At 45.1% G+C, this 133,156-nt stretch overlaps 1 protein-coding gene across 1 annotated transcript; it reads right to left on the bottom strand.

The window, feature by feature from the left end:
* Window positions 1-11,484: 11,484 nt before the first annotated feature.
* Window positions 11,485-117,919, bottom strand: NEURL1 (neuralized E3 ubiquitin protein ligase 1). The gene is made up of 4 exons (XM_026651050.1): window positions 117,781-117,919; window positions 78,444-78,685; window positions 73,944-74,265; window positions 11,485-12,206 (listed from the first exon to the last, which is right to left on the bottom strand). The coding sequence occupies exons 1-4, from the start codon at window positions 117,812-117,814 to the stop codon at window positions 11,485-11,487; spliced, it is 1,320 nt and encodes a 439-aa protein (XP_026506835.1). The 5' UTR covers window positions 117,815-117,919.
* Window positions 117,920-133,156: the final 15,237 nt, after the last annotated feature.

Below are 133,156 nucleotides of genomic sequence, written 5' to 3'. Positions count from 1 at the left end.
AACGGAGTGAGCTCTAGGGTGGCTTGATCAAAAGCCCTTCAGAGTCAATGGAAAGATACCCAGTCACTGCATGGGAGTGGGACCAGGCCTGTGATGCCTAACATGCTACCACTGTGTAGGAGGATGGTCTTAGTGTATGTGCAATGTGACTCAGGGAGCACGGGACCAGGATTCATCACCAAATTTGATCCGCTAGTTGGATCATTAGCTTCCCCGGTTTGGGCCGGGTACTGACGGAGAGTGTGTAAATGCTGGTCATTCTAGTGCCATGTAAATGCTGTTCCATGGACGGTGAGGGAAGATTACTCAGCACTTGTACAGGGAAAGGGATGTAAATCATTACTGACTCACTATCTCCTTTCGCTAATTACTAGCTACAGCATTATACACCCTTGTATACCTTCAAGGCCTAACCTACAAGCCTCGAATGCACAAGACTCCCTCCAAGTCAGGGGGGTCCGCTCCTGGAAGCCTCACAGAAGTGGACTCCACATGCTTAGAACTAACACTGCTTTGAAGAGAAAATAAGTTGGAAAGAAACATTTGTGTCATAGGCTGGTGCTTTCCCTTTTAAATAGGAACAAACCCCCCACTTTTCTGAAAGAACAACAGTAGTGAACATGGGAACATCCATGCTTTGTGGCAGGATCGAACGCTGTCAATGCTTTGTGGCAGCACACAACGCCCCTGGCAAACACCAGCTCAGATGGTTGATTCGGTTTCAGTTGTTTGCATTACCTGCCCATGCTTTTATGAGTGTTAGTCAAGCATCATAAATATAACATACACCCAAATGGTACAACCGGCAGGGCTGTATTTATCAGGGATGTTCCTAGTCTGCAAACTCAAACTTAGCTCTTCTTTCACAATAGATTGTCAGCAAACCACCATCTCAATTCAGCCTTATGCTGTCATTAATGTTTTTTGAATGGGCTCGTACTACCAGGGACTGGCCTGGCCTGCTAAGTTTAGACCTTCCCCAAACAATGTAGTAAACGAACAATCCACCCTGGGTGCCACTTTCTCATCATCTGCGGTGGAGGCAGAAACTCTTGAGGGAACCGCAACCTTATATGACCTATTGCTATGTCTCCACTGTGTATGTCGTTGGCACTTTGACTGCCCTTTCCCCCCATGGGTAACACTTTGGCTGTGTAAAGAGCCCATCCAATAAAGACCGGTTAACTAACTTATTGTAACTGGTTCTTCTAGAGGTTCTGTCCAGGTGGGTTCCATTTGTAGCATGTAGCACATCATGCATACAATGGGGGACCTACACACCACAAATAGGAGCCACATCCACAAAGACTCACAGGAGAACAGATACTTGGCTACAGTTTTAAACTGGGATTTTCAAAGGTGCGTAGAAGAGTTTGTTGCCTAACATCCACCGTAGTCCAATGGAAGTTGGGCACCTAACTAGTGTAGATAACTTTAGACATCCCACCCTTCACCTGTACTTGTTAGGAGCCAGATTTTTCTAAAAAGAACTCAGCAGGTCCCCTAAAACAAACAAAACAAACACACACCCCCCTACCTCTTTTGAAAACTTGGCCATTTGCTTTGGTGCCTAAATAGGAGCGGAGTTCTTTTACAAAGCTGGCCCCAGTTGTAGGTGTTCTCTTGAAAAATCTGTTCCTAGGAAGGGTTTGTTCCAGCGTAGGTGGGTATCTGCACCATTCGAGGGTTATGCCATTCATGAAGATAAATGCTAAGCCCCACAGACCGATGCACATGATTAATCATACATACTGCAAGCAGTCCCATTGGAGGCCTTGGGGTCTCTCTTGTTCTGAATAGTAAAGCCCAGCTGATACCAGGCATCACAACCCCGGAGGCAGCCCTGCAACAGACTTGGGAGGACCAGGGGCCTGTACAATGGGCAACCACAGAGTGGGGTCTGAGCACACTTGCGAAGGACCAGAGTTCTAGTCAACTCCAGACTAAGATGAGACCCCCTCAGGAGCTAATTGCAAGTGGGGGGACCCAGAGCACAGGCACACAGGGAGAGACAAAGGGAGGTGTTGATGGAGAAAGCAAGGGCAAGGCTCCCCCGCCAAAAGAACAATATAAAACTGTAACATTTCTGGGGGTCAGTTCAGCTCTCTCCTTACCCATCTCCACTGTCTTCCATGACTTCAATGGCACAGGTGGACATAAGGCTTTAGCAGAACTAATCATCTATGGGCCATGTCATAATGGACCTGCAGTGACTCCACCCCTGCGTGGAGGAAGATTATATCCACAGCTTAAAGCGATACCAGGTGGACACTGGGTTAGGAAGGGAAATACAACAGAAAATTCATCTCCTATGGAAGAATTCAGAGCCAAAAAACCTGAGCTGCCAAGAGCTGGGGTTTTGGGATCGTCTTGCTTTTAAAAACCCTGAAAAATCACGTGCTTTGCTTTGTTATGACAAAGACTATTAACTTCAGAGCTCTCAAGACTAATCTTAGATTAATCACCACCTTTCTGTGGCAGAAAGTCCAGCCCTATCCTCATAGCCATAGGAATATCACATAAAGGCCGTTTGGCTCAGACACGCCAGTATTGTGAAGGTGGATGCTCTTTTCTGAACAAGAAGGAAACAGCCATCAGGTCCAATGCTTGAAAGTTCAGCACTCATCCAGCAGAGATTGACAGTAATGAGGTGGCAGCTGGGGGGGTGGGAAATCATCTAATCGCACTGAAAACTTTCCCCTCTTCCTCACTGCTGCTCTGAGCTTCTATCGTGTATTTCGTTGGGAGAAAAGAAAAACTGGGTGTTATCAGTGAGTTTAGTCTATTCTGTCACTCTCGCAAGTAGCCAGAATCACTAACTCATGCCAGTGTTAGTCCAAGATTTATGCAGACTTTATCTTTCATGACAGACGAGCCATAATTCAAAGAGGCTGGTAAATTATCCCATATGCAGTTTATTCAATGCAGACAAGCAAAGGCGTGGTGAGATATGGGAGATCCATGTATCACTGACTATGAACAGCTCATTGAATCCAGGGATAGTTTATTATCCGGATGGTGATAAAGACTTAATTTCCATTGTCACGGAGGAATGAGTGCAAAGGGGAAGCATTTACAGTGCTATATGGTTTCTGCGCAGGCTGAGTCCCACAGCTGTCACTGGAAGGAGTTGTGTTTGTTTTACGCAGTCGTAATCTATGGGAAGTAGATATGCTCCAAACAGCACTCGTCTAAACTCTCATCCTGAGAGGTGCTGAGTGCCTATAATTCCCACCAGCTTCAGTGACAGCTGCAGAACGGTCAGCAACACACAGGATCTGGCTGTGAACGAAGGGGAGCATGACAGAGTGGAACCCTAGCTCCAAAAGTCACGTAACTTGCTACAGCAGGCAGTGCCAGGTCCCTGTCCTGTGTCTAACCCACCCAGCCAAATTCCGCACGCCAGGAAACACGCTCATTGTATTGGGCTCCTGGAAAATAGACATCGCACCACCGTGAGCTGTAGGCAGATCAGAATTCAAACAGTCACCCATGCCGGGCAGGAGCGTGTCTGCAGTTAGCCCGGGGAGGGTCTGAGAGGCAGGACCCCTCTGTTCTTTCCACTGACATGGCAACTCAGTAATACTCTACATGTGTCATCTGCGGGTCTCAGACAGAGGCCTCTCATTATGCCCACTAGCTTTTTTAAAGTAAATGGGGAAACTGAGGCACAGAGCAGTGAAGTGAATTATCTAAGATCACACAGGCAGTCTGAGGCAGAGGTAAAGAGAGACGCCAACTCCAAAATCCCTTCCACATCTAAAGCCTTCCTATAGCTCAGCTCCCTCCTCTGTATAAGGGACATGAATTGATAACACTACTATGCCTCCACGGGTGTTGGGTGGGTGAATTAGAGTTTGTAAAGAGTCATGAGATCTTTGGCTGAAAGGTGCTGTGGACGTGTACAGAGACATGGTGTTCCCTATCACATCACCAGCACTGATGCGAGAGAAAGACAATGATGAGGCAAACCCCACACTGTCGCTGTTCTGCTCCAATGCATGGTTGCTAAAAAGCCGACTACCCAGTTTTGTATGATCCGTGCTAGGACAGCGTCTCATTATGCTAATTTCACTTTTAAATGAAGGGGAAATGGAAGGTACACAGAGGGCCATATGTAATGGCAGAGCAGCGCCCTGAAGCAATTGAGGATGCAATACTCTTGAGGATCTCTTACAAATTAGCATTAGTAATGCCTGCCTAATTCACTGAGAAAAATAAAACCCAGCCTGACGGAAGGGCTTATCCAACCTGGGCATTTGACACATTAATTTCTTTCCAAGTCGTGTTGAACATTTTAAAAATTTTAGACATACACCAGAAACCCCCCCAAATGCTTCCAAATGGATTCTGCTAAAGCAATAAAGTGGCGTTTGCCCTGCGGTTCACCAGAACTTCAGGCAGTTAAGTGCCACAGAATGCAGGGCTGTTAAATCCGTATCTCTTTAATGAGGCCATTTTCCATAGACAAAATCAAAAACATGGGCCATAAAACTCTGGGGCACTCCCTAAGTGAATGCTTGTTAAAGGAAGAGGCCCATTATAGGCATTTTTGTGCAATAATGTTATGCATTTAGCAGTGGGGTATTTTGTAGTGTATTTATTTTAACCGATTGATTACTGGCCGTTTCCAAATGGCCGGAGCAATACAAGACTCCCATGGTTCAGATTCGAAAAGGCAGAGCCCAGGGTAATGTACTGGCTGCGTCTATGATCAGGTTGCCCTCTGGTGGCTAGCGCCTCAAGATCGTAAGGGACCTACTACTACACAACTCTCCTTTATCTCACATGTCAGAGACTCATTTCTTTGGTGCTGAAGACCCAGGATTCTAGTCCTCGGTCCCCACCTAGGTGTGCGATTTATCCAGCAACTGTACACACTATCTGCAGCACAGAGATGCATAGGCAACTAGTGCACACACAACTCCTCGTTGAGACACAACTGATCTGCATGCAAGGCGCAGTAAGTGCACGTGAATTAAACATACGATTCCGCACATGCAGTATTAGCGGATGTTTTGGGGGATGTTTTCTTGAACACGTGCTGCATTGTGGGTTGTTTCTGGGGTCCAAAATGGGGAAAGAGCAGTGGCGGCAGCAGGACCAGCAGCAGTGTTACAAGGACCTCAGGAAGGTGGGAAGGACAGGCTGTCTAACCATAGCAGGACTGTAGGGGAGACAGGCTCAGCTTCACTGCCCCCTGCAGAGTCAGAGGGGGAATCAGGTCAGCCAGCTGCCCCGAAGACCCAGGAAAGGGAGGGGACAACTCCCTCCGCCAGAAACTTTGGGAGGGTAGATGCAGAAGATGCATCAAGAAGACAGTGGGTATGGAGGTCCTGGTGAGGAAAGGAGGTGTCTAGCCAGGGAGTGAGTTCAGTCTCCATAAACCCCGCTGTGCCTTGTGGACCACTAACGGTCTATGAAAAGCTGCTCGGTCACATGGTGCTGGCTTGTCCACCTTGTTTCCAGCTGAAACAGAACGAAAGTGACAGAAAACTAAACGAAAAGCAAAACGGGACAGTGCACGTAGCTTTAGAACCCAACACAAGGCAATTGCCATGTGTAAGCAACTGCCAGAACTGCCTGCAAGATCTTACTCAATTGCACTTGGGAGGGGATGTGGCTGCATGGAACAAGCTCTCTATTAAGATGTGGACCTCAGGCAGAAAAGCTTTGGGACCCCATGCCATAACTTATTCAGTCTCTGGCTTCTCTTCTGACACTGCCGATAAGGGTCCCAGTTAGTGCCAGTCATGATTACGTTTGTGTGATGGAATACAACCAGCCAACTAATAACTGGCCTGAATCCCAACTCTCCCTTCCCACTGAGCATCCATCAGATGGTAACAATCCTTAGCCACGAATGGTCTACGCCAGATTTAAATGAATGACCTAAAGACTCTGTATGCCATTATCACTGTCATTCACTGCCTCTTTTACCCATATATTAATGAAGCACCTGCTTGTTTGTTTTTTAATTACCTACAAGGAAACTTTGATCTCTATGCAAAGTTCACTTCCCCAGGGAAGCTCAAAAATAATTCGTTGCATGGAAGCAATTCATTCTGAGATACAGCAAAGTTAAAAACAATCATGTACCACCACTTGGCTTCCCAATGAGTTTCTATAGAGACTCACTGCAGCTTATGCTCCTCCAGACATGAGTCATACCTTCCAAAACCTTCTGAGGTCAATCAATTTTACTTTCTAAAATTCATTACAATGTAAAAGGCAGCCCAGTATATTCAGTCTGGCTCACTTCAGTCTTTCAGGGCTCTCGATAAACTTTTGCCTGATCCAAGACACTTACAAGCCAAAGCTGGGAACAGTAAATCACTGTTGTAATACGCTGGTCGTGTCCACTTTACAAGAACATTAAACCTGAAACAATGAAGTTGCTAAGTGAAAGATTTCAGTTCCAGGTTGTTTTGGTTGCACCATGGGCTGCTTCTTCCTCTTTTAACGTTCTCTCATAATTGAAGCACAGTGTCCTTTCTCTGTTATGAATCTTTCCTGGGTTGGGGTGAGGGTAGAAAGGGGAACATACAACATTAGGTTCCATATATGGTATGCAAAGCCTGTGTTTCATTTCTACTTGGCTACTCAGTCTCCTAGAGATCAGTAACATTCGAGTCCTCTGTTTTGTGATCGCCTCCCTTATACACGAGAAGAGTCACAGAATTTAAGGTCACACAGGACTATTGTGATAGGCTCGTTTAGCCGCCTGCACAACATAATCCAGAGATTTTCATCCAGAAATTCATGCACCAAGACCAGTAATTTGTGGTTGAACTAGAGCAAATCTTTGAGGAAGAATCTACCACCTCCTCTGATAATCTGCTCCAATGGCTAATTAATTACCCTTATTTCCAGTCTGAATTTGTCTAGCTTCAGCTTCCAGCCACTGGGTTGTCTTATGACTTTGTCTACAACTTTAGAGAGTCTGTACTGTCAGATATCACTTCCCCATGTAGGTACTTATACATTGTGATCCAGTTGTCTTCTACACCTTTGCTTTGAACTCTGAGCTCCTTACATCTTTCATTGCACGTCCCTGTAGCCTCTCGCCCAACTGCGATGGTGCTTGGAGTTTTATTTATTTTCTCCTTGCTTGAAAGATTAATTAATCTTAATTTTCTGTTTTATTACTTCCCCTAGGATGAATTTAGTTCTAGTGAATTGTACTGGGTTGATAAAGACTGAAGACAACACCCCTGTTTATTGCACCAGTCCCTGCAATGGCCTATCTCAGACCTTGACCTTATAATGAGCTCTGTGCAGGTGCAGTGGTTTCCCCATGTGGAATTGTTTCTATGATACTACAGTACTTCTCGATCCTTAGCCCAGGAAATAACTCTGGTATGTCTGATACTGGTGGGACAGCTGCTGTTGGTAAATGTTGACTTTGTAATGGCAATTACAGTCATCAGATGGCAATGACTTTCATTTGTCATCATCCTGGGTCACAGCCAAATGGCTGATCTAGAGGTGGAAAAGTCAGTCTCCAATAATCAGTCTCCTGAGCCATCCAGTCCTCTAATTCACCTTTCTTAATTCTTCTAATTGTGCAATGGCGTTGCCAGTGGCCAGGAATAATTTTATCTGTATTGCAGAAAAAGCAGAAAGGCTGGAGAGGAGAATGAAACACCTTGACTTTAAATTCCCGGCTTTTGGAGTTAATGTCACAGCTCTTTGTTCCTTTAATTCAGTGTGGTGGTGCTTTACTTATTTTAATAAGCGCTTGAGTGATACCCCTAGGAAGAGATTTACATCTGCTTTATAATATTTACTGCACTAGAATAAGCAACCAGAATGGTGCTTTTGGCACTATTTGTGTCTTCATTTCTTGTTGTCGTAATAGAGTTTTTGCATGTTTCCCATTGACTGCCAGAGAAGACGGATATAAATGGCATTTCTTACGCTTCAGATTCACTATGGCATCATAGAAGCTAGAGATAGGAATACTCTATTAGGTCATCTAGTTCATCCTCCGGCCTGGAAATGATCAATCCGTAGGACTGATCCTGTAACTAGAGCATCATGAAGTGGCTAGTATTGGTGAGAGTCTGATAACTGCTCTGTATAAACAGCCCAACTGTGTTAAAAACACTGACATTTTATAACAATCCAACTTAAGGCTGCAAAGTTACATTTATGGTTTAGGCATGTCTTATAATGTAGGCAGTGCAAATGTCATAACATTGTACTGGATGATGCTAGTTACTGTCAGCCAGCATTACAATAGATGTACCAGCAGAGGGATCCTTATCCTTCCTTTGGGGACATTAGATTAATGCCAACAACTCCCCTCACTTACACTCCAGTTTAAAAAAATTCTAGCTTGTCCTCTTACAACCGCGTTCAGGAGACGGTTACCGTGTGTGCTCATGATACAGCTGGCAGAACAGGTGATCTGGTATCAAAGTAAACTGTGGCATGGTGGAGGCCTGATGGTTCTGTTCTTTCCTGTGCCTACCAGGCCAGATGGGACTTCCCTGCTTAAGTATAGTATCATTTAATCCTCTTTATTCCCCAGCCAGGTCTCTTTGGCTTGATCTACCATTATCAGAATGATGTGCTAGCTGGGGGAAAAAGCTAGCCAGGCTCTCTGTACAGCACACACAGGAACTGTCATCAAATTGGATCCCAGTGGCTATTAGACGATGAATAGTGGTTAAAGCAATAAATGGTAGTGTCACATGTGTTATGCTTGAGCATTTTAATTACAGCAGGATGTTAGTAATAAAAACTTATGCCTAGGGTTCATAAGTCTTAAATAGATCACTTAAGGTAGTTCTTCTCCTATTGCTAATAAGTCACTATAATCAAACTATACCATGAAAGAAAGCCTTGCAGACAGGTAGGCAGGTTCACCCCAAATCATCGTTAAAGGGGGTTATGCCCATTTCCTAGGAGGAGAGTTTAGCCACTAGCTCTTCCAAAAATAATTTGTTTTTTCTGTTTGATGGAGGGATTATTTTTGTAGTGGGCCTTTAAAAAAGCAAGGGTCATATTTTCAAATTAAGTAATTATCATAGAATCATAGAATATTAGGGTTGAAAGAGACCTCAGGATGCCATCTATTCCAACCCCCTGCTCAAAGCAGGACCAACACCAACTAAATCATCTAAATTACACCGACGAATCCCATTAATTAGCTATATGCATGTGCAGTCCGGTCATTGTGTGCCCAAAGTAGGCATCTAATTGCAAGCCTAACTTTTTTTAAAATATCTGTTCCTAAAAGTGAAGTAATGCACTGCAGAAAGATTAGATTTCTTACTCTGAAAACTGTCATGCTTATACTGGGACTCAGATACCCCAGCGAGGAGCACATTCTAAATGCAAGATTCACTTGAGATGTAGATATGAGCTTGCAAGATCACCGGTATCTAGCCAACCCATCACAGATTATGATAAGCATATCTTCCCTTAAAATGAACCTTGAAAGAGTGAAGAGAGACGCAACTTCCCATAGGGACTTATAGGCAGAATGCAGGTCTGCAGTCTGCCAGGGTTCCTACATTCATACCTGAGCAAGAGGGCTGACAGGAGATTGGAGTGGAAGAGAATGGACAGTAAAAGGAAGTAGGAGACGGTTGGACTGTCTGTCTCTGAGGCTTGATCTACACTACAGAGTTAGGTTGACGTAAAGCAGCTTACGTCGACCTAATTACGTCAGTATACACACTGCCGCCTTGCTCCCACCAATGTAAGTGCCCCACTACACCGACATAACAACTCCACCTCCACGAGAGGTGTAGGACTTATGTCGGTGTAGTTCGGGCGAGGCAGTGTCTGTGTAGACTCTGCAGGTACTTACATCGACTGTTGGATTTCTTGTCAATTTCACAGCTCCGTGCTGGAGCCGGGAGTGTCATGAACTAGTCGTGGTAGGGAACCAGTAGCCAGGCTACCCAGGCTGCAAGTAGCGCACAGCGGGAGCAGCATCTTTCAACCATTCAGCTTCAAATGGGGATTTGAAAAATTCTTTGGTTGACATCATATACCAGAAGTTTGGAAGAAATTCAGCCAAATGACTTTTCAAAGCCAAATGCCTGCACAGCCTTAAACTGCTGCTTCTCCCTCCACAGCAAAAGTGACACTAATTAGAGGATTTTAATTAACACCTATTTGTAAATCCTTTACGGAGTATTTAAATATTCAGCGTACTGCCATTGTTTTTGTCTAATGTGGTGCAACGTCTAACGTCTGAGTCCAGCACTACAAGATAGCCTCCCTTTAGCTAAGGTTGAGACACGAGTGCTTTCCTAGGTTGTGTCTACACTTTAAATGCTGCAGCTGTGACACTGTCGCATTTCAGCATAGAAAATCCCGACAGTGATGGGAGGGGTTAATCCACCTCCCTGACAGGCAGTAGAATTGTTCTGTCAATGTAGCACTGTCTACACAGCAGGTTAGGTTAGCATAGCTCTCCCTCTTGGGGGTGTCGATTTTTCATACCTCTGAGAGATGTGCCTATGCCAATGTATGTTTTCATTGTAGACTAGCCCCTAACTAAATATCTTGAATGTACTGTTAGCAAATGAACCCCTTGTTATTTACATATTGGATATAAACTACAAAGGAACTGCTCTCTGAGGGCCAAACCTTGCTCCCACAGACTTCACTGCAAGTTTTGACACTGACATCAGCAGGACCAGGACTTGGTCCACATTCAAGGCTAAGCTAAAGAAGACAGCTTGCACCGGCAAAAATGCTTGTGCTGGCACACAGCAGATACCTGCACACACAAATCTAAGAGTGTACAAGCAAAGGTGCGTGCACAAGCATTTTTTGCCTGCAGACTTCCACTTCCATGCTTTCAAAATATTTCTTCAGTGTTTGTTCTACACTTTCCACCTAGAAACATTCCAGTTAAAGGGACACTGTTGAGATACAGATCATCTATGTTAAAAGATTTACTTACCTGCATCACTTACGCTTGCCTAATTAAAGCAGAATGGGTCGTAAACATCTCATGGTTTGTTGGATTTCTGCTTTGCACTCAGATGCGAAGATGAAACAGTAGTTCATTTCACTGTGACTTCTTTGCATAATCTAACATGAGGGATTCAGGAGGACTTTCTCTGGTGCCTGTTTGGGCTTGTGGTTAATGCACAGGAACAGGCTCTGCCACAGATTTCCTGTGTGACCTCGGGCAAATCATGACACCTCCTTTTCTCCCTATGCAAAAGGCTCACACTTCCTTATTTCACCAGGAGATGATGAGGATTCATTTGTTTGTATTTGCAAAGAGCTTGGAGATCTTTATGTGAAAGGTGCTATATAAATGCAAAGTACAGTATTCTAACTCAGTATTCTTGGGTGTAGGTTCACAAAACTACAGAGCCCTTGGGGGGGGGGGGGGGTTTGAGGGTGGAAGGGGGGTAGATATAAAACTTTTTGTGTATGTGGCCTACAGTAAGCTGATCGCCTTCTAATCTTTTAATTCAATTCCCCTCCCCCACAAATCGGACCTCCTCAATATTTTTCGCGTGAAATTTTAAAATAGACAAACATACCCAATACTCGAATTTGCATAACTGCTCCATGTAAACCAAAGAACATCCAGAGGGGCTGGGAACAGTCCACGCAGACCTGCATGCCGGCGCTGGCACCATTATGACTCAAATGCAGTTCGCCTTCTGAATTCACCATAAACCCCAAGATATCTCCACTCTGGAGGGGCACCAAGACTCTACAGACTGCCCAGAATTCCTTCCTGTCAACCAACGACTCTGGGTTATAAGGAAGGTCACTGGGCCTCAGAGTACTAGGGTCACAAGAGGTCACTCCGTATGACAGTGTGCCGGAGCGGGAGGCATTTGATTTGTTAATTTTAACAAAAATGGTTTCATTGATTCTAAGGGGTCTGCTGGTGAAAACCAAAGTCCTCTCTTCCCGGGCATGTTCCAGCCGGGCCACAGTTTGGTCGTCCAGGATTTTGACATGGGCTCCCCTGAGCTGGTGGAAGCGGAGGTCACTTTCGAGCTGGGATGGGAAGAGATGGGAATGCTGAGAATTGAGGGAGTTCTGAGGGATGGGACACATGGTGGCCAGCACATGGAAGTTCTCTTCCTGGAGGTTGAGGTCGCAGAGGCTCACGGAGAGCCGGGTGTCCTCTGTCTCCCTGCGCAGCGAGGGCCGGCGAATTGCAGTGAAAGATCTCGGACGCAGGCAGTCGGGAGGAATAATTTCACTGTCTGTGAAACCAAACGAGAGAGAGAAGGATCACTCAAGAAATAATAAAAATATCCAGGATTTTAGGACTCACTGTTGGTTTGACTGATAAGTTGAAGGGAAAAGCAGAGAGCTTCTGCCTCGAATAAATTTTCCTTTAAAAAAAAAAAAAAGAGCATAAAATAAAATATTTTTGCAGTTGTGTGCTAGTCTTGTGCTTTCCCCATAGCACCAGCCACCATAATCACTATATAACTCAATGCAGGTAGACTCAATCAATAGAAAAAACTGACAGAGAGGAACTTCTTGGGGAGGGGAAGCAGAGATACATCATGAATTTATTGATCAAATAGCTATAAAGGGTGAGCTTTTATATCTTGTCCATGTCTATAATCACTTCTCGCAAGAGCCATGAAATGAGTAACTAAGCAGATATTTGGATTTTAAAACACAATGCTAGTCTTGTAAATTTCAGTCCTATTTGTTATTTGTTACCACTTGAAATTTAATTCATATTTCTAGCGATAATTAATCGCCAACCTACCCGTGTTTGCAGAAAGACAGCACAGAAGCGGATAATATCACAGCTTAGGAATTTTCTATAAATACAGCACAATCGCTCATTATCTCCAGAACAAATAATTAAAAATCAAACCAGCAGATAAATAACAAAGACGCATATGCCATTCAAATGCAACAGAGAAAAAATAATTACACATTATCCTTTCTGTTACGTCTCACTTGATGCTTCAAAAGCTGATCATCAATTTAATTCCTCTGCTAAACAATGTAGCCAGTTGGTTTTAATACCTAAATTACTTCTGTTTAGCACAATCTGAACCATGTTGCTACCTGTCAATGGTAAAGAGCAATACATGGAGGAAAAATGTTGAATCAACATAGTTTACAAACCTAAGCCCTGATCCTGCCACCCATGCTTAACTTTCTGAACTATGAGTAACTCTTTCAGGAACTATTCCGTGTGTGTAAAGTTAAGCATGTGTCTAAATCTGTGCAGGAGGGAGGCCTTATTATACCAGTTGTGGGCCATACCTGGGAACCTTTCTCCACTTCAATTGGAGCTTTGCCTGAGTAGGGATTAAAGAGCAGATTGCGGCTATAAGCCAAGGTCCAAATTATGTGGGCTCAGGATGCTCCACTCTGAGAGAAAAGCCACTGAAGGATTTTTTGTTGACTCAGCCAGAATTCCTCCTTGGGCTCTGCAGGAGCACACACAGGGAGCAGCTCCATCACCATTTGAAAGGGTGCAGCATGAACCCCTCTATTCCCCATGCATAGCCATGGCCCTCTCATCACAACCCCTTCGAGAAGGCGATCATCACCAGCAGCATTAGCTTGGAATAGCGCCTGCGCTCCTCGGTCCAACAGGGACAACTCACTGTGCAGGGGAGCAGGTGGGAGGCAAAGGAAGGCTCCATGTACCCATCCTCCAACGCTGCACACTCACACATGGCTTCTGGCCCCAAGCAAAGGCCTCAAGATTTAGCCCCAAAATAGCCCAGCACTGACATGCAAGGATGAAACAGAGCAACTGCAAAGCAAAATGCAACAACCCCAGATTCTAATTTAGGACAGGAAGCAAACCTGGTACTAGGTGAAGTCAGAGAAAGAACGTAGGTGTGGAGACAGCAATGAACATTTGATCAGTCAGCACCTCAGAGTTAACACTCTCTTAAGAACATAAGAATGGCCAGACTGGGTCAGACCAAAGGTCTATCTAGCCCAGTATCCTGTCTTCCGACAGTGACCAGTGCCAGGTGCCCCAGAGGGAATGAACAGAACAGGTAATCGTTAAATGATCCATCCTGTCACCCATTCCCAGCTTCTGGCAAACAGAGGCTAGGGACACCATCCCTGCCCATCCTGGCTAACAGCCATTGATGGACCTATCCTCCATGAATTTATCTAGTTCTTTTTTTAACCCTGTTATAGTCTTGGCCTTCACAACATCCTCTGGCAAAGAGTTCCACAGATTGACTGTGCTTGCTAAATTTCTCCCTCAGATTATTTATTTTACGACAGCACATGGCCAGGGCCTTGAGTCCTCTGGAAGATGGCACCCCTGTTAGGATGGCACCCCCTAGCACCTCTCCAGAATACTGGTTCAGTACTGACTCACCAAGGAGAAACACCATCTCTATTGAATCACTGAGAGCACATCTTGCAACATAGCGGTTCTCACCAATGATCTCTTATACCATTTCAACCCCGCTTATTTTGGGAGATCTAACAAGATCACCCCCAGAGGTCGCTGGGGTGCAGTGTAACCTCTTTGGTTTGCTTAAACTGAATTGCTCCAGTCTCCTCTTTAATAATCTGCAATTTCCAGAGAATGTTGGAATATTCAAAATTAAAAACAGACTGTCTGTTTGTATCACGTAATTGATCCTCCCCATCCTAGGAACAACTCCGAGCCCCAACAGTTAATGCAGGAAAAGAAGCAGAACAGGAACTGGTGTTACCCTGGATAATTTAGATCGCAATTGCACTAATGCTTTCTATTATATTGGTTAGTGTTTATGTCATCACTGCCCCTGCTGGATAGAATCAGACTTCTGTCCCTCTTCCAGGCTGGAAACCCACAAAGGAGAAAAAATGAATACTGGCAGCTGACACAGATTCTTCTGTGTAGGTGAACTGGTAGAGACCTTTGTGCATAGAAACAGAAGGTCCTTTAAATTTCATTCCCCTTAACCACATATGTGCAGCCTAGCTGACAACTCTGATGTGTGGGTAGCTTGCAGTCAAGGTTTCAAAAAGCTTATTTTCCACAAGGATGCTTCACATTTCCCTTCAGCTGCTGGACAAAAAAATTGAATGGAGGTTTAGGGAGAAAGACTGTCTTGTGGCTGAGACACTGGACAGAGCTACATTCTATTCTGAACTGGTATTAACTTGTTTTTCGGCAAGCAATTCAACCTCGCAGTGGCTGGTTTTCCCCATATAATGTGGCCCATCCATATAATGGCAATAACATTTCTCAACCTCACAGGGTGGCTTGTGAGGATCAATTGTAAAGATTGTTGGATGAAAGGTTTATAGGAGAACAGAGTATTATTAATGCATAGAAGGGATTTGTGAACATCTAGAAAGGTGGATCTTTTAGGGTTGCCAGCCTGATCCTACTGATCTGATTTTTGATCAATCGAAAATGATGCAGCAGAATTGAAAAATCCCATCATAAGGAAATTAAAATATTAAGATTCATCCTGCATGAACGTAAGTAGTGTGTTGACATGAAGCATGGAACACCACTGATGCAGAATAATTCATGAGCTGTGGAGTTATGAACGAATAATTCCATCTGATCATTATGGTGAAATCTCAAACAAAAGAGAGGACATTGGGTGGTCGGTTGTCAGCAGAATCCCACACAGGCATTGTTTTCTTGCTTTAGTGCAGCTCCATTTCTCACTTTGGTAGTATAGAACAAGCTGCTAATAAGACACTGGTCCATGATCCAGCCTTGTTTCTCTGCTACAGCCAATCTCCAGCGTGAATGTTAAGAACATTTAAGACAGACCGTTTATTAGTTTCAAATGTATGTGTCTGTGTCTGTGTGCGTGTAGTGTGTGTGTGTGAGAATAAAATTGCACAATAGTCCACATGGTGAAATTCTGGAATGTGAGGTAGAGACACTGCTAGTTTTCACCTCAGTATATTGCCCCAATCAGTATGAAATTTCTCATTTCTGACAATGTCTTACTCTCACCCCACATATCAGAGTGGTAGCCGCGTTAGTCTGTAACAACAATGAGGAGTCCAGTGGCACCTTAAAGACTAACAGATTTATTTGGGCATAAGCTTTCATGGGTAAAAAACCCACTTCTTCAGATCCCCAAAGGACCCCAAAGAGTTTGGCCAACTGTGCAACATTATTTAGGAATCCTTGGGTTTTACTATGCTATTGATGTCAGTGTAAGTTTTGCCTGAGCAAGGACTGAGGTGACAAAATGAGCAAGGAATTCAGGGTTTGACCCCTACGCTGAATTAGGATGATGGATTTCTCAGTGACGTCTCTAACAGATATCACTGTTGTTGTATAGTAGGAAGTGACTGCAGTGTTCTACATGGAAAGGATTTTCCACTATGTGCTCTTTTTTTCCTGGGAGAGAATCTGGGGCACTCTAGGTGTGGTTTTTTTTCAAAATTTGTGGGCCATACAAATCCCTTTTTCTCTTTCCTAGAGGATAAGGGTAAATTATCTGACTGATAAGGGGGCAGGGGATATGGGCGAGAAAAAGTTTTTAGATTGCTTTCACTTCTCTGCTGCAAGTTTTTCCCCTTTCGGGGTTTCAGAGACTACAGCCTCACATAAAACGCCAACTGTTTAGCATGTGATACCCTCCCTAGGCAAGGGGCTTCAAAGGATTCCAGCTTCCAATGCAGATGGTTTGGAAGAAAAATCCCCAGGGTTCTGGGTAGCCCCTAGCTTAATTTAATAAAGCTTCAAACCAAGGAGTTGGCTGGGGGAAGTGGAGGGGTTATCAGAATCCTCGTTCCAGGCTCTGCACTGCCTACATCTCTGCCTTGGTTTCCGTCTGCATCTCCTCCTCCTCACTCTGCCAGCTCCTGATTGTTCATGCTGTCTGCTGTGGCTTGAAAGAGGCTCCCTGGTCAACCATGACACCCCTCCGTCAAGTCCCCCCTAAGAAAGCTCTTCTTTGAGCCAGCTTTCCACCACTACTCATCCCTTCATCTACCACCAAACATCCCTCTTCAAAGCGATAGGGGGAATGTGGTAGCTCAGCTACCTCTGCATGCTGACTGCTGGCAAATGTTGACTTCTTAAGGACACCTCCTGCATATGCATATACAGATGCATGCACATACAACCATGGAGAGAATTATAATCTACAGCACTAACTAACAACCCTACAGCTACAAGACCCAAAAGGCACATATTATTGTCGGCATTTATAACATAGTGACTTTGTTATATCCATTCACCCTCTCCATTGTTGATACGTTGTCTATTGTCAACCAAAGAGCTTGATCCTCCAAGGTGAGGGGCACCTGCAGCTCCCACTGACTTCCTGCAGCACCCAGGAACCAACCCACAACTCACAGCATCAAGTGCTTCACCTGCAAGCTTTTGGGCACAGGGACCTTCTCCTTTTGACTTGTCTGCAAAGCACTGTGCGCACGTATGGTGCTAGAAATAATACATGATCCCAGTACATGACCTGCCAATGTGCATTAATGATGTGTAATGATCTAAAGAGGGTCTAATATGAACAAAGGAAATTCAAGTATTAGGACTGGAACAAAATGGTCTCTAAGACATTGGGAATCAGACTCATGGCCTTTGGTAAAAGAATACATTGCATCATAAAATGAAACTGCTTAATAGGAAACAGGAGTGTAGAGATTGCAAGGTAACAAGGAGAAAATTCATTGTATCTGTACACCACTCATGGTTTTCTGTTGATGAAGTACAAGGGATCAACTCTGAACTTACTTGAATCAGTGTGATCCACTGAAGGAAACAGAAGTAAAAAAAAAAAAGGGGGTGGGGTGTCAAAAATTCCTTCTTGCACGTCTCTTCGTTCTTTCTGTTCTTCTTGCTCTCCTTCCTCCCACTAACTTCATTTCTTCTCCTCCCCCCCCCCCGCCTTTGCATTCATTTGGTAATTTTGTCTTACTAATATTTTCACTCAACATTATATCTCCTTGTGGAGTTTTTGCAACTAAAACCCTGAGAACTGCAGAACCCCCAAAATGCTCACTGACATCAACAGGAATTGCAAGTCCTGAGTCTGACATCTATTGACTGAAATGTCATATACCTTTTCAAAATCAGCCTCCGCAAAAGGGGTTTTACAATTCTACTTGTGCCATTATGTGGGACTCCACTCATAAGCAAGAAAATGTACCAGAGCTCCTTCTCAAACTTTCAGGGAGGAGCCCTCGGGGAAGAAGGGCATGATTCCAACACTTACAATGGGACACTCCCTCCTCCAAGGTCTTTCACAGGAGTTGTGCGGCTAAGAAGCCGTTTGGCACCGCATTGAAAATTTAGGGGGAAGTGTCTGAAATATAAAGCAGATGTGCCAGGCTGTAAAACAACATGGCCGTTAGAGATGGGCCTAAGTGGTTTGGCAAAAAGCAACCCATCTTTTGGCTGAGAAGCAAAACTGTGTAACAGGCCACTTTGCAGTCAATCAAGATCCAACATCCCTCATAAGAGTAGGATGGTAAGCCCAGCTTTCTCACTAAAAGTCCCAACTCAGACCTCTGCCTTTGCTAAACTCTCCTTGCAGTTGTTCAGTGATATTCTTTGCTTCCCATCCTAAATTAGTTGTGTAGTGCAGTGTAGTTGTGTAGTGCACAGTATTATACAGTTGCCCCTTTTCAGCCCAGCGGTGGCTGCATTTCAGTGGTAGGTGGAATGATTGCTATGCATGGTATATAACTCAATTTGTAAAGTACTTTGAGGGGACCGAGGATGGAAGATGCTGTATATATGCAAATTCATTATATCTAGAGCTGGGCAAAATTTTTCAGATGAAACTTTTGTTTTGCCAAAAGATGCATCGTTGGGTTGACCGAAACATTTTGCAGATTCGTGTTCAATTTGCCAAATTGTTTCAGCCAAAAAAAAAAAAAATTGAAAAAGTCAAAAATTTTCATTTTAATGTTTTCTAAATGAAGTGTTTTGATTTTATTTTAAATTATTTTTGTTTTGAGTTTTACTTTTTTTTTTTAAAAAAAGGTAAATACCATTGAAAAAGAAATGTTTTTGTTTTACCCGAAACAAACAATTTTGTCGGCTTTTTCATTTGCCCAAAGTCAGGATCTAGGTTCAGATTTTCCCAGAGTTACAGGATGTTTGGTTCAGGCCCATCTCTAGTTTTGTGATATGTTTCTTAGAACTTTTTATTCTACTTGGGAAAACCAAGAAAATGGAAAAACAAACTCACCCCCATTGAAAATAAACCCAAGTGGAAAATTCAAGAGGCAAACAAAAGAGAAATGAAAGGAAGGGGAGACGGAGACATTGCTTGTAGTAGTTAAGAGACAAAGCCAAACTCACAAAGAATGGTAGGAGTGCTTTTACTTTTTGGCAATGTACCAAAATAGACACATTTTCTAAAAAAATTAACTTATTTGCTGTCAGAAAACTTGTATTCTTCATGTGAGGTCTGAGGAGCAGACAACTGCCTTTCTGTGCTATCATCGTGACCCTGTGGAAACCTGGAGTCACAAAATGCACAGGATCAGACTGTGATGCTTTGCCTAGTTTTGTTTTATTTTTTCTGTTACCTTTAAATCTTGAAGTTATAAGTCCTGGGGGCACTCCACTCTGTTTACTTCTCATAAACATTCAGGCGCCGGAATGCATCTTCTCAATTCATACAAAGAAGCCACTTTGGGAGCCTTATTGTAGATGTGGGAGGCAATTGGATAAAATCCCACACAGGAATGACTCATACTTAAAACTTTCTCTGCTATATACAGAGAAACTCAACTCATCTCAATACATTTCCCCCTAAGAACAGGCTGAAAAGTCAAACTACCTGACTAATTTCTGACCCACCATCCCTTCCTACTGCACCAGACAAAAGAGACACAAAACCCAAAGTCTTTAGTTAAATAAAGATCTAGTTAGAGTCATACTGTTTATGACTTTATTTTAAAAGTCTTAATATGCCATTTTAAATAAAGCATGCCCTTGCTATCTTCCCTACGGGAATATACAACAGATTACAGTCAATGGACAAATTCCTTCCTGATGTAGCTCCATCAGCTTTAAATGTAAGATAATTTTCCTTGTCTTCAAGAGCAGGTACAATTTAGCTCCTGCCTCAATAGTATCAGAGCTCGGGGGCTCATTGGTAGGGACTATACACTCACATCGTAAGATACAGTCCCTGCCCCAAAGAGCCTACCACCTAAATAGCAAGGACTAATCGAGGTGAGAGACCTGCGTGGCCATTACAGACTCAGACGTGCCAACTCTCATGAACTGATCGCAAGAGTCACGATTTCTAAGCCTCACTCAGAAATCGTGTCAGCCAACCTGGGCGCAGCAGGGGCTCCTGCTGTCAGCAACCCTGGGGCGGCTGGGCCAGGCTCCCGCTGTCCGCCCTGGGGTGGCTGGACTACCACAGTCAGCCCCAGGCACCGTCCGGGCTCTCACTATCAGCCTGGGAAGTGGGAGAGAGGACACCGCTGCAGCCCCTCCCAGGCCTGGGAAGGATGAAGACCCCTAAAGAGCAGAGGTGAGGCTGGGGGCTGTAGGGGGAGGCTAAGCATCCATTCATTTTTTTTCCATGGGTGCTTAGAATAAAAAACTGCAAACTAACATCACAAACACAACACATGCCTCACTTCACCACTCAGCACCCTGCTTCTGCTGCTCCCCTACCCCCATCTATGTGTTGCCTCTTTAGAACGCAAGCTTTTCAAGGTGGGAACCCTTTCTCATTTTGGTCTGCACACCAGCTCGCATACTTGTGGCAATATATAAATGAATAGCAGGAATAATTAACGATGACATCAGCCCGATGAGTCACACAGCAGGTTAAGACTGACACCAAACAGACTATTCTGTGGGTTCTGATTTGCATTTGATCTTTGGAGAGATGTGGTTTCTGGGCGCCCATTGTCACCTTGCAGTGCGTCATGTTCTGCCCTTTAGGGGGCTCCAAAGGCCAAAAGCCGGAGCAATTCTTCATTCATGCACTTCGTACTCGTAAATCGTGGTGATACCAAGTTGACATCATTGTGTACTTAGTGGAGGGTAAACACATTTGTAAAGTGCTTTTATGGGGTTCATGCACAAGTTACTAGTTACATTTGGATTTTATATCCTATTCATTTCAATCTGGAAGCCAAAGTAACTCACGGGAGGCTGTTTCATGCTATGAGGAACTGTTACAGACACACCATTGGCTGGCCCTGAATTAGCAGATAGGACATAGGATCTGGAAGTTTCAGACATACAGTAGAACCTCAGAGTTACAAACACCTCTGAAATGTTCGTAACTCTGAACAAAACATTATGGTGGTTCTTTCAGAAATTTACAACTGAACATTGACTTGATACAGCTTTGAAACTTTACTATGCAGATTAAAAATGCTGTTTTTAACCACCTTAATTTAAATGAAACAAGCACAGAAACAGTTTCCTTGCCATATCACATTTTTTTTAAACTTTTCCTTTATTTCTTTAGTAGTTTACGTTTAACTGTACTGTATTTGCTTTTTTTTCTGTGTCTCTGCTGCTGCCTGATTGCGTACTTCTGGTTCCAAATGAGGTCTGTGGTCAGGGGTGAAAGTAAGATCAATTACTTACTGGTACGGGGGCCCCCAGAAGGGGCGGTGCTTTGGGTCATCCTCCCTCAGCCAGCCCTTCCACGTTGCCTGGCCCGTGCTGCCTGGAGCTCCGGTGGCGACTTAAAGGGCCCGGGGCTCCAGCTGCTGCCGCAGTAGCTGCGGCAGTGGCTGGAAACCCCAGGCCCTTTTAAATCACCAGGCCCCAGGGCAGCTGCCCCCATCAGCAGCCCTGGGGGTGGGGAGGTAAAAGGGGCTGCGACAGCAGCGCTTTAACGTCAGCTGCGTACGGGCCGGTACTGTTGGCCACTTCTTACTGGTATGCCGTACCGACCCACTTTCACCTCTGTCTGTGGTTGACCGGTCAGTTTGTAACTCTGGTATTCGTAACTCTGAGGTTCTACAGTATTTCAAAGAAGGCTGTGAGTTCTGTAAGTAGCGTCCCAGGCAGATGTCTGCTCTGTCGCCAATTACACATATTTCATGACAGATAGTCGTCTTCGTCAAGCGAATGACAGATGTGTGAGTCAAATGACTGAATCAGTTCCCCTTCGGACCAACAAGGTCCAAATTAGCATTTTAGAGAGACTCACTATGTCTCTCCAATACTGTCTCAAGTATCAAAGAGAACTTCTACTGTAATCGAGCAGTCAGAAGTCAAAGGTCAAGCCAAGGGTTGGAGAAAGAGCACAAAGTGAGAGGAGAAGCAGTTTCACTGCAGGCGATGCGGCTGGATTGTCAGAAAGAATCATTTAGATTGTGACAAATCTACACAAGATATTAAAACAAGGTTGCAAAAGAACCAATGCCAAAGTATTCTGGGGCCCAATTCTGTGAGGGGTTGAGCATCCTCAGCTCCCACTGAAGTCAGTCAGAGCAAGGGTGCCGGAACAGGGGGAGACCAGGGGGCCCTGGCCCCATCACTTTTAAAAGTGGGAGGGCTATGGGTGAGTGATGGGGGGGAGGCGGGAGAGAAGCAAGCGGGGGGCGGGGTCTTGGAGGGAAGAGGCAGCGCAGGAGCGGGGCCTCGGGGGGAATGGGTGGCACAGGGGTGGGGTTTTGGGGAAAGGGGCGACGCAAGGGTGGAGCCTTAGGGAGAAGGGGCAGTGCAAGGGGCAGGGCCACAGTTGGGGCACCGGTGCCCCCCCCCCACACATACTTTTAGGGAGCTTCCACCACTCCTGAGTCAGAGTGAACAGTGCTCAGCACTGTGAGGGATTGGGGTCTTTCTGTTTTAGATTTAAACTAGGTACGTGTAAATTGGTTTGGATAAAATTAATTTCTTTGGCCTAATTTCAAACCCATCCAACACATCACAGAATTGAAAGTTAGACTCAAACTCAAAAATTATTGGGCTGGCATGTTCCAGTTTGAACAGATGGTGGCAAAGGGAAAGAAGTGGGAGAGCGCTATTAGCTATTCTCAGCGGGTAGCTGTTCAGAAAGCATTGCGTTTCATTTATCGTTCAACTGTGGTGGATTTTTCTGCCACTCTAGCACCACATTTTGCCTTCTTCCACAGGAGCTGCGGACTTACCCGTACACAATTTTGCTTAGACACAAAGTGTTTGTTTTCCTGCCAGGTGAGTGTGAATAGGCACTCCTTTGGGTTTTATTCAGAACACACACACACTTCTATGCATATTAATATGTTTCACTTCCTTTGCTTAATGAGAATGCTATGCAGAATGCAGATTTTCCCATCAGGAGGTTGTGAATGCTCTGTCAATACTACAGATAAAAATGCTACAGCAAAGCAGAAAAATCAGAAAACAGGAACCAGATCCTAAAAGAGGGGACAGAAACCAGACTCATCTACTGCCAGAATCTAAGATGAAACATCCAGAAAGAAGAAATGCAGAACGCTGAAGATAATAGAATTACAGACATTGTTAGTCAGACCCAGCACAATTAGAAATTCCTATCTAGCTTGGTAATTGGATTGATCAACTGCATATTTTTTTTCAAGAGTCTAAATAGTGAAAGGAAATACATTCATGCTTAAATAAGAAAGGAATCCAAAGTACAGAGGGTGAGTGTCTACTGATTAATAGTCGTTTCTGGGACAAATATTGTGTAATGAAGTGCCCTGAACCATCTTGTTCATCTCTCTCTCTCTCTCTCTCACACACACACACAGGAAAAATTGGAAAGAGTCCAGCAGAGGGCAACAAAAATGATTAGGGGGCTGGAGCACATGATTTATGAGGAGAGGCTGAGGGAACTGGGATTATTTAGTCCGCAGAAGAGAAGAATGAGGGGGGATTTGATAGCTGCTTTCAACTCCCTGAAAGAGGGTTCCAAAGAGGATGGATCTAGACTGTTCTCAGTGGTACCAGATGACAGAACAAGGAGTAACGGTCTCAAGTTGCAGTGGGGGAGGTTTAGGTTGGATATTAGGAAACACTATTTCACTAGGAGGGTGGTGAAGCACTGGAATGGGTTACCTAGGGAGGTGGTGGAATCTCCTTCCTTAGAGGCTTTTAAGGCCCGGCTTGACAAAGTCCTGGCTGGGATGATTTAGTTGGTGTTGGTCCTGCTTTGAGCAGGGGGTTGGACTAGATGACCTCCTGAGGTCTCTTCCAACCCTGATATTCTATGATTCTATGAAAAAGCATTCTGTACATCATCTGTAAGCTTTTCAAATTGATCTGCAAGTACAAAATGGCACAAAAAGCAGTCACTGTTTCCCTTAGTAAACAGGAATATTTTAGGGGAGCATGCCAGTAGGTTTTGAACAAGACACTCAAAGCTTCCATGCTAATTTTCTAATTTGGAATTTGTTTATTTTGCAACCAAAGCCAATGCTCGGAGCAACTTGTGAGTTTTCATGCTTTCTCAGTAGCACAAACACACTTTGGCCCCCAGGCAGGAAGGCATCCCCATTTAAAAATGGTACTTAAGCATCTACTTCAGTCCCACTGAAGTCAACGGGACTCAAACGTGCTTAAAGTTAAGCGTATGCTTAATTACTGTTCTGAACAAGGATAAACGTTAGCATGTTCTTAACTGCTTTTCTGAACTCTGGCCATTAGTAGCCCATTTGACTCTTTTTAAATGCTCAGAGATCAGAGGGAATATGGCCTGGTGCCTAATATTCAGAGGTGGAGGTCAAATGACTTGGGACCTATTCCTGAATCTGGAACTGATTGCTTGAGGAGATCAACTCAATTTGTGTGTGTCTCACTTTCCTCATCTGGATAATAATACCCACTTCTTGGGTGAGCTTGTGGTGAGGGTTATTTAATTAAATGTTTAGCAAGTGCTTTAAAATCTCTGCATGAAGACACTATATTGTTCATAGGCGCCGACTCCATGGGTGCTCCGGGGCTGGAGGGGAGCACCCAGCGAAAAAATAGTGGGTGCTCAGCACCCACTGGCAGCCTCGCGGATCAGCTCCTCCCTCTCCCTCCCAGTGCCTCCCACCCGCCACAATCAGCTGTTCAGTGGTGTTCAGGAGGCGCGGGGGAGAGGGAAGAGCGGGGGCAGGGAACAGAACAGGGTGGGGTGGGAAGAGCACGGTGCAGGTTTAGGGGAATTGAGTGGATTAGGGGTGAAGCCTGGGGCGTAGCGGGGATCGAGCACCCCCCGGGAACCGGGCACCTCTGATATTGGTTACATAATTCCAGAAGTGTCTCACTGCTTTACAGACAAGTAGAAAGAAAAGGGGTAAAATGTTGGTTTGTTACATCCATGTAAATCCAGAGGAACTCAACTGAAGTTAATGCAGTCGCTCGAGATTTGCACTGGTGTAAATCAGGAGTTCTCAACCTTTTTCTTTCTGAGGCCCCTTCAACATGCTATAAAAACTCCAGGGCCCAGCGGGGGGTGGGGCTCCAGGCCAAGGGTGGGCATAGGTGTTGTGATAAATGAAGGGAGGGGTAGCTCCCTTTTAGGGACCCAGCCAACCAATTAGCTATAAAATCCCTCTTAGTAGCTGTTTTCTACTTGCTTTACCTGTAAAGGGTTAAAAGTCACTGCTATGCATAGATAAAATGAAGTGAGTGGGCACCTGGCCAAAAGAGCCAATGGGAAGGCTAGAACTTTTTAAAATTGAAACAAGACTCCCCTTTTGTCTGTCTGTTGTTGTTCTCGGAGAGAGGCAGACAGGGCTGGAACTACGCTGTAAGAAGCTTGGAGCCAGGTATGAAAAATTATTGGTATCATACCTAGAAACTACTCATTTGAAACCCCAGATATGTAAGTAGATCGGGAAATGTCTAGGAAAACGCGATCAGATTTATCTCCTTTTATTTCTTTATGGCTTGTGGCCTCCTGTGTGCTAACCCCAAATGTTTGGTTTTGCTTGTAACCTTTAAGTTGGATCTTAAGAAAGCTATTTTGGTGCTTAATCCTTGTATTTGCTCTTTTAAAATCTAGCAGTAGCCTGAGTTTCCAGATGCATTTTCTTCCCTTTTTAAAAAAAAATTTTTTTTTTTAACCTTTTTTAAGAACAGGGTTGGAATTCTGTGTCCTAAGAGGCTTGTGCATATATTGTTTAATTAGCTGGTGGCAACAGCTGATTTCCTTTGTTTTCTTTCTCAGCTCTTCCCCGGAGGGTGTGTGTGTGAAAGGACTTGAGGGTACCCCACAGGAAGGAATTCCCAAGTGCGCCTTCCTGGGCTCTCAAAGGGGTTTTGCACTTGAGTGGTGGCAGTATCTACCCATCCAAGGTCAGAGAAAAGCTGTAACCTTGGGAGTTTAATACAAGCCTGGAGTGGCCAGTATTAATTTTTTAAATCTTTGCGGGCCCCACTTCTGCACTCGAAGTGCCAGAGTGGGGAATCAGCCTTGACAGGTGTAGTTTGACTTCTATTGCAGGGGGAAGGGACAAGGGCCGGCCGGCCGGGCTCGGGCCAGCTCCACACAGCGGGGTCGAGGGAGGGACACCTCAGCAGGCCACCCACCTGTCTGGGGCTGTGTGCCGGTGACTGCTCCCCGAGGGCTCTGCCAGCCCCGGAGCCGGGTCCCTGCCCGGGCAGCTCTGACCGGCTATGTGAGCAGTCAAAGGGGGTTGGGAGCTGAGGAGCAGCTGCAACCCTGGCACCAGCAGCAGATGGGGGAATGCCATGACTGCCCACTCCATGGCATTACCAGCTAGAGAAGCAGCTGCCCCACACTGCCTGGCTCCGGCTTCCTGCCTAGGACCTGGCCAGACGGTGGAGCCTGAGGGGGCTGGGAGAGAAGAGGGGGGGCGGAGCTGCCCCCAGGACTGCCCCACTCTGGGTAAGGCACTGCAATTCGGGGGGCAACACCCTCATGCCCCCTCAACTCTGCCCATGGGCTCAGGGCTTCTGCCTGTGTTGGGGCTTCAGGCTCATGCCGCTCCCGGTTTCAGCCTGGGGGGAAGTTGGGACTTCAGCCCTGCGGGGGAGCACCGGGGCTTGGGGCTTCAGCCGGGGCGGGGGGGGGGGGGGGGGCCAGGGCCCAGGGCCCCGGGTTTCAGCGGTGGAACCCCACTGCGCCCCTGAAAGGGTTCTTGGAACCCCAGTTGAGAACCGCTGGTGTAAATGATACCAGGATCTGGCCCATGGATGCTGCCCTTATGACCTTACACTGTAAGGTCTTGTCTGTAGTAAGGAAAAAGGTATGTTCCTACCTCATGTTAGTTAAACCTGGTAAAATCCTAGTGAAGACAAAGCAGTTATAACATTAACACGAGTTAGCACGTCAATGTAAACCCTAGGTCTTTACCTTGGCCAACTAACATGTGAGAAAAATACACATCTACAGTCTCCCAAGGTTTCTAGTTTGTTCTGCACTCATCTAAAGGAATGGTTCAACTATTTTATGTATTACATACAGTAGGTTTATACTCTGGAGTAACCTTAATCTGCAAGAAGCATTCACACAATGATGTAATAAACCTAGTAATAAATCTAGTTCTCTTTTGCTGGCCCTTCATAGCTTGTTTTTAAATAGCACAAGTATGGCTTTAGGTCGCAGTTCAGGAAAGACGCTGACCATGTGCTTCAGTCTATTCCTATTCAGGATAGCACTAAAGCACAGATAAATGTATGTGTAAGTGCTTAAACCCCATCAAAGTCAATGGGACATAAGCCTAGGTTTACATGCGGTCTTGAATCAGGATGTGTTCCTGAATCAGGGCCACAAAGAGGAAGGAAAGTGGGCTGTTGTGAAGATGTAAAACTGGATTCCACAGCTAAAAGGAGCTTTGATGTCGACATGTGCTTTTCAGTCCTCTCCTCTGTATCTTCGCAGTGAAGTGAACAGCTGCAAAGGAGATCTCCTAAAATAGTAGCTCAAAATTGTATGCCGTGGAGTTGTAGCCACGTCGGTCCCAGGATATTAGAGACACAAGTTGGGTGAGGTAATATCTTTTATTGGACCAACTTCTGTTGGTGAGAGAGACTTGTCTCTCTAGCTCTAAACTGGTAATTTTAGCTGTCATGGCTGGATGAAATTGGAAGGGGACCAAAGGAGAAGTCTACGGTCATTTCAATCACACACCTTGTCATAAAAAAAAATCATCTATTCAATGAATTCCTTATACATTCTGCGATAAATGTTCGTGACGTTCTGATGGGGTCTAGCTAAGAACTTCTTTTCTCCATGCTATTTTGATCTAAGGAGACTAAGGTAAGCTCTAGCAGCAAGATTTATTGGCTTGATATCTTAGAAGCAAACAGACAAATTCTGCTCCCAGTTACAGGGTAAGCCTGGAGTAATTCCACTGAGTTCTATGGAGCTATTCCAGATTTACACTAGTACAGGAGCTGGCTGGCCTAAAGAGATGAAGACAGAAAGCCAGCAGGGCAGGCCTTTCTAAAGTTGTATACCATATATATGTATATATTAATATATATACACACATGAATAAGGCAGGGGCCTATGAAAGACACTAGGTCGCATTCTGCTTTCAGTTATTTTGGTATAACCTCGCTGAAGTTCATGGGTAGGGCTCTAGCAAATTCACAGTCCGTTTTGGTCAATGTCACAGTAATAGGATTTTTAAAATAATAAATTTCATGATTTCAGCTATTTAAATCAAGGTATTGTAATTATAGGGGTCATGACCCAAAAAGGAGTTGGGGGGGGTGTCCACCCGGGTTTTGGGGGGGGGGGGGGGGGTTTGCGGTACTGCTACCCTTACTTCTGTGCTGATGCTGGCGGCGGTGCTGCCTTCAGAGCTGAGCAGCTGGAGAGCGGCGGCTGCTGGCCGGGAGCCCAGCTCTGAAGGCAGAGCCGCTGCCAGGAGCAGCACAGAAGTGAGGATGGCCTGGTATGGTATTGCCACCCTTACTTCTGCACTGGTGCCTGCAGAGCTGGGTCCTCAGTCAGCAGCCGCCACTCTCGGGCCGCCCAGCTCTGAAGGCAGCGCAGATGTAAGGATGGCAATACAGCAACCCCCCTAAAATAACCTTGTGACCCCCCCCTGCAACTCCCTTTTGGGTCAGGATACTCAATTTGAGAAACGCTGGTATCCCCCATGAAATCTGTATAGCATAGAGTAAAAGCTAGGGTTGCAAACTGTGACTGAAGCTATTCCAGGAGATTTCCCCCCGCCCCCCAACATGTCGTAATGTCATTTTCTGAAAATATCCTATTAAAATCTCCCGGATTGCTTTTTTCAAGAGTCACCAGGAGACTCCAGGCCAAACCTGGAGGGTTGGCAACCCTTGTAAAAGCACACAAAAGACCAGATTTCACGGGGGGGGAGGGGGGGACGACGACCAGATTTCATGGTCCATGATGCGTTTTTTATGGCTGTGAATTTGGTAGGGCCCTATCCATGGATTTGGCTGTGCGTGTTAGCTGACGCTAACTGCAAATGTTCCTGTAACAGACACAAGCTTCTCCGCAGCCCTCAGCTACCCCCGGACAATATGTCCATAAGGGAAGAACAAACAGGGCTGGATAAAAACAGAACTTACCCAAACTGCACTAAGCCTTTTATGAGCTAACCCTCAGAAGTGTCTCTGACAATAAGCCCCACTGCCCCAGGGATACCTGTTCTGCTGCTGCTGTTCAGAAGCAGATCCAAATAGATGTCAGGTGCACATGGGCAGAAAAGCCACTAGCCAGTTATGAAGTGCTCCCTTTGATGTCCCTTTGGTCCAGGGCTCATAAGGTACTACCAAGGTCTGCCCACTACCTAACCCTGTACCTGGAACCCCTCTTTCCCACACCCCACACTAAATCTTTCAGTCCTACAGTTCCAGACTCTGTCAGATGTTCGACGTTAGATCTGCATGGAAGAGTCCATAGAGAAGTTCAGAGAGAAATCTGCTCTCTCAGGTTCTAGCCAACTCTGCTTTTCTTCCCCTCTCTTCCTCTTTCGACTGCAGCTGATGTTTTAAATATAGACTTCACAGGAGCTGGGTCAATGTACATTGATTTTTTTTTTTTAAAAAGAGCTTTGCTGTAGTGGTCTAAAGATCTGTCAATTTCAGCCATGCCGCTATGGTTAATGAAGCATGAGAATCAAGTCTGGCCAGTAGGTACTGTACAGGGGAGCAGCTGCTGCCTTTGATGGAGCATGCAGCGTTGCCAGGCACTACTGTATATTATGTCAATGTTTGTCACACTGGGCTGAGGCACTCTGAAGAATCCACCTGCCAAGCCACCTCTGAGACTACTGCAGCACAATTACCATGCCACCATGCGCTATCTTTAAATGGTCCGTTACACAATACTTCCTGTCGTGGAAGGAGCTGGACGAGACATCTGACATAGACACTGAGGGTACGTCCAGCGCCATTGGAACAATTTGTATAGCAGGGGTGCGGAAAGCAACCGAACCAGACTGTAAACCCTGTATATGATGGAAACCACTTCAAGCCAAGGGTGCTGCCGCACCCCCATAACCCCTAGTTCCAGCACCTCTTGGTACGTTTACACTGCAGATGGGCACATGCCCGAGCAGACAGACCTACACTGTCACTGCTCCAGCTAGCGCACTAAAAACAGCAACATGGGTGTTCTGGCATGGACCCAGGGCATCAGGCGGTTTGTACTCTGGTGGCTAGCCTGTCTGCTGCCTGTGCTGCAACGTTCACACTGCTATTTTTAGTGCACAAGCTGGAGCGGAGCTAGCACATGTCTGACTACCCAGGCTGGGAGGCACTCTCCCAGAGGCAGGGTAGACATAGCCTGACTAATGTGCTGTTACAGAGACAGACTGGGTGAGGTAATGTCTTTTATTGGACCAGCTTCTGTGGGTAAAAGAGACAAGCTTCCGAGCTTCCTCAGAGCAGTTATTAATTCTGTGGGCATCTGAGAAGGGGATCTGCAAGTGAGATGCAGTCATATTCAAAGGCATTCAACACAGTTATTTCTGGTTGCTCATCGCTACCTTCTCTCTAGGATTGATTTGTTTTTCCCTAGGCCTTTCTGAGCTTTTAAAAAACTAAGTGAAGCACTTAAGGCAGAAGTGACAAAACATATACACCTTAGTGGACACTTTACTCTCCCAATTTACATTGTAGGGAGATCCTTCCACGGCTACTCTACCCATGAAGATTTCTATGCTATGTTCAGTGGCTAAAGGCTAATGATGGGCTGAACCAAAAATCCAGATCAGAATATTCCCAGACTGGGGGATATTTAAAATCTGGATCTGAAGCAATTTGAGCCCATCTCTACTGAAGACAGACACTGACATCCTGTACTAGCTTGGATCCCAACCTTGCTGCTTGAAGGCTGACTCCAGTACCCCCGGTTACTGCACAGAGGTCCGACTGCCCAGAATCCATGACAGGATCAGGGCCTTTGTCTTTGCTTGCTATTGTTACCACATTTGTCCATATGTTTTTATCATCCGAGTCCCTTTGCTCTCACTTCCATTTTCAGCAGGACTCGTTTTCTTTCCCTTTCTTCGTTGCTCTCTCCCCACAGGCTCTTGTTAAATTTCAGTGCTCTGAATCCCCATCAATTCTTCCTTCTCATCAGCATCCTTCCCTCAGGTGATACCATGCTCTGCCTTTAATACATTTTCACTATGACTTAACCTTTCCGCTTACTTCCTCCCTTTCCTTCTTTGTGACTCAAGCTCCGAATTTCCTCCTCGCCTTCTGAGTCCAATAATAACTCTGCAACCTGTTTTCTCGGTTACTCTCCAACTAGAAACAAGTATAAATGTTCATTTTCTTCTTTCACTGGATCTTCCCCTGGCTCCTCTATACGATATTCTATTGTAGTCCTATAATGCTTGTTTATCCCTTTCCTCCCTCTATTTCTGTTGGTTTGGTCACTACTCTGATCTGATTGGGGAGGAGAGAGCGGATCACTCCCCTGCTTTTGGGGGCTTGTAAAGGGGGCAGAGATGGGGATTCACCTCAGAATGTTGTGAACGATCTTGTTCTTGGAGAACAGGCTGGTGGGATGCCAGCAGAATTGGATACTGCCAATAACAAACCACCAGGTGCAGCAACTCACCAGCCTAACTCTTGTAAGAACTGGAAGAAGGAGAGTTGGGCTTGAACAGAACAGCTGCAAAAACATCACAATTGGTCCTGTATAAAAACGACCAATCCTCTTCCACAAAGTGACAATCAGGTCCCACTTTGACACTGAGCTTCCCCTTGTTTCACAGCACATGGTGTCACTGTCCAAGGGCCTCCTGCTGCAATTGTAGCCTCCATAGAACTAACCCTGCCTTTTGAGCATTCACATTTCCATTCATTCTCACCACACACAGGACAGGGCCGGGAGGTAAAGTGGATGATAAACATGTGGCTCCCATTCAGATGAAAGCTGGGTCAGAGGTAAAAGCAGATGCTAAGCACAAAATCTGTCATTACTCTCCTGTACTAACATCCAACCAAGAAACAAAGAGAAGGATGCAACTGGATGCATTTCTGTTCTGCAGCCCCTGGAAGCACTCGCAACAGCAGCTCCCCCTTCATTTCACGTCCGTGAAAAAAAACCCAGGAACCCAGATGACTTATTATCAGGAGAGGAAACGCTTGTAGATGACCGCAAAGAAGAACACCCAAGTCACGCACATTCTGTTCCAATTCTAGCTGGAGCTGCATTACCAGCTCTTTGTGTGCTCTGTGTCTCTTATCGACAAATAGCATAGACAGCTGTTGCCATAGCTACGTACTTATGTCCTGGCATCACATTTCCCTGTGCACAGAATTATTATTTATGAAGTGCCTAAGCTGTGCCTGGCGCTTGACAGTTAAAAATGACAGGTCCCAGCCCAGAGGAGCTTACAGTCTAAATTAGACATAACATAGCAAGGGGTTACAGTAAACAAAGGACAGGGTAAGGAGGGTCACAGCAGTGAGCAATCATGAGATGTTACACGTGGATCTTGTTTTTACTTTTTCTGTGTGACAAATCTGCGGCCATATTACAGTTGTCACTACACTGAACACCCTAGCTACTTGGTATGTCATGGCACTGGTGGAGATGGAACCCACATCCTCCTGCATCAAAAGTACAGTCCTCGACCACTTGATCTAAATAATAATCTCCACTAGCTATTAGGACTATAGGGCCTATGAACAGTGGTTGACAGGCTCTGATTTTATCCACTAGGTGGCAGTGGTTTGCACATATACCAGCCTGTTCTTTGTACTATGAATAAAGGCTGGGGTGCCGGGGAGGGAGACTGCCAACTATTATTTCATCATACAGCCTGATCTACCACCTCTGGTAGGTGCTTAAAACATTCAGTTCGGGGTTTTGAGTGAGTGAGAGATTAGGCGTATTCACAAGACCAGCTGCCAGAGTGAACCAGGAGCAAACTTGTTTGAACATCAGCAGTATTTACTGTAAAGAGAGCACCAAGGGATTAAGGCTACGGTGAAATTTACAGTCAACCTGTCTTCCCCGTCCTATGTCCAAACCATTAAAACCAGCTTGCTCAGATCTCAGTATCAAAGGTGCTAGTTTGACAGCACGGGAAACTGAAGTTCTGTGTAGCCATGAGAGGTAGACAGTGGGCAAAGACAAAGACAGAGCAGACTTGACCACTGCCAACATTCCTCATGCTGGGCTGGAGGCATCCCACCTCTGAAGTAAGAGGAATGGGTTTATCTCCATAGTCTATTCAATCCATAGCTTCTCTGTTGCGGCTGCAATCAAGCATGCCAGTTAGGCGTTCACACCACAAAAACTCACCTGGCTGCTCAGAAATGAGCCGAAATCACCAACTCTGAAACCTAAAGATCACTAATGTAAACATCAACATTGTTGACTGCTGCATTTCACTGATCATTCCAGCAGAAACATCCTGCTAATATACTACGTGCATTCTTACCCCCCCACACCTTCCCAGGTGCTTAAGACCCACTTGTCTCCTCCACAGTTGCTGAAGTCTCCAGCTTCCCCGATGCAGTGATGCATTTTCTGTACTAAAGTCTGCAGCTCTTTGAAAGTTCAAATGTGAGGACAATGTAAAATCTGAATTTAACATGAGCTCAAATAACAGAATGGCTGCTGTACTGGCTGTACATGTTTTCATATCTACTTAATTAAAAAAAACCCCTCTTTTATTTGATATATATATACATATACACACACACACAGAGTTCATCTGGAGCTCCTAGAGAATCTCCAGTCCATTGCACCAGAGTGATGCAAAATCCAGACGCCCGAATGCAGAATTGAGTTCTAGGTGGCTGCAGAGTACATGGCATCTCAACCATTTGAAACATCACAGACATCTAAAGTGGAACTTGAGTCAAATAAAATAAAACAGCTCATGCTCCTAACTCCATGCTGTCATAGAATCATAGAACCACAGGGTTAGAAGGGACCACAAAGGTCATCTAGTCTAACCCCCTGCCAAGATGCAGGATTTGTTGTGTCTAAACCATTCATGACAGATGGCTCCAGCCTCCTTTTGAAAACCTCCAGTGAAGGAGCTTCCACAACCTCCCTAGGCAGCCTGTTCCATTGTCCTACTATTCTTACAGTTAGGAAGTGTCTGTTCACATGTTAACACTGAGAGAGGTCACCAAAGACTGTTGAGTAAGATACTTGAGCCTTGAAATCTACACTTAGCAGGACATGGTGATCACCAAACACCACCCCCTTTCTTCTGAAAGTTCTTCACTCCCCAAGCACCTAGTGTCATGAGGTGAGGAGCAGGCACTAGGAGCAAGAAGTCTGACTGACCCTACTCAGAGACCCATGGTCTTACAATTCTCTCCACAGTGCATCTGAAATTAGCCATCAAAAGTAACTTCAGAATCTATTTCCTCCCATCTCCAAGCCCTCAGGGAAACCCTCTCCTCCCCAGAAATCTGACATTTCTTAATCCGAACTCATTTTCTAGGTCAGTGATCTCATTTCTCAGCACTTTCTGGTCTTTTCGCACTGGCATTTCAAATGCTAGCTTTATCTGCCTCTCCCAGTCACTCCTGCCCACCCCTTCTATATCACAAACAATTGTAGCCGGAATCAGACACATGCATGCACAGTACGTGGCGGCTTAACCATATGAAACTTCACAGACATCTAAAGTGGAACCTGAGTCAAAGAGGATAAAACAGCTTGTTCCTCCAACTCCAATCAGAGGCTTAGAAGGGACTGCAAGAGTCATCGGTGCTATATTGCCTCACTGAAACCAAGTTCTTCTGGTATTGTACCCGGCCCGCCAATATGGTGCCAGAGCATTTGCTAATGGGCATATCTGCTGGTCACGGAAATCTAGGGGAAGAAAATGATTATTTAGCAGACAGACCCAAAAGGGTGAGTGGTGACCACTGGCTGGGCTAAGTCCCTAATAATATATATATATATAATAATAAATGGAGATATCCCATCTCCTAGAACTGGAAGGGACCTTGAAAGATCATTGAGTCCAGCCCCCTGCCTTCACTAGCAGGACCAAGTACTGATTTTGCCCCAGATCCCCAAGTGGCCCCCTCAAGGATTGAACTCACAACCCTGGGTTTAGCAGGCCAATGCTCAAACCACTGAGCTATCCCTCCCCCCCAGTAGTGGCTCTGCAGGCTTGTGTGTGACTGGAGACTTAGGGTCCTTCTCCTTACCTTAATAACAAGCTTGATGTGTGCCTGCTGCTGCTTATTTCCTATTCATAGATTTGACCTGCAATGGAACTTGCAGAGCTAGGTTGGAAACAGACCAAGTTCCACGCTGGGTTACAGCTCACCCAACTGAATGAGAGGCATGAGATGTTGGTTAGTGTAGTCAAGGTCACCTCTGGGAAAGGGGTACAGGTGCCACAAAAAGTCCAAGCAACAGCAAAGACATAGCCAGAATTGTCACACGGCAACTCTAAAATCCCAAACTGGAGGAGGACTGAGATTCATTTGTCATTATGGCCAGTGAATTAAATATTTATTTTGCCCTAAAAGACACTGTACATAGCATTTGGAAGCTGGCAAAAACGGTGTTCCGTTGACTAGCCTGACAGAGACAGAAAAGACCTGTGTCATTTTGTCATTTCATCTACCCTTGGCCTGCCACGGACACAGGGTTATTTCCTGCAGTAGGACCAGCAACATCTGTTCTCCTGGCTGGCTCTTTTCAGGATAGGACCCGGGACCTTTCACGCCCAAAGTGACATATCAACGTAGATTAACCCATCCCGAGAAGATGAAACCTAACATTGCCTCTAGACTCAGTCTCACAAACTGCTCAAGCTCTAGTTTAACTTGAAGAATAGTTCTGCCTCATTGCAGTTTAGTATCAGCATCAGATTTCTGAAGTGTACACGGAGAACATTCTGTGGCTTTCCATTGAAAACATGTTGCTATGGAGAGCCTGGCACAGGAATGGGAAATGACTAAAAATGCACGGCTGCACATGCCTGAGCAGCCCACAGCTTCTGCTGATATTTGCAGACTCTCCTGTCCCCTCCTCCCCCAATGCTGAAAATAGATCAAAAGCTGAATGAAGCATCTATAATATTCTGTTTCTCCTCCTGCCGCCTGAAGGCACTGCAACCTTTTCCAAAATCATATAAAGCATCTTGCATTTACTTAAATGGCAGGTAACTGTTCGCTAATTTCCATATGGGCAAACGCCTTGTAAATCAAGACCCAGGTAGCTTCAGCACCCTATATTTTAATGGTGAGGGGAATCCAGGAGAAGCAATGCTACTGTCCAATGCAGGGTTCCCCCTGCCCACCTGCTCCATTGCATTTACACAACACAGATACTGCTCGGTACAAATACTCCACTAACCCTGGCATGGAGAAAGCTCCTTGGGCTAGTCCATCTCACAGAGGGATGGATCTTGGGTACCCTCATCTTTCATTTAAAGTGCTACCTGGGGTCACGCAGCAGCTGGAGGTGCTTGGTACTCCCAGAGCGATGTCAAGTGCAGTGGTGACACGGCTGCTTCATTAAACCCAGGATTTATACCCTCCATGCTGTATGGTCTTGATCTAGCAAGGTGCTGAGTGCTTTCAGTTCCCACTGATTTGAATGGGCGTCGACTGTTCTCTACACCTGGCCAAAGTGGCCCAGATAGGAATCTGCAACACGCCAAGTTATATATGGAGATATACCTATCTCATAGAACTGGAAGGGACCCCGAAAGGTCATTGAGTCCAGCCCCCTGCCTTCACTAGCAAGCCCAAGTACTGATTTTGCCCCAGATCCCCAAGTGGCCCCCTCAAGGATTGAACTCACAACCTTGGGTTTAGCAGGCCAATGCTCAAACCACTGAGCTTTGCTAATCTCATTGTTAAAAGAGCTGAAATACCGTTTGTTTTCTTTCTCGTGTTCTGGAGGAGTCAATAAATCCTCAGCCACAGCATAAACACGCAGCCGTCCGCCCTTGATTTCTAAAAATGTAGTATTTGTATTATGCTAAGAAATTATGTACAGTCTCCATAAACATCCTCCCAGCATAGTCCATCTGGCAGCTGAGAGAGGGACTTGGAATTCACTAATTTACTTACACTGTAAACCACTTTGTAATAAATAAATAAGCTCTTAATATCGTACCCACAAAAAGAGGCCTGGCCTGCACAGAACCATATCTAGGGCTGCTTTCGGAACCGCCTGGGGCTACAGTTCTGAAAAACTTGAGAATTTTTATTGTGGTCAAATAAATCTTGAGCTGGACGTCCTTATTTTGGAATCACCTTCACATTTTTTAACCCTTCTTCTGTATATCTGAAATTTTGTTTTGCCTGATTTTGGGGGTAAGTCAGATGAAGCCAACTGGATTACACACGATTTTACACTGAAGTAACAATAAAATGTGAGGGGCTGAGCAATGGGAATCCTGAATAATCAGCGCTACACAGATTCAGGCCTTTAAGGGTAAAGTGACAAACTGAGCCCCTGGATGGGAGAGGCTTTGACGTAGCCCCAGAAGTAGTACAACACAGACAACAACAGCACAACCTGCCCTTACCATGCTTCCTGGTAAAAGACCTAACCGCTGACCTCTATGCAATGAGACGGTGCTCAGTCTCTGGGCCCGTCTGATCCTTAATGGACATGTGTGTGTAATCTCCCCTGATGAGTGACAATTAAGGCTGGTGAGTTTTGGCCAGGTGGCAACTTGTCTACAAAGAACTACAGACACGCATAGGCCTCAAGGCGTGTCTACAAGGCGACACTCAGGAAAGGCGAATCAGCTAAAGAGGTGAACTCAATGTGGTTAAATTAAACCAAATTAACCTTCCCAGTGTGCGGCCTTTGATCCACTGTAACGTAATCCTCCTCCAAGGTGTATTAAGTTACAGTGATTTAAGACCATTTTACTCCAGAACGGGAGCACCCACACTGGGAGATTTAACACGGTTTAACTCTTGTGCATTGCCTTCACACCTTTAGGCTACGTCTACGCTACCAGCAGGGGTGTGATTCCCCTGCTTGCATACACGCACACTAGCTCTCGTCAAGCTAGCAGGAGCATGAGTAGCAGCATAGCTGTAGTAGCGTGGTAGCTGCAGTGGAAGCATAGCTGAGCTGTGCCGAGTACACACACATCGGTTTGGGTCAGGTTTGTTCTCTGCACAGCCTTGTTCTCCGCACAGCCTTGCCGCTTCCAGTGCTACCGTGGCGACACTGCTATTTATATTCGCTCTAGCGCGACGAGAGCTCATGCGAATCGGGGTACACGGGCAGGGGCATCACACCGCAGCTCATGGCATAGACGGAGCCTCAGTGAAGTTGCCTTAACTTTCCCGAGCGTCCCCATGGAGACATGCCCTCAGTGTAAAAGAGACTCAAAGCAGCACAGAACATCACAGAGTGAAGACCAGGAATAAGAGCTAAATAAAACATTTGGAATTGTTCAGGTTACGTTATTAATTGTCTGGCAGATTAAGGAACTGACCCTTCTTCCACAGAAACTGATGGGATTTTTTCTATTGACTAATGAGAGCTGCTGTAATATCCAGACCTTAATTATAACAGGGCTTTTTACTGGAACCCATTGGTTTGACCAGAAAAAGCCTCACTATTGCCCTTGATGTAAGCAGATGCCACTTCGTTGAGGTCAATGGAGTTATGCCAGTTCATCCCAGTGGTGAATTTCATTCATAAGAATGTCACTATTCAGACAGCATCTCCAAGGGGATCTGCACTGGGGAAAGGAAATGCATCAGGGTGAGAAGGGGTGATGAGGAAGGAGAGCTGTCGCTCTCTGCATCATGCTCCAAATAAACCAGTCACTGAGTCTAAATTAATGCTGCCACCTAACGTATTAACATATGTTCTGCCCATGCACCCTGCCCAGATGGGGGATTATTGCAATGGGAGTAGACTCAACGAAGGAGGGGATGAGGAGGTCGGTCAGCACAGCAAAGAGCAGGCCACTCTGCTGGGCTAGTGCTGCCTTCCAGGTGTTACTGAAGAATGTCCCGCCTCTACTTTGCTCTCATGACCCGGCTACCACCTGCCATGTCATGTGCACAACGAAAGAATGATTGGCCAGACAGCTTCTAAAGCAAGCACTCCACACGCTCCATCTGCTTCTGTGGAAGGATGACCCAGGTTAGTTCATGTCCTGGATACTGAGAGTATTTAAACTGATGCAGTCATGATTTTAAACGACAGTAAAATCCATGATGGCATCTCTCAGGGAAATGATGATGAATGGCGGATTTAAGGCAAGCTTTTGTAAGGTCAGGTCAAATTTGGTCTCGAATTTGTTTTGTAAATAATAATAAATAACAACAACAACAACAACAACAATCCTTTACAAGACCTAAGGCAAAATGGAAAAGCTTAACTGGACATTCAAAAATACCCCCAATGGATTTTTTTTTAAAGAAGAAGTGATAACATTTCCCTGCAACATTAGCACACAAGAACCCGAGAGTGAGGCTGACTAACAGACAGGAGAGAAAATGACTAATCTATTTTCACTGTCCAAGCTGAGAAAAAAAAATAAGGCTCTTCCTCATTATACCTTTAACCTGAAATAATTCATCAAAAAAATCAGAGACAAAACAAAAAAACAACCACCCAGGTAATTATTTATGGAAAGATAAAACACTGATAACACGGTTACACCAAAAAAACTATTAGGCACAACAGTCAATCCCTCCCCCAGCTCCATCCCGCGCAGAGCAAGTATCCTTCTTATTCGATTGATGACTGACACTTTCTGAAACAGAAGAATGGCAAAAGCGAAGTTTCACTTAGCATGTAAGTTATTCAGGCAAGGACTCGTCTTGTTATATATTTGTACAGCGCCTAGCACAATGGGACCTTGACTGGGGCATCTGGGCACAACAGCAAGACAAACAGTCTCTCATCAGTCTTTTTCTTATTTTGCACCTAAGTGTAGTTATTGCAATACTTCACGATGCATAGATTGTGCTTCCTGTTAATGGTTTAGGAAATCAAAGAGTATGTTTTGGTTTTTTTAATTAAACAAGTAGCCAGTTGCTTTTAAGAACATCCGTACTGTAACACCAGCGATTTTAATGCATTTACACCAAGGACGAACTTATCCAGTTTTAAATGCCACATGCATGGATGGCATGAACAAATGTTACCTGTTAAAGGGGAATCACTCTGCTACTCACACTGCATATTCAGAATTGTGTTACTCAAAATCAGGCCTTGGGCAATGTGAAAGATTACAGAAATTCATCCCTGCTGTCACTGGAAAGTGAGGTTTCTATCTGAAAAACTGAATGTCCCCTTCGAGCAGAGGTGGGCAAACTACGGCCCGGGGGCCGCATCTGGCCCTTCAGACATTTTAATCCGGCCCTTGAGTTCCTGCTGGGGGCTTGCTCCACGCAGCTGCCAGAAGCAGTGGCATGTCCCCGCTCCGGCTCCTACGCGTAGAGGCAGCATGCAGAGCCGCCTGGCCGCACCTCCGTGTAGGAGCCAGAGCGGGACATGCCGCTGCTTCTGGGAGTTGCTTGAGGTAAGCACCACCCGGAGCCTGCACCCTGACCCCGTCCTGCATCCCAACCCCGTGCCCCAGCTCTGATCCCCCTCCTGCCCTCCGAACCCCTCAGTCCCACCCTCCTGCACCCCAGAGCCCACACCCCCAGCCGGAGCCCTCATCCCCCCACCTGCACCCCAACCCCCTGCCCCAGCCTGAGCCCCCTCCCGCACCCTGAACTCATTTCTGACCCCACCCCAGAGCCTGCACCCCCAGCCGGAGCCCGCACCCCAACCCCCAATTTCATGAGCATTCATGGCCCACCATACAATTTCCATACCTAGATGTGGCCCTCGGGCCAAAAGGTTTGCCCACCCCTGCCTTAGAGTTTTGTAAGGCACTTAGGTTCTGGGATTACAAAGTTCTATTGTCAAAATACTTCAGGATAACATACAAGTAGGAAGGAAAAAACATGACCACTGCAGCATTATGGGACAAGGAGGTGCTGCGGGAATCCTGGGTGGGATGGACACCTCTGCCAGGAAATGGGTTGTCAGGTTTGCTAAAATCGAATCGATTCATACAGTAGATTAGAAAATATTAACGGCCACGAGCGCCAATAAACAACAGGACTTAGTGCAGAAATGTAACTTGTTTTGATTGGCCGGCATATATATGATGAATTATTTATACAGACGCTCTAAAGCAAGCCCGGTGAGCATTTTGTGAGCTAGGTGCGTTCAACGGGATCACCGCTGCCGCTGTTCCCCAACTGGAGCAACGGAAAACAAAGTGCCACCTAAGAAACCAACAATATTTAAATGAACCAAACTGGAACAGGTGCAGAGAAGGCTTAGTAGGATGATCAGAGGAACAGAGAGCCTACCTTACGAGGGGGGACTTAAAACAACAACTTGTGTTAACAAAATAAAAGGCTGAGGGGAGATATGATTGATCTCTATAAATACATCAGAGGGATAAACACCAGGAAGGGAGAGAAGTTAAGGCTCTGTGGGGAAGGCACATGCCCAGTCCAGTTTCAGATAGGAACTGTGAGAAGACAGATCATGCCCAGCCTAGAGGGAATTGTCAAAAAATGTTTCAGCCAAACCAATAAGTCTCTACTAAGCATGTGAGACCTGAGATTTATCAGAGGCTTAGACCATGTCCCTAGTTGGAGAAATTCTCTGTTGGATGACAAAAGGCAAATCACTGGCACTTCAGTGCAGTTAATTGTGAGGTGCTTTTGAGACAACTGTGGGACCTCACAGGGCTATAAGGAAATGTTTTAAAGTGGTTCTGCTTAATACTTCTGAAGGAATCCCGGGGGGGTCGTGCTGGGCGACTGCTCTTCCTCCCGACGGGGCTCTCAGCCTGAAGTCCTACGATGCTCGAACTCGTCACTCACTTGTTCAACAGTTATGTGAGACTGCTTGAGAGATCATGAAGCTTAATGGGCTTCAGAGACTCAGTATGCTGACAACACGCAGATTTAAGCCTCTTTTTATCAGAAACAGACGGAGCTGTCTCCTTGCTCTCCCAAAGCCTGTCAGAGATACTGCTGGGAGCTTGGTGAAAGCCATTGGCTTAAGCACAATCCACTTAAGATAAAGGTGATGCTGATTGGCAGGAGGAACCAGTTTTAGGACCTGGCACTGTCTGTAACTGCTCCCTGAATAGACCGCATCACCCCATTTATAATAGTGTAAAAGTGATTCACAATGTATGGGTCCTGCTAGACCCATTGCTTCTCCCAGACAACATCAATGGTCAGAAATGCCCTTCTGCTTTGATCAGCCAAGAGATTGTATCTTTCTCCTCAGATGCAGACCTTGGTCCATGTTGTGTGTGTAGATGATGCAACACGCTCTATCTGGAAGTTTCTGCAATCACATCATTTCTCAGCAGCTGCTTGTACTCTGAGCAGGGACACCAGCAAGGGCATATTATTACTCAATTGTACATTGGCTGCCAAGCAACTTCCCGGTGGAATGTAAAGGTGCTAATTACTAACTACAAAGCCCTAGGTTGCCCGAGTTCCAGATACCTCTGAGACTGCTTCTTCTTCCTGTTCTACCACACCACTTGTATTCAACTGAAGTGCTTCAGCAAATGTCTCAAGGGCAAGTCTCAAGGGAGCCAGAGGTGGCACAGGGCATTCTCAGCAACGGGCCTTCCATCTTTGGAATTTGCTCCTACTGCAACTACATCCAAGTCTGCACTTGTGCATGCTTAGGACATGCTGAAAGATTCAGCTCTTTGTCTAGGGTAACCAAAGGCTCTGCTATGCTGCGTATTTCACCTGCTGGCTAGGTTTTTCCCCATCGAGGTCTCCATGTTAGCACATGCAGTGAAGCAAGTGGCACAGTGCGTTTGCCTCCCCGCCAACACAAGCGTGTGTGTGGGGGGGGTAGGATGGGGTTGTGAAGGGAAAGCCACAGGAGGCCCTGTGTCCTGGTGTGCATAGAGCCCCAGATTACTTTAATCCAACCATCACAGAGCTTTAGTTAACTTGGTGTTAAGGCTGCAAGACTGCACAGCCTACCACCACAAGTCATAACGAGCCAGGAAATAAACTGTACAGCCATTCAACACTCTACCTCAGGGGTGGGCAAACTTTTTGGCACGAGGGCCGCATCTGGGTGGGGAAATTGCTTGCAGGGCCATGAATGTAGGGCTGGGGCAGGGGGTTGGGGTGTGGGGAGTGGGCGGGGGTGCAGTGTGCAGGAAGGGGCTCAGGGCAAGGGGTTGGGGCAGAGGAGGGGTGCAGGGTATATGAGGGGGGCTCAGGGAAGGGGATTGGGGTGCAGGAGGGGGTGCACAGTACAGGAGGGGACTCAGGGCAGGGGTGCAGAGAGGGGTGCAGAGTGTGGAAGGGGGCTCAGGGCAGGGGGTTGGGGTGCAGAAGCGGTGCGGGGGGGAGCGGGGGCGCAGGACAGGGAGTTGGGGTGCAGGAGGGGTTCAGGCTCTGGCCCGGCACCGCTTACCTGGAGCGGCTCTGGGATGGCAGCGGCGCGCACCGGGGTCAGGGCAGGCTCCGGGAAGCGGCCGGCACCACGTCCCTGCGGCCCCTGGGGGAGGGGAGGCAGAGAGCTCCGTGCGCTGCCCTTGCCTGTGGGTACCTCCCCCGAAGTTTCCATTGGCCGTGGTTCCCCGTTCCCGGCCAATGGGAGCTTCGGGGGAGGTACCCACAGGAAAGGGCAGGGCACAGAGCCCTCTGTCCCCTCTCCCCCAGGGGCTGCAGGAACGTGGTGCCGGCTGCTTCTCAGAGCGGCGCAGGGCCCACGGCGCCATGGTGGGGGCAATACCGCAGGCCGGATCCAAAGCCCGGAGGGGCCGGATCCGGCCCACGGGCCGTAGTTTGCCCACCCCTGCTCTACCTATACTACGCTCCTCAGTTTCCCTCATTAACCACAACTGCTTCCTTTCTAGCACCACCGACTTCTAAGTATCTCTACCTCCACTCCGAACAACCAATGCAGCAATGCACTTACAACTGGAGCCAACTGTGTGCTGCCTGGGACAAGGGCTGCGCCTCTGTTCTGTAAGGAGCCACGTATAATCAATGGGAATGAAATGAACATTTTCCGCCAACCCAACTATTCTTAGCCCATTTCAGTGAGAAATGTTCTCGCACCCTTACTAAAAAGATCACACTTCTCTACGACAAAACCATTTTATAGTCACTCAAGGCATCGTCTACTCTTTCACCTAGTAAGCTCCAAGGGGCTGGGACCTTATTTCTCTTGGATTGTGTACAATGCTGCACACTCTGTTCAGGCTTAAACAATCCAGGGCAATTTTTCACAGACATTTTTCCTGCCAGGACCCCCCTTTAACCTGTATAATAATCTGGTGGAGAAGTTGCCCTGTGCATCTATCTGTCTCACGCTTTAATAAAAAACCCCATGCCTGAGGAAATCCAAGCCAATTGCTCTTGTAATACCCTACCAAGATGTAGGAACAAAGAGGAAGAAGCACTTTCACACCCTTCATAGTCTGACAGTTTATCTACATAAGGAGTTCTTCCAGAATAGCTATTCCTGATTAACTCCAAGTGTAGCGCTTAATCCACTTTATGGATTAGGCTAATTTGGAAGAAGGCACTTCTAGTCCATAAAAAGAGCATCCACACATGGAGTTAATCAGAAATAATTAATCTGCCTTAAATTGACACCCTATCTTATTTCGGATTAGCCTTCACATGTAGACAGGCGCTAATATGCAATAGCCTGGGTGTTGAAACCCTGCTGAAACTTTGTCACTTATCCCAAGCCTGGCTGCATAGACTAATCTGTCAGTACGTCACTTACCATGCCGGAGATTGAACAATACAAAATGTACCTACAAAGTCGCTTTGTGTTCTGTAATTCTGGGCGCCTAAATGACAGCTAAAAAATTAGAAGGTATTTCATTTTTGAAATTATTTGCCAAATTTTCCCCTACCTCCTTGAACACAGTAAACATTACACTTTGTACCTGTTGTACAATACAAGGGAAAACACAAGGCGGCCAAGGGGGACATTTCTACGACAAGCAAAGATTTCTAACTTTTCCCTGTTTTAGACTCACAAAGGATTGACTCGCTCATTATAAAGTTCCAAATCAGAGAGAAGGATTTCCCCTTGGAGGGTCAGTCCGCTTCAGGTATGCCTAAACTTCTGTTTTGTCTAAGATTGTTCACTAGATTGATGTTCTCATCCATCATTAATAATATTTGCTGTAGATGCAATATGCTGTCATAAGATCGAAGTCTAAGCTGATTTTTTCTTTGTTCCCTGGCTGGATCTGTCTGTGAAAAATGGCTGGGATCAATTTCAGCCTCAGGTGCCCTTTCTAAATTTCCAAGATGGAAGGAGACAGATTGCTTTTCACATGCATTGGCACATAAACCACTTTGGTTGAAAACAGTGAGGGAGGAAATGATTTAAAACCCATCTCCATCTCATGACGTCTGCTCTCCTCTAGACACGTGTGTTATTCCAATTTACAGCTGTTTGAAAAGTCATTGCAAACATTTTAATGAAACTTCTTTTCTCCTGTTTTTCCAGGCAAATTTCAAAATTTTGGAAGGTTTCCCATCACTCCACAGCCTTTGCTGGTAATGGGAGCTGCACATATTCATATGGAGAACTTTCTACAGGATGCTATTATTTTCACTTAGAAAGACAGGGGCGTGGCTTCCAGTCCTATACCACCATTGAGATTTCTTAAGAAGTTCTGTAAAAGGCAGATTACTCAGTGACTAAAATGGCAATTATGACTTCCCCAGAGAAAAAGCCAGCACTGTACCATGCAATCCTTGTGAAACAATCAGCATGTGGGAGAACCACTCCACCCACCCTACTGAACTTTCCACAGACCTCAAACCAAACCTGAACTGAACATTTTCTGAGGGTTGAAAAGATAAAATTACAAAACATCTTAGATTAAGATGATTTTTCCTCCATCAGTCTCCACAATCAGCCGAGAAGGACCAAAATATGGAGAGAAAGCCTACTCTTGTGACACTTCCCGCCCATATTCACAGACCCAAGAGGTTAAGCACAAGTTATAGTAGTTCATCCACATCCCAGACAAGCAACCACATTGCTAATCCAACCTTCTGAGGTGCAGCAGTTAATTGCCTGAATTCTACCAAGGAATCTTCTAAGCACCTCACAAGATTTTCCAGTTACCCTGGCCTGCATAATGAAAGGCAAGTCAATAGGCAGAATGTGAGAGTGATTTGAACCTATCTATTAGACCATTATTGTGTGTATACAACTGAAAACCATGTGGTTTCCATGATCAAAGCTGCTTCTTAGACTGGCATGTGAAGAAAGAAATCAGAAAATGCAAAGAAAAAAGGCAAGGGCATGGCCAAGCACTGAGACCATTAGCCAGCTCGGCTCCTCCATCCCACAGTGAAATTTGGCTTTATACTGTTCTGGAATTATTCTTAGTTCAGCACTAATCATTTTACAAACATATTTAAGGTGGAACTCAACTAGTTTTCTCTTAATGTTTTGCAGCAGAGGTACATTAGCTGCTGTGATAGACCCAGACCAGTTGGGAACAGCAGAGTAGCAGAAGGGAGATATACTGGCCACTGGATAAGTAGTTTTCTGTTCCCTGAGTGACCAGAGCAGGGGCTGCTCCAGGCTAATAAGAACACCTGACTCCAATTAACCTGCTAAGAGTCAGGTGAGGCAGTTAAGCACCTGACTCTAATTAAGGCCCCTCTGATGCTATAAAAGGGCTCACTCGAGTCAAGCAAGGGGGAGCCAGAGAAAAGGAGGTGTGTGGGAGGAACTGGGAGCAAGAGGAGTGCAAGCAGCTGAGAGTGAGTAGGTGTACTGCTGGAGGACGGAGGAGTACAAGCGTTATCAGACATGAGGAGGAAGGTCTGGTGGTGAGGACAAAGAAGGTGTTGGGAGGAGGCCATGGGGAAGTAGCCCAGGGAGTTGTAGGTGTCGTGCAACTGTACCAGGAGGCACTCTAAACAGCTGCAGTCCACAGGGCCCTGGGCTGGAACCCGGAGTAGAGAGCGGGCCCGGGTTCCCCCCATATCTCCCAACTCCTGATCAAACACAGGAGGAATTGACCTGGACTATAGCTTCTACCAGAGGGGAAGGTCTCTGGCCTGTTTCCTGACCCACAGGGTGAATCTGTGAGGCGAGCAAATCTGCCAATAAGCGCAGGACCCACCAAGGTAGAGGAGGAACTTTGTCACACTGCCCACACTTAGACCACAAATATATAATGTATTAACTTCCATATCTGCCATCCCTACTCTTCTGGTGCTTTTGAAAAGTTTGTATGTATGCCTCATAGAGAAAATGCTTTGATGGTAATATGAGGTTTGTTAAGCAATGGGTAGAATCTCAGCTGGTTCTATTTGGTTAAGCACTCAAAAGTGTGAATGCGTATCTTACCTATAAAAGCTCTGAGCTATAAAACTGGGCTAGAAACTCCGGAAATATAGGCTGCCTCATGAGATTTCTGCTATTCCCCCTTCCCAGCTGAGCCAGAAACACTAGTCTACACTAGGGGGGAATCGATCTAAGTTACGCAACTTCAGCAACATGAATAATGTCGCTGAAGTCGACGTACTTAGACCTACTCACCATGGTGTCTTCACTACGGTGAGTCAGACTGCTGCCGCTCCCCGTCGACTCTGCCTGAACCTCTCGCCGAGCTGGAGTACAGGAGTCGACGGGAGAGCGCTCGGGGATCGATTTATCGCGTCTAGACTAGACATGATAAATCAATCCCCGCTGGATTGATTGTGGCCCGCCGATCCGGCCGGTAGCGAAGACATACCCTCACAGCATTTTGTCTGTTCTGCTGCTGGACCTGGCCAATTACAAAAAGGGCGAAGTGTCCGTGAAAGTTACTGAGTTACTTAAGTTAACAGAAATTTTTCATCTCGTTGAAAGTTTCAATTCAGGCTTGGTTTGAGAACTGGACAAAGATTGTGGCTGGCTCTTATTTTATCCAAACCAGTTCCTCCACTACGAATCCTGATGATCCAGTCACTGTTCTGTAGACAGCAACTGATTAACTGTTTAAAAATTTCAAAACCTCTGGGCATCTAGGTGGAAACATACTTGAAGACTGAGGTAGCACTTATGATGTGATTAGTCATTAGAAATGGGCCCAAACCAAAATACTAGCTCTGAAAACCCTGTAAACTTTGGGGAAGTTTAGATTCAGTTCTAGATCTCAGCTTTGTAGCTTTAGCTGATCATTACAGGTAATAATTTACCTCCAACTACTTATAAGTGAAATGAATGGATGCTCTTTAAAGGCACTGTATATACCTTTTCAGCGTCTGACCAGACTACCTATTATTCATATTAAACAGCGTCTTTTCTGACTAAGGTGACCAGAGGGCAAGTGTGAAAAATTGGGATGGGGGTGGGGGTAGCAGGTGCCTATATAAGGAAAAGCCCCCAAAATCGGGACTGTCCCTATAAAATTGGGACATCTGGGCACCCTATTTCTGACAGCAGTGCTTCTTGTTTAACATTATACTGTCTCCCTGTCGTTGTGTCATGTCATGCACTGTGCCATAATACAGGAGGAAATCATGTCCCTGGGCATCACTTGATGTGCGCCTTAGATATTCTCTACATCCTGGATCGTATACGGTCTACCCATTCAGGCAGCAAATATCCATACAAACCGAATGTGACAAATGGCGTGAAGGCAACTCAGCGAACTGCAAATTATTTCTGCTGCCTGCACACCGAAAGCCACCAACCACTGTCAGATACAGATATGCAAAATGTCATATTTCGCCATGTATTATGTGCATTGTTAAACTGTCTCACACCCCCTTGCACCAGCAGGCAGATATGTAACAGAGAGGCCAAAGAACATTCAGTGCAGTTGGTATTTCATCACAGTGTGCTCTGGACAGTCTGGCATTGCTGGCACTAGAAAATAGGCAATGAGCTTTGGACTGCTGGGAGGACACTGAAAAAATGAATGGCTTGGTGGTAGCAGTTATACATGGGCCTGCACGGGGGTGATGGGGAGTTGCAGCGCTCCATGAGGGATGGAAGACTGGGAAAGCCACAGCATCAGCATCGCTTTGGATGGTGCAGGATGCTCTCCCTTTCGACATCTAACCAACTCTGATAATTGGTACATAGAGAGGACAGGCCCCTGCCAGGAAAGCCTGATGACCATGAAGGATGAGAGGATTAGAGGAGAGAAGGTGCCCATATCAATAATAGCATGGCACAGATGCAAGGCACCCTGACTAAGATTTTGCTGGAAGAGACTCACACTGGATTTCAGCACTGAAGGTAATGCCCGGCGGGAGAGCCTGCTCAAACAAGCAGAATGGACGTGCGTGGCACGCGGCCGCACGTGCTGTAATTCAGGAACACTGAAGCCAGAAACAACAATCGTTTTACATCTGAGCACGTGAATCATTATCGAGGAAGAAAAATAAAATCTGGGTATTTCAGCAACACACCGGGGAGGGATATTAGAGCAGAAATTCTGTTCTGTGCAATGCTTGAAATTAATATGCATTGAGGGGGCAAGGCTGCGGGGAATAAAATCCTCCTTTCCCCTGCGTTGTGGGGCTGCCTGGATCATTCTTGTGAGCAGGCAGGGTATTAAACCGTAAAACCATCCCTCTGAGCCATTCAGCAGACAGCCTTTTGTTATTATTAAAAAAAAAAAACCCAACGAAAGAAGAAATCATATTCTGAGCACAACGAAAGTTATTCACACTTCATTGGGCACCCCTGGATCCAACATCCGCTCTGGGTGCTAATTTTATTTGTATAGAAAATAAATGTTATAACTGGCTAAACAAGGCCTCCTCAGAGGCAGCAGACCAGGGCAGTATCAATATAGCAGGCATGGCTGGCTGCAGAGAGGTCATGCAGGGGGACACCACAGAAGATACGTTACGGCTCAATGGGCTTGATGCAGGAAGGACTGGGTGAATTTCTAGGGCCTGTGTTAGTCACAGATTTTAAGGACAGAAAGGACCATTATGATAGTCCAGTCTGACTTCCTATATAACCTAGACCATAGAACCGCACCCAGGAATTTCAAATGCAGGAGGTCAGACTAGATGGCTACAGTGGTCCCCTCTGGTTTAAAAACAAATCATCTACGAATCCATGAATCTGCACGTGGCGGGCGAGGGGAGGAAATGGACATGACCAATGGTAGTGTGGCTTCTCTGCCCTAAACATGTGCTTACTGGCTGCACAGCATGATTCCAGCCCAGTGTCTGCAGAAGGTACTCCATGCCCGGACCTTGGCCTGGGCGAGGGGAAGAATTCTCTCCCTGTATGGATTCCAGGTACAAAGCTTTGCACATGGGACCAGGACTTGTTCCAGGAGACCCATGGCAATAAAGAAGAGTAACAGTGCTTTGCATCCAAGGGTCTCAAAGGCCTTTACAATGTCAATTAATTAATGACCACCGACTTTTGTTTCTATATTCTGGTGAGAGGACCTAGAAATAGCCAACTACAGACAATATATCAAAATCCCTAGGAGCTGAACTTTTAGGTTTCGAACTGGAACATTCACTATTTTGTTATGTGCCTGGATTGTGCCCAATCTTTTGCAAGCATATTAATGGTGTGGTCTTGTTGCATACAAGCAGCAGGTTACTGGTGCAACAAACTACCAGTAATGCTTAGCGCTCTGAATCTCCGCATCTAATCTCAGTGACCCAGAACACACAGAGGTGGCCTTCCCCAGCCGCCCCAGGATGGGATATTATGCAATGATATGGTTTAAATAAAGGAGCAACCCATGCATAGAGCGCCTGTGTGATGATTTCTGGGGTACAGTATATTACAAATGGCTTTTTTCTGGAGAACTGTGTTACTGGACAGCGGTGAACTTCTATCCTTCACTTTGGGGTTGGGTTTTTTGTATGTATATGATGAATTGACATTCCTCACTTGTCACCTCTGTGCTTAGATTGTTTAATTCTGCAGCTAAAAATGACAAATTGAAAAACATATTAGATTGACAGTATTGCAGCTGATGTGAACACACTGCCTCTCCAAGCCACTCTGAACTCAACATTATTATACACCAAACAGGCCCTTTGAGTTTGGTAGGAAAACAGTGTTGAACCTACTCAACTGGGAGACGTTTGTATTTATATGCTGTAGATTTGTGGTGCATATTTTAAACATCTGAAAGTTATTACTCTGGTCAGTTGTGTAGCCCCTTGATTCCTGGCTGACAGGGGGGGAAATGGTTTAAATTATTGTTAAACATAGGCCCTGTTTTAAGTGGATGGCTTTCAACAATCATGGTGAACATGGGAGTGCATTGCAAAAAGCTAAATTTCCAAATCATGCACACTTGTCAGAGGGTCACTGCTGTAAACCTGACAGAACCTGAGCTTTTCTGCCAACACAGAATCGTAGGACTGGAAGGGACGTTGAGAGGTTATCTAGTCCAGTCCCCTGCACTCATGGTAGGACTAAGTGTTATCTTAGACCATCCCTGACAGGTGTTTGTCTCTTAAAAATCTCCAATGATGGAGACTCCACAACCTCCCTAGGCAATTTATTCCAGCGTTTAACCACCCCGACAGGACGTTTTTTCTAATGTCCAACCTAAACCGCCCTCGCTGCAATTTAAGCCCATTGCTTCTTATCCTATACTCAGAGGTTAAAGAGAACAATTTTTCTCCCTCCTCCTTGTAACAACCTTTTATGTACTTGAAAACTGTTATTATGTCCCTTCTCAGCCTTCTCTTCTCCAGACTAAACAAACCCAATTTTTTCAATCTTCCCTCACAGGTCACATTTTCTAGACCTTTAATCATTTTTGTTGGTCTTCTCTGGACTTTCTCCAATTTGTCCACATCTTTCCTGAAATATGGTGCCCAGAACTGGATACAATATGCCAGTTGAGGCCTAATCAGCGCGGAGTAGAGCGGAAGAATTACTTCTCATGCCTTGCTTACAACTCTCCAGCTAATACATTCCAGAATGATGATCGCGGTTTGTTTGTTTTTTTTGCAACAGTGTCACACTGTTCACTCATATTTAGCTTGTGATCCACTATGACCCCCAGATCCCTTTCTGCAGTACACCTTTCTAGGCAGTCTTTTCCCATTTTGTATGTGTGCAACTGATTGTTCCTTTCTAAGTGGAGTACTTTGCATTTGTCCTTATTGAATTTCATCCTATTTACTTCAGACCATTTCTCCAGTTTGTCCAGACCATTTTGAATTTTAATCCTATCCTCCAAAGCGCTTGCAACCCCTCCCAGCTTGGTATTGTCCACAAACTTTATAAGTGTACTCTCTATGCCATTATCTAAGGGCTAGTCTACACTGGAAACATTAAACGTGGCTTGTGTAGTTGTGGCACAGCGCTTCTCTCAGTGCTCTAAAAAAACCCACCTCCAGGAGGGGCGTGGCTCCCAGCACTGTTGCACTGTCTACACTGATGCTTTACAGCGCTGAAACTTGCTGCGCTCAGGGGGTATGTTTTTTCACACCCCTGAGCAAGAAAGTTGCCACGCTATAAAGTGCCAGTGTAGACAAGCCCTTAAATGATTGATGAAGATATTGAACAGAACTGGACCCAGAACTGATCCCTGCAGGACCCCATTCGAATGCCCTTCCAACATCAAGTATCACACTTCTGATTTCAAGAATAACACCTGTGCAGCTCATTGAAAGATGCTACCATAAAAAAAACCTCTGGATCTCTAGCACTTCCATCTAATTGCAATCATTTTAATTAAGAAAAACAAATTTATAAGAAAAAAAGATGTAGCAATTTTCATCTACTCATTGAACTCAGCGGGTGAACCTTAATCAGTTTTTTAAAGTGCTTTTGAATTGCAAGTGATTTATGCATCCCTAAATTGAATTAGGTTATGGATATTGTTATTTTAGATCTGTTTTTAATGAAGAGTTTGCTGATTTATTCTGAATTATAAATACTCTTAAAGATGATTATATTGTAACATATTAAATCAGAGCATTACATTTGTTTCATCTGCGAAGGATTTGTTTCCCATCATTTTAATACATTATGGATGTCTTACTGCTTGACTACATTCAGCCCATGCTTACACTTTCCACTACAGACAAATCTGACAGATTCTGGGACCAGAGAGAGGTCTTTTTGCTCCCACAATATTTTACTTCTCAACCTGCCAAAGATCAAATGTGACACGTATTGAGTCCAAATTCTGCAGTCCTTATTCAGGCAAAAGTCCCAGTAGGTATAAAGCTGACTGGATCTCTCCCATGCACAGGAGAAGGGGGAAGGAAGACAGACTTTACCCAGTTTCCAGTGAGAAGGGTTTTTCCTCCCCATACCATGTGACAGGCTCACAGTTAATATCCTCTGTCTTCAGAGATCTCATTTCCCATGTGTATAAATTCCTATATCAAAAGTGAGAGAACCTCAAATCTGGTTGGGGCACAGAACTCAAACTGGGGCTAGAATGAATGACTGTTCCACATAAATGAAGGATCGGGGAAGTGGGATTGTTGATGGGGGAACCACACAAAGTCTGGAGGTTCAGAGAAACCCCCAGATGTCTGTATGTTTACCCAAGGCCGATTCAAACTATCCTAATCTCTAATGTCCATCAAGTTCTGTTGGAAATTTCATCAGAACTGGGTTCTCTTACTGGATTTTTAGTCACTCCTGCTGCCAGCTAAGCAGGAGATACCGCCAGAAGAACTTTTGCCATTAACAACAGTCACATATTAATAATAATAAATGGAGATATCCCATCTCCTAGAACTGGAAGGGACCTTGAACAGTCATTGAGTCCAGCCCCCTGCCTTCACTAGCAGGACCGAGTACTGATTTTGCCCCAGATCCCCCAAGTGGCCCCCTCAAGGATTGAACTCACACCCTGGGTTTAGCAGGCCAATGCTCAAACCACTGAGCTATCTCTCCCCCCCACTGTTTTGGTGTAACACTGTACACTGAAACAGTGCTTTATAAAACAAAGTACTGTATGGTGTGTTGCCTGCCCCCTGGAGCTCACAATCTGAGTCAAATCAGACTCAGACAAAGACAAGACACTTCTCCTCAGCTGATAACTTCCCCTGCTCACGGTAATAGCAGAGCAGCTCACAATCATTAGCAGATTTCATCTTCAGAACACTCTGGAGTGTTTGGACATGAGTGTCCCCATTTGACAGGTGGGGGGTAGATTAAGTGACTTGCCCAAGGTACAGAGGAGGCTGTGACTAAGATAGGAACTGAACCAATGCCTTGAGTTCCAGTCCAGTGCCTGGTCCACTAGACCATCCATCCTTCCTACCCTATGTGACCATGTAAATTAAGGGTGGTGGTTTTCCCCCCTTACCCCTGAATCATCAGTTATTGGTGTGATCTGCTCACATTCCTATACAAAAGGCCTGCCCCCCTCCCCAAGTGTTTGATTGTTTTCCTGTGCAATGTTACATCATATTTGATAAATCCCCTTTCTTCACAAACCCAAGAATAAGGTAACCAACATTTGCCCATGTGTTTCTTTTCCTTTTTTGTAGGAGGAAAAAAAATCTATGGCCCTAAAAATCTTTCAAGTACCCTATTCCAGAGCCCAGCAAAACCACAGCTAGAAATCACTCGAGTCATAAAACAAAACAAAAAACTCACAGGGATTAAACCAGCTCTTTAAACTCACGCTGGGTGCTTTTGAAACGTGAACATTTCTTTGAAGCAGAGCTGAATACTTTGCACAGAATGATGGATTGGCAGAATGGCTTCAAAAGCAGCTTCCTGATTGCAGCAAATAGGTCTGGGTCTTTAGTTCAATCATAAGGTATCAGGGCAGGAACTGGTGGGTGCAATTCTGTCGCCGGTTGTGCAGGGGGGGTCAGAGTAGACGAGCATTGTTACCCCTCCTGGTCCTGAAATCTATTCATCTGATGGGGTTGCAAGCTATTTTTTAGAGTCACCAGACTGCTTTGAGTCAGCAAACCTTGTGCATACCCCCAGAATTTACACCCATTTCCCCCGCGCCCAGGATGACTCGATGCAAAATAAATAATAAAAAGTGGCTGTGCTCTATAAAGTGTGGTGGGGGCTCTCCTCTCTGCGAGGGTGTTCCAAACTCTGACACCTTTGGGGAGGCAGGAATTCCATCACTTCAACACGCAGCTCTACCCCAAGGCCTTTATTCACATGTACAGAATCCGGGTATCACCGACAAGAAGTCGGTGGGAGTACAGAATAAACCCCAGATGCCTAAAAGGACCCCCCCTCCCTCAGTCACACTCTCAACTGCCCTGCCAACCGTAGCTACTTAGCCCTAGATTACGGCAACTTCCTTCCCTTTGGGCGGTGCCCAATCCTTCTATTTGGTGCAGGCTTATAGGAACTATGTGCTCAGGCTGTTCCCCAGTCACGAGCTCAGACAACCTGCAAGTTGCTTTACTTTTCCGGGCCTCAGTTTCCCCATCAGTAAAATGGGGATAATTATACGGACCTCCTTTGTAAGGTGCTTTATTATCTACTGATGGAAAGTGCTAGGTATTGTAACTGTGTCCCTGCAGCAGCAACCAACGCCTCTCCACTGATCTGTGAAGAAGGAGGTGTGGGGGAACAGGCGGAAAAACCCATTTTCTCTAAAAGCTAGGCTGCCACAAGGGAGTGCCCTGTGTCTGGTGTGTACTGCTGTATGGTTTCATTAGAAATATTCTCTCCACTTCTTTGCTCCGTTTTTCATTTTGCAACTTCAACAACTTTTTAGGCGTGGAATTTATTATAATGGGCACTACGGGTAATGGTCTCCCTTCTGCTGGAAAATGCCCAACTATTTATCCAAAATTTACGCTGAAGCAAATTATGGGGCATGACACTGGGCCCAATCCTGCCTGCCTTGCATATGCAAATCTCTTAAAGTCAACAGGACTATTAGATGCACCACGAATGGAATAGGACTATTGCAGGTTCTCTCCCATTGAGCAACCAATGTGATCACTGGCTCCAAGGCATGATATTTTAGCATCTATATTTATTTAAGAAACAGTTTGTACAAGGAGCATCCCATATGCTACGTATTTTCCTATGCTTTCTCCAGTCTAGTTTTAGATAAATCAAGAGATGGGCGAATGACATGAGAGATGAAACTCTAGGGAGAGCTGCTTATTTGAAAGCATCACGCCAGAAAGCCTTACAACGAGCAGAGACAGCATTATTTTGCCAGACATGATCGATATGATGCAACAGGTTTGGAAACCCATTAATATTACGTTCTCAAATCTCAACATTAAAACTCATTAAAACCACTGCGTTCCTTTCCCATCTGCAACCCAAGATTGCTTAATAGCCACAGAATTAGCTCCTGCCAGCTCTCGCTTTTGGATTCATCTCAGTGCTACGTTGCTGGCTGGGATTCAGCAGCAGATTCATGGGAGACTGGATTTTTATGTATTTTAAAGATATTCCTGTGTGAAACCCCCATTTTCAGCTGACCCACCGGCTGTTAAAAAACCAGCCATCTCAAACAAAAATCACAGCAACCTGTATTGATTGACGCTTTTCCTCATCAGAGATTCAGAGAAAGGATATTAAATCTGTGGGCAGCCCGGCAATCCAGCTTCCTGAGAAAATAACAACCCAGGAAAGTCTGACTCATGCTTATTTGTAATCAAGGACTGTGATTGAGATTACCCCCCGCCCCCCAGGGAATCAAATCCGATGTTCATGGATGTGTCAAGCTGCATTCATTCTCGTCATAAAACTGGAAAAGATTTAACATCTCAACATCAGAGCAGCATTTTTAGAATGGCAGCAGGACACGGAGGCTGCAGGAGGGGAGCAAACACGATTAGGGGGCTGGAAAGATTGACGACCGTCCAGGAAGATTAAAAAGAACTAAATATACCATAAAAATAACAGCGTGGTTAAATAACTGCCACTGGGGATGAGCTGTGGAGGCATTAACAGTTAGGGGCTTTTGGAACCTGAGGTGGTGGGGGAGAGAATTAGGGATTGTGGAACAAATACTAGATGGAAGTCTGTATGCTAAAATGACCAACAACGAAATATTCAGTGTTGTAGCCAAGACAAGGCGGATGAGGTGATATCTTTTATTGGACCAATTTCTGTTGGTGAGAGAGAGAAGATTTTGAGCTCATACAATACTGACATTTAAATTGTCATGGTTAGAAATAGAGTTCAGATTTAGCTGCCTACTGAAACTTGGGGACAGTCTGGAAAGTTAATCGCGATTCACTAAAGATGTGAATTTATCATAGAATCATAGGGACCTTGAGAGGTCATCTAGTCCAGTCCCCTGGACTCATGGCAGGACTACGTATTATCTAGACCATCCCTGACAGGTGTTTGTCCAACCTGCTCTTAAAAATCTCCAACCATGGGGATTCCACAACCTCCCAAGACAAATTAGTTCACTGCATTAATCCCGTGTGGAAACACTTATTCAGAACCAAAGGGACCTTGATTTGGTTTATCATTTAGTGCAACTGAATTCACTTTTAAATTAAACTAAACCAAATGAAGACCACTTTGATTCTGAATAAGAATGTCCACACAGCGTTTAACTAAACCACTTTAAATTGACACTTTTAGGCTAGGTCTACACTACAGCGGGGTTCCGACCTAAGATACGCAACTTCAGCTACGTGAATACCGTAGCTGAAGTTGCGTATTTTAGGTCGGCTTACCTGGTGGTGAGGACGGGGGAAAGCCGACCGCTGCCGCGCTGCCGCCGACTCCGCTGCCGCCTCTTGTCGAGGTGGATTTCCAGAGTCGACGGCAGAGCGATCAGGGATCGATTTTACCGCGTCCTCACGAGACGCGGTAAGTCGATCCCCGATAAACCGATTGCTACCCGCCGGATCGGCGGGTAGTGAAGACGTAGCCTTAGTTAATTCCGATTAACTTGCTTTGAGTGTTCTTGTGTGGACAACTCCTCAGGAAGACAACACTGCACTGTTTTGCACTCAGTTCATGTTTTCAAGGTTTGTTTTGCAGCCAAGAGCACTAGAATCAGATTTTTTTAATGAAAACTTGGGATCTAGAGTACAAACAATTCTGCAACAACCAGTATATTTGCAGCAAATTCCATAACCACAGAGTTGTGGAGTACATGCCCCCTCCCACCAATACAATTGTTAAATCTGCCCTTTCCTTTCATCAAGTCTTCTAATCCTGTTGATGTGCCTGATCTAAAAATGCTCCTTTTGATATAAGGTTTAGCATTAGCAATAAACCTCTAGAAGAAATTAGCTGCATGATAAAAGGAACCTTTGAATGATGTATGTTTAAGACAAACAAGTGTTATTTCATTTACGATAGACACCGGCTTTACTTTCAGTTTCGGAAGCATATTGGACTCCAACATTTCCTGCTGTCAGTTTTCTCCTGTGTTTCTAGGATCTCTTGGCTAGTCATGGAGTCAGTATGATGTTCCTGACCTGCTAAAATAGCTGCTTATGCACAGGGAGGTACGTCAGGTATCTGAGGTACCAATTCAACATGTCTGACCTGGAGTGGACTGCTTCTAATATCTGAGTGCAAATGGAACAGTGCTGCTGCTCCAGGGCGAAGGGACGTGGGTCCAAAACTAGATAGGGACCATCTCAAATTACAAACTTCATCTGAACTCAGCAAACTAGCTGGGCAATAAATACACCGTTCAATGGATTGTTTTACCTCCTCGCTCCTGGTTCCTTCTTCACTCCTCAGGGACTGAGGGCTGGTCTACTTTACAAAGTTAAGTCAGCCCAACTACAGTTCTCAGGGTTGTGAAAAATTTCATGCCCTGTGCAATGTAATTAAGCCCACCTAAGCCCCAGTCTAGACCACGGCTAGATCGATGGAAGATTTATTCCACTAACCTAGTTACCACCTTTTGCAGAGGTTGATTTACCACAGTGACGGAAATAACGTTTCTATTGCTGTAGTAAGTACCTATACTCCAGCACAGACTGGCTAACCTAGTGAGGAGGGCTTTAAACTAGGTTCGACAGGGACAGGTGAGCAAAGCCCACAGGTAAGTGGGGAACATGGAGATGGGTCGGAAATAGGAGGGAGCGTGGGCCATAATGGCAGAGAGAAAGGAGGGTCAGGGCAAAACTGGGAGGCAAGATCAAATCAGTATCTTAGATGCCTATATACAAATGCGAGAAGTATGGGTAACAAGCAGGAAGAACTGGAAGCACTAATAAATAAATACAACTATGACATTGTTGGCATCACCAAAACTTGGTGGGATAATACATATGATTCTGGGATGTATTAACAAGTGTGTTGTGAGCAAGACACGAGAAGTCATTCTTCCGCTCTACTCTGCTCTGGTTAGGCCTCAACTGGAGTATTGTGTCCAGTTCTGGGCACCGCATTTCAAGAAAGATGTGGAGAAATTGGAGAGGGTCCAGAGAAGAGCAACAAGAATGATGAAAGGTCTTGAGAACATGACCTATGAAGGAAGGCTGAAAGAATTGGGTTTGTTTAGTTTGGAAAAGAGAAGACTGAGAGGGGACATGATAGCAGTTTTCAGGTATCTAAACGGGTGTCATAAGGAGGAGGGAGAAAACTTGTTCACCTTAGCCTCTAAGGATAGAACAAGAAGCAATGGGCTTAAACTGCAGCAAGGGAGGTTTAGGTTGGACATTAGGAACTTTTTCCTAGTCAGAGTGGTTAAACACTGGAATAAATTGCCTAGGGAGGGTGTGGAATCGCCATCTCTGGAAATATTTAAGAGTAGGTTAGATAAATGTCTATCCGGGATGGTCTAGACAGTATTGGGTCCTGCCATGAGGGCAGGGGACTGGACTCGATGACCTCTCGAGGTCCCTTCCAGTCCTAGAATCTATGAATAAGATTTTTCATAAGGAAAGTAACATCAAGGCCAGCCACATGCACAGACATACTCAAGTTCATGGAGATATTTGGCTAGTTGCAGCCAGAACAGAACAGGTTTGGAATCAGGAACAGAAAGGGACAGGGATTTTTTACTTGCAAACATGTTTTCACTACAAACATGCTGGGTTAACAAAACCAGTTCACCTGACGTATGTGAACAGACCTTGGAGGATGCCTGCCTGCAGCTGCTAATAGGTGACAGAAAAAGTGTGTGAAATGAGAAGGAAAATATAACTCCATCAAATGGGGGTGGAGACGTAATTAGCTATGGAAATGCATTTATCACACCATCCTCCCCCGGGTTCTGATAAGCACTGTAGGCACATCCCACAAGGTGCTGGGTGCTCTCAGCTTCCCTGGACTGCCAAGAGAGTTGAAAGTGCACAGCTGTAAAACAAACCCGAAGGATTCAGGCAAGGCCCTGTATTAAAAGTACGACAGTCTGTGTTGACATAATGCAGACATGGGGGAAGGATTATTTGATTCCAAAGGCTCTCTTCCTATTAAAGGAAAGTAGGACATTTAAACATTTTATAATTTATTTGTTGAAGATACTTAACTGTTCTTAAAGAGAAGGGACCATTAGGTGCATAATATGAGGTCTTCACCTTCTTCTGAAACTTCAGGTGCTGGCCATTGTCAAGAGGTAGAATATTGGATTTCATGGGCCAACAATCTCTTCTGATCTGCCAAATCCTGTATTCTTAGTTACGGGTTCAAAATTTACTAGCTTTTTTTTTGTCCTCTCTTTTTTTTTTTAAAACAAGCCCTGACAGAAATAGAAATGCCTTATTTTTAAATGTATCTGAGACCCAAATAAAACCAGAATTATGATGGTACATCAGAAGCAGAAATTGAAAATGACGATAAGAAAAAATTAAACAAACGAGTCTAGTTTCACTGCTCAAGACTGAGTGAAATGCAAAATAAATAAAATACAATACAAAATGAAGAGCATGAAGGTAAAATGTAAACCTGATATTCTTTTTGTTTTAATAATCTGGAGATGTTATTAGTAACAAAGCCATCTCCGAGGAAATGTTTTTTAAACTGAGAGTTATGTTAACAATGTCCTTTTAATAATTTCCATAACAATGAGCAGCAGCACTTACACAGTACATGTTGATACCCAGGATATTATTTTTATTGTATGTCACAAAATAAATGGGGAAAATGTAAGCTTGGCAGAAGAGCACATTAGGAACAATAGGGAAGAGTGTAGGGCCTGAATCTCCCAATCACCATCAGGAGTTGGAGGCTCTCAGAACCGCACAGGAAGATCTCAGCACCCACCACCAGCATCAGTTGGGATGTACTCTAGGTTAAACAAACAGTGGAGCTGAAAAGACTTTGGAGAACAATGGTTGTTGGTGCTGGTCGGTGTTAGAGAAGGTGGGAAATGAGCAGAAAAAATGAACTTTTTTGGAGCAGAAACTATAGGCCCAGTTCTGATCTTATTGAGATCAGCGTAAATCAGGAATTAGTGGGGTTATAGTGGCGTAAAACTAGTGCAATCAACAGTAGGATTATCAGGCCCCAGGTCTTATTTGTGAAGTGATATGCACACCTATCCTGCTGTATGAGAACACAAGAACGGCCATACTGGGTCAGACCAATGGTCCTTCTAGCCCAGTATCCTTTCTTCTGACACTGGCCAATGCCAGGTGCCCCAGAGGGAATGAACAGAACAGAGTAATTATCAAGTGATCCATCCCCCATCATCCAGTCCCAGCTTCTGGCAGACAGAGATTTAGAGACACCCAGAGCATGGAGTTGCATCCTGGATCATCTTGGCTAATAGCCATTGATGGACTTACCCTCCATGAACTCATTAAATTATTTCTTGAACTCATTTATACTTTTGGCCTTCACAACATCCCCTGGCAATGAGTTCCACAGGTCAACTGTGCGTTGTGTAAAGAAAGACTTCCTTATGTTTGTTGTAAACCTGCTGCCTATTCATTTCATCGGGTGACCCCTAATTCTTGTGTTATATGAAGAGGTAAATAATTCTTCCTTATTCACTTTCTCCACACCATTTACGATTTTATAGACCTCTATCATATCCCCCCCCTTAGTCATCTCTTTTCTAAGCTTAACACTCCATCTTCTTAAATTTTTCCTCATATGGTAGCTGTTCCATACCCCTAAATTTTTGTTGCTGTTCTCTGTACCTTTTCCATTCTTTTTTAAGATGGGGTGGCAAAAATACAATGGGGAAATATAGAAAACTGGCAGAAGATCATGACTAAAAGTAATCAGTGAATATTAGACGGATGGTGAGAAAAAGAAAATCTTTATGATGCCATCTGAAAGCTTCTAATATACTTGGAGGCAGGACTTGAGATTTTATGTTCATAAAGGCTAGGTCTTGCTTTCAAAGTCAATGGCAAAATTCCTATTGACTTCAATGGGGGCACAATTAGGTCCAAAGACAGGAGACATCAAACTAAGGCCTGGTCTACACACCAGGCTGCACCTGTTCAGTTTTTAAACTAACTTAAGTCAAGTCCAGGCAATTTCTATCTAGACAAGTCCTAAGTCTCACAATATTATTTATATAGAAACCCAGAATAGAATGAGCTGTACTTCTCACAAATCACAAAGGAGCCACTTATGGTTGATGGACAGAGTGAATATTTTGAGTCGTAAAATCCAAACTGATTCATTCCTTTAGAGTAAGCAAAGAAAAAAGTAATTCTAGCCTATGCTTTGGTTTAAGGCCTCGTCACAGCACAGTTTGAAATACTAGGTTTGCAATCCTGGTTACAATGCTGTTTAAACGTGGTAGGATTCAAGTACAATTTTCCCTGAGTGATGCGGACAAGAATTTTTTTTTCTTCTGAAAAACATGCCATAACCTGGCAACTACTGTATTGTTAGCATGGTTTCAACCTAGCTGGATAGGACTGCAGTATCTCAGAAAGCAGCAGAACGTACTAGGTGCAGGACCCAGGCAGGATGCCACCACGCTCCTCTCACTTTATAGAGACTGACAGTGTTTGTTTTTGACTCAATCCTGTTTCCACTGAAGTCAATGGGAGTTTTGCCATGGACATTAGTTTGTGCAGGTCCTTAATGAAATGTTTTTGGTCTACAGCTGATAGAGAGCTGTGCAAGCTGCACTTTCACCCCCCTTGTGACCAGTTGTGGCCCTGCATGCATTGCACACTCCTGGGAAGTGGCTTCTCTTCTCACTCACAAGGTTAACATACCATTGATACATGGGAGGGAAACGCACCTTGATGGTTCCTTGAATCACAACTGGCTCAGCATGTCTGAATAGCCTTTTTAGGCTAGGCCAAGAGGCAGGCAGTGGGAGTTGCAGGTGCTCAGAGTCGGGCCAAACATCAGCTTTGACTGAATACAAACTCAGGGTGAGATTCTGCTCTCATTTGTACCACTGTAAATCCAGAGTGATTCCACTGAAGTCCGAAAGTCACCCTGAATTCACATCGGTATATTTGAAAGCAGAACCAGGCCTCGAGTCAGGATTTCCAGACTTGGCCAAGTGACAATGGATTAGCTTGTAAAGTTTGGAGGAACAAAATGGATGCAGTTTGAGAGAGCGCCTCACTTTTCAAGGTTATGGCTGGTGTGGTAGAAAAAGCCAACATTCATGTTTTCAGTAGGTATAAAAAAAAATTACAGTACAAATACACAAGGGTGATAAACACATTTACTTCGTACTAATATAGAAAGTATACTCAGCAGCTGTGATACCAATTAGGTGCTGAAATGACGACATACCGTCTAAGATCAGCCGACAGATACTGTATAGAGTGCCTGTTTAGTTTTTTGGAACCTGCCTTGTTTAGCGGTCATCTGTCATCCAGGCTTAGGGAACAAGAACCTCCACAACTGGAGCGGCTGGAATTGCAGGATTAAAACAATGCATATTTATGCCTGCCCCCATATTTCTCTCACTCACTCTGGATACAGAACTCATCTCACTTTTAATTGTATATATTGTGGTAATTTTTCTATGGGATCCTTTGGTTTGTTTTTGGCAAGCTTCATTGTGAACTGAACAGGAGTAAATTCTTGGCTTTGGACAAGTTAGAATCATAGAAGTGTAGGGCTGGACGGCACCTCAAGAGGTCATCCAGTCCATGCCCCTGGATTGAAGAGGATTAAGTACATTCAGGGCAGTGGTCCCCAAACTTTTTACCACTCACCCCCCTTGCCCATGCCCCCCCCAAGCCAAAACCAGGAGTGGGGCCATAGCTCCAGGAGGGGGGAACACAGACAGGGGTAAGGGGGCCGAAGCTGGGACCATAGCTGGGGGCATGGGTGGGGCCCAGGGCCCACAGCCGGATCACCCGCACAGGGCCGACGGACGGATCCCCAGGCACGGAGCCCCAGGAGCGGCGCCTGCAGCCACGGCTGTGAGCGGAGCCCTGGGAACAGGGCCGGCAGCCTCCACAAGAGGCAGAAGCTATGTCGGCAGGAGAGCATCTCCCGCCAACATGGCAGTGTGGACACCACTTTAAGTTGATGTAGCTTATTTCACCCAGGGGGGGTGTCATTTTCACACCACTGTAAGTTACATAGACTTAGGTGGTAGTGTAGACCAGCCCTTATATCATCCCTGACAAGCATTTGTCTAATATGCTCTTAAAAACTTCCAAGGATGGGGATTCCACAACCTGGGCTTAACTATCCTAATATTTAGAAAGTTTTCCCTAATATCTAACTTAAATCTCCCTTGCTGCAGAGGTTAAACTTCTTTACTAAATAGTGCATGGCCTTTTAAGGTAGATTGCAAAGATTAATTCCTATACAGGGATATTCACTTTCAACCCTTTTATAGACTTCCGCATTGTATGTGGAATTATAATAGCAATCATGTAGTCCAAAAGGAAATAGACTAAATTGTACATTACATAATCATCAGTTAGGAAGATGCATTTTTCTCCTTAACAATGGTAGAAATATCTTATCCTAATATTCAGCACCACCCTTATGGTTCAATTCAAAACACCAAGTTCTCTGCTAAAGAAAGTAACTCTTTGTAATCTCTCTTTAGTAGCCAATATTTGCTAGATACATGTCCCCTTCCAGCATCACATTCCCTCTCTTATTTTCTAAGGTCTTATCTACACCAGAAATGTGTATGTCTTTAACTATACCAGTATAGTTAAAGCAGTACAACCGCCTCACGTGGACACAGTTATTCCAGTATAAAAATGTGTATACTGGTATATGGCTAGGTCTACACTACGGGGGGGGGGGGGGGGCGACCTAAGATACGCAACTTCAGCTACGTGAATAGCGTAGCTGAAGTTGTGTATTTTAGGTCGACTTACCTGGCTGTGAGGACGGCGGTGAGTCGACCGCTGCCGCGCCGCCGTCGACTCCGCTTCCGCCTCTTGCCGTGGTGGATTTCCGGAGTCGACGGCAGAGCCATCGGGGATCGATTTTATCTCATCTTCACTAGACGCGATAAGTCGATCCCCAATAGATCCATTACTGCCCGCCGATCCGGCGGGTAGTGAAGACGTGCCCATAGCTTATTCCAGTACAATAAGGGGAATTAGCTAACTGGTATAAGGCACCTTTATATTGGTATAACTGTGTCCACACTAGTGTTTTAATCATTACAACTATTTCAGTGTAAAAAAAAAAAAAAAAAAAAAAAAACACCTCTTTACCCAAAAAATTTAACTTTACATGTAGACCAGGGTTAAACAATTCTCCTTCCTTGAAATAGCCACACCACTTAGAACTGTTATGAAACATGGAGACCTATCTCAGTTCTTATTCTAGTGTCCATGAACATTGCGTCAGAATCTCTGAGCTACTAAACACACACACACACACAATATTTCCTTGTACTTTGAGACAAAGTTAAAAATCTTATTTAAAAAAAGACAACATTATTTCTCATGTGAGACACAACACCTTGGATTTTCTGAGCTGAGACAGTTTTAAAATGCTGAATTTATTTTTCCACCAGTTACGCTGCTTGGTTAATTTCTGCATTTCTCTCAGTTTGGACACATAAAATAAACCAGTCAGTTTCACTTTTATCCCTGTCAGCTTCACTTCCAGGTTCCTATATACCACCACCACGCAATATTTGTGTTGAATACATTACAGGGGAATGCTCATTTACTAAAAACTCTGTCTACAATTCATTATGTGCCAGATCCTGTCACACCTTCTCATATTTAACAACACCTTAGTTTACCCTAGGAGTAGTTCCACTGAAAGCAATGGGAATATTTGCAAAGTGAAAAGGGCAGAATATGGCCCTAAATAAAGACAATCCCTGTGATCTCTACACCACCCAGTCATTCAGCGCCTTACCCTACATCCATTAAAGTCAATAGTGTTGTTCCATTGGAGACCTCAGTGTATTCTGCATCTGAAATGTTCTAACCTATCCAACTGAATGGCAAACCCTGGAACCTCTCAATAGCAGAGCTCCCATTGAAGCCAATGTGAGCAGTACACACAGAAGACATGGAGGATCAGGCACTTGGATTGTAAGCTCATTGGAGCAGAGACCAGACTTACCTTTCTCTAAGTATTGCACAGTGCTAGGCTGACAAGCCATCGTCCTGCTCCCATCTCTTTTCTAGCCACACATCACTCAGAGAACATCTTCTGGTCAAACACTTGGTGCAGTTTATTTACAGTCTTCTTTCTACCACCCTTACACACTTGTGCAGCTCTGTATTTCCACTAGCATGGACTCCTTAGATCTCTCCTGGCTCCAGCTCTTAAAAGCCCACCAGCCCGTCTCTTCCCCCTTAAGCACTTCCTTCTTGTGCCTTTTCTACTTTCTGGGCTAATGGGTTCATTAGCCTCATAGCTCTCTCCCACCCATCTCCAATCTATCCATTTGGCATGTGATCAGAGTGCTGGTACAGTGGCTGACGCCCAGCACTCTGTCACATAGCCACAAAGATGGTCCTCAATAAAAATGGCTGCATTCAAAACTAATGGAAACTGAAACCCCAGGCATCCACAGAGCCAGTAAAGAGGAGCCGCGCAACCGGGCTCTGGCCTGTTCGAAGCAACAGCCTCCAGGGGTCATATCTCATACGCAGACAGAGAGATAGAGAGCAGATAAGTTTTAGGATACTGCAGGCACTGGCCCCCAGGTGAAACTCTGGACACCTATCACAGAAAAATGAATGTCCTTCCAGAGGCCTTCATGCAAAGTGGGGTTGATTAAAACAGGAACAGATGAGTTATTTATTAAACTGGGGTCACATTTTAAACCATGTTAGAGAACTTCCTGGAGCTGTCATAGAGACAACCACATACAGACAATAAAACTTTATGAGCAATTTAAATTCTCTATCTCCTTAGCAGATGCAGAACAATAGTGACAATTGACTGTTTGCAGGTGGTGTATATTTTCCTTTCATTAGCTAGGACTCCGGTTAAACAAATATTATTCTTTTATATGAGATTGCCCCAATCTTCAGGGAAGTTAAATTATTCATGGCTCCTTTTTTCACATAATACACTATAAAAATATACTTTATTTATGTTCGATTAGCCAAATACCTCGTTTATTGTGAGCCAACATAGGAAGAGCAATGATTTGTCTATGTTAGGATATTAACGGAAACAGATTCCTGGGGGTGCTGAAGAAAGAAAATGTGTTTTACATACACTCACGCACACCGCATATACATGTTAGTAATACCCATGTGATAAAATTGCAGACCCATGTAATAAATTACATTTATCATGCAACTTTAACCATGTCACCTGCATTCCACCCATTAACCCATCTCACTCAGGATTTATTCTAACATCCCAAATCCTGGAGCAATTTGCTACAACTGGAATTAATTTGTTTAAAAGTTAGCCTGTGATTAAAAAAAGAAGAAGAAGTTTTCCTTCCTCTCTTACAAAATGACTAATTCCCTCCCATAAATTTACACTGGCCTGAGGCCCACAATGGGCAACTTTCCATCACAGACCAGTTCAAATGTTAAGGTTTTATACCTTGTGAACATACATAGGTAGAAAGCTCAAAATACGATTGTAAGCAGGTTCCTCCTTCAGCCCCAGGCATCCGGGCTGGTAAGTCCTCCCAACACACATGCACTACCAGCTACCTTCACTACGCATCTTCATTTATTATTATTATTATTTCTTGTTTCCACTCACACAATGTAGCAACAGATAGACAGGGCCTTCTTCTTATTCCCTGGCTCAGCCTTTTGCATTCTTCTCTAGCTAGCCAGCTGGTGAGCTAATTACCTCATTAACTCATCAAATTCCCTACAGGTGCAGTTGATCCCCACTAACCCTTCAAATCCAATCAGACTGCCTCGCTCCTGCCTACGCTAACTATACCCAGTGCCCTGTGTTATTGAAGTGACCAGGGTGCTAACGCCCCTCTGTTTATAGCTGCTAACAGAACCTTGTTACAAGGATCTTTTCTCCTTTCCAGTGCTGTGATTCCCAAATAATGTGACACACAGCACTTGCTTCTAGCTATATATAATGCTAGAAGAATACATATACAATCACACTTTTATGTAAGGCATATACCAGTACACGTATCTAATATAGTAATATAAAGAAAATGGGTTTGAAGCAGTTAGGATTGCTACAGACATAACATACCTGACTCAAAGGCACAAGAGCAAGGAAACGAAAAGTTAGGTGACCTAACGTATCCTCTTCTCTTTCATCCACAGACACACACTTTACCATGACCATAACTATCATATACTGCAGCCTTAACGCTGTCTCCCTCAATACTCCCTGTACCTCACACCTTTACCAAACTACCATCTCCTAGCAGGGTTAGTTGTGGATGTTTGTCATGGTGTGATGTGCTTGGAGAGGACATTCTGGTAGAGGGAGTGATGGAAGGCTGGCAGCCCTAGAGGGACACAGTCGGTTGTAATGCCTGCTCGACAAACCTGTTGTGTGAGCTCCAGCAAGTCATTTCACCTCTCTGTGCTTCCGTTCCCCTGCCACCTCTCGGCTGTCTTGTCTATTTAGATGTGTGACCCTTTCGAGCAGGGACTGTCTCACGGCGTGTGTGTACAGTGCCTAACATGCTGGGGACCCAATTTTGGTTGGGCCATAAATAACAACAATATTACATTGTAACTCTCTGGGGGTGGAAGCAAATGTTGTGTGTTCCACTGCAAAGCTGGGACCTCACACTGATGCAGGACTGATTTGTTCCTAACCTGAGCCTTGGGCAAGTGCAATTTTGCAGGTTCAATTCCATCCTGGGGGGGAAAAAAACAACATTTATCTGGGCAAATTGATGATAAATAAGAAGGCATCTGACTGAAAATGAAAAACAGTCATTCAGATACGTGGTGGCACGGTGTGAAAACAGACCCGTGTTGTTCAGATGTTAAAAGATAGTCTTGGCAAAGTTAGATTATCCCTGGGAAAGGTGCTCTCATGAGACTTCAAGTACATCCTGGTTTTGGCTGGGCTGGAAACACTGTTGGCCAGGGCCGGCTCCAGGCACCAGACGAGAAAGCACGTGCCTGGGGCGGCACATTGTAAGGAGCGGCATTCCGGCCAATCTTGGGGCGGCCAGCCCAGCCCTGAAGGGGCACGGACCCCGACCCGGGGGGGCAGGAACTAGTGATCCCCGCTGCTCATCGTGCCGCCGGGCTCCCCGGGATGTGCCACTCCCCGCCGCCTGCACCGGCCTCCGCCTCCCGCGCCGCTCTGAGCCCGGCCTGGCCGAGCCGCCTTTAAAGGAGCGGCTGAGCCAGCACCTCCTGCAGCCCCCGGGCACTGGAAGGAGGGAGAGTTCTGTGGCGGCCCAGCAGGCAGCAGAGGCAGGGAGGGAGGGTTCTGTGGCGGCCCGTTGGGCAGCGGAAGGAGGGAGGGTTCTGCGGCGGCCCGGCGGGCACCGGAAGGAGGGAGGGTTCTGCGGCGGCCTGGCGGGCAGCGGTGGCGGGGACTGTTTGGCAGCGGCCCGGCAGGCACCGGAGGGAGGGAGGATTCTGCGGCGGCCCGGCGGGCAGCGGAGGGGCAGGCCCCACTGATCCCGGCGCCATTTGCACTGTGCCGAGCCCCGCTGCAATGCCGGCCCCACACAGAGGTTGCAGACCCCAGCCAGCGCTGCCTGTGTCGGCCCCCTTGGAGCCTGCCCGGCCGGGAGAGGCACCCCAAGGCCGGAGCGGGGAGCCCCTCGCCCGGCTGCGAGCGGGCTGCAGCGCCTGGCTGCCCACGGGCGGAGGGAGCGGGCGGGTGCCACCCTTCACCCCCCTCCGAGCTGCCTTGACTGCCCTCCACGCGCTCCCTGCGGCTGCTGGTTGTTTTTGCTTTGGCAGTCCGGCCGCCTTTTTTATTTATTTTTTTTTTTTTTGCCTGGGGCGGCAAAAAAGCTAGAGCCGGCCCTGCTGTTGGCCAAATCCTCTCCCCTGTACAGGGAATTCTGCCATACTTGGGGTGGAATGGATTCCTCTTTCTCAGGCCACATAGCGACAGAACAGCGGTTATTGCACTCCCAGGGCTATGCTTCTGGTGGTTTACCTGCATCATCTGTAACTCTACTGCAGCTCTAGCACAGTCAGCTGAGTCAAGTGATTTAGCAGCGACTTAGCTTTACGCCCATGTGCAAAACCAAAATGTATTACACTAAAACAGAAAACGAAATCCAACATTATAAAATGTTAAAATGCATATAAAGAAGGATTCAAAAGAATATAAAGTATTCATCATATATAACCGCTGCACCACTGGCTTTTCCTTATATTATTGGCTGGCCACGCAAATAGGGCAACTGCTCAGCTCACAGATACATTGTCAGTTCCTAACAAATATTCTGTTTTTTGAGAGGTCGTAGAAAAAGGCATCTGGGACGAAAATATGCAGAGCCATATTGACCTTAATTGGAAATATAAATTCCAACATAACAAATAATGGGGCAGGTCTTCTGCCTGCCCTGAGGCACACTGACAAAGGCATTCTACAGCAAATATTCCTTTTGGGAAAAAGTAATTGATTTGGGATCAAGAAGGAATTTCCCCCGGGTCAGATTGGCAGATACCCTGGGGGGTTTCACCTTCCTCTGCAGCATGAGGCATGGGTCACTTGCAGGTTTAAACTAGTGTAAATGGTGAACTCTCGGTAACCTGAAGTCTTTAAACCATGGTTTGAGGACTTGAGTAATTCAGCCAGAGGTTAGGGGTCTATTACAGGAGTGGGTGGGTGGGTGAGATTCTGTTGCCTGCAATGTGCACGAGGTCAGACTAGATGATCATGATGGTCCCTTCTGACCTTAAGGTCTACAAGTATCTTACAGGCCAATTTCTTCCCTTCAATGTACACACCTGGCTTCCACTAACTCCAGTGGGACCTCTGTGAGATACTGGGGGCAGGATTTGCCCTTCTATTTGTGGCTAGGTCATATTAAAGATAGAACTGAGTCTCCAAATCAAAAGCTCCATATCTCAGCTCCCTTGAACTTTGGAGAAGTTTGGCCTGTAGTATGTGTTTAGATGCCTGTATTAAAATAAGCATGTAAGATCTGCAGTGGGTAGACAGAGATGGTAGGTTGTAAGACGTTAGGTGCTGCATGCGTTCTAGTGCTGCACAGTGGGGAATCAAGACTCAGACGCTTCAGCACAGTTGTTGGGATTAAAGCCCGCTGAAGTCTGCTGCAACGTGCTATAAATATATTTCTGAGCACTGAGCCAACTGCATAAACTCGGAAGCAGCCTGTTTCATTCGAAGGGTTTGTGTCAGCAAAAGCCTGAATTAGAATCTTGGAGGCACGTGCACAGCAGAGCTGGCCCCACCGGGGATGGATCACTGGTTGGCAAAGGCAAGGCCCGTCTTCAGTTGAATGTTGCTGCCGCTTAGCTCTCAGTACTGAGGGCATTCAAAGGCAAAAAGAGACGGTGAAAAGGGTAAGGCAGAATACAGGGGAAACACAGAATGTGAGATCATCACTCTGGGTATTTTGAAAACAAATGTCTAGCTTGGAGTGAGGGATGTGGCTGACCTTAGCAAGCATCCACTCCGGGATGGCATCTTGGGGGACAAAATCTCAAGTGAACAGCTTGTGAGATTTTGGTGCTACTTCTAAACTACCTCGTATCTGAACCCTCAGCCCCAAGACTAAAGCTGACAACTCTAGCTCCAGATCCAATCACCGCTTTCTTGGCCCAACTTCAGTTCACATGACACGGGTGCACAAGCAGATTCACCATGAACGATAAATCCTTCCACTCTTGAGGAAAAGCGAAGTGCTGCCTAGAGATGCCTTAATGCATTCTGCTTGTGCAGTCTGAGGGTTTGGGTTTTTTTTATTTTTAAGGAGATGGTGCGCATAGTTTGATCCTAGAGCTATGAGTTTCTTTAGGTTTGTCTACATGGTGGGATAATGTGGTATAGACACTGTTGGTGCTGTTTGAAACAGCACTACATTCAAGTGCACTAGGGAACTTTTAGTGCACACCAACAGGGTCTACTACACAGACCAATCAACGTGTAACACATTAGTGCACTTTAGCAATCCCCGTAAAGCACATTACCCCATTGTGTAAACAAGCCCTTTGCATCTTGAATTCAGTGTTAGCTTCCATACAGCGGTACATCACTACAGCCAGTATTGCCACCCTGATTTAGTAGCAACAAGTAAGTGATGCAGGAAGCAGGCAGAGCTGTCAGAAACAGGGTTGACTAAACACTGAGGGTGTGTCTTCACTAGCATCAAGGGCATGTTCTTACCACATATTAGCTAACACAAGGTAACTAACGCAAGGTAAAATCCCAGTGGAGGCAGTCTGTAGTTTTCCACAAGTTATCAGGGCAAACCCTAGGCTTCTCCATAGGCTTCTCAACCTGCTAACTTGTGTTAAAACTACAAACGCTCTGTCTTCGTTTGAATTTTACCTCATGTTAGTTACCACAGGTTAGTTAACACAGATAAAAAACAACGCTTTTCCTAATGAAAACAAAGCGGCCAGCATTATATGTTGAGGTGCGAGTGTCTGTTTCTCTGCTATGCCCTTTGGCCTTCATTGCTGAGTCTTTGGTTCCTCACTAATCTAGCTCCTTCTTGAAACAAGACCCTTGGAGGTACTTCCATTCTGTTCAGAAAAGACCCTCAAAGCTGGGATGTCCAGAGCTCTTGGGTCTGCAAACTCGGAGCCTGATCACCTCCTGTGAGGGGGCCAAACTTCCACAATTCCCACTGGATTCATTCAGAGATGAGGTTGCTCGGCACCTCTCATACCACACCCCCAACCATGTTTCCAATCTTTTGGGTCCAGAGAATGGATCCAGTTCCTCTGAGCTAATATTTTGAAAACGATGTTTTCCACTACATAACAACTGCTTATCCCAGAATATGTGGCTGGAGCATAAGCTATAAGCCTCCCACTTACCCACCCAGAGAATCATGGTATTGCCATCAGAGAAGGAATTACACATTAGCAATAAAATGCATTTCCCCACCCCATAACTGGGAAAGCAAATAAGACAGAGGACGTTTTATAAGGTACATTCCACACTGCAGCACGTGCAGCGATGTAGTTTCATTGGTGCAAGTTCTCTTGGCAGAAATTCCTTTATTTACTGACAGTTGCTAGTGATTTATTGTTTCCCACCCTCCCACTCCTATAATAAATGTTTGCTTAGCTTTAAACACACTAATTATTATGGGTTCAGATTGTAAGATTTACCCTGATGGAATTTAACAACCTTTTCCTTTCTCAGAAGCAGATTTGTCACAGTGAGTAGGATTTTTTTTTTTTAATCTACTGGACAGACAGTACCTGGCTAATTTATCATTGGGATTTGTCCAGCCTCATTTCTTAGCTGTAGAACATAGGTACATCGACTCTAAGCACTCAAGTCAAGAAATAGCACTTTCAGAAAGGCACCTACCTAATAGCTGCACCCCCCGGGTGAGTCCGTACACGTCAATCAAAGCCCACAGGGGTTCCGTGATCCTCACCCCACTGAAGAACAACATCGCAGCAGAGTCATTGACCCGATAAAACACCCGGCCCTTTTTGTCCACCCAGAATGCTATGATGTTTCCTTCATTTGCAAACTCTTCTGGCAGGGCTTTGGCCCAGAATCCACTCTGGGAAACCAAGTCCGGGCAAGCGTACTTTGGCAATGTGTCAGGATTAATCCGGGAGGGATCCTTGGAAGTAAATCCGAGTCGGAGAGCCCCACTCCAGCAACACTGCTTCTTTGTTATCTGCAAAGATAACAGCAATAAGAACATCTTGCATTCCAATAGCACTTTACAGGCTACGAGCTCCATGCCGTGCCATGCTGAAGGCCTCCTGCATGGTTCTGAGTGCTCTCAGCTCCCACTGGATTGGGTCCTGTATGTTCTAGAATAATTTAATCCACCACTAAAAATGTTGCCACCTCTGGGGTAGGACATGGCATCTGCATAACAGCACACAGCAACACTGCAGAAAAGGTTAAGACATAACGTAAAAGAGACTGTATCAAGTTAAAACTACAGGGGGGGATATAATTAGCCCTGGCGCGCGAACTAAATTCCATTTCTGGGGTAATTACATTCTGCCTTGCAAACCTACTCTTGGCAGAAGCACCAACAAATCTTTTCTGGCCAGAGGATTTTACATCTCATATGAAAGATGGCGCCTCCAGCAGCCCGTAGCACTGGGCTAGGGCATTGGTTCTTTCTTGACTCAGGGTGCCGAGTGCTGCCTACTGAAAAACCATCACTACTTCCCACAGCACCTTAAGGCTTTCCTAAGAGGTCTCCCAGCTACGTAAAAAACGATCTGGCGCCTGCTTAGCTTGTCAGATGGGATGACATCACAGCCCTATGGCAGCTGATTTGGATGCAGCAAAATGCAATAAAGCATATTTAATGACATTAAATATATAAAATGGAAATGACAGAAGTCCATTCGTTGCTGAAAAACTGGGATTATTTATTGTAGCAATTTCACTGCAAATCCTAAATCCTCCTGGGACCTAGATAAATATGACCTCATTGTACAACTTGCTCTGCAGTGTCTTGCCAATATTTTATACTAATCACATGCTACACAAGTAAATATTCATATGGCGATACGGGGAGTATATCCCCTTGTATTCATCAGCCCCAACAAATAAACAGTTGCCAACACAGGCTGATTATAGGTAAACTATAGGTAGTATCTGGGTTAAAATCTAGTGTAAACCCTGCCAAGCATTTGCATAGCTGGACACCCAAACACACTAATTTTTGCTTAAAAAAAAAAAAAAGATAATGATTAATGATGGGCCAAATCCTCTACTCAGCAAACACCCCTATTTGACAGGCTGGGGAGGTCCACAGGGCGTGGGATGGGGAGGGAACAGGCATCTGCCATGCCTAGACTGTAAAGGAGTAGCTAAGTTGTTCCATGACAGCTACCGCAGTCTGGGGCTGCTGCTTCCTACATCCCACCTCCACAGATCCACTAACTCTGGCCCCAGCCACACCCACTGCCTGGGATTCCACCTCCAAGAAGCTCCATCAGAACACAGATCCGCATCACACTGCGCATCTCCACTTGCCGGCACTCTGGCCTGCTGAACAACTCTGGATTCATTGCCTAGTGGGCTTCTTAGAAGACTTAGAGGAGCAGAGAAGGGAGTAGGATTAATTCTGAAATGACATCTGGCAAACAGGGTCAAATCCCACAGTCCCTCACTCAGGCCTGTAGAGGGAGTTTTGCCTGAACATGAGTTGCGGGATTGGATGCATAGAAAAGAAATTGGTGAGAATCTGATATAGAAAACACAAAAGCTTAGAGATGACAGTTTGGGGAAAGATAGAAAAAAAAGACTGCTGGAAATGGACTCAGCAGAAAATAGACACAGAAAGGCAAAGGCATTCTTCAGATTTATGTCAATCCCCAAGGCACTTTTTCTGCTTATGCTTGTTGATTATTCATGTGCAAAATTCCCATTGGTTTCAGTGGGAGCTCTGTTCGTAAAGCCCTAGTGCACAGTTGAAAGTCCTGCCCGCTAATGCTTCATGTGTGTTATGGAAGATAAAATCCTAATATACATGGTCAAATACAAACATCGAGCTTCCTGAGTAGGGACAGGAGAACTGGTTCAGAACATAGAAATGACCCATAATCTTTGCCTAAAATGCAAACCTTTGGTGAGGTTTTTTCAAAAACAAAATAATTAGTTAACTCTCATCTCCCATCCCAACCATCTCATAATTTGTCAGGGTCATTTGTCTCTGCATTTCCCAGCTTCCAGCCAAAAATGCAACGTAACTAGATCAGTCCTGCTGCATTTCCAGCCTGCATGGAACCAGGAAGAACCGAACAGGAAATGAATAGAAGCCTGTGTAAGGGATTTTTCCACCCAAGGGCCGGAGCCAGAGAGGTGTTGAGTGCTCTCATTTCCTACTGACTTCAATTGGAATGAGGAAGCTTGGCACCTCTCAGGAAGCGCTCAACTCCAAGTTCAGGCTCCACATTTGCAGACCCAAAAGCTTTGGATATTTCAGAGACAGACTCAGACTTTTAAGGTCTTATCTGAATTGAAAGGAAGAACCTCCGAGCCTTTGGATATGCCCTAAAGGTGGTTCAGCCGCTAAAGAGCCATAGCTAAACCCTTTCAGCTCTCAATACAAGGAAGAGCATGTGATCTACAAGTCAGGCTACATGTGGTTTGTCTGAAGGCTTTGATGCAAAGGGATATCTGTCCAGGAGAAGTGGTGCCCTCCAGGCAGGGCCGGCACTTCCACTAGGCGACCCTAGACGGTCGCCTAGGGCAGCAGGATGTGGGGGACGGCATTTCGCCACCCTCTCCGGAATTTTGGCGGCGAGGGGCTTCTTCCGCTCCAGGTCTTCAGTGGCGGGTCCTTCACTCACTCCGGGACCCACCGCCAGAGTGCCCCGAAGACCCGGAGCGGAAGGACGCCCGCCGCCGAGAACGCAGCTTCAGAGGAGGAGCTGCCGCCAATTACTGTGGAGGAGCGCTGCTGGCAAAAACCCTGGCACCGCTCCTGCCTCCAGGAGAAGCCCTAAGCAGCAATCTATGTCGCCCTTCAGTGCACATGCCACAAAGGAGGTGAATCAGTCTGATCCCAGTGAGGAAGTGGGATTTCTGCAACCTCGTCTTCTCTGATCTTGACAGATGCAATCTTGGCCTGCTCATATCCCCATTGCTGCAAAGATCATTCTCCTGGCCCATCACTCTGTCCATGTGACCCTTCTCTTTGCATCCCTATAGTGGCTCCCCTTTCTGTATCACATCAAACACCAAGCTGCTTGTCTTCACTTTCCAGGCCCTTCATGACCTATCCCCATCCTACTTATCTCTCATGAGCCATCGAGATGTCCACTCCTGCCTCTGACCAGCCCATGGTGCCAGTCTCTATTGCCCACTAGTTACATTTTCAAGCAAGCATCTTTGTGCTTTCTCACATGCTGCCCCTCATGCTTGGGAGGAGCTCCCTGTAAACATCGGCAAAGTGACCATATTCCCCTCTGTGAAATCCCTCCTTAAAACTCTCCTTTGCTGCGATGCCTACAAAAAAATAAACCTAGACTAGGGTTAGGCTGCTGGTGTGCTGACAGCACTGCCTGTCATGCTGACCGGTATTATCTCATTATTTCCTTGTATTGCCCCGTCTAGCTATACCTTTCCCTGGTCATATTGTACGTTCTTTGGGGCAGGGACTGTCTTTTTGTTCTGCATCTGTACAGCACCTTGCAAAGTAGGGTCCTGGTCTGTGACTAGGGTTCCTAGACACAATGATAATACAAATAATTGATAATAATACTAATAAAGCAAGAGGATGGCACAGGCACAAGGTCTGTCAGACCAAGAGCCTAGGACTCTGCGTTCCAGGAAAGGGATGGAAAACATAGGAACATAAGAACGGTCATAGTGGGTCAAACCAAAGATCCATCTAGCCCAGTATCCTGTCTTCCAACAGTGGCCAATGCCAGGTGCCCCAGAAGGAATGAACAAAACAGGGAATCATCGAGTGATCCATCCTCTGTCGTCCATTCCCAGCTTCTGGCAAACAGAGGCTAGGGATGCCATCCCAGCCCATCCTGGCTAATAGCCATTGATGGGCCTATCCTCCATTAACTTATCTAGTACTTTTTTGAACCCTGTTATAGTCTTCACAACATCCTGTGGCAAAGAGTTCCAAAGGTTGACTGTGCATTGTATGAAGAGGTCTGGTACTAAAACTAAGATGCCCCACTGGACAAACTATCTCAGTGTTGATATACCATGAGCCATACTTCCCTCACCCAAGACTCCCATCTATGCTTCTCTGGGAACTATGTTATATACAGGTTCTGCTATAACTCACTAATATTTTACACCTAGTCTTTCCTGCTAGCACTTGAGGCCGTTACAATGGCGACGAGGGAGGAGTCATTTACTCACCTTTAACCTGACCTGCTCGTAGATCACGATAGGCCTGTTGCTGAAGGTGATGGCGTTGCAGAAGCTGGCCTGCCGCTTCACTGCCTTCTGTGCCATGTCCATGATGATCTGGGACCCCTTGGCGTGGGGATGGAAAAGCAGCGGGCTGATCGACAAAGCTCCGCACTGCGTGATGGGCAGACAATGCTTCTGCTTGTGGTGGCATCGGTGAGAGGAAGCCGGAAAGGGTCCACCTATAGAGTCTGAAACAGCATTTTAAAAAAGTGACACTTTAAATCTGATCTGAGTAATAATAGGAATCTCTCAGAGCCAAATCACAAGGCGACGTTAGAGGGAACTGCAGTGTGAGATAAGAGCTAGTCTAAATGCCTACACTGTAAATCACTAAAAAGTCTTTCTACAGTGTCTTGAACATAATAGAAGTCTATAACCATATAGATGGCTGCCCTCTAGAGAGTCTGATGATGCAGAGCATGACACGGGGAAGGCAGCTCAGCATCGGAGTGCATGGAAAGTTTCAGGGACACGTTTTCAGAAACAGAGGTCAAAACTCAGTTCCGAAAATTTACCTGCAAATGTGCACGTGCAACTGTAAGCCACTCAAGTGAATCCATGCCCAGATGGCTGGCAGTCCCCACTTCCTGACTGCTTCCCTGCCCAGCCACCACCAAGATGCACCTACACCTGACCTGTCCCGCCACCCCGACCTTCCAACTGCAGCCCCACCAGTCCCTCCCCTCCGTTTGCTCCCAAGATGCTGCTGTATCCAGCCTCCTCCTGCACCTTGCCCGCTGTTTCTCTCCCCACTCACACTCTGCAATGCCATGTTCCAGCAAGCTCCTACTGCCAACCCAACTGGTCTCCTGCACCAACCAACATCCTTCCTCCCCAATGCTTCGCCAGCTGCAACCTTAGGTGAGATCCCATTTTTACACTGTCATTCAGGAATGAGAAGCTAATGGTTATGGTGGAGCAGGGGAGCTAAGAGGTGCATGAAGCAGGACAGGGATTATGTGCATATCCAGCCAAGGATCCAAACAGACAGTTTATAAATTAATTGACCTGGTCACTGCAGTAGCTTTATTGGTTCATGAATGAATTGATTCATCTTTGTTTCTTCGTAACATACAAAGCATGCAGCAGTTTGAACACAAAACTATCATTATATCAAGAACAAGTCATCGGCTTCCTTCTCCACATGCACAATAGTGTGTATATGTACACTGGTTGAAGGGTCCATAGAAGTAAGATACAGAAAGTCAACAGAAATAAATTGATTATTTGACGGTACATGAGAAACACAACCAAAGCAACGTTAACTCATGTGTTAACAATGCCATCCTGCTGTGTCAGTTTGTTTCATAAATTACACACAACTAAATACCAATAATAAATTCTGTAACCTTCAGACTGCATGGGCTACATGGAAGTAAGCATCAAATGATGAAATGAAAACTCCTTGGGTAGATTAATTGGCCACAATGGTGGCTTTTAGGAGTACATAAGAGTCATAAAAATTACTGTGGGCAAAACTATACTTCAGCATCATCTCTAATCTAGACAGTAACAGATCATCAGAACTGGACCCCGCACTTTCCAGACATTGTGGTAGTTCAAATCTGTTTCCAGACTTGGTTTCTTACGTCTGTTATTGTACTGGGTCTGAACCAAATCCCCAAACTTTGGAAAAGTTTTGATTCTAATCAGAACTGTAACTCACCCCTTTGCTAGTCTAGATGCGGATCCAAATTTATCTTAATTCACCCTTTCATCATTTTCTCACTACTACTTATAGATGTGGCAGAAATGCCAACATCTAGGCAGGCCCTCTCAGAGGTCCAGAGAGGCCCGGGCTACTTCCAGCCTTTGAGGCCCCTAGCCATAATAAAAATAAAAAACGACGACACATGGTCTAATCTTGTGCCATCAGAACCGATAGATTTTTATTAATATGTATGAACATTTTTAACGCTTGAATATGACAAAATCTGTATCAGTTAACAGAAAAAATTATGTCTTTTACCAAATCACATCTCTTATTTGCTTAAATTTGCCGCTTTAAGCTGAGAGTGGGTCACATTTTGGTCTGATAGGGATGCACATAAAAACAAGTTGCAAAACTTATCAAATGCCAAAAAATTAACAAGTGTCTAAATTTGAGGCCCCCTTTGAGCTTGAAGCCCAGGTGAAATGGCTCTCCTGGCCCCCCCCCCCCCCTGATTGGCCCTGCATCTAGGACTTGTAAAACTAGACCAGACATATACAGGAGAAGAAAACAACTGTAGTAATAATCCTGCTTTAGCAGGGAGAGGGACTGGGGGACGTACAACACACAGCACTTTCAACACAAAACACTCATTATATTGAGAGTAAGTCATCCACCTCTTTCTTTCCTCATACACAGCCTGGCGTGTGGGCATGGGGGTGGCGCAAGGCTGTTCATAGAAATCAGATAAAGAATATCACTAGAAAATACTTGATTATTTGACCCAGTGGATTGGGAGCAGGTGGCTTGCAGAAGCAACAGCTTGCGTGTGGAGTGTGTGGGAAACGGCAGCTGGAAAAGTATGGGGAAAGCACAGGTGGAGCAGCCAACAAGAGAGAGATAGAGATTTGTATTTTCTAGAGGAATATTGGTCAGATATAATATGACTGATGGAGTGTATGTAGTCCAGTGCCAGGTGATTCAGAGGAAGGTGCAGAAAACCCTGCAGTAGGCAGATATGGAATAAGCTGTGGGGGTTTCTTCCTAAACCCATATGTAGTTAAAGGCCCTGAAGCATGAGGATTTACACCCCTTCCAAAACTCTTAGATTTTAAAAAAAATCATAACAACTCTGGTTATGTTTATCCATATAAATGTCCAATCCTTTTTTGAATTCTACTACATTCTTGGCCTCAAAGATATCTTGTGGCAATGAGTTCCTAAGGCTTAAATGTGTATTCTGTGAAAAAATATTTCCTTTTATCAGTTTTAAATCTGCTTTCTTTCAATCTCATTGAACTCCCCCTTGTTCTTGTATTATGTATTGTCATGCTGAAAGGGCGTAATGAGCGGGGTCCCACAGGGATCGGTTCTGGGTCCGGTTCTGTTCAATATATTCATCAATGATTTAGATAATGGCATAGAGAGTACACTTATAAAGTTTGCAGACGATACCAAGCTGGGAGGGTTGCAAGTGCTTTGGAGGATAGGATTAAAATTCAAAATGATGTGGACAAACTGGAGAAATGGTCTGAAGTAAATAGGATGAAATTCAATAAGGACAAATGCAAAGTACTCCACTTAGGAAGGAACAATCAGCTACACACATACAAAATGGGAAATGATTGCCTAGGAAAGAGTACTGCGGAAAGGGATCTGGGATCACAGTGGAACACAAGCTAAATATGAGTGAACAATGTAACACTGTTGCAAAAAAAGTACACATCATTCTGGGATGTATTAGCCGGAGTATTGTAAGCAAGACACGAGAAATAATTCTTCCGCTCTACTCTGCACTTATTAGGCCTCAACTGAAGTATTGTGTCCAGTTCTGGGCGCCACATTTCAGGAAAGATGTGGACAAATTGGAGAAAGTCCAGAGAAGAGCAACAAAAATGATTAAAGGTCTAGAAAACATGACCTATGAGGGAAGATTGAAAAAATTGGGTTAGTTTAGTCTGGAGAAGAGAAGACTGAGAGGGGACATGAGAACAGTTTTCAAGTACATAAAAGGTTGTTACAAGGAGGAGGATGAGAAATTGTTCTCGTTAACCTCTGAGGATAGGATAAGAAGCAATGGGCTTAAATGCAGCCAGGGCGGTTTAGGTTGGACATTAGGAAAAACTTCCTAACTGTCAGAGTGGTTAAGCACTGGAATAAATTGCCTAGGGAGGTTGTGGAATCTCCATCATTAGGGATTTTTAAGAGCAGGTTGGACAAACACCTGTCAGGGATGGTCTAGATAATACTTAGTCCTGCCTTGAGTGCAGGGAGCTGGAATAGATGACCTCTCGAGGTCCCTTCCAGTTCTATGATTCTATGAGATAAGGTAAATCGGGTACATCAGTTCACCCTATCTATACTATTCAGTATTTTAAATACCTTTATTGTGTCTGCTCATTGGCTTCCTTTCTAAAGTAAACAACCCCAGTCATTTCAACCTCCCTTCAGATGGAAGTTTTTCCAGGCCTTTACTTTTTCTCATTGTTCATCCCTTAGTTGTCTATCTATTTCTGCTATATCCTCCTTAACAACAGAGGCCCAGATCCCATGGATGGGAGTTAGGCGCCTAAATATTTTTGAGGGTGTGGGCCAGGGTGACTAGAACTGAATACAGTATTCCAGGTGAGGAATTCCATCTCTGACTTCTAGGACTCCTCTAGAATATGCATAGTCTTTTTGCCATTTGTGCAACGAGCCATGTGTTCCTCGGTCTTTTGAGAGAATATAGTAAATTACTTGGTTTCTGGCTAATTTAAAGTCAATTAAGTTAACTTTATTGGTAAAATGACAGATTCCTAAAAGCTAGACTCATCTTGGGGAAAGCTACATTGACAAAGCTGCATCAAAGTGAAATTTTTCCCCACAGACGTTCACATGAACATTTTTGCTACTCCATTCTGAGACATATCAAATTTCTGTTTCATTTGCTGTAAAATTTCCAAATTAAAAACGGCAAATATCAGATGTGTTTACCAGGTGAACTGATGTTTGCCTTAAAGAAATACCGAATTGCGGTTTTTTGCTCAGGAGTGAGGATTTCCCCAGTTTTACACAAAGTTCCTGGTTTTGGTGGAAAACCCTACAAAATTTCAATCGCTTTTTCCACAAAAATGGATCATTTTTGAAAATTTACAGCGAGATATGAAAACTTCTGGTTTTGACCATTTCTAGTTTTGTCTGGAATTTTCACACACCTCTGTGTGTTGGTTTCCAAAAGATACATGTGTGTGAAAGAGAAGAAAGTAACAGGAAATAAGGTGTTCAAATTCAAGCTGCCTTTTCTGGCTGGCTGAAATGATCCCACCTAACTTCACTATGTGACCCTGAAGAAAGTCATTAGTAGTTGATTACACTCATAGGTCTCACTGGCTTCAGACACCATGGTAAAAGGCAGAGTATAAGAACCTAAATAGAACATCAGGATCTGTCTCCTGAAAGTCAAGGACAAGACAAAGGAGGAGTGATAGGGAGAGCTGTGTGTACCATAGAAAAGAGTGAGGGCTGACATGATCACGGACTATAAATACCTTCAAGAGTAATATATAATGATGAAAGGGAATTATTCACCACCTTGGAAGATGGCAGGAAAGGAGCAATGGCAGAAAGCTAGGGAAGGAAGCGTTTAAGTTAGCTGTTAAGAAATAATTCTAGACAGTGCGAGGAATTTAGCAGTGGAACAGATTTCCAGGAGTGAAGTCATTTTCACTGTGGTGATTCAAACAGAAGAGAGGATAAGATAGCGAGAACGAAGCAGTGTGTAATCCTGATAAATGAAAGGGGGTCAGGTTAGGTGAACCAAGTATTCTTTTCTGGCCCTACAGCCCAGCATGATTCGTTATGATCCAGCCATAACTGCCAACAAGTTTAACAGTCAAACACAAGGACATAAAAAGGATTTGGAAACATTTTACTAGACTTGCATTGAGAAGCCGAAAGCTTTAATCTTATTGCCATGATTATAAGAACGGCTGTAGCTCTCTGCGGGACATCATGCCCTTTTAAAACATGGAAATGGAATGACCAAAACTGCTCACAGTTTTCTAAACAGGCTCCAATAACAATGCTGCATATGTCCAATGCATCTGCTGTAGGAGCATTACGCAGCCCGAGGGAGCTGTGCGATTCTGCAGGAACAATATTAGAAGAATGTCTATTTACAGTGACAATTTGGCACTGCAGAGAGCAAACAGGAACGAAGCCATCTTAGAACAATGCCCGAAAGGCTCATAATGTGACCTTTGCGTTTCCAACAGACACTCAGCGCAACCCACAAGGATCACAAACCTCAGGAATAGGGAAAAGTGACTTGGTAGTAGAATCCACGTGCAACAGGATATCAATACAAATAGAGAAGGCGATTCCCTTCTCCCATACCTTATTTAAGGACAAAATCTTTGGGTCCTTACTCAGGGAAGACTCCAACTGAATGGAAGTTTGCCTGAGTAAAGACCTCAGGAAATGGTCCTTAATAAAACAAAGCGCGCCCAGATATTAATATGGTTGGTGCCTTGCAGTAATAATGATAGAGATGGGCCAGATACTAAGGTCTTTACTCAGTTCTTCCCAGGGCGAAACTTCCATTCCAAAAGTGAGTTCGTGTGACTGCCACCGTCTTGGCCAAGACCACAGACCTTCAGAGCTAAAACCATGAGTGTCTACAGCTTGACCTAACAGAGGTGGCCTCTGTAGTTGGAGGCTGCAGCAGACACATCCCTCTATGGATCGGGCACAGAGGAGGACGCGTAGCACACACCATCAAGGGGGCTATACTAGCATGTCAGGATTTGGCCGAGTACACTTAATAGAAACCCTTTGTTAACTGCACTGATAACACTGAGGCCTGATCCACAGTCTGAACTTCTCCATAGTCCCAGATTAAAAATCACTATGATATTCTGCATGCTGATTGCAAATGCTACTGCTCACATGACGTAGAATACAGTAATTTTTAGATCCCGCCCCCCCATGGTGTGTGATGTGGAGTTAAGTTAAATTTGTAAAGCCAGATTCTCAGCTGACCCAAACAGGCATAGCTCTGTTGACATCAGTGGCGTCACAGACTCTGGCTCATCGAGCTCTGCTCCCATGAGTGATATGTTATCTAAGGAAGACGGGAACACTTGCTCAGAAACAAACTTTGCAAAGAAAGGTAGATTTGAGAGAAGGTGGAAATTTGAGAGCTTGCTCAAGGACAATGCAAGGTTCTTACTGCACAGTGTGACTTGTAAACCAGCAAGGTAGTAATACTCCCAAGTGACAAGATGGTGTTATGATGACACGTTATAATAATAAAAACAGCCTGTATCCCCAGGGCCTCCACAAATGCCACAAGACAACAGGTCCTGTGAGTCACACCTGTACTAAGACACCACCCCAGGTATTTGTATCTGCCAAATTGCTACAAATACAGCAAAACGCCATTGACTTGAGCAGATTTCCTCCAGGTTTACAACAGGGTTGCTGAGAACAGCATCTGCCCACAGTGATGGATAAAAATCAGGACAGACCAAAATTTTTGCGTCATACCTGACAGAGGCTGCTGAGTGCAGTGTTGTTATAGCCATGTTGGTCCCAGGATATTAGAGAGACATGGTGGGTGAGGTCATATCTTTTATTGAACCAACTTGTGAGAGAGACAAGCTTTCAAGCTACACAGAGTCATTTCAGAAGTTAACAGAGAAACCGATTGCTCGGTTTTGTAGGAACATCCAAGGGAGGAGACTAAGTAGGAGGAAACCTTTGGGAGGTGGGCCTCTTGCAGATTTCTCCACACTCGTGTGTTGGAGGATGGAGTCACAGGCCACAAACCCACAGATTCCCTGGAACCTGCATTAATTCCAGGTGCAGACAAGGAGGTTTGGTCCATTTGTAGGCCCAGAACCTCTGTCTGCCCTTCCTCCCGCCCACTCTCTTTGGCAACATGTCTCCAGTGGAGCCAGCAGCTCTCCCACTGTGAAAACACGCTAGCGCTGTACCACATTTCTGCTATGACCTCTGCAACACCAGTAAGGAGACAGTGAGCTGACCCCCCCACCCCTACCCCCACGGATTCCCAGACCTGCAGAGGGGCCTTCATGGACTCCCGATGAACTGGCAGAGGGGGACACTGCTGCAGAAGTGGTTGACTTCCCCTTCTACTTGTGACAGATGACCCTCCGATCATGGACTTCAGGAGCACAATCAGGCCTACCATGATTTATAGTTCAGATACATCTGAGCTCTTGATGTTCTCAGCTTAATAAAATGCTCTCACAAAGCCTGTTAGCATTCTTCTCCAGCAGCACCCGTGCTCTGTGAAAATTTGGCTACGAAAAAAGAGGTTGTTTATCAAAAAGGTTGCTTAAGGGTTGGTTTGGTTTTTTAAGAACATTTTTCCTATTGAAATTGTTTTGACTGACATTGTTTGTGTGATACTGTGTAGAGAACAAAAAAAAAAGTTATTTCAGATAGCATCCCACCTACAAGGCATTCAAGAAGAGCTTGGCAGAGAGTTAGAATCAAGAGACACTTAGAGATAATGGTCCTGGGCGTAAAACCTGAAGAGAAGTGATTGCAAGAACATCACAACGACTATCATGCAAGCAGGAACTGGAGAAAACAATTCCGTGTCCAGCTGCAGAGGAAGAGAAAATTGCTGAGGAGTACCAGTAACAAAGGTGAAGGTATCAAGTATCAGAGGCAGAGGCGTAGCGAGCGCCCTCCGTACCCTCCGACTGGAGGGGGCCCCGCAAGGAAGGGGGCCCCTAAAAGTGGCAAAATAAATACCGCATTCCAGTTTCTGCATTGTAAGGGGCCCCGCCCGGACATATGTTCGGAGGGGGCCACCGTTCGGAGGGGGCCACGTTCTTTGTTGCTACAGCCCTGATCAGAGGGGCAGCCGTGTTAGTCTGTATCCACAAAAACAATGAAGAGTCCGGTAGCACCTTAAAGACTAACAGATTTATTTGGGCATAAGGTGTAGGTAATTTTCCTTGCAGACTAGTTACAGTGTGAAGGAATAGACCCAGGCAGAAACAGAGAGGTATGATTGTTATCTTCTCATCTGAAGAAGGCTAAAGTGTGATGTGTAATCTAGCAGGCTGCACCGTGACATATACAACAAAGACAGGAAGGGAAGAAAGAGAACACGTGTAAAAAAACATGAGGGATAGGGTTGCATGAGAGAATGTCTTGCCCTGGGAGCGTGTTTGTGCTGCAGAAACAAGAGATCCCTGCCCTGGAAGAGCAAGCATGCTGCCATCAGAAAGAAGTAGCCGACGGGTGGGAGAATAGGGAGACGTAATTTCAACTGTGGAGAATTAAGATTAGTGAGATGAAGCCTCAAAGGGATCAATGAACTGCATTTCTGCTCTTTGAGATGTTACCCACGTATGTACACCAAGGTACCAAAAGGATCAACGTGATTGTTAGTAAGAGCCTGGGAAGAAACTATGATCATTTCTTGTTCTCGGGCAGGGGTGGCCAACCTGGGCCTGAGAAGGAGCCAGAATTTACCAATGTACATTGCCAAAGAGCCACAGTAATATATCAGCATCCCCCCATCAGCTACCCTCGCCTCCGCTCCCAGCACCTCCCGCCCACCAGCAGCCCCACCGATCAGCACCTTCCCCTCCCGCCCCGCACCTCCTGATCAGCTGTTTCGTGGCATGCAGGAGGCTCTGGGAGGGAGAGGGAGGACCGAGGGCATGGCAGGCTCAGGGGAGGGCGCGCAAAGGCGTGGAGTGGGGGCAGGGCCTGTAGCAGAGTGGGGTGTTGAGCAGTGAATACCCCCTGGCACATTGGAAAGTTGGCACCTGTAGTTTCAGCCCCGGAGTCGGTGCCTGTACAAGGAGCCGCATATTAACTTCTGAAGAGCCGCATGTGGCTCCGGAGCCACAGGTTGGCCACCCCTGGTCTAGAGCTTCAGACTTTGCCTTCAAGAATTCATGGCAAACTCCAAGATAGACACATTACTAAACATGAACAGTAGCTCACATGCAAGGGAAACTCAAAACAGGTCTCAAACCAATTTTCCCATGTGTAAACTGTCTCAGGAAAGAGTGTAAGGGGATGTAGGGGAACTGTAAAAATACTATAAAGGACGACTAGGTTTTCCTACTTTGCCACTGCCAACATGTTTGTTCTTCTTGATGGAACAAGAAACTGCATGTCTCCAATGTGAGTCTAAGGGCTGGTCTACACTTACCCCCCAAATCGAAGTAAGGTACGCAAATTCAGCTACGTGAATAACGTAGCTGAATTCGACATACCTTACTTCGACCTTACCGCGGTTCAGACGCGGTCCACACGCGGCAGGCAGGCTCCCCGTCGACTTCGCGGTACTCCTCTCGTTGAGATGGAGTACCGCAGTCGACGGGGATCACTTCCTGGTTCGATTTATCGCGTCCAGACCAGACGCGATAAATCGAACTCGGAACTTCGATCCGCAGCCGTCGAACTAACCGGTAAGTGTAGACCAGCCCTAAGTCTCCCTGTGCCTAGTACACCAAGGAAAGTGTTTAAGAACAACTCCACCCCCCTTAAAGGTTTACTACTCTTTTGACACTGACAGGTCATTGTCACCAGGGGTTACCACTGACCATATAATTACCAAGACAAAAACTACACATTTCCAGAAGGAAAAGAACATAGTTCGGTATGTGTCAGGTGGTGTCTAAATTAGCTGTTGGGGTCTAAATTAGCTGTTGCCACTCAAGAAAAAGATCTTGGAGTCACTGTGGATAGTTCTCTGAAAACATCCACTCAATGTGCAGCGGCAGTCAAAAAAGCAAACAGAATGTTGGGAATCATTACGAAAGGGATAGAGAATAAGAGAGAAAATATCATATTGCCTCTATATAAATCCATGATACGCCCACATCTTGAATACTGCGTGCAGATGTGGTTGCCCCATCTCATAAAAGATATATTGGAATTGGAAAAGGTTCAGAAAAGAGCAACAAAAATGATTAGGGGTATGGAATGGCTGCCATATCAGAGAGATTAATAAGACTGGAACTTTTCAGTTTGGAAAAAAGACGATTAAGGAGGCATATGATAGAGGTCTATAAAGTCATGACTGATGCGGAGAAAGTAAATAAGGAAGTGTTATTTACTCCTTCTCATAACACAAGAACTAGGGGTCACCAAATGAAATTAATAGGCAGCAGGTTTAAAACAAACAAAAGGAAGTATTTTTTCACACAACACAGTCAACCTGTGGAACTCCTTGCCAGAGGATGTTGTGAAGGCCAAAACTATAATAGGGTTCAAAAAAGAACTAGATACATTCATGGAGGATAGGCCAATCAATGGCTATTAGCCAGGATGGGCAGGGATGGTGTCCCTAGCCTCTGTTTTCCAGAAGCTGGGAATGAGCAAAAGAGGATGGATCACTTGATGATTACCTGTTCTGTTCATTCCCTCTGGGACACGTGGCATTGGCCACTGTCGGAAGACAGGATACTGAGCTAGATGGACTTTTGGTCTGACCCAGTATGGCCGTTCTTATGTTCTTGATGCTAAATAGCCAAAGGCCAGCATAGATGGGTTCAAACTGGAACACCAGATCCAAATCACCTTCAATATTAGGCTAGCTGGGGTTTTAAATTTGTGGGCTAGATCTGAACCTCTACTCAAAACGCTGAAACGGTTCAGCTCCACATTTCAATGTCACAGTTCATGTCCATTTCTAGTCAAAAGCACAACTATACCAAACAGCTGTTCGGAATGCAAAGGGTCCCCCTGGAAACGGAGGTGTCATCTCACCCAATATGTCGTGGGTGTATTTAAAGACGCAGGAACCTCTGAACATGGAATCATCCTTACCCAGAAGTTTGGGGCTACGGAATACAGTGTGGGCCAGTGGACAGGGCTCAGAACTCGGATGCACAAGACTTGCATTTGACTTCCCATCTCGGTCACTGACTTTGAGCAAGTCTTTTCCCCTCGCTCTGCCACCTCTTCCCCTACCATCCTTTGGTAGCGTGCTCTGTTTAGGTGGTAAGCTCTTCAAGGCAGGAACTGTTCCCCACTAAGTGTCCTATGGAGCTCAGCACCTTGGGGGCTGATTATGGCTGGAACCTTGAGATACTATCATCATACAAATCAATAATATAATTCAAAAATGACTTCCCAATAAGCAGGTTGCCAGGGTGATTTTTTCATAGGTTCAGCTGCTTTTCAATTTATCCCTGATTTTCTCTGCGCCTTCCTGGAGCTTTAAAATCCCACTTCTTCCCGCCCCCAACCCCCAGAGGCATGTTCTGCCCTGCAGGGTGAATTCCACTGAATATTACTGAGTTCCTCTATAAAAGAGGCTCTCTTCCTGCAGGGCAGGTGGAATTGCCATGCTCTGGAGGCAGTAATGGAACCCTAGTTATTTTATGGTAGAGCAGATTCTTTCACACAGCATTATATTTTTTTTCAATAATCCTTCATTTTGTAAGATGTCTGCTGTCTGATGAACACAAGCGTTTAGGACATTTGAGCACTCTTCTTCTCTCCTTCTTTTACATGTACTTCTCCATCCTAGTTACCTTCACGGGATCTCCTCAATGGCATGTGATTTCTCTCTCATTTTTTTTATGTGCAACTTGGCAACATGGTAGAAGAACAAATTATACACCTGAGCCGAGGAGGCAGTATGGCCTAGTAGATATAGTAATGGATTAAGGAGGCCTGTGGAATATTCCAGCTGTGCCATTGACATGCTGTGTGATGGCACGTATGGACGCCCAGCCTCCCACCCCCATCTATGAGGCTGCTCCATATAGTTGTTGGAGCATACTATGACTAGGCCAATACTGGGACTGTGGTTTAAAGACTCATCTCAAAAGTTACCCTCCCCAATAACATATGTGCCCACCAGTGACTCAAGAGGGGATGTGAGTCCAAATCCTGCAGTCCTCTGCATGTCTAAAGGAGACCAATCTACTAACAAAGCTTCATGATCTCAAGTAGCATCTATCGTACTATGCTAGGCAAGATAGGTACACCCAAAGGAGTGGCCATGTTCTTGCAAAAGGACATGTTAGCCAGATAGACTGGCAGCCCCTTCTCGCTCTCCACCTGCAGCCTGAAAAATATCTGAAAGCTTTAGCTAAACAAAAAGATTAAAGACGTCCCTTGTTAGCTAAGGGATGGTAACTTTCAACAGACAGCTGTTTGTTGTATAGAACAAAAGGCAAATCCAGCCGCTTAAAAGAAAAAACCCTTCCCTTTATAAATGTGAAACTAATGTTTTAACTTGGCATTTCAACAGCTGCACTGTTTGATTATTAAGTATCTAATTCCTATTCTTTATTTAGTGTTTATTCAGTGTCTCTTGCAGTCATTCACAGCAATTTAGTCATTAAACTGGCACAGTATTACGAAAGGAGTGATGGTCCTGCTTTCAGTTCAGCCCATGCCCAGACTGGGGGAAAGTGGGGACAAAGAAGAATATTAAAGGTTTCACAGTGGTAGCCGTGTTAGTCTGTATCCGCAAAAAGAACAGGAGTACTTGTGGCACCTTAGAGACTAACAAATTTATTAGAGCATAAGCTTTCGTGGGCTACAGCCCACTTCTTCAGATGCATAGAATGGAACTTATGCTCAAATAAATTTGTTAGTCTCTAAGGTGCCACAAGTACTCCTGTTCTTTTTAAGACTATTAAAGGTACTTTTAAAACCTTTCACTGGTGAAATCTTAGCGTAATAAACCCTATAGGCTCAACTGGCCTTCTTTTCTCATTCACTTAGTCCAGTTAACATTTATTTTTTGAGTGGGGGCAAGCTTATTTCTAAACCTATTAAACAGACATTCCCCTTGGGATAATACTGATTTTTATTAACATAACATTGTTCTTTTCAGCAGTGGTTAGATATTGTGGCTAGCTGGAGAGAAAATCAATAAATTAAACCCTGATCTGAAGCTGCCATTCAGTCTCCATTATCATTTTTGTCCTCTATTGAGAGAGCCAACAAGGATAGCAAGTAGCACTGCAAATACTACCCTGAAACTGCTGCCCCATTTCAAACACGCCACAGAACAGCCGCTTCGTGGCACTTTAAATGAAATGCACAAAATTACCCCAATACACATTCAGATGCCTCCACCTCTAACATCAACTACATAGTATTGATTGTGATAGTCCCATGTAAGAAATGATTAAACCAAAACACTCTTGTAAAGGTTTTGTTAAGGTAAGCAGTTTCACATAATCGCTGTGATCTATTACAATATGGCCACTCAGATACAAGGGGTGGAAACCTGGCGTCAAAAGGGACTTTAGTCATTTACGTCAATGGGGCCAGGATTTCACTCATAGTGTTTGCAGTCTGAGCTTTAGTGTTTTAAAGTTTTCCGGGTGAAAGGAAGAAGCAACTGCAGCTGTGATGGACTTGGAGCTGCTCTGTAATAATTTATGAATATGGTGTGTTGACCTGGTTATTAGGATGTTTACTGTATCAATATATTGGTTTAGTGTAACAGCAGGCTGGAAGGAAAAAAACAAGCAGGAAGGAAAAAGAAGCGACCGAGATAAGCTAGCCCTTAGCAAACACTTGAGGGTTTTTACAGGACAATGGTAGAGTCATTGGCTCTGAGGAGCCTGGCTCAACACTCTGCTGACTCTCCTGGACTGGTTTGGTCCAGAAAGCCCAGGAACCGACTAGAACATATGGACTTGGCGTGGATTAAAATGGACATTTGCCCTCGCAGGAGTGGAAATAGCTGTTGGGGAGCTGCTCAGAGAAACCAGACTGACACAAGTACAATACCGACAGACCCTGGTTGTTGCCAGCTGGGATCAAACCTGGGACCTTTGGAGCTTAATGCACGAGCCTCTACTGGATGAACTAAACAACATCTGTCTTTTAGGCAAGGCTGTAGCAGGCTCATCAATCTCTGGTTGGTCTAGCCACCACTAGCGGGGGACAGAGTGCTACATCAAGTAGGCATGGGTTACACAAGCGTCCACTGGAATGTCTGAAGAAGCGAGGCCTGCCTAAGCCATGCTTTAGGTAAGGTAGACATGCACGGGTGCTGTTCTTTAATAGGAACAGTAGGAACAAAGCACTTGGAGAAAAAGAATTAAAACAATGTTTTTGTTTGTTTTAAGGAAGCATTCTGATCACTGTATACCACTGGCCACAGGCTCCTGAAGGGAACCATCACAGGTGGCCATCCAAGTCAGACCTGTCAGGAAAGCACAGATGATACATTGGGTACTGCAAGTCGGGGCCTGGCCTAACAGAGAAATTCCACTGCTGGAGAGATAAAGCCATGAGGCCAGGCACCTGCGGGGGTGCACTCAAGAGAGACCGGAAAAAGGTGCAGTTAGCCCTGCAACCATGATAGCATCATTTCCACGTAAATATATACAGGACCTGGTTCTGCTTTCACTTACTCCTGATCTACACCAGTGTAATTACAGTAAAACCAGTGTAAAACCAGGGCTGTCCTTAGACATACGCAGCATACGGGTTGTGTAGGGCACCGGAAAATTTGGGGCACACAGGGTCTTAGTGTCCACCCGCCCGCCTCTTCCTATCCCTGTTCTCATCTGACCTTTCCTGCAGGCTCCCACCACAGCTGGCTGCTGCAACCTGGTGAGTCTTCCCCTGGAGGGGATCTAGTACTTAAAAGTGAAAAAGCTTCCAGCCTGCCAGCCCTATTAGCACAACACTGAAACTGTTAAAGCGCCATTCAAGTGGTAATGAAGCCATTTAACAGGCATTTGCCAACCCCCAGGTATATACTGTCAGTTTCTGAACTTACTGACACAAACAGTTGTGCATTACTGTAACCAGCAAGTGGGACGCCAGCAACCATTTCCTCCCCGGGGGCAGCTTCACCAGGTTCGCCGACTGGCGGTTCGTCCACAGGGCCCGACTCAACTGTGTTCCCCTCAACGGAGCAGTCCGCCACGGCAACCGGGACAAGAGCTGCAGGAAGTGTGGCTATGCAAACGAGACCCTGCCCCACGTCCTGTGTGGATGCAAACAGCGCTCCCGAGCCTGGCGGCACCGCCACAACGCCATCCAAAACCGGCTGGTGAAAGCCATCCCGCCGTCCCTGGGGAAGATCACCCTCGACTCCGCCATCCCCGGGACAGACAGCAGACTGCGACCCGACATCGTCGTGACGGACGCAGAAAAGAAGAAGGTCCTCATCGTAGAGGTCACGGTGCCTTTTGAAAACCGGTCACCGGCCCTCCACGAGGCCCGAGCACGGAAGATGTCGAAGTACACCCCGCTGGCCGAGATCTTGAGAGCCCAGGGCTACCAGGTCCAGATACACGCCCTGATCGTGGGAGCCCTGGCTCCTGGGACCCCCACAACGAGCCGGTTCTGAGAGCGTGCAGAGTTGGTCGACACTACGCCCGGCTCATGAGACAGCTCATGGTCTCCGACACCATCAGGTGGTCCAGAGACATTTATACGGAACACATCACAGGACACCGTCAATGCCACATTGAGTAACCGAGACCGCCGACCAGGGAAATAACCCACTTCCTTCCCTGACAGACCAAGGGTACCCCACCCATGTACTTATCCGCTACACCGATACTGACTTGGACCCCTTATTCATTCCATGGGTGGCGTACCCGAGCCCACTTATCCACTAACACTTTAAAAACTCTTGCACCCCAATCTGGGTCTATGCAGGTTATGCGATATGTATGCATCTTTTCATCCTTACAAACAATACCTGTAACCCCCCATAACCCAAGCCTGACCCCAGATGTACAGTACCTTGCCTCTTAACTCGTGTATATTTCATTTTAAACATTCACTTTAATAAAAATTTTACTCAGAACATGTCAGTCTACAGGACCTTAGTTTAAAATTTGCTTTAAAAATATTTCATTAGTGTGTTAAATATATGGAGATATACCTATCTCATAGAACTGGAAAAGACCCTGAGAGGTCATTGAGTCCAGCCCCCTACCTTCACTAGCAGGACCAAGTACTGATTTTGCCCCAGATCCCTAGGTGGCCCCTTCAAGGATTGAACTCACAACCCTGGGTTTAGCAGGCCAATGCTCAAACCACTGAACTATCCCTCCCCACCGCCTTATAATCCCCACTTTATAATCTGTTGCTGAAGATTATAAAACCACATCTCTAAAAAACCACTGCATAGATTTTTAGATGCACAATCTGAGTATTCATCTTTAGCCTTAAATGCTTGGGTCGTCAGACATATAGTTTTTTAAATAAATCCTTCAAAAGACCACCCTTATCTAAAATACACATGCGAGCCCGGGCTGCTGTTGGGCATAGGGGCACCAGTTTAATAATACTGCACAGGGCCCCATAAATCCTAAGGATGGTCCTGATCAGAATCAGGCCTACTGGGTTAGACAAAGACAGCAACTCTCCCCCGGAATTGGGCAGTAGATGGGAGGTCTCCAAGGAATTATACCAGTTGAATATACGACAGGTGAGCAATTTCTCATTATTTAAAAAGCATTTTACCCTTCAAATTATGAAAGGAGGCATGGAAAATGATTGGTCACATAGAAGAAGAGTAAGGTCTCACTCAGTGTGAAATTAGTGGTCTGTAGATTCAGAACAAAAGGAGACACTACTGCAGACAGCATGTGGCAGCCTATGGCATTCATTACCACCGGAGGCCAGAGACGCAAGGAGTTTATTTTACGAAGTTTAGATCATCTTGTGGCTAATAACATCTCTAGTTATGCACAATAAGATAAGGATAATCAAATCTCAGGCTTCAGGGTAGCTCAACATAGGGACAGAAAGGATTTTTTCTCCTTCTCTCCCCCTGTACAGCACTAAAAAATTAGATACATCGTAGAGAGACAAGGTGGGTGAGATAATATCTTTGATTGGAGGTAAAAGCTATTTCCTCACCTGTCTTGTCTCCCTAATATCCAGGAACCAACACGGCTACAACACTGCATATGTACATAATGTGAGTTATTCTGCCTTCTTCTGAGCATCAAGTACTGGCAGAGGTCAAATACCTGACTTGACAGATCAATAGTCTCATACAGCAGAAAAGTGCTACAATATTCCTGAGAGAAAGGGATGCAGAATAGAAAAACCCCTAGATCTCAAGCTGAACTGAAGCTAAGCTTATTTTTCAGTTTGAAAAGGTTTAGACAAGTTTCCTCAGCTCTCATTTACCTTCACACACAACTGATTTCTGACCATTCCTGAAATTCATCTACAAAGTCTCAGCTCCTGTCTTTAAATCCCATGAGTCCTATGGCAGGCTGAGAGAACATACTGGTAGAACAGCTGATCAAAGCAAGAAGAGACCCCAAGTGTGTTACACCACTTGAAACAGCTCACTATGATATCAACAAAGGGAGAGTGGGTCCCTGCTGAATATTGAAAAGCTAAGTTCAGGGCCAGGAAAAGGGAGATGAGGGGTCAGTGGCAGGTCATGAAGAAACTGGGGAACCATGGGAATGGAAGAATTGAGTCAGGGAAGAGAGAAGGAAGGATGTGCATGGGTTGGAGGATCAGGAGAGAAGGATATCCACTTCTTTAGGTGCATGGGGGTGAGGGGTGGAAGAGGGGAAAGAGAAAAAGAAGAAACCTCTGATGATTCAGTTAGTGTTAGAAACTTCAGCCAAGTGTCTAGACTTTTCAGGGTTTATCCTAAATGTACCTGTGGTGACGACGCAGGAAAGGAAACAGAACACCAGGTCTGTGGTAGCCGAAAAAGCCTCTCTCAGCTTCAAAAGCCTCCAGCCAAAAGCCTCCCCGGAAAAAACCTTTCCTGGGGTTTTTATTATATTACTTGCTTTGTTTACAACACTTCTCATTGGTACAAATCTTGCGCATGAAGAAGACATGCAGTAGTCAATTACATAAGATAAGAAACCCATCTCTTGAGCGCGTGAACACTAGCTGCAAGGGTGATGTCAGGTTGCCAATAAGTTTTCCAAACATAGGCGCTAGAACAAGGTCACTCCTGCCTCGTTGCCAAGGGAACAGTTTGCCGTTCTTCAAGGCTTGTGATTAGGGAGCAACACATTCCTACATGTACCTCCAAATATTTGGACGTTGACATATCACTAATATCCTCAGAACACCAGAGACACTGTACACGTTCCCCAAGTCTCATTTCACAGCATGCGTGTGTATGTGCACATCTCCAAAGAGACTTTTCCGAGTACATACACTTTGCCAATTTTTGCTCATCACCTCATATTCAGAAGGCTATTATTTCCCCTGTGGTTTTAATTGCACCCAGTATTCTTACCACTTCCTGTCCTAAAGTGTTGTGTAGCATTCCTGTGAACTGTTAAACAGCTTCCATCCTTCATCCCAAAGGTAGCTGCATTCAGCACAGCGCCCACCCCAGGGTTAAGCACAGTTCAGGCTTCAAAAGCCAGTTGCATAAAAGCCAGAACCCCACTGCAAATATTTTATGGCCACGTAGTATTTCCATGGACTACAAATCAATGTAAAAGATGTTTTCCTTTCTTCAGGAGGCCTCATATAGGCTGTGTTTAAAAAATATGCATTCCCTCTTCTAAATATAAATCAGTAGGGTTTTTTTTTTCCTTCCAAAAGATTAACTAGTCTCAGTATTTAGGGAACTAATTCTGGAATACTTGTAAACGTGCCAGTGTTCTCTTCCAGTTTAAATATAATTTAATGGAAAGTCTTTCCTGGGCATAATTTCCATATACAGTGCAATAAATTGGACATCATAATATTAAATTTCATGGAAAACCGGAGAAAGAATAAGTATGGATCTGTCAGGGACAAACCTTTTGTACTTGTCAGGAAGAAAAGGAAGGTGGAAGCAGCAACAGAGAAAACAAAACAGGACCATGGAACAGTCATGAAAACGAACATGTAGGACCAAATGCAGAGAGAACGTGAGTTACATGTTGGGAAGTCGGTGAGAGTCAAAGTCTAAAACGGGATGACTTACATGCCGAAGGGGCTGAAAGCAGGTATACGTTACAGAAGCGGAGACTCTGGTCCAATTCTGATCTCAGCTCCTCCTCCTTTAATCTCCATTTACACCTCCGTGAGATCAGAATCAGACCTCTAGATTCAACTCTGAATTGGACCCACAGTCTCTCACTTTAAAAGGTTTGTTTTGGTTTCTTTGCGGGCAAAGCTGTCCTGGTCTGAGATAAATCACTTTCCTCTGGTGCAGATATAAGCCCCTGTCCACAGACCCTACCTCCCTAACCTGGCTATCTTTTACACTCCTGGCCCTGTTTCGCTTCTCCCTGTTTCACCAGTGAAACTGTAACCGTAGCCATTGGTATCAGTGGATATTGACCCCTGTTGTGGGACAGGAGTGTAACGACGACTTCACAATTCCGCAGACACCGAATTTACTGCTCAGTTCACCCCCTGCTGCAAAACTGTGCTCCAGATTCTCAGCGTTCTTTTTAAGATTGTATTTGTAGCTCTTGTGCAGAGATAATCACGACCAGAATGAAACAATAGCTCGAAAAGGTTGGAACTGTCCCATTCATCTCAATCAGAGCCCTGTAGATTCTGCACCTGTAGAATTTGGCATCTTTCCCCCAAGGTAGTTATTATTTAACAATTAGATTGCAGTAGTGCCTAACGGCTTCAACCAGGTTGGGCTTCATTGTGTTAGGTGCTGTGCAAATCATATAGTCAAAGACAGTCCTGCCCCACAGAGCTTACAGACTAAAAGATGCCAGGAATTTAGTATTTTCACCACATCATTTGCCATTTTGTTGAACCAGGTGCCTAACATCTTGTTTTCTGCCTGCCTTTAGTTGCCTTTTGCGCTCCAGTGATCTTGTGCAATAGCTCAATTTACCACACACAAAAATAAATAAATAAAAATCCACTATTAAGATTCAATCTTTCCCATTTAATTCAAATACATCTGTGCCAATTTTCAAGCAACTGTCAGAAACCTCGTATGGTTTCAGCGGTTCTTTTGCATTCCATGTCCCGTATTTATTGCAGATTTCACACTGAGATTCTTTATCTTCAATGGCAGCATTCAGGCCTGGCCAGAATAGAACATCTCAGGCTCTGTTCTTTGTGTAAGAACGTCTCCCTATCCAGATTAACACCATGGATTATGAGTATTATTTCAGACCTCATGCTGTGCGGTATTATGACAACACCCTTTGTAAAGAATCCCACGCAGCAATTTCATTTGCATAGTCCCAGAAAGTTTTTAGGCTTGGAATTTTCCTGGTTTTTGTTTTGTTGTTTTTCCTCCTGATAATCATTCATCTAAAATTACTTTCTCGAGGCGTTGGATCATTTTGCATTTCCTAGTGTTGTTTAAAAATGCAGTACTTGAGTCAAATGTACTTCAAACACTTCTTCCTACAGCTCCTTGCTTTTGCTAGTTACAGGGTCTCTTGAGAGCAAGCCTGCTATAAGCAGCTCCTTATCAGGCCAGTATTTAACACTAACAGTACTTTTGCAATGTTATGATTATTTCCCAAAGTCTAAGCCGTGCTCTGCACAGAGATTTCTGTAACATGGCCTCCCCTGGTTCATGGACGATTTTCTCCTCAGCTGATTTCTGCCTATAAACGTTAACGAAACTTCACAGCCAAATACAAGTGCCAGAATCCTTTTCAACCTCAGCATAGCTCTGTTAGGTTTTCGCCACTGCTTTGAAACTGGATGAAACTGACAGAAGGAAAGCCCCCATGTCATGTGAGCTTGCAATGACTGAGATCTTAGAATCTTTGTAAGTATTAAAACATTTCAGTAATGGTGTGGCTGTAACACCTTTTTCATAATTCCCTTTCTCTTGCCTATCACATCTCAGTGCTGTCTTGTATTGTTCCCCAGCAGAATTCTCAGCAGAGTAGTTAAGTGACAATTTAAAGATGAATTTGTTGTTAACGTGTCTGTGACTCTCTGCAAAGGCCTCCCTTTGGTGTTTTACCATTTGTATAATTGCCATCACTCTTCTAATGTTCAGTCAAACTCCTCTATCACCCAGCATATATCCAACACGACTATTTATTCAGCAAATTCTCCTCTTTCCCAGGCTTCAGATTGTTACACAGGTCTCCCCGTTGTGGTGTTGGTCACTTTTGCCCCAAATTAGCAGATCATCAACAACAATTTCTGCCCAAACCAGATAGTTGCTTTGGTACGCCGAAGGTGCTGAGGTAACCCTCAAAGGAAGTCCCTTAAAACTGTATCCTCAAAAAGGGAGCAGAAAGTGAAGAGTTTTCAACTTTCTCTATTGAGTGGGACTTCTTGCACTTTAAATTCCAGACACGAACTGCTCAGTTGTTCTCATGGTGTGGTGCCCTCAATGGCTTTTTTCAAATATTTTGGATCTACAATCCTTAATTTCCTTGGTTTTATTACGTGATCAATTAAGTTGATGTCTGAATTTGCTCAATAATATCTATTTTTACTATCCAGTCAATTCCAGCGTTTACTTAAATTTCTCTGGTTTAATGGAATTTATAAAGTGCTTATATTTTTGGTTACAAGTGCTAATTAATCCTTATAACACCCCTGCAACAGTAGATTCTGCAGGGGTGAATTGAGGATCAGGGAGGTTACGCGATTTGCCCCAGGTTAGATGTCACCTTTGATACAGCCTGTGTCAACTGCAAACCTTGCCTCCCACTCCCATGATCTAACCACTAAATTTTCATTCTGTCAGTTAGTGGCAGAGGTGGAAATAGAAACCAGAAATAAGGCTGCCAATACGTTATCAGGCCACAAGCCTTCCAGTCCAGCAACATCCTACCCACTCATTCAAACAGGCCTACCAAAGAAACTCCTGCCTTAACAGGGACAGCCTTCACTAGTGATGAAGGGTATTAGCAAGCACAGCTCATTACAATAAAATCATTTTCCAAGCAACTGATTTAAGAACTTCCAAGTCTAAGTCAGGCTAATGGGTGACATTTCTCCCTTCAGTCAAAAACCTGGCTTAGCAATGGCATTTGCCTCACATTTAATTCCATCCCCCCAGTAATTAGTTTCCTAATCAGTTAATTAATATGCAGAATCTTTTTTTTGTCCATCAGTCATTGGGCCAAATTCAGAGTTGCTGTAACTTCCACCGTCTTCAGGCCCCTCAGCACCTAAATTATACAATTTAGAAACCCATTACTGAGAAGTTACTCCCCAGCTCCAACACATCACCTCTGAATATGGTCAACGGAGTAAAAATATTAAACCACACTGCAGAAAGCAGCAAAATAGTTAACTCAATAGACGCCACTCTGGATGGCCCTTTGGCTAGGTGAACAAGCAGCTTTAGCAGCCGGTGGATGTTAGCAGCTTAAAAGTAGTGTGTGTGTGGGGGGGGTCGTCCCTTAGTACTGCCTAACACAAAATCCAAATGGCGCAAACCAATCACAGAAGAAAGATGAGCAGCAAAGTAACAGCCTCCCCCAGTGGTTATGCCAAAGAGTGAAGTGTGAATATTATTTCCACTTTGCTGCATAAATGACTCCCACACCAGCCTGGTGGAGATATTATTTAATGTTTTACGATAAATAGCTGCTGGAGTAGTCTACTCAGGAACTTGTTTTCTCTGGCATCTGCTGCACCAGGGCTTTAAACAAGCGATCAAGGGCATTGTAATCTTATTGCCTGAAAACAAATAGGAACCACATGACTGGAAACGACACATTTATTTTAAAAGGATTCCATCAGCTTAGTAAATCCAAAATTTACCTTTTGGGAGTGGGTGGAAGCAATGTTCACAAAACAAAGGAATTTTTCCCCCTCAATTTCAGTGTCTCTTTTTTAAATCTGTTAGCAGTATAGTGCTTATGACACATACAGTAGTTCTGACACCATCCAGTAGAGGGAAGCAGTGTGTATATCTGCATGCACAGGTGTGCGCATACATATATATCTAGTTCATTTGAGTATCATGACATCTTATGAAACTACCACTAGTTCTCTGAATTGCATAAGAAAAATACAACTAAAACCATGAGAACTGGCAATTCTCTCACTGACTACCTCACACAGGACACCAGTCAATCATAAATAAATTTGCTACTATAGGTCATGAAAAAGTAAACCTGTTTCTTAAGCCCGATGACAGAGAACAAAATGGCACCAAAACATTCTCATTCTGGAGGCGGCTACCCCCCAAACAAACTGTTTTCTGGAGGGATATCTAGATAGAAAACTATTAGTTTTAGTCATCATCCACTCACTAAGTTCCACCACCTGTAGACGGATACTTCTATTAATGTCATTGTGAATTGCCCAGGTGTATTTATCGGAGAATGGATCCTAATGCTTCCATGCTTCGTGACCAATGCTTTATTCATCTCATAGCCAAAATCTGATTCTGCCAAACCCGTACCCGCAAGAGGAGTGTTCCATACACATATGAGCAGTACCATTCACGTCAATTGGCTTACTCGCAGAGAAGATGAGTTATGAACAAAAAGCACAAAGAGAAGAGAAAGATGGGATTTCTAATTCGCTGGACTAGCAGGGACACACTGAAGGAATAGGTACCCTGACTGTTAGACATACCCAGGAATAGGAACAAAAACAGCTAGTTAAGCTCATGCAAAAGAGCCTATTTAACATACTGGGGGCATGGTGGGCGGGGGAAGAGGAAGAAATGAAAAGTGTCATAAGGTTCAGAGCTCTGCCATAAATGCAGCTATGTATGGAGCAGAAGCGCGTGGAAAGAAGCATGACTTAAATCGCCGGGTTGAGTAGGTGGCGAGTGGGGGAGGAGGAGGCTTGATTTTTTATTTTTTGCCCGATCGGAGGCGATGATCTTACAGCACTGCAGGATTGTGGGGAGCTGCTGAATTGGGATGTCAGCCATTAGGAAATTTCCCTTCTCTTTGTAACGTTACAAACTGGAAAATCCTGCAATCCTTATTCAGGCAAAATCACATGGTAGTCAAGGGAAGTGCTGTCTGACAACAAACAGAAGAATGACTCCAGGATTTGGTGTCATGCGCTTGTTTTTATAACCCCAGGCCTACATTGGGATCCACTGGTATGGAGCACTGCACCCATGTGGTGGTATCCCTTATACACCAAATTTTTACTGCACCCACCATTACACGTTGTAGCACAGCTGCTGAATCAGGATCTGCTGACATGAACCCTCATGCCCATGTAGCATTTCACTGCTTAGACCCCTGTGTTCATCAGCAGATCTCAATGCAGGATGCAAGCCATGAGCTGTGGGTGCAGTTGTAAGGGGACTGTTGCCCCCTTACTAACATTCAGTGGGGGGGGGTTGGGTTGGCTAGCTCCCAGCACTAAAAGGGGAAGGGTCGGTGGCAAATCAGGAGCCTGAGACTGACAGTCCCCAGGAACAATGGGGAGAGGCCAACGCTCCAGGTCAGCCTGATTGACAGGGCGGGCAGGCTAATCAAGGAGTCAGGAGGGCAGGGGGGGTCCCGTCCTCCATGTGAACTGGAATTGCCTGGGTCAGACAGAGTGGGGCCGAGCTAAGGAGAGAGCAGGGGCCTGCGCTGAGCTGCTGGGAGCAGAGCTGCAGCCCCAAAGCCAGAGCACAGCCCAGAGAGAGCAGAGCTGCTCTGGGAGGGGAGCTGCAGCAACCAGAGCCAGACGGGCCAGAGAAACAGCCCAGAGAGAGCAGACCTGCCCTGGGAGCAGAGCTGTAGCAACCAGAGCCAGGGAGGCCAGAGAAGCAGCCCAGGGAGCTGAAGGCAGAGCAGCAGCAGCCGTGCTGAGGCAGTGTGGAGCTGGAGCTGGAGCTGGAGCAGTCCGGAGCCGGGTGCGGTGAGCAGCCGGGGAGAGCGAGGGGGACCCTGGGCAGTGGGCCCAGCACAGGGAGACGCCTCAGCCAAGAGGCTCTACAGGCCAGACTCGGAGGGGATCGTAACCCTGACAGGACGGGGGCGACGCTGGGAAGAAGGGTCCTGCCACCTAGAGCCTGAGAGCGTGTGGCCACCGCCCGAGCAAGTGTCCGACCCGCAGCGTCTCTGCAGCACAGCCAGGGCCTGAGAAGGAGCCTGGGACCTACAAGGATCAGACTGTGACCTGCCCTGACGTTCCAGAGACACTGTTTGTGATGTTCCCGACCACAGAGCGGGGTGACGTGTTTCCTTTAACCTTTCCCATTTTTCTTCATTCTTTTTTTAAATTAATTGTTAATTAAACAACTTGTACTTGATTTAAATTGTATGAAATGATCAGTGGGTCAGGGAGGTGCCCAGTGCGGAGAGAGTACCCTGGAGTGAGGACACCCTAGCCCCTGTCCTAGGTGACCACAGCAGGGTTGGGGGTCGAGCCCCCCAGGAATCCTGGGCCCAGCCTTGTCGGGGTTTACGAGGACTCTGCCAGACAGGAGAGTGGAAGGGGAGTCCTCGAGGGCAGGGAGGCCTCTGGGTAAAGGAAGTGGGAGCAAGGACTCAGATCCTTTCGCTAGCCCACTTCACCGGGGTAGTGCAGAAGCCAGGAAAGTTCCCCACAATAGCGGGACCATTCTCCCGCTTACACAGTAAAAAACCGGGCACGTTTGACACCAAATAAATTGTATGAATGCAAAATTATTCTGCATCTCTATTTTTCCACACTATGAACCAAATTCTCATCTCAGCTGTACTGTGCAACGCCCAGTGAAGTCAGCTAGGTTGCTCGGGCATAACTTAGAGCAGAACTCAGTCCTATACAGGGCTTCATCAAGGCGTCCTCGGATTTTAAAGGCCTTCCTTGTGTTTAACATTTTGTCCATAAAAAGGTAAGACAAAATCTTGAATGTTGTCAATTAATTTCTGCTGTTCGGGTTGGCATCCCAGAAAATCAAGATTATTCTCAATGGGTTCCCAGTTGGTGACATATCCCAGGCAATTTCACAGCAATATGATGCAATATTTCAATAAAGTTTTAATAATGTGGGTTTCTCTACTTCAGTTAAATGGAAAACAGACTAGGTTGCTAATTCAACACAGGGTTTCCTTTCCTTGTTGCCAGGTTCAATATGGTACACTAACAAGCTGAGTCAACATCATGAAGGGAAAATAAAAACAGCACTGACTACATGCTTGTAATGTTCCCCTCCAGAGTTGTGAAATCAAAAACAGCAGCTCTGAGCTAGTTTAGGGTAACTAGAAAATGAAAGTGCTCCAATTAGTTTCCCTTTCCATGCTGAATGACATACACGGGAACAATATCAATGGTGGATTTGCAAGTAGAATTAGATTTTAAAATTTTGTCACATTTCAATACTGTGAAGTCTTGTCAGTAACAGAGGTAGGGCGTTTTTACTAAATGTAAAGGGTCCAAAGTCCACTCTCAGATGAGTAGCTTCCATGGAGTTTAGTGGCAGTTGCATGCATGTACCTGATAGGGATGTAAATACCATTTTAAAAGTTAACCATTTAAATGATTTAAAATATTTAGTTTACATGTTTAACCGAGGAAGTGGCTGGGGCTGATCCCACCCACCGGTGCAGCTGGGGATGGGGCCGCTCCAGCCAGCCTGAGCCGCTGGGATTGGCCGGCCGGCTGGTGCGGGCCTGCTGGGGCCTGCTGGCCATTTTACATCCCTAGTACCTGAAGGAAGAATTTGGCTCATGATTTATGTCTTTTATTTCCCTTTAAAAAGTTAAGTTTCATAAGATTGGACACTGTGCATGGTGGACTGGACTCTTTCATTCTTGTTCATTTCCTTCCAAATTAAAAACTTTACATTCACCAAAAGACTCGCTGAAGGTTACACATTATAGTCAAAAATCTGCAAGCCTCCTAACTTAAAGACAGGCATCTACATACATAGTTAGGCAGCTAAACAAAAAAGGCCTGATCTTCAGAGATGCTGAGCACCTACAGCTTCCACTGGGGTTTGTGTGCAGAGACAGAAGCCATTTTGTTCTCAGTTGCTACAGGATGTTACTGAGGGGAAACACTGGGCTCTCTTTGATGGAGACTAATTTTGTTTCTTCTTGTGACTTTTCCAAATCTAATTCATTTTGTAAGAAGCCTTTGAAAATACCAGTTGTAAACAATCTTTGAGTTTGATCATCAATCTGTGTGACTTCAGATAGAAAGTAGTAGAGAAGAGTAAGGTATTATTTGTTATTCTTATCATTGTATTCACTTCCTACTGAAGATGGGTAGCTCATAGAAGAAGTTTGGGGTTTCAAAAAAAAAAAACCAAAACTCTAAGTTGTCTTCTTCCTCATGCACATTTTATTGAAAGTTTTGTTATGGTCAACAAGAATTGCCGTACAGTGTTTATTTCACTCCACAGGCTGCATCACTGACGCCTGTGCAGCAAAGCCAACATTTGGACACGTTACTAAGGAAAAACGCAAAAACCCTAGAAAAGTTGCCGTTGAGCAAAAGAGCTTTGCAATCAGTCTGTCTTGTTAATTTTTTCAGAACTTTCATCAAGCCACAGGACACTATGCATTTACTCCAGGGTCATGTCTAAAGTCTGGTGAGCCACAGTATATTAACTGCTTGCATTTTAAAGGGATACTGTCAAGTACTTTAAATAGTTTGGGGGGGAAGGAGGGGGTTCTGCTCCTAGAAAGGTATGGCATTTTTACATTTAGTAAAAGAGCTTTGTTAGTTTGCTGCTTGAGGAGCAGTCCAAGAGCAATCAAGCCGAAACAGGAGCTGTTGTATATTTTATATTTCTTAATGGGGCACAAGATCTTTTTTAATACAATAAAGGTATATTCAGAATATGGAAAATGTTCCCTATAAAATTAAGTAGACTAAGGCTGAACAATACAAAAAATCCTGACATCTAAACAAACAATTTACTCCTACTTATGAGGGAGAGAGATGTTAACAACTTGTAAGGCACTCAGATTAGATGGAGAAGGAAAACACTTCCATAGACAAGTGTCTGGAAAAGCTCGAGGGTCAGATATATCCCTGATATAATTCCACAGAAGTCAGGGAAATTACACCTGGGAAAAAATGTCCTTCTAGATTCTGGGAACGTCATGGAACATTTCAGAGCTTCATCTCTTAAAGCAAGCTCACTCTGCCACCCAACCCCCTTCCTCCATATCTCTTCCCTACTCTATGCTTCTCTCACATTCAGTTCTTCCAGATGTGACAAAACCTTAAAACAATCCATAAATGCCAGCATACTAAAACTCATGACAACCTGAGCATGCGTACTAGTACCATGGGTCTAATATCTAGTGATGGGTTCAGCCCTCACTGACCACAGTACTAAATGGGAATACTTTTCACCTATATGGTGCCTCTCATCTGAAATGTGAAGGTGCTTTACAAAAGAGAGTAAGCATCATTATCCCCATTTTTGACATGGGGAACCCAAGGCACAGAGAAGTTAAGCAATTTGCCCATGATCACGCGAGTGAATGCCAGGTCGCCTGACTCCCAGGGCAGCACCTAGTCTGCAGACCGTGCTGCTTCTGATGAGTTTTGAAGAGCTAACGACGAACGGAAAGGAAAGGAATGACATCCTCGATCATTTCCCCGAGAGTGCAGACTAGCACCAAATAATCCAAAACCAATTTATGTTACCAAAACGAATGCCAAGAAGCATCTATTCTGAATGGATTCTTGAGCATGGTCAGCAGTTGTGGCAGACAGACCAAGGACATCATCCACAGTGAAACAAGGAGCAGCATTTTTAGGAACTATCTTTGCAGATGTGCTTATGCTGCTCCTGCACTGTTGGCTCTGCTGGGTCAATACCTCTGGTGAGGGTTCTGTACCCTTTGAGTCACAATAATATCAGGCTGAAGTGTTGCAGAAGGGCAGATATTCCACTCCCTACGGTGCCCCTTCAGAAACAGGTAGCTACACATCAGTCCATCCACCGATTCATCTGAACAGCACTCATCACTCTGGTATTGGAGTGTCCCAGAGCACAGCCATGATAGAAGCACAAAATCACTGGATCCACAGGCTGTGGACCTGTTCACAATAAACGCCGCCCACCCCTCCAGCCCATACCCCACCAGACCTACCCAGAGCAAATTCTTGGGCACTGGTGGGGCTGATCAGCAAGTTCAGAAAAGGGACATCCCGCCAAAGCACAAGCAAGTGATAGCCCTTAGCAGAGTGCCCTACAGAATAGAATTTCCAGGCTTGGATCACATCCCATCTCCCGAAACTCAGCCTCCACGCTCCACCGATCCTCATGTAACAACAATATGTTAATACCAAGAACATCTTGTGTAAAATGGGCCGTAGTTACACCGGTGTAACTAGGCCTAAAAATGTTTTCCAAATCCCCTCGGTGTCCATTTCCCCCCACTGGTGGAAGGGTGGGGGAAATGGTGTGCCCTGCACCCTAGAAAGGACTTGGCTTCAGTAGAGGGAGGACTGTGTTTGCCGTGCCCTGCCCTGGAGCTTCCGCCTGGAGACGCAGTTTTAACTTGTGGCCAGAGCGCCATAAGAGCCCTGCTGGCCCAGCCTGTCAGGACAACCCCTGTTCTTGGATGATGAGAAAAGGCAGATAAGAGCACCTGATTTACTTCCTCTATGCCAGTCATTATTTTCTATCCTTCTCTCACATTTCCTCTCTTGTTTAGACATTCCCAGTCCTTGGGGGAAGTTTTCTGTGCCTCTCCTCAATTTTCGGTGCTTCTCTCTGACCCTGTCCATTTCATTGGGCTGCCAAATGCACAAGGTAAACTAACAAATATAAATAGAGAATTCCTGCTCCTCGACCTCTAAGATTCCTAGAATTGACTGAGGATAGCATCCCTTTAAGAGGCACAGGGTCAAGGGAGGAAGAGTCAGTGAGGCAGAAACACGGAGTAAGCCTGCCCAAGACAGGAAGAGCTGCGGAGGAGAAGGCTCTAGCACCGGAAGGCTCTGGCTCGTCCTAGGTCAGCTTCATGCAGATGAATGTGCTTTAAAAAGGAAACCGATGTTGATTGGAGGAGGATAGGAGATGAATGACAAATAGACAACAGCACTAAAGCCGATCAGCCTTACCATGAAGCACGTTCACACAGGATTCTAGCCTCTGCTGGCATCTGCTTTGATCACAGGCATTTGGATAATGAGACTTGTGTCCGGCAGGCACCCTGTGCACTTACACTACATAGGAGAGGAATGCTCTAAGAGACAAAAGGTCTTTCTCTGTGGCGCTACATGCTGCTGTGCAACCAATAATCTAATATGGTTCTCTGGGCCAGCAAGCTGAGGTCAATTCTCTACTTTGCCTTCACCTTTCAGGAATCACACCTTTCCTTTTTGCCTAATCTACTTAATTATCTATTTTTAGATTTCTCCCAATTCCACCTCTCAGCATATCTGGACACCCTGTAACAACACACAATTAAAAGGAAACCAGACACTCTAAATTAGGCAGCACACCAGCAGAGATCTTTTCCCCTCAGTTCCTGCCAGAGATTAGCACTGCAAATAAAATTTGTTTAGTAAATTTGACTTTGTGCAACACATTCTCAACAAGAAGAACGGGAGTACTTGTGGCACCTTAGAGACTAACAAATTTATTTGAGCATAAGCTTTCGTGGGCTACAGCCCACTTCTTCGGATGCATCGAATGGAACATATATTGAGGAGATATATATACACATACAGAGAGCATGAAAAGGTGGGAGTTGTCTTACCAACTCTGAGAGGCCAATTAAGTAAGAGGAAAAAAAACTTTCTCAACAAGGTGATTCGTTTGTCTCAGGGAGAACTATGCTGTGATTAAGAATGTGGATGACTGCCTAGAATGTCTTAGAGAATCTAGAAGCTCTCCTGACAGTGCACAAACAGTTTTAATCATTAAATGAATGATGGTTAAATATATCATCTGTCATTCTGAACTCCTTGTATGTTAAGCGACAGGTGCGAAATGTTAGCGGTATGAAAAGACTTCCATCTCTCCTCCGTATGGAGAAGGATAGGACTACTTAAAGAGAACATGTGATAGGTATATAAAATAACGAATGGTCTAGAGAATGTACCATTCACTATTTTATATGTCTAGACCATTCGTTATTTTATATACTTATATCACATCCTCTCATTTGTCTCTACGTCAAGAGTGCTATCCTCTTCAATGTCTCTGCCATATGGTAGCCTTTCCATGCCTCTAAACATCAGGTTACTGCATACAGTATTCAGAGGAGAGACTTGGTCACTTGAGATGCTAGCTATGCCCCAAAGAAGTACTACAGTTACCACTTAACAGTATTATGTGAGGACAGTAAGAGAGAAAATAATGAAGGAGAAAGATTCTATTATCAGAGGCAGTACCACTAATCTCCAACCACATATAGAGGATGCTAGCAACAAAACTGCTATGAGAGTATAGGCTGGACAACCCTGGAGGAAGGGCCTGTAGGTTTCACCACAAGAGGAACTCTTCAGATACCTTGTAGGCTGATGATAATCAGGTGGGCACAGAAAACCTCAAGAAGAAGAAGAATGCCCATCGGAAAGTAAAGAACAGAACTGGAATATGGCACATTCTTCTCTTTCCATTTCCATCTCCATGAAGAGACTTCCTCTATAGTGCCTAGCAATGTTATAGAAATAACTTGCTCCCCAAAATGGATGTAATTTTCAAAAGTAAATTTGAATGTCCATGAAACCCCTATAGCTAGAGGCACTGAGCACTTTATGCCATGGGATTTCCCAGCCGTCACTGGAATTCTACCACCACCACCCCGGGACACCTGAATGTGACAAGTCAAAGGTTTCTGGCATGAACTGAAGTAATCTCTGGTAGCTCCATTTTTAGTAAATGTTAACATGGCATTGGCACTCTGCCCAGGGTCTTCTGCACCAGTTAGTCCAGCCCTGATCTGGATTAAATTTTTTAAAAAAGATACAACTTTTAGACCTATGCAAGGGTCTTACTGAATGCAGGGAGAGTTTGGCAACAGCCTCCCCTTGCATTGTTTCTCAGTGAGCAAGGCCTATAGAACATGGAAAATAAACTAGCCACCTTAGCAAGGCTGATCTTGCTGTCAATCACTCCAAGTCTGGAAGCCAGATCAGTTGTCCCATAAGCTTGGTGAGGATTTAGAGTCCATAAAAAAAATTAACTAACATAACTTTTATCTGCAGAGAGACCTTGCTGACAGGCTCCAGTGTTGTCAAGGCTTCATGCTTCATTCTAATGAGACAGCATTTTACACTGCGGTTGTTCTCTTTTTCTTTGAGTGTGTTTGCAAGTTAAATTAGTTATAAGTAGTAGGAAAGCATTATACCTGAAGGTGGATACACTGTGTCTGATCAACTGTGGACTTGGGATAAACAGCTGATAATAATTACCAGGGTGGAATTCAGTCAACCAGTGTTAGAAAAGGTTATCAAGCTTTCGTGTTAGATACAGTCAGTATACAATATGGGGAAACAAAGCTGATGGGCCTGATTTCTGCTCTCACGCTCATGTAACCCCATTGACCTCCCTGGAGTTAATCCTAATTCACACCAGTGTGAGAGCAGAATTAGTTACTACGTATAGATACAACATCTACTATGTGATCAGTAGTTGTGACAGTGCTAAAAGTAAAGGCCATTCTGCAAAGCTAGAGTAAGTAAGGTTGCATAGGGGAGCCATTTTAAAGTTAGGGAAATAGCACCCGTCCCCTCCTTAGTTGCTGAAAGACACAACATCAACACAGCTGCTTTAGCAGTGGCTGTTGTCCCATCCCCTACATGGAACAGCCGAGTATCCACTGCCTTGCTTCTTGCACAGCCATTTACACTTGTTTTAAGTGGATATGAAATGCGACCACATCAGAATGCCCGTGTTTTGCACCCATTTTGCACAGGTATAAATGATCACACAAAGGAGCCGGGCAGAAGAGACACGATAAAATCAATCCCCGATCGCTCTGCCGTCGACTCCGGAACTCCACCGCGGCGAGAGGCGGAAGCGGAGTCAACGGGGGCGCGGCAGCGGTCGACTCGCCGCCGTCCTCACGGCCAGGTAAATCGACCTAAGATACGCCGACTTCAGCTTTGCTATTCGCGTAGTTGAAGTTGCGTATCTTAGGTCGATCCCCCCCCAGTGTAGACCTAGCCCCAGAGGCTTTGCTAAGCAGGTCCACTTTGCCAGGTATCCATTCACTACGCTGCAAAGACCTCTCCACATTGACGTGTAGTCACCATGGAACACTGGTGCAGAGGGTGTCCCTATGCAACCTCTGGGACCTTCCTCCCACTATGGTTCCACTGCACTTGGGGCCTTACCACGTCCATGGGAGAGAAAAATTTGGGACATGCACACCCACATCCACACAAATAGACACTATTTACATTGGGGAGGTACACAGCACTTTCTCCTGAAAGGAATTTACAATCTAAACAATACTCACCAATATCTCTTTTGAACTTTGCTGCTTTCCAAGCCAACAATCAAATCGTGTGGCTCTCTGTTCTCAGTAGCCATTTCCCACCACCATCACCACCCCAATTACAATGATGCTGATTACATCTTGGGGCTTGTCTATGCTGGCACTTTACAGCGCTGCAACTTACTCGCTCATTCATGGGTGTGAAACAACACCCACCTGAGCGCTGCAAGTTTCTGCGCTGTAAAGTGCCAGTGTAGACAATGCACCAGCGCTAGGAGCTACTCCTCTCGTGGAGGTGGGTTTTTTATAGCGCCGGCTGGTGCCGCGACTACATAGCCACGTTAGTTGCTAGTGAAGACATGCCCTTGGGAAATGGCACACTTTATACTTTTTTTCTTTGCTGCCGGTAAGAATTATTCCGTAACACGATTATGTGAAATGCTGGTGACACATGGGTAATTACAAATAAAATTAAACCCCTGAAATGAGAGCATTATTGGTGATCATCATTTATATTGGGTGAGGTTAGCTAAGCAAAACGTGTGTACACACATACACACAACCCCATGCATCAGAATTAATCCACGGTGTATATCCTGGGTAGCAGAAAGCCCCCTGAAGAGATCTGTACATGTCAGTCTGAAATCTCTACATGTATACAAAAAATGACTGTCTCTCTCAGCACAGCAGCTTCCCTTGCAAAAGCCTTTTTAGTTATCTTTATACTGAGAAAGAAAAGCAGAGCAAAATCAAAACTAATGGGCCCCAATCCTGCAGTCTCAGGTAAAACCCCAGGGATTTGGCCCTACTGAATTAGGTCTTCAGCAAACGAGCTACAGTAGCGTCCTGAATGATCAATAATATGAAACAACCATTTTTACTTCTTTCCAGAGAAGAGCATTACAAAGGAATACAGCAGGCAATAGAGAGTCCAACCCCCAACGTATTGCAGGGATACGCTTAATACTATATATGTAGATATTGTAGCTATGTTTCATTTAGGATTAAATGGCAAGTACTGTTTGATATAAATATTTAGTGCAATTTTGTATGTATATATTTTATGCACACAAATGCTCACTTCGTCAAAATAGGGACATTGCGGTCTCCGATAAACAAGGCAAATCTCCGTGGGGGCTAACATTTTCTTTTTAAAAGGACCCTTTAAACAAAAACATTTATGGATATCGTCTTTTTCAAAAGTTTATGGCCCCAGCTATGCTCCCCTTGAACTTACTGTTTGTAACTTTTACTCTCTTTGGATTATATATATAGGATCCAAAATTACACTAAGTATTGATATGGGTTTGGGGGAGGGAGAGAGAAACAGAATAGGATAAATTATAATACATATAATGCACAGTGGCACATGGACAGAGACTACATAATGATGCCCGGACACTGCATGACATTTATCTACATGGGGCAAGACAGTGATGAACCTTGCCTTTGGTGTACACACACAGTTACTAGACATTTTCTTTTAAAAATCAAGGGGTTCGTCATTCATGCAATAAATTCGTTACATTATTTGCATGTTGGGAAGGTTTTCATTCCGGGATCTGTTACAGGAAGCTCAACCCAATTCAACTCCATCCTCTCGTGTTTAAAGCTCCTTACCTCTAAGCCCCTGTGGTGGGACCGGACTCCACTGAGAGATGACACAGGACTCCACTGAGAACCCATCAACCCCACTACTAGGACAATCTGCAAGCACGGCTGTCCTTCCACACTCTCGCTGAAGTCAGTGGAAACAGGAGTGCACTAGAACTGCATACAATGGTCATTTCAAATAAAATCACCACTCCCCCCACCACAAAGGACTCCAAACATAAGCTTACCTATAGCTTTTAGAATAATTTAAGCAGACATAATATTTACAGATAATATTAACAGGGAGGAGAGGTGGTCTTGTGATTGCAGTACAGAGCTGGGAGGCAAGGCTGCTGGGTTCTACTCCTAGCTCTGACACAAACTGACTGCCCTTGGGCAAGTCACTTTACCTCTCCATTCCTCAGTGTCTGTCTGCAGAATGGGATAATGACAATATTCATCCACTCAGGGATATGATGAGGCTTAATTCATTGTTTGTAAAGGGACTTGAGATTATTGAATGGAGGATGCTATGCTAGTTACAGTGACAGAGTGTATATAGGTTTTCCTGTCCATTGTAAGCCCCCCCCCCATACAGCATTAGTGCAGCCAAAACCTTCCATAGCAAATGACCCACCATCATCCTGTTTTTACCACTTAACAGGCTACCTAAATCATAGATGATATAAAAAGACTTTCCTCTCTAAGTCACTCATTCAAATCCAGCCAGGGTCAGTGACAACCCAGATGAATTACTCATTGCTACCTGGCACCTGTGAAATGGCCTCTGGGACAGGAATTTGTGGTTTCCGCCTGCTTTCCAGTGGACATGTGTTCACATCACATCAAATTAGCCCCACCATCGCTAGCTCCAACCGATATCCTTGGAGGCAGTTTCAGCAGAGGCACCAAGGATTTAATGGACTCTAGGCAACTCAATCCACTACAGCTGGCTTCCAATGAGACTTAGGATGCGTCTACACTGGAGCTGGAAGCTGTGATTTCCAGCTCGAGGAGACATACCCACACTAGCTCTGACTGAGCTAGTGCCTAAAAATAGAAAGCAGCACCATTGACAAGAGCAGCTAATAACCCCGAGTACAATCCCATTCAAGACCCTAAGTATGTACCCAGGGCAGCTTGCCCCTCCCACTACCACAGCTACACTTCTATTTTTAGCATGCTAGCTCCATCAGAGCTAGAACGGGTATGTCTGCTTCAGCTGGAAATTACACCCGCCAGCTCCAGTAGGCTATGTCTACTCTGTAATCAGGACATCCAATTGGAAGACATGCAGGCATTTCTGAGCAACCTTGCTAAAAACAGCAGTGTCGCCATGGTGGCACAGGCAGCAGCATTGGTTAACCGCCCGAGTATGTACCCGGGTTTCCGGGCAGGACTGTACCCATGAGGGTAGCCCGTGCTGCTGTGGCTACATTGCTATTTTTAGAACGCTTTCTCAATCAAAGCTACCTCAGGTATGCCTACGCATGCTGCAATAGCGCCTCGTGACTGCAATGTAGACATACCCCAAGTCTCCTACGTCACTTAGGCCTGGTCCACACTAACCCCCCACTTCGGACAAAGGTACGCAACTTCAGCTACGTTAATAACGTAGCTGAATTCGAAGTACCTTAGTCCGAACTTACCGCGGGTCCAGACGCGGCAGGCAGTCTCCCCCGTCGATGCCGCGTACTCCTCTCGCCGAGCTGGAGTACCGGCGTCGACGGCGAGCACTTGCGGGATCGATTTATCGCGTCTAGACAAGACGCGATAAATCGATCCCAGAAGATCGATTGCCTGCCGCCAAACCAGGAAGTAAGTGTAGACGTATCCTTAGGTGCTTTTGAAAATTTCACCTGAGTCCTCCAGCTTAGGGTCAAGGGATACTGGCAAGGGTCAGTTTGGTGGGCGGTTGCAATGCTTCTGCCTCTGCCTCTGCCGCACCTGTTCTCTTTATAACCAAAAGATTCCAGTCCCCCAGGCTGTCAATCCAGCTGCTTTCACTAGCATTACCTTATTCGTTCTTAATTATCATTTTAATAAAGTAAACATTTTCAGGTACTTTTGAAATAAAAAAACTGCAGTCAATAGAAATATGGAACTTGAGGTATGGTAGCCACAGGCAGACAAACCACCACTGCAGTTGTCCTCAAATTTCCAATTTAAAACTGTTTTACTACATATGCTTTTTAAAAAAAAAATCCTTTATTGATATCACTTTTCAAATCATTTCTGGTCTCAGCTATCAGTTGTGCATCTCTTATCATACAGTTTGCAGCTTTTATTCTTTATTTAAAGAGACAAAATCGAGAACGTTAATTACCCACGTCTCCTAATTCTGTTTTCGTCCCCCTACAAAAGTAAAACTTCAAGAACTGGGTTCACTTGGTGCAGTATCACTGAAAGGCAGAAGTTGTGTGATCACCGCAATGGTTGTGGCAAGTCAGCAGAGGAACCCAACACCTAGATACAACTATGCAAATAATGTTTCTATCCAGGTTTCTCCATTTCACTTAGAAAAGAATAGATTAAAGAAAAAGATGAAGTGGGAAAAAATCCAGCATTGATGACAAAGCAACTATCCAGGGACTTCCTTCTTTTTATTTCTGATGACATAACAGTAATGTTATTTTGCAAATAGCATGTGCATTGTAGGGATAGCAAAGACAGACACAAAATGGTCTGACCAAAGGTTAAAATGCAGAAGGTAACTCATGAAGAAATGCTAATATCTATAGAGACATCCTTGCTATATATGAGAGAAAGGAATCAATACACATTTGTTGAATATATTTACTTGTTAATTATATTGTTGTTTGACAATGGTGAGAAAATAAGAAAAATCAGGATTGGAGCAGACAAATATTTATAATGAATGTATTCATAATACATCTCAGCTCAAACTAAGAAATATTTACATTTTGTGTATGTATGAGAATAATGTATCTGTGTTTGTAAATATGTCTTTATAGAACATTTTACATTCATATTTATTATTGTAATATCATGCATACCCAAATATTCATTCAGGTAGACTCCAGACTCAGTCCAATGTCCAGAAATTAAAGAAAACATTTCAAAGCAATGAGCAAGCTCAATATTAATTGAGTACAGTATTTCTCACAAGCTGATTCTGGTGTGTGATACACACACACACACACACACACAGTATATCATATTAACAGTCCTAAAGTTTGCTTCAGCACTGTCCTATTCAATATTATCTAATTCCCCATCCCCCACTCACAGTATTACATTATCCTGCAAACACATACAGCATACTGTACTCAATGGATTTAGCTTAGTTATCTAAGCTCAATCAGTTCAAGCCAGCATCTTTGTTTTAAACCATATCAAATTTACAATTTAAAAATAAAATAGACCAGAAACACACAATCTTTGATTAAAAGAAAACCCCAATGATAAAGATGAACATTTGGATTTTGAAACCCTGATACCTTCTCAAATTAAAACCTACATTGATGCTTACTGGCCATTTTTCCTGGTCAAGGTTGTCACGGTATATACACATACTTTCTTTTTGTCCATGCTATCTGTCAGCACAGTAGTCAACATTATATAGACAAATATTTGTCTCTCATTCAAAGCAATAAAACAAGACGACATATGGAATTAGGTAAGATAAACACTCACCCTACCCAAGGCTTCTGCTTTAAATATGATCAGCTCTCAAACAAGATTTTTAAGAGAACTAGGGGAAAAAATTGCAGAGAGAGCAGTCCCCAGCGTTGCACCTAGCTTACCTTTCAGAGCCATATTCTCTGCTGCAGAAGGGTCAAGCAGAGGGCTAAGAATTTACATATATAATTTGCTGTATAAACACCAGCGGTGGTTAGCACCTTACCGTATAGAGTGTTTCTTGTTATCTGTCCCCCCATAGTACTGCGCAAGGTGGCTGGCTACCTTGCAGTCCCTTTCTCACTGAGCAGTGATGTAGAAGTCCGCACATTCAGTCATTATCAGCATGCACAGGCACAGACACACACCGGCTTAGCGACTCCCAATAAGTGCATACATAACATCCGTGCACCACAGAATGCTGCTCACCCTTTCAAGCAGCCTCCACCCACTCTCAGATCCTCCCTGCCTCAGCACAAGCAGTGGGATCTGTCATGTTTATTTACATAAGGAGGAGGAGACTTGGAGTCTTCCTGAAATAGCCAGGGAGCTCAAAGCATTTTCTATAGATACAACATCCCTCCCCACCCCCTCACCACACTGCAACCTGAAGAAACACAATTACAATTAAAGCCACACTGTACAAACACTTGGGGGGGGGGTGCTGTTTTTCATTTTTAAACACTCCAGCCATGGACCTTGTTTCAGATAAATCTTTTAGGAAGAATGCAGAATGCTACAGTAGGTTTCCGCTGATGGAGGTGGCCGCTTGCCTAGATATAAACCCAGCGGTACCCTGCTTCTAAGCAACCTCCGGAACAAAGCACTAGAGACTTTGCCAACTCAATTGCAAATATCAAAACAGATTTATTTATAAATCAAAAAAAGTTTGGCCATCACAAACTCGCTTTCCCTCCCCTTATATGTGTTTTACTGTCTTCCAGCACGTAGTCCTGGCATAGATTTGTATCATTAAAAAAAAAAAGTTACTACCAGACATCACCACACCAGACTCTTCGAATGGCCTCTCCCGGTTAATTATTAGTTATTTAATAGCAAGGTAGAAGTGCTTGAAATGCAGAACGGTTCACCACCGACTATAACTGTAAAAACATTACCCCCCGTAAACTCCTTTGTGATAGGATTGCACGCTCAGCTCAGATACAATGCTTCCTGCTCTCCAGGCCATTACCTCCGCTGATTGATTACGGCAAGCATTATTAAAAGCCCTGGGACACAGAGACAGGTTTATGGAGGTGTTTAGAGACTGGGGGTGGGGAGTGTTCATTGACCACTGCCCTCCTCTCTCCCCCTTGCTGTTGATGCAAGAGCCTTCTCCTTTGTTGCTCCTCTGTAAAACACTCCCCCCTGAATCTCTCCAACCCACCAATTCTCCAGCTCTCTGCATGGGAAAAGGAGTCAGGAACCCCCTCTCCCTTCTAATCCTGGCTTTGTCTCCAGGTTCTTCCATAGCTCCGGGCAGCTCCTGTAATCTTGCTGTCTCCATTCACATCTGTATAATGGGAATTAATATTTACCTTCCCACGGGGTTGTAAGGGTTATTGCTTGGCCCTTTTGAAAAATCAGGCAGTGTGTGTGACAATTCTTGGGGCACCCAGGACTCTGAGTCACCTTGTTACCCCCTGCCTCCAGCGTGAGGGAGTCTTGCCTGTGCCTACCTGGGTGTGAGCTCCCGAACACCAACGGCCTTTCAGCCGCTCAAGCACTCTCCTCTGGGCTATGCCAGCCCTGTCTTCACCTTGCATGTTCTAATAGGTGCACCCCCACCCCCGAGTCACTTTGAAGCATTCGCCTGTGATATCCAGCCGCTGACTCTGCCTACCCTCAGAAATCCCAGATCCTCTGCTCCCAAAGGAGCAGTGGACCCCACTTTACTGATTTTACCTTAAATCACTGCTCCTTTATAACACACAATACAACAAACAAAGGTTTATTTAAGAAAGGGAAGAGATTATGCTAGAAACAAGAGGGAGTGATGGAAACAAATGGTTGCCATAACAAAATCATAAAACGCAAACCTGGATCTACACTTATTAACGGTAACCTTTCCTATTTAATTAAGTAAGTTCCCTCCCTCAACCCAAAGTTCAACCTGTTGCAGAGCTGACTGCCTTCCCCGCAGCCAGGATCCAATCTTTCATGAGAACATCCCCGCTCCCCAAGATATCATCTCAGTGAAAGGAGACAAGGTACCTTTCCTCACCCTCTGTTATACTGAAACAGTCTTTTGTCTTTGTTCATAGGCAGGGTGGCTCTCTGTTTGTTGTAATGTTCCCTTTATTTTAACCTCCAAGTGGTTTTGATTGCTTGTAATGGTCTCTGATGTTTTTCCATTGATAGTCTTGGGATGGAGCAAGGCTGGACAACTGAACCTTGCATTGCATCACCGGCTAACCAGAGCAGGGTAACGACTCCCTCCTGCCTGGGCAATCACTGAGACATATCTGCTGGACACTAACTTTCACTCCAAGTCCATAGAGAAGACTTTCAGTATAAATACATTATTCCTTAAATATTACCAATGCATTCATTGCTCAGTGATTACGAATCTTGACAAGTTAGGAGCTTTCTGTAGATACCTGCATGACACATTTGGTGTCGTGAGTTTGTCAGGTCTGAGATGAGAGTTGTTTGCAAAGAACTGGGGACCCTTTGGCAAGGAGTCTCTCTGTCACAACGTGTTTGTAGAATTGCTCTGTAAATGAAACGTGCTGTGTGCTAATATTTCAGGCTTGCCAGAACGATTGACACCTCACACAGCTACTAACCAGTGGCCCAGCTGTTATCTATTAGCAGAGCCCCAACTAGTGACTGGACTCACTCTGCCCATCATCAGAGCAGAGACTTATACAGTAGTCCATGGGCAGGAGAACCAAAAGGGAGCTTTACCCTGGATGAGCCAGCAGAGTCTGTGCTACCCTCCTCCCTGCTGGAAATCACAGGCTGCAGAGCTTACAACAGTTTCTTGGCAGTAGAGTGGCCTGTGGTGCATGAGAAGCTTTTCTGTTAATTGTATTTATTTCTCCAGATGATGCTTCGTTTATAGCAGTAACAAAAGAACAGACCCACAGCAGCACTGTCTGCTGTGCTAGATGAAGTCTTTAGCTTTGGGAGCATCATAGCATCACAGGAGTTAGGAATGGAAAATACCTCTTAGCTTTATCAAGTCCATCTCCCTGGCCATGTTCCCTCTAGCACACGTCTCTCTCTGCCTTGTCCCAAGCAATGGGGTTTCCACTACCTCCATTGGGGTGTATGGACTCATTATTCTGCTCCCAGAGAAGTTTGTAGCAGATAGGATCAGACTTTTATTCTGCAGCTTCATACATCTCAGTCTCAGGAAGGAAGGTTTTCCTGACATTCAGACTAAATTTTTCCCTTTCTTAATTGCATCATATTACTGTTAGTTATACCGCCCCACACATTACTATTATAGAACCTGATCCTGATAGGTGATGAGCATCTGTCAGGAGCATACATGCTAAGTAATTCCCCACTAGCCATTGCTAAGGCCAATTATAAACATTTAACCCTTAACCCAACCCAAATCAATCAATTCCTTCACCTCCAGGGTGCTCTTCCCTGAACTCCCCACAATTTGTCATATGTTTCTGGTAATGTCCTTTGCAGATACGGGCGTACTATTCCAGGTGGGGTCAAACCAGACCCCTGGAGAGAGGGAGTATTACCTATCCGCCCCTCTGCCATGATGCCTCTGCACTGGTAGCTCAAAATAGCATTGACCTTTCTATTGCAGGCATATCACGTTGCAACTTATTTCTAATTTGTGGTTCACTATCACCCATGTGTCTCTTTCAGCCATTGCTAATTCCTGGGTGTCTCCTTCCTACTTATTATCTGTGTTTTGCATTATTTTTCTGCAGATGTGTTAACCACATGCTTCCAAGCCAAGTCCCCATTTTGTAATTTCCTAACTTTCTAATCTTTGGGCCCCTCATATTATTTCTCCGTCCTCACTGATATTCGCAACTCCTCCCATTTTAGCATCATCTGCAAGTATCAATAACATGCCATTTACTTCCTCTTCTAAATTACCAAAGAAGGAATTAAGACTCGATGCAGCAGAGATCACTTAAGTACTTAAGAGATCCCACCCCCTAAATCAATACCATACCATTTGTTAATAGCAGCTAGTTAATTTTCAGTTCAAGTGACAGTGACGTTATCCAAGCAGATTTGAATCTATTTTGAGTGCAACATATTGAGAGACACTATTGATGCTTCAAAATTCAAACATTATTTCATCTACCACTTTCCCCTCATCCATTTATGTATAATTCTCTCTCTCTCTCTCTCTCTCTCTCGCTCTCAAAAAAAACCAGAAAAAAGCAATAGAGTCTAGCAAAGTCTCTTTTTTTTAATGATTTCATGTTCTGATGGAGGCATTCACCTCACATTAGCTCTGGAGGGGTTAATATTGGCAAGAAAGGCTAACTAATCATAGGCAGCACCCAGCAGGGAGCTAGGACACAACGAGGCTTAATTGGGGGTGAAGCTCACCTGGCCAGAAATAGGTGGGGGCTTCTATCAAGCCAGGGAGCTGGCAACAGAGAAGGGGGGCTGCATTGAGGAACCCTGCAGTCAGACTCCCTGATACAAGAGGGGAGAGTAGGAGCCTTTAATAGGCAGCTCTGGATGAACTCCCCTGGTGGACAGTTGCCAGGCTGCTGTATTAGACCCAAACCTTGGATCCCACATGCTTTTAAGCCTCCTGAGTCCAAACAGAGACAGTGTCTGGGTGCTAAGTCTGGCCTTGCAAGCACATTCCCAGTGTACAGACTACCATGCTGGTACCCCATTGTTGGGATGTGGGACCCTGTGGTCTAGTTGTCTTAGGCCCCAAGATCTGTGCTGACCATCCCCAAGTCCCCCCAGTAGCATAAGCACACCCTCTCTCTGAAACTCCACTTGCATAGGCACTCTGGGTTGAGTTCAATCCCTTGGGGACTTTGTAACAGTTAAATTAAATAGCACAGATTTTGCAAAGGCACTTCTGAACCACACACACTCTGCTCAGCCAAAGCACAAGAGATATACAGATCTATGGAAAAAAGAAAACATCTGCTCACAAGACCCTCCCTAATTTTCCTCACCACTCCTGAGATCCCTTTGGGGGCATAGTGTTCATCAGGGAGTTTAGGATTCTTCTGCAACTCATCTCCTTCCCAGCCTTCTCCTCTTGTTCTGGTCTGGTCGTTTCTTGTTAGAAAGAGTCTCATTTTAACAGATTCTAAACCTTGTCTCTTCCGATCCTTTCCCATTCTCCAACCCTGTGTGTGTGTGTTCCCGTGGATAAGAGTTATTAGCAAGTCCAAGTCTTTGGCAGGTAGTCTCCATTGTCCTGCCTGTTGAGGCCTTGGCTCTGTCCTAAGTTGGGGCTGGTTGTGTCCCCCTAGAACAGGGACAGGACAAAACAAAACAGGACTCGTATGGTTTGTTATGATTGAATTAAGTATCAGGGGGAGCCATGTTAGTCTGTATCCACAAAAACAACAAGGAGTCCAGTGGCACCTTAAAGACTAACAGATTTATTTGGGCACAAGGTTTCATAGGTAAAAAACCCCACTTCTTCAGATGCACCTGAAGAAGTGGGGATTTTTACCCACCAAAGCTTATGCCCAAATAAATCTGTTAGTCTTTAAGGTCACACCAGACTCCTCGTTGTTTTTATGATTGATCTACAACTAATGTCTGCCTTCCTAAAGATGTGTAAAAAAAAATATCCCAGAGTTAAGTTAATTCTTTGCACCTATGTAGCAGACAGCATAATAGGAATCAAATGGACAGAGGCATACATCACATTCATAAAAAGTAATACAGTTGAGATCTCCCACATTCTTCACAGAGGGTCGTCACAGGGTAGAACTGGCCCTGAGCTGGTCATATAATCTTTAAATCATCACCCAGCCCAGGGTATAATCATGATTCTTCCAAGCCTGACAGCTGGATTCTTGGGGGTGACATCAAGGGAGGCAGAAAACAGTAAGCAAGTCAGGGTTTGGCGCATACTCAGCCATGGGGAGCCTTGAAAAGATGGCATGGCCTGAAGAGGGATCTCCTGGCACTACACCTCTTGGCAATGATTACATAGCTGTCATGTTGTGACCACTGTTTATTATACTGTCCAGTAGCATCTCATTGTTTCCTTGTGCTCCCCCATCTGTGTATTGCATTCACTTCTTGCCTTTCATCTTATTCAGAAGTTGTATGCTCTTCATGGAAGGGGCCACCTCTTTGTTATGTGTATGGAGAAATGATTAACATTAATAAGACCCTATCCATGACAGGTGCCCCCAGGCACTATTGTAATACAAATAATAAATACCAATAATACCCCTCAGATAGCAACCTGAGGCTCCCCAATACGTTTCCTAGAACATTGCTACCAATTACCTGGTGGCAATGGATGTAGATCAGACCCATGTCCAGTATTGCAGGAATCCTGGTTTATACCTACAGCCCAGAGGCTTTTGAGTACAACAGGGCCTGGATTTTGTTTGTTCAACAGCTGATGGGTGAATGTGGCCATTACAGACATAAACCAGCAGAATGACCCTCAATGAACAAGGCTATAACAAATGCAAATGTTGAGAGACTCCTCTGTGCATCGGAGGTGGCATGGAAATATGCACTGAGATGCTAAACAGGAGAAGGAGATGAGTGAGTTCTTGAGCCGGGCATCCCCGGTGGAGCAGAATGAAGATTAGAAATGCAGGCCAAAGCAGGGTTTGTGTATGGCTTGGATGTGTGGACATCCAGTCCAGGGGCACATACACCTAAAACTCTCCTGGGATCGGGTTTAATTTCAAACTCAGAACTGACATTTACCCTTTTACCAAAATTCACAAACAAGTTAGCACAAGTGAAAAAGAGCAACAGGAAGTCTCCCCTACTGGGGGTTCAACCTAGTCCAATGGCCCTGTGCCTGGAGCCATCTCCTAAGCAGCCAATGCATTGCCTTTCCTCTGAGCATCTGTGCAAAGGGAGGGGGTAACTGGATTGAAGGTAACCCCTTGATCCCTGCTGAACAAGTAGTTCCCCTGCATTCCCTCAAAAACCTACTTTTCTCAGAGAGGTGCCATCAGTGTCGCCTTCTTTCAATTCGTATCATGTACACACGGCAGCATCTTGCTGCATACTAAGCATGTGACATTCTGGGGGGTATCCCATGGTACTTTGCTTCGGTGCTGAGCTGTGTGCATTCTGGGATTTTTCTTGCTGTGCATTGTGGGACACATAGCAGGAGCCAGGTGGATTAAAAGTTCTAAAAATCCCAGGTTTCCGCGGTCTCTGCTCCATTCTTCCTCGCTGCATGGGCTAGCACCATTTTCAAATTGGACCCAACAATGCTGGCAACTGAGACTATGCAGTCTGCTTGGGCTGTATTTCAGCACCCAAAGATGGATGAATTGAGCTCTGGACTTTGCTCACAACTCTACCAAGCAGATATTGTGACAGCAGCGATAGTGGCGGAAGTGGGCCGAGGAAGGAGGAGGCCAACCAACCGATACTAGAGGAGAGGCTCCTAAAGCAGCTTCACGCCATGCAGCACCGTTTCTGGGCTCAGGAAACCAACATCAATTGGTGGGAAAGGATGGATCATTCTGCAGACCGGAGATGACCAGCAGTGGTGAGAGAATATCAGGATGGAGAAGGCGTCCTTTTCGGAAATATGTGCTGAGCTAGCCCCGGAGCTGCAGAGACACCCTACCAACATGCCCATGGAAAGCAGGTTCCCACTACCATCTGCAAGCTGGCCACCCTCAAATGCCACTGGTCCATAGCCAACCAACTCCGTGGGAGGAGATTAACTGTTGGGGCCATTGTCATGCAGGTGTGTGATGCCATGGAAAAGGTGCTGTTGCACCAGGTTAGAAAGCTTGGTAATACTGAGGTGATTATTGATAGCTTTGCATGCATGGGGTTCCTGAACTGTATTGGGCAACCAATGGGACCCATGTGCCTATTATTTGCTGCCCTCCAGAGCTCAGGAGTATTTATCCACGGTACTCCAAGCATGTGTTGACCATCGTGGCAGGTTTGCAGATAATCGCAGGATGGTCTGGAAGGGTCCACGATTCTAGGATCTTTCAAAACTGATTTGCCTTAATGGAGAAAGGACTGTTTGCCCCCAGGATCACTATAGATATTAATGAGGTGGAGATTGCTCCAGTTATCCTAGGAGACACGGCTAATCCTCTGCTTCCCTGGTTAATGAAGCCATTCACAAGCTGCTTGGACGGAAGGAATGGTTTAACCACCGCCTCAATAGCTGCAGAATGGCAGCAGAGAGTGCATTTGGCAGCACTGTTTGTGGAACAGGTTGGAAATTGAATTTAAAACCGTGCCCAAGATTATAGCAGCATGTTGTCTTTTGCACAGCATTTGTGAGAGTAAGGGAGAAAGCCTCAGCGGTGGGTGGGAGGCTGAGGTGCAGACAGGGCCGGCGCAACCCATTAGGCGACCTAGGCGGTCGCCTAGGGTGCTGCGATTTGGGGGGCGGCGACCGTGGCGGTATTTCCGCCGCCTCTGTGGAGGGGCGGCATTTCGGGGCGGGACCTTCCGCCGCCTAGGGCGGTGGAAAAGCTGGCGGCGCTCCTGGGTGCAGAGACTTGCAAAGCAGTTTGAGCAGCCAGCAAGGCGCCAATACAAAATGGAAACAGCTGTCAGAGATGCCTATTGCTCTTGTTTTGAATCTGGGGCCTGAAGAAGTGCAGCTGTACACAGGGGCGGCTCTATGTATTTTGCTGCCCCAAGCACGGCAGTCAGGCAGCCTTCGGCGGCGCGCCTGTGGGAGGTCCGCCGATCCCGCGCCTTCGGCGTACCCGCCGCCAAATTGCCGCCGAAATGGCGGGACCGGCGGACCTCCCGCAGGCATGCCGCCGAAGGCAGCCTGATTGCCGCCCCCCGCGGCCTGCTGCCCCAGGCACGCGCTTGATGCGTTTGCATTTGCAGATGAACTGAAGCTCAGCAGTTTTTAAAACTTTAGGACCAGACTCCAAAGAGAAACTGCCGAGCTTCAGTTCATCTACAAATTTGACACCATCAGCTCAGGATTAAACAGACTGTGAATGGCTGACCAACTACAAAAGCAGTTTCTCCGCCCTTGGTGTTCACACCTCAACTGCTAGAAGAGGGCCTCATCCTCCCTGATTGAACTAACCTCATTATCTCCAGACTGATTCTTGCCTGCATATTTATACCTGCCTCTGGAAATTTCCACTACATGCATCCGACGAAGTGGGTATTCACCCATGAAAGCTTATGCTCCAATACATCTGTTAGTCTATAAGGTGCCACAGGACTCTTTGTCACTATATACTGTGAAGTTATTCACCAAGATGGTCCCCCCAGAAGTGCTGCAGGAGTAGAAGGAGTTTGTGAGCTATACCTGGGGGGAAGGGCCATGCAGCTATCCCCCCACAATGTCGGGCCCTCCACAAAAGATATTGAGCAATTTCTCAGCCTTCGATTCTGCTTTCTCCCTCCTAAAGCCCTTGAAAGTATAGAGAAAAATGCATAAAGTTCTGCAATGATTCTCTGAGCCATTAAGAGCTTTGCTACCATTTTGAAAACTTATATGGGAAGGCTGAGCAGACAGAGTGGGCCAAGGGAGAAAGAGAGAAAGGCAGGAGATGGAGGGACAGTTTCCTGCCTCACATCCCCCTAAAATGGCTGTGACCATGGGGCACCCAGAACAGATGCTAGCCCGGCAGCGTACACAACAATACCAAATGGTACAGTTAGATGTTTACATGCAGAGATTCCCTTGAGAGATCAGCCACCTCAGTCCTGGCCTGGTTTAGGCTCGGATGCTGCATGGCAGGAATCATGCTCATTTTCTAGCTGGGCAGCTTCTGGGTCCTGAGTCTGGAAAAGATCCTGGCTGTCAGGGACAGCTCTTCACTGGCCTCCTCCTGTTCATCCTCCAGCGAGTCTTGCTGTTCAGCCTCGGAAGCAGGCGGCAGGGTCCACAGCCTTCTTGGGTTGGGCGATACAGTAACTGATCAAAATTCTGTCCAGCTCCTCCAAAAATGGACAGGTCATATTTCCCCTGCTGGACTGTTTTCTGACATCACTGGTGTACCTGTACATTCTCCTGAGCTGTTTGCTCTTTACCCTGCACGGGTTGGTGTCCCTGTTGTGACCCTTCACAGTCATCTGCTTAGCAATGTCCACAAAAAAAATCTTTTAATCCGATGACTGGCCTCAAGAATAGGGTTGCCAGGTGTCTGGTTTTTGACTGGAAAGTCCAGTCAAAAAGGGGACCTGATCGTGTCCTGTCAGATCTACTGACCAGACACTCAAAGTCCGGTTACTGTGGGTGGGGGAGGCACCAGGTCCTCATTTGTGCCAGCCCCTACTCAGCCAGGGCTGCCTCCTATCTGCACCGGGCAGCTGCAGCTCCCAGCCCCAGCTCCGCAGGCGAGTCCCTCCCAACATGGGTGGGGGGGGGGGGGGGGGGGGGGGGGGGGGGGGGGAGGGGGCGGGGGAGGTTCCAGCACTCCTGCTGATATGTCCGCTTTTTAAATATTACAAAGTTGACAACCCTACTCAAGAGCTTCCTGCACCAACACTTCTCCCCAGACAAAATCCAAGGCCTCAGGTTGGCTCTAAATGCCTGCTCGAGATATGTTGTAGGGCTTCTGGAGTAATATCACCGCAACGCTGATATATTCAATTCCAGGAACAAATGGGCATATTCTGGCTCCATCTTTAAATGGAGGAGGGGACATCTGGTCAACTTGACACCAGAGCAGTGGAGGGCTGACAGGCAAACAGACCGGTCAGTAATGGTCACCTACAAAGCAGTGTGGGAAAGCACTTGGAGGAATGCCAAAGTAGTGTGCAGCAGCTGTGTGTGCACATGGACAATAGTCTGAGCTTAATTTGCATCAAATTTAGTTCACTTTCAAAGAGGATTCCAGAATCTGCAAGCAATATGGAGTTAGTATGCCGCAATTAATTACTTTGCGTGTACGCAAGCGTTTTCAACATGGACTAATTTAACTTAGTCTAGTTTAAACCCCCATATAGACAAGTCCTAAGTAAACATAGTACCTTCTTGCTCAGCGTATCAGCTCCCTGGGGCAAATCAGAGATAAATCATTGTTTAATTTGTGAAGCTGAGTGAATTCAGGACAAAATATTCTTTTCTAGTATCTTCCTGGCAGATTTCAAGGCTAATATCCTGCTTGTCTCTTGCATAGATTTTTCCTGATATCTGTGCCTTACACATAGGAAATACGGAATTTGCTCTAGGATCTACCAAATGCCGCTGACAGGAAAAAGTTGCTTTCGACATGAAAGTGCCCAAGAAAGAATTTATTTTTAAAGCTAGAGAGCGGTAGCATGATCTAGTGGACTGAAAACAAGATTGGAGCTAGAAACTCTAGATTCTTACCCCTAATTTGATGTCTAATTGCTATGGCCTTGCCCAAAGCCCTTAACCTTTGTGCCTCAGGTTTCCCCATATGTAATATAGGGATAACAATAGTGACCTGACAAAGGTATTATGAAAATTGGTAATGTTTGTACAGCAGTTTGGAAATATAAAGCGCTAGTAAATACTAGGTATTATTACCACGACCTATTTCTGGCTCTGCACAATTTTAAAGTCCAAAACCAAGGAAATTCAGATTTCAGGCTGGAGTTCTTTAATAAAGTGTAACCATTCATGCCTAGGAACTTCAGCACTATAATCGCTACTCAGCTGTAGTGGTACCTACCTGTATTCACAACAGAGTGTGTTAAGAATAGGAAACCTTTACTCTAAATATCCTCTCGCCAGTTGCACTTGGTATAAGTCAGTTTCATTTGCTTGTGTGATAGAAATGGGCTGTGTCACAGCTGCAAACATTTGTCTCTCAATAGAACAGTGAAGACAATAACAGGGTTTTTTATTTTAACATTTTCCTGGGTGCACAGATCGGTTGGGGAAAAGGATGCTGCCCTGCAGAAAAAAAACAGGCTTTTTACACAGTACACGTTCAAAACCACCCGGGAAGTCTGACAGTCCGATAGTATATATTACTGCATTTAGAAGATTTTCCTACTTCTTTTCTAAAGCCATCAAATGCATCTTTGACACAATACCTTCAACTAGTGGCAAATGTGCCCACAGACACACATCTATGTGAGCACATGGCACCTGTGCTGTGCAATGGCTCCCAACTCACTTCTGGGTGATGTTCAGACTGCCGGTAAGTTAGCCCTACGTGGCCTGGGATAGGTCCATCTGTGAGTCAGCCTCTCCCCCTATGCCCCATGGTGACAGCTATGAGCAGCTAGAATAATCCTGCTCCATGTCCTCAGGGCTGAACTCTGATGCAGTGCAATCAATCTGGACTTTTCAGCAACAAGGGATTTAGCATCGGTGGGTGGTGGCTGCTTTTAAACAGAGAGAGATTTAGGGCTCAATCCTGCCAGGTGCTGAGTGCCCTCAAGGTAAGGTGAGTTGAGGGCACTTAGGTCCTTCTGACTACGTAGGTATTTGTACCACGCTCAGCACCATGGCATCCTGCAGGTTCATGCGCTTAATGTCAGTGAGTGAGCAAGTAAGAGGAGGGGTTATTGTTTCTGTGGACATTGTCTGGTCTTGATGGAATATAACATAAGCAAGTGAGGCACAGACTACTGCTGGAAGCCAATTTAACTTTAACACAGCCACTGGTATATCATTTCCACCCATATCCTTACCGCTATCAACTGCTAGCTCAACAGAACGTACACCCCACATGAGCAGCAATTGCTAGGCACAGGGGGGGTACCCTCTGAACAGCAGGACGAATTCTACTGTCAGTTACATCCGTGTAACCCCTGCTTACAGGCAGTTGTAATGAACAAGTGTGCAACAGCGCAGAAGATGAGCCAGAGTTTTAGGCGTCATTCTGAAGTTGTTCGCAGTGTTTTATCATATCTTTCAGCATGCGATTGTCTACAGTGTTGGGGAAAGGGCAAAACAGAGTGGTGGCAAAAAAAGAAGGCATAGAGATAAGCAGCTAAAAGGACTTGCCAGGCAAGAAGTGGACTTAACCCCAATCTGAGGTACACAAGCTTAGGTCCATCAGAATGCAGCAGCTATTAAGTTTCCCTACTGGACACTTTTAAAAAAAAAAAAAAAAGACTGATATTCAAGGTCATCCAGCATGTGCACTGATCAGGAAAGGAAATTAATGTTGTAAAAGCACAAAGAGGCCCCTTACTCCTGGAATATCATTGCATTATCTAAATCCAATATGCTTCACCCTGTGGGTACAACACAAGATAGCAAATTCGGCATCCGATGTACATTTGTAATACAGCATTATTCTGGGCTAAGCAAAGTTTCTGGAACGGAAGTTTTTAGTCATTATGAGAGACCTGGGCAGAACACGGGTGCATATTACACGGCTTTTGCAGAAAGTCCCCATTCTGGAGCTAATTTGTCCCAAGGAAAAACCAAGTGTTTCCACCTCTGCTGTTTACACACCACATTTCTTCCAGTAGAGCAAACTTTGCTAGTCTTCTCTGCCATCTCAGAATGTGCTTTTTCAAATGCCACATAAAAAAGCCACTTGAGAGCTAAGTGTAATAAAAAGTAGTGTTGGGGGGAGCTGAAAATAAACTGATTTCTATCAAATCTTCTAATGAAATTCACTTCTCAGCTGATAATATGCATAAGAAATATCACTTCAAATGGGAATTTCCAGAAAGTCATACGGGCCACAAGACGAAATTGTCTAACTTCCACAATGCAATGAGATCATCGTAGCTTTGAGGAGTTTGCTTACTGTCAGTAGAATTGGCCCCCAAAATAAAACATTGCATACATTACGACACAGCATTGCATGATATATTCTTTAATTATATGATCACATACTATTTTTTCCTCTCACAGGACCCCTGCTTCATTCAATGAATGGCTAATACGGAACACAAAACTATTAATTTACTCCTGGGCATTTCTATGGTGCTCTTACCATAGTATCCACGTGCTTCACAAACATTAATGAATTTATCTTCACAACACTCCTGTAAGACGAAGTGGTATTATAACCCCATTTTACAAATGAGGAATGGAGGACAGGTACTAACTTCTCCAGTAAATGAAACAGGGGTCAAACAGGGCAACCCCTACCACCAATTCTCAGAGCCTGAGGCAACTGGCTCAGACTCATGGGATTCGGACTGCAGGGCTAATGTAGACATTTGGGCTTGGGCAACTGACCCAGGCTTTGAGCCTTTTATTGCAACATAGACATACCCAGAGACAACAGCCTAATTCACTACACGGCCCTGCTTCATTCTCAGAGCACCATCCATCCAGTGCACTGAATGAGACAGGGGTCCTCTGGAAACAAGTAGTAGGTGATCATATAATCAAATGTACATGCACAAAGGGGTGAATTAAAGTTACACAGGCAACCTTAATTTTCCCCCCTAACTTTTGAGTGCTTGACTTTGCAACCTTAATAATGTTCTTTTTAACAATATATGTGTAACTTAACTTTTGTAAAAGAACCGACAGATACTGACTGAAAAGGGAAGGTCTGTATGCTTTACTTTCTTTGTGCTAAATGGGTCCTACCTACATGCACAAATGTTTGTAACCAAACAAAAGCACCATTGGTTTGTGATGTAAATATTCCCAGAAGGAAAGAATCTCTTTTATACACCCTGACCATGTTCTTACCCTATTGAGAGTCCTTCAGAGAGAGGGAAAGGACAGACCGTTCCAAAAGAAAGTGCTTGTGAGCCGAGGAAATGGGTGAGCTGGCCAAGAAACAAAAACAGGTCTTTCCCAAGCATGCTTTCCTCCCCAAAGCTCTCTCTTTGCACTCTAAGATGTGCAGGTGATGACAAAAGAGAAAACTTTATTATAAACAGAAAGAAGGCTGGGCTGAAGGCTGGGCTGTAACAACTTGGTGCTGAGATCTGCCGGCTTCAGAACCCTCTATCAGGATGCTGCCTTTTAAGAACCCGCTGCCTTCCTCCAAGAGCCTGACTGACTCTTTGGTGTCCAGTAGTTTGGAGTTCTGTAGTTTTTATATTATTTTATAGCAGAAATATAACTATTAAAATTATTTGGGGTTTTTTTGTGTGGAAAATACATATTCCTAACCATCACAATATGTCCACTTCCTCCTCCTCCCCCACCCCAAAAATTAAAAGGTAAAATTATGCCCACACTCTGTTCAGCTTGGTACTCAAAAATTACAGTGAAAAGGATAAATTCAAAGACTCGATAGAAGGATTATTTTCCTATCAAATTCTATAGGATTTTTCCATTGGGTACTCTGGGCCAGATCCTCAGGTGGTGTCATTTAGCATGGACTTCAATGAATCTACAAGTGACACAAGCCGAGAAACTTGCACTCTGTATCTAGTCACTTTAACTACCTGGTTCTAGAGATGGAAATGACCGCTTAAGCTAACATTACTCCAAGTTGGTGACTCTGCCTGCCATAGTGAAGGAGAATATTTGTCAAGGTCTCTTTAAGAATGGATATCAATGCTATTTGCCACTATTTCTGCTCCTGTTAGAAGCAAAAGCAGAAGCTAGTTCACTTCTCCTTTTG

The sequence above is a fragment of the Terrapene carolina genome, unplaced genomic scaffold, assembly GCF_002925995.2.
Source record: "Terrapene carolina triunguis isolate 2854851 unplaced genomic scaffold, T_m_triunguis-2.0 Scaffold95, whole genome shotgun sequence".
Classification (NCBI taxonomy): domain Eukaryota; kingdom Metazoa; phylum Chordata; order Testudines; family Emydidae; genus Terrapene; species Terrapene triunguis.
This window is presented reverse-complemented; position numbering and strand designations above follow the sequence as displayed.

Excerpts from the sequence above, each read along its gene's own strand:
- NEURL1 (XM_026651050.1), bottom strand. The coding sequence starts at position 117,814 with ATGGGGGGACAGATAACAAGAAACACTCTATACG. Across the intron at positions 78,686-117,780 it reads AACAAGAAACACTCTATACG|ACTCTATAGGTGGACCCTTT; the intron begins GTAAGGTGCTAA and ends ATGCTGTTTCAG. Across the intron at positions 12,207-73,943 it reads CCGGGGGGTGCAGCTATTAG|ACAGTGAAATTATTCCTCCC; the intron begins GTAGGTGCCTTT and ends TTGGTTTCACAG.